The 144,179-nt window shown below is 43.1% G+C and overlaps 1 protein-coding gene and 2 pseudogenes across 1 annotated transcript; 2 read left to right on the forward strand and 1 right to left on the reverse strand.

Moving 5' to 3' along the window:
* The first annotated feature begins 6,515 nt into the window (after positions 1–6,515).
* On the forward strand, positions 6,516–8,841 carry LOC148518129 (uncharacterized; annotated as a pseudogene).
* A 906-nt stretch (positions 8,842–9,747) lies between these two features.
* Positions 9,748–83,394, forward strand: AP3S1 (adaptor related protein complex 3 subunit sigma 1). Its single transcript, XM_088477728.1, has 6 exons — positions 9,748–10,114; positions 14,543–14,634; positions 18,980–19,091; positions 39,181–39,252; positions 57,191–57,298; positions 82,152–83,394. Exons 1-6 carry the CDS (start codon positions 10,046–10,048, stop codon positions 82,278–82,280), a joined length of 582 nt encoding a protein of 193 aa, XP_088333854.1. The 5' UTR covers positions 9,748–10,045; the 3' UTR covers positions 82,281–83,394.
* Positions 83,395–97,442: 14,048 nt separating this feature from the next.
* On the reverse strand, positions 97,443–98,139 carry LOC148518131 (charged multivesicular body protein 2a pseudogene; annotated as a pseudogene).
* Between the last annotated feature and the right edge of the window lie 46,040 nt (positions 98,140–144,179).

The raw sequence follows: 144,179 nt of genomic DNA on the forward strand, positions 1-144,179 counted from the left end.
AAGGGTCATGTTGGAGGATAGGCTTATATAAGAGTTTTGTATTTTTTAAATCCTCTGAGTGCCGCCGTTTTTTTGAACCGATGGACTGTATATACTTAGTGGAACAAGAGAGAGGGGGAGTGATCTCCGCACAGAAAAATTGTTATGTATGCTATTATATACTCATATATTTATTACCAACATTCAAAAATAACGTCCAAGGGAACTTGGATCTACAGATATCTTATATTGGTGGTGCTCCCCAGAGCCAGATAACGACTGTATCCAGAAAAGAGAAGAAAAAGTAGGTTCTTATATTTGATTAAATACTTAAAATTAAATTTTTATTGTAATCCTTTAAAATGATTCTCAAAATACACATACAACACAAACGACACAAATAACATATATAGAGTCAAAAATGTGTTACCATATTTCATATGCGTGATCTGAAAAATAAAATCAGATACTAGAGCAATGGTGAACAAGCCCATCATGGCCGAAACGCGTGTCCAAGGACTCTTATGATGCTGTCTGGTTGGTGCACAAGCCGACCACCTCTGCTCATTTGGATACCTACTGAAGGGTAAATTGTATCACACCACCCAGACCTCCTTGTCTGCTCTCCATACTTGATATAGTATATTGCTGTCTTGCATGACTTGGAGATATCTAGTCATTTAAACTCTATATCAAATAGACACAGTAAGACTGCTATTAGATATTTGTATACGTACACACGTTTGTGGATACTCACATACTTATATATCTTGAGCAGCAGTGACATAGCAGGTGCACTCATGAATATGGTGTCTTGTTGCAAAAGTAAATATTAAACAGTAATAGAAACCATATGTGGGTGGTGTTACATGGCTCCACTAATTAGTGAATGTTCATGACCAATATTGGATATATCTGTAAATGACTCTGACATCTGTCTTTTATAAATACAGGGGTTAATGAAATGCATTGCTCTCCCCATGTACTTTACAAGAATAAAGGAAAAGGGAAGAGGTCCAAGGACCAAATCCAAGACTCTATAACGGCGCACTCATTATTGCTGGTAAGTATGTCATAATAAATAAAATATAACTTTTAATAAATTCTAGCTAAAACAGACTAACATAACATACAGACATGAAAAATGGTGCAAAAGTGCTGATAATAAGAGTTTTACCATAAAAAGGCGAAATATACTAAAGACAATCCAACATAAATATACAAAAGTTATACCCAATACTAAACAGTATTGGTATATCACAAACAAAATATATAAAAATACACTCAGGTCATAAATTAATCAGGGATAAATGCCATGGCACGCATAGAATGGAGAAATATCACAAACTGCAAATATAATCACAATCATAAATTCAATACCAACACAATTAGGTCCTGTGAAATGGGCCAATCGGTTTATGCATATTTTACCATATAGTACAGAAAGAAGGTATAGTGAGGGGTATTAAGAGTCCCGATTCATTACAGAGTTCTACTGCTTGCCATCATGCTATAGCAGAGAATGGAAAGTGAGAGACCCGTATGTCACAGTAGCCCCTCGAAAATAAAGAAAAAATCACGACCCTGTAGCAGGCATTCATTAAATTCCTTCCTCTGTCATACTATAATAGCATTGAACAGAAAGGAAGAAAAAATTACTGGGCTGCAGGCGGGAAGTGAAAGAATATATAGTTATAGTGTACCAATGATCAATATTAATTTATAAAGGTCCTTGTAAAATTACAATATAGATACCATATAGTACAGAAAAATAGAAGGATGAGGTATAAGAAGCCTGGTCCATCAACGAGTTCTGCTGCTTCCCATCTTGCAATAAGCAGAGGCTGGGAGGTGAGAGACCCGTGTTTCACAGTAACCCCAAGAAAATACAGACAATATCTAACCCCTTGAACAGACATTCATTTCTACCCATTTATTGTTTTGCTACTGTGGCATTGGACAATAAAAAGGGGGAAGTTACTAGGCTGTAAGTGAGGAAAGATAGGAAATAAGATAAATTAACCTGGACCTGTATCAAGATGTAATCACATAAGACAATTAGCTCTATTCAAAGAGAATGTAGTTACAGGTAATAGATAGTTAATCCTTATAAAGAAGGGGAGAGAGGGTTGGCAAGTTGTCAGTAAGCAAATTGCATCTCATGTTCTTAGCTTATTGCGGCTTATTGACAAATTTCTAGAATCAGCTGCAAAATAGCTACAGGCTCCCACCGGTTATCTAGGGTCAGTGAGCCAATCGGGAGGCTTGAAGAGACGATTGACACTTATAACAGCCAATCATCAACGAGCTCAGTCACAAATAGACTGGCCAAATCAGATAGCAGGGGCGGAGTCAGGAACGGAGGCTCGTGCTGTTACATCAGCAGCTTATCATGAGTTGTTCTCCCTGCGTGCATGCAGTGGAATGCAAATAATAAACACCAGCTCATTAAGCTGCCTAGAGTGATTACAAGAACTAAATGTACAGAGGAAACGCATACATCTTCTAAAATAGATCGTTTAAGCAGGTAAATCAAATAAGTAGCAGTGGGAAAAATATTAATAAAAGGACAAATATAAAATATATCTATATAACTACTGAGAAATATAAAGTAGTGCAGAGCAAAAACAGAGGATAATGAAAAAAATTTTTTATATATAAGTTACTAAATTACTAAGTCACCCAAATCAATATTACCTTGTGGAGATTAATTGGTTGTGGATTATACCAAAAAATTCTAGTCCTAATCCAAGTGACTGAGCTCGTTGATGATTGGCTGTTATAGGTGTCAATCGTCTCTTCCAGCCTCCCGATTGGCTCACTGACCCTAGATAACCGGTGGGAGCCTGTAGCTATTTTGCAGCTGATTTTTCCGTGATCAAGCCTTGCTGGCGAAACGCGCGTCGGTCTCCAGGGTGCCCTGCATGTGCACGATGTAGGACACCCCTACACTCAGGTTATATTTGGGACTCTATTTCTTTATTGTACCATAGTTTGGAGTTTCTCCCATATACAGCGTTTACGACATTGACGCTCTACCTGCAACAGCTGTATACTTATATTGTTGTATTGCTTATAACTATTATATGCCTATGAGTGACTCTAATTAATATTAGTACAGATTTCTGGTGCCCTATTTAGGCTACATACAGATTACTACATTCTGCGGTATAGCAGACTTGGCTGCTGTTACATTTCTGTATTATAACCAGACATTACTTTTTACTTTTTGCTCATGTGAGTTTACAGCTACCACTCATAGGGTCCGCTTTTTACCTTTAATTAATGTAATTGACATTTATTGTTATATAAGCGGATTGTGTTTAAATCTATGTGTTTATAGGTAAATACTTTCAGTATACAACTAGAAATTTGTCAATAAGCCGCAATAAGCTAAGAACATGAGATGCAATTTGCTTACTGACAATTTGCCAACCCTCTCTCCCCTTCTTTATAAGGATTAACTATCTATTACCTATAACTACATTCTCTTTGAATAGAGCTAATTGTCTTATGTGATTACATCTTGATACAGGTCCAGGTTAATTTATCTTATTTCCTATCTTTCCTCGCTTACAGCCTAGTAACTTCCCCCTTTTTATTGTCCAATGCCACAGTAGCAAAACAATAAAGGGGTAGAAATGAATGTCTGTTCAAGGGGTTAGATATTGTCTGTATTTTCTTGGGGTTACTGTGAAACACGGGTCTCTCACCTCCCAGCCTCTGCTTATTGCACGATGGGAAGCAGCAGAACTCGTTGATGGACCAGGCTTCTTATACCTCATACTTCTATTTTTCTGTACTATATGGTATCTATATTGTAATTTTACAAGGACCGTTATAAATTAATATTGATCATTGGTACACTATAACTATATATTCTTTCACTTCCTGCCTGCAGCCCAGTAATTTTTTCTTCCTTTCTGTTCAATGCTATTATAGTATGACGGGGAAAGGAATTTAATGAATGCCTGCTACAGGGTCGTGATTTTTTCTTTATTTTCGAGGGGCTACTGTGACATACGGGTCTCTCACTTTCCATTCTCTGCTATAGCATGATGGCAAGCAGTAGAACTCTGTAATGAATCGGGACTCTTAATACCCCTCACTATACCTTCTTTCTGTACTATACGGTAAAATATGCATAAACCGATTGGCCCATTTCACAGGACCTAATTGTGTTGGTATTGAATTTATGATTGTGATTATATTTGCAGTTTGTGATATTTCTCCATTCTATGCGTGCCATGGCATTTATCCCTGATTAATTTATGACCTGAGTGTATTTTTATATATTTTGTTTGTGATATACCAATACTGTTTAGTATTGGGTATAACTTTTGAATATTTATGTTGTATTGTCTTTAGTATATTTCGCCTTTTTATGGTAATACTCTTATTATCAGCACTTTTGCACCTTTTTTCATGTCTGTATGTTATGTTAGTCTGTTTTAGCTAGAATTTATTAAAAGTTATATTTTATTTATTATGACATACTTACCAGCTATAATGAGTGCGCCGTTATAGAGTCTTGGATTTGGTCCTTGGACCTCTTCCCTTTTCCTTTGTTCCATATTGAATTACTCTGAGCAGCACGACCACAATTCCATTTTATTATTTATTAATTTGGATCCATAGGAACACTGTGAGTATAGCCTGTTTTCTTTCCCCTTTTTTCGTACATAGAAGAATATACTCTTTGATTTTCCTCTATAATTATATGGTGATCTTGTCGCTTGTGCGGTGAGTGTCTTTTTTCCCCTTTTTCCCCATTCCTATCCCTTTATTTAACTTTACAAGAATATACTGCTGAGATGATTGAGTGTCTGTGTGGGACAATTACTTATATGAAGTGAAACAATTCCTTCTATGAGAGGTGATACACAGTATGTATGTCAGTTTGAAATATTTTCTTATTGTTTCCCACAGGAGATTAGACCAACGCTTAAAAACTATCACATATACAGATAAATAAATGTATGGGACATATACTGTATTACTCAATCTTGGATTAGTATGAATGACATATCATTTGTATATGCTCCAGTTAAAAACACTATCATGACATTTACAATTGTGTAGCAAAATATTTATCCTATGTACTCAACACAGGGTTGTATATCTGAGCTTTATGTATATTTAGCATTTTATGTCATCACTTATTTATATTATCGCCCTTTGTTTTATATTGTGTTACATATGTGCTCGTATAGATTTAAATTATATTGAGCAACAGGCAAGGACCTAGGGCTCTAGATCTATGAGATCCGTATAGAGCGTATCAGACGCCATATCCTGATACGCCATACCCTGATATATTTGCTCTAGTATCTGATTTTATTTTTCAGATCACGCATATGAAATATGGTAACACATTTTTGACTCTATATATGTTATTTGTGTCGTTTGTGTTGTATGTGTATTTTGAGAATCATTTTAAAGGATTACAATAAAAATTTAATTTTAAGTACTTAATCAAATATAAGTGTCCCACAAAAAGAGCCTACTTTTTCTTCTCTTTTCTGTATACGGACTGTATATACTGTAAGCCTCCATCAAATAAACATAAGTATGATTTCAGAAGTATTTTAGTGTATTATATGTTTAAGCATACTTGCCTACCCTCCCGGTAGTCGCGGGAGGCTCCCGATTTTTCGGGTAACCCCTCACACCCCTGAAAGGGTAGGCACTTCTGCTGCATTCTGCCCACTCCCTAGTGAAGTGAGCAGAATGGGGAGAATATTACCGGGGATCGGTGGGTCAGTGCATTGGGGACGGGGCTTAATGACACGATTCTATGAGAATTGTGTCATTTAGCTCCGCCCCTATTTTAAATATCCACCATTCGCGGCGAATTCCCACAAGGGGCAGGGATTAATAACGCGACCCGGCTGTCCCCAACTCTGCCGACCTGCTTCTCCTCCCCAGGCTTCAATCGGGGAGAATTTATAAGTTGGCAAACATCGGTTAAAATCGATGTTCCAGAACTAATGTTTAGGACTAAAAAATATTTTGTATCCAATGTTAAAAACATTGGTACTTCCAATGTTTTCTTTCGATGTCCCATCCTATCCCGCTGGCTGTGCTTCAGTCAGGGTTACAGCTAGATCCCCTTCATACAAATACAGAAGGGGAAATATACCTTTCCGAAAGGGTAATGAGATCTAGCTCTTCCCAATGTCTAAAGGAAAGGTATATATCCCATTCACTAGCCGTACCTGGAAGTGATGTGAGTGAGGGTGGAAGTGCAGGTTTCTGCCCACACTTTCCACGAAAATAAGAAAGTTGGCCTCTTGCGGGCTCGGTGGCTCGCCATATGAATATATTCCCCCTCTATGCCCACTTGGATGGTAAGGAATGAAGTTGGACACTGGCTGATGACGTCATTGTACAGAAACTGAAGGGGATCTAGCTCTTCTTACGGTAGAGCTTATTTTCCCTTCTAGCTAGGGACCTGGAAGTGACGTGAGTGAGGGCGGAAGTGCAGTTCATGCTCATTAAGGCCAGCTAAAGTAGTAAGTTGTCCCCGCTTTGAGAAGGAATCCAGACGGATCATCTTCTGCTCCAAGGTGGAGAACCTGGAGAAGGGTGAGAAATGTAACTCTTTCTTTTTCAGGAAACTCCACTCAGGCCACACGCCCCTGACTGAGCTGCGGGATGAGACTGGCAACCCTAGACAGGGGAAAGAGGGCGTCATGAGGGTCATCACAGACTACTACAGCAACCTCTACTCCCTGAAGACAAAAGAGATGCGGCTGATAAGTTCCTGTCAGGTATCACTAACACAATTGACCCTGCAGGTAAAGCAACCCTGGACACCCCCTTGGCATTGGGAGAGTTGCACTCTGCCGCTAAATCCTTTAGGCAAGGCAGGACCCCAGGCAGTGATGGCCTCCCAGCAGAGCTATATGTAGCGCTGTGTAACCTCCTTGGCCCGGACCTGCCCGAGCTGTACGAGATAGTGGTGGAGGGCAAATTGCCCCCGTCGCTGAGGGAGGAACTGATCGCGATCTTTTATAAGCGGAAGGGGGAGAGAAGCGAGCTAAAAAATTGGAGGCCCATTTTTCTCCTGAATGTGGACTACAAAATCCTGGCCAAGGTACTAGCCAACCGGCTGCAGACTGTCATCGGACAGATCATACATCCGGATCAAACCTGTGGCATCCCAGGCCGCAGGACTGCAGACAGTCTGGCACTCCTCAGAGATATGGTCTACTACATCAAGGACCAAAACGTACACGCGGCTCTGGTCAGCCTCGACCAGGAAAAGGCCTTTGACCGTGTCTCCCACGATCTAATGGGGAACGGTACTGCAGAGGTTTGGGCTAGGTGAAATGTTTTGTACATATGTCAACCTAATGTACCTTTATATCCACAGCTCGGTGCTGGTGAACAGCTGGAAGACTGACCCCTTTCTGGTACTCTCCGGGGTCAGACAGGGCTGCCATCTTTCACCTCTCCTTTCTGTTTGTGTTATAAAGCTCCTGGCCGAAAGCATCAGACAAAGTGCAGAGATCAGAGGGATCATCGCACCGGGTCCGGATCGTCGAGAGGCCAAGTGTTCCCCGTACATGGATGATGTCACTGTCTTCTGCGTGGACCCGCGCTCGGTGGCAGCACTCGCCCAGATCTGCGAGAATTTCGGCAGAGCTTCAGGGGCTAAAGTCAACTGCGGTAAGTCAGAAGCTATGCTCTTCGGGCAGTGGCACCTGTTATCCTCCGCGCCATTCCCCTTTGCTGTCAAGTCGGACATCATAAAAATCCTGGGAGTTTGGTTTGGTGGCGAAGGAGCGGTCCTGAAGTGTTGGGATGAGAGACTGGTGACTGTGCAACAAAAGTTTGGACTGTGGAGCCTCCGAGACCTCACCATCGAAGGGAAACCACTTGTGCTGCGCAATGAGATCCTCCCCGTCCTGCAGTACACAGCGCAGGCCTGGCCACCTCTGGCCGCGGTCTGCAGGGCCATCACAATGGCAGTGTTTCACTTCATCTGGGGCTCCAAAATGGACAGAGTCAAGCGGTCAGTGAAGTACAAGGAACCCCTCAAAGGAGGGAAGGGCATCCCAGATATCCCCACCATGCTGCGTGCCTTCTTCGTGTGCAACTGCATCCTCAGGACTTTATGTGAGACTGTTAAGGACTCATCGGGATACTCCATGTCTCGCTTCTTCCTCCTACCCCTTCGGAGGGTCCTAGGCTGGGACAAGTGGGACAGCTCCATCCCTTACAATTGGAACACTCCCTGGTTCTACCTGGATGTTTCCAAATTTGTGAGGGAGCACCAATTGGAAGGACTTAAACCGGATCTGTGGAAACCAAAGACGATTCACAAGCTCATCAGAGCAAAGGACACGATGGAACCAATCCCAGGGCTCCCTTCAGCGACTGCCAAGCAGGTTTGGGAAAATGTGGCCTCCGAAAGGCTCACAAACACAAGGACACATCATGGATGGCCATCCAAGGGGGGCTGCCCCTCAGGTCATTCATGCACTCCCGAAACCTGTGCAGGTACAGACATTGCCCCTGGTGCATCACACATGAGGAAACATCTATGCACCTGTTTTGGGACTGTACCTACGCACAGCTGCTGTTGGATGCCCTGGAACAGGAACTTAGTGACAGTGTGCCAAGGAGTGACCTTTCGTACCACTCGGTACTTTATGGGCTATTTCCTGGCACCCATACTTGTGGGACAATCCAGGAGGCCTGGCACCTCATGAACTGTGTTAAGGACGCTTTGTGGATTGCCAGGAACCGCCTCACCCTGAGGAGGGAGAGGATGTCCATCCAGGACTGCCGCAGGTTGATTCACAGCCTGCTGACTATTCTATCATGGACAACCTGGAGGAAGGGGGGGACTAACCCTCCCTTTCCTCTCTCCCAACGCGTGACTGTTTAACGAAGGACTGGGACTGGCCCCCCCTCAATTTTTTTATCCCTTGCCCCTTTTTTTTCTTCACATTGCCGGACGTTTTGTTAATGTACTCCTCTACCTACTGTATCTAGTGTAATTATTGTATAGTACTTAATATATTTATTGTATTTATTGTGTATATTCCCCCAACCCTCATGTGTCTGTCTAATAAAGCTTCGGCCTGTGATTCCCACCCCCACCCCCTCTACCCCATAGACCTTGTTGATTAGTTTTTTCGTAGGTAATGAATGTGAGGCGCGGTGCACGGGGTGCGGTGCCCTATACTGTGCGCCATATAGGGCGCGTGACGTGGAGCGCCCCGCGCCGTGCTTCGATCAGCGCGCTTGGGTTTAATAATGTAGTGTGGATAAGCTGTGCTGCGACACAGTACTCTTGTATGTAATGTTTATGTGTGTTTTTATGCTATCTTTATGTCAATAAAGTTGTCCCCGCTTAAAGAAGAAAGTGTCCCCTCGTGGGCTCGCTGCGCTCTCCACACTTTGGGCTCGGTGGCTCGCTATAACGCTATAAGCTTATATTTCCTCTATGCAGGGGCGGATTGGCCATTGATTTCTCCGGGAAGTGGATGTTTTTGTCCACGCTTTCCAGGAAAATAAGAAATTTGACCCCTTGCGGGCACAGTTACTTGCTACACTCGCCACATGGTTATATTCCCCCTCTATAACCACTTGGATGGTAGGGAATGACTTTGTACACTGGCTGATGACGTAATCGTACACAAACGGAAGGGGATCTATCTCAATCCCTGCCTTCTATGCTCGCTTGGATGGTAGGGAATGACGCTGGACACTGGCTGATGACGTCAGGGTCCCCTCCGTGAAGGGGATTTAGACACTACCCTTCCCCTACCCTTTCCCTGCCTTCAGCAGCAGTGACAGTCGCGCTGTAACGACGCAGTAAGACCAAAGCGGCCATCTTCCTTCTTCCGCCTCTGTGCCAGTATTACGGAGATTGGCTACACCCCGAGTCACGTGATCGGGCTGACACTGCGTCCCGGGAAGTGACCGATGTGGAGGCTGAGGTGCTGATCGGTTTCGGCTAGCCAGTCCCCCGTGCACCGTAACGTGGAGGATCCCCGAGCAACCCGGCCCGCTCCCTAGCTGGTGACACGTTATACAGACCGGCGCCATCATGATTAAAGCCATCCTCATCTTCAATAACCACGGCAAGCCCCGGCTGTGCAAGTTCTACCAACACTACGTAAGTCACGTTATAGCGGGGACAGTGGTGCTCACCCAACCAGCTCAGTAGTCAGCTGTCCTAGTGCTGCTTCATTGTATCCCTGCTCATCCAATGACACTAACCAGCCAGCATCGCATAGGGTCCAGTGTTAGGGATGCAAGAACTACAAGTCCTAACGTTCCTTAATGGCCTAGCTGTCTGCAGAACTGAATGTAAAATGTACAGACCTATTTAGAGTTGGGAGATGTGTCCTAGCTCAACTCTGAATTTCAGTGTAATCATAAGACTGCCCAGTATTTATAGGCTGCATGGTAAAAAAACAAATACATTTGCACTGCTTGCATTGTAAAGTGGTTTATCCAGGTGCAAGTTGCACCTGTTGTTTTTTTTTTTTTTTTTTCTCTTTGCTCCCAGCTCTACATCAGTCCCCTAATGAGGACACTTGTTAGTGAATGGAGGACTGCTCAGCATGCCAACATTTTTATTGTATCAAAACAACATATTCCAATGTAAAGCTTGCTACACACCTTTTCTAATACAGGCTGATATGGTAAAACTCTCCAGATCAGCCGTGCAGTGACCTCCCCTGTCAGTTTGCTGCGAGCACCTTACACACTGTACAGAGTTAGCACAGTGTGTACAGGCTTCTATGGGATTGGGAGGTCGGGCTGACTAATATTAAACAGAACATAAGATGCGACCTCCCGATCTCGACCATTGCAGGAGTGTTAAAAGCTGTCTAACGGCTAACGCTCCTGTAACAGTACAGCATACTCACCTATACAATCATTGGCCCAAACATCCAATATCAGGTGATTGGGCCAATGATTGTATAGGTGTTTACCCATCTTAAAGGGCCAGGTTGAAATAAACAGAGTCGAATGACCCGGCATTTCAGACCTGGTCACAAGAAGGGTTGAACGCTTGTTCAACCTTGCTCGTGATGCAGTGTAAACGAGTGACCCAGGTCGCTCCCGTACACTACATAGGAAGAGCAGGCGCTTGGGGATGATCTCTCCAACTGTACTATGTTTAGATACATGTAACATGTTTTGATACAATAAAACAAATTTTTTTTTTTTTCCCCCAACTAAGTATGTTTGTGCACCAGAGACATATAGGGAATCAGGACATTTAACCTTGTACTGTTTTCTTGTCACATTCAGACCTAAAAGTACTGGCTTGGACCCGGGACACCGAGCACAGGTTGAAGCCGGGCTACCCCTTTTATACCCATTTCACACTTGCTCCAATAACCCGGGTTATTGCAGGTGAACGTGCAGCAACCCGGGTTACTGTGCTTTGTGAAAGGGCCAGGGTGAAATAAGCATTTCAACCCTGGTCACAAGAAGCGTTGAACGCTTGTTCACCCCTGCTCGTGATGCAGTGTACATGAGTAACCTGGGTAGTATTACATTTAGGGAAACAAACCTGGTTATTCCTGGGTCACCACCCTTCACAACGGACCAGGTTTTGCAGTGAACCGGGTCCTCCGGCATTCAGTGGGTGCTTGGAGATGATCTCATCTCGATGTTTACATATGATAACAGTGGCGCTCACTTCCAAGCGCCACTTTCCCCGGCCAATCAGTTTGTTTTAGGCGTGACCCGCATCGCAACTTTCACACTTGAGCCAGGTCATCCACTTGCGTTGCAAGTCCCAGGAAGAACCCTGCTAGCGAGCAGAGTTGCAGACCCGGGACTGTCAACCTGGGTCGCACCTTTCAGACCTAGGCCAGACCCGGGTTGATGCGTGTTCACGTTCAAAAACCCAGGTTTTAGGCTTAAGTCTGAAATGAGTAGAAGACTAGCAGCTAAAACCCGGGTTAACCCAGGTTGCTGCTAGGTGTGAAAGGGGCCACAGTTGGATTCCTGGGCAGAGTGACCCGGCAATCTAACTCGGGTAGCTTGCAGGGTTTAACATGGGAACGACTCTTGTTACTATGCAGTGTAAACGGGTATCCTGGGTCTGGTTTACAGCATGGAGAGTTCTGGATTTTCCGGTGCTTGGAGTTGTCGTCACCTCCAAGCGCCAGCAGACCGGTTCCACTGCACGATCTGCAGGAAATTGTGCTGCATGTACAAATGACCCACAGATGCAGCGAACGATGCAGTGGGAGCGCGCATATTGCGAACACACACTTAACGATTTGAACGTTTTGATGTTCCGATGCGTCGGAAACTGCCAAATCGATCAAAATATCATCTAGTGTTCAGAGACCGACTGATTCGTAGCTGAAGCTGACTCCAGATGCAACTTTAAATATGTCCGTTGTGAAGTGCTGCATGCTGTCAGATGTTTGACAAGATGTTGGAAACTCGTCTGACAAGTGCACTTTATGGGCCCTATGTAATCTGGTTGTGCTGTACACCTATCTCCACTGAGAAAACGTAGCACAGCATGAATTGGACGATTGTTTTGTGATTAATGACTGCTACATGTAGGCAGATCCTGCTGCTCAGCTTATGCGGCCATTTACGTTGTACAGTATTTCATCGGACGCCTTTATGGTCTGTTAATTTATTATTTTTCACGTTAACCAATTGTGCTCTTAAATATATTTGCAGGGTGCAGAAAATATTTACTCACATTTATGTTAGACTGGATAAAATAGCCAAATAAGATGCAGGCTATATAGTCCTAGGCCTGTCTGCTGTTTCTCACATGACACCATGTAATGTGATTTAGTGATGGATTTGCAGTATCAAATGAAGCATTACTTGATGGGCTGGATTATAAATCTGCGATCTAATGACAAGGATCACTGAACAGTGAGAATACTGTCTTGTGTTGGTCTGTAATTACAGAGTAGGCTAGATCTGTGTATGCTAATCGCCTTAAAGCAATATTATACATTAGGGAATCTGTATAACACTTTTAAACCTTGATGAATAGACTACTTTGTCTGTATGCACCAGATTCATTCATTAGTTTCAGCATGGTGTAAACCCATATTTTCTGTTTTTATCTGCATTGATGATCTGAATTGCATCTAGTGCAAAATAAGCGCAGCCTATCTAATGCAGTGTGATGAACTGATATGAATAGCTGCCTTAATATTTTCAGTTACCATTTGTAGTCCACTTGCACACTCAGGCAAAGTGTTTTGCAATATAGGGCCATATCCAATTAGCTGCAATAAGCAACGATTGTGCGAAATGCTTTCACCAGTGCTAACTTTCCCACAAAACGCAAATCATCCTATCCTATTAGCGCCAGCTTTGCACACTTGAGAATTCTCCATAGTCAAAAGCGGCGAAAAGATTTCACCATCTCGGAGCAGGTGAAAAGTTGTGCAAAGCCGCTATTTTTAGCTAAAAATGTCGGGACTTGGTGAGGAACCCCTTGAACACCCCCCCCAATGACTAATTAATCAAAATAATTTTTTGATTTGCTTAATTTGGCCAATAATGACATTTCATTTTTGGGGTGAAAAATGTAAAAAGTGTTAAAATTGGTTTAAAGTAGTGGGGTAGGTATTTTGGGGGGCTGTATGGATGGGACTGGTGTTTTGGGGATTTCAGGTGAAAATGAAATGTGTATTTTTTTTTAACTGCACTTCTATGACACAAAAACATACACCCATTTTAATGTGCCCCCAATTTAACTACAACATTTATTTTGGGGCGAAAAAATAATGCTTTATACAATTTTTTTTTTTTTTTTGTACTATTAGAGAAAACTACATATAACAGCCTTTTGGCACAATTTTAAAACCCCAAACCATTTGATTAGGCCCCTAACAAGGTAACATTCTAGAAGTCTATCTTAGTTGACCAATTTTGGGGTACAGGCAGATTTCCCAATTTTTAGCTTTTCACTGCTAATGCTAATAACATCTTTCAGGAAATGCCGCATCGCATCTTTCGTAATAGGATTGCCAGAAAAGTGACACATTCTGTCGAGCAGTGCGAAAGATTATACATGCGAAAACTTAACGTGTTTGCGGCTAATTGGATATGGCCCATAGTTGTAATTAAGTATTTAATTGTGGTATGCAGTCACATGTCGACCTGTTCTGAATGTCGACATACAGAAATGTTGAAATGGTCAATGTTGACATTCCCATTATGTCTACATTGTGCATGTTGGCATAGCATTGTAGTGCTAAATTTAGGCATAGGTTTAGGGTTAGGTTAAAATAATGAAAAATGGCATGTCGACATAATTAATATGTTTGAATGTTGATATGTTAGATGTCGACATAACGTTCTCATCAACATTCAGAACCGATATTCTAAATTTCGACATATCATACAATATCAGTCAATGTATTACTACAATGCCTATCAGTACAAGCTGTAAAATTTAGATTTATATTGCTTAAATTAACAACTTACCCTTGACATGTAATGTCCTTATTATTGCTTTTCCTGTTTAATTTAAAAGGTGCTCATTGTAGTAAATGGGTTTTTAATGTTTTTTTTTTTTTTTTCTTTATTTCAGAGTGAAGATACACAGCAACAAATTATAAGAGAAACATTCCATTTAGTGTCTAAAAGGGATGAGAACGTCTGCAACTTCTTAGAAGGAGGATTGTAAGTATATAAACAGCCATGTAACTGGTTAGGGAAATCCGCTCAGTCAGTTTATTTAAGCAAATTACTGAGGTGTACCTGCAGTGCCATGGTGACAAATATAATATTCTAGTATACCAGGTAAAAGCCTTATTTTAATGTAGAGTAAAGGTTCGTACACACTTGACGATATTTGAAATGACTGAACGATATCGTTATCGTTCAGGTGTTCACTATATTGGCCAGTGTGTACACTAAAACGATGAACGATAAGGACGAACGACTAACGATGCGCGCTCCCGCAGGTCATTGGTCATTGCCGTTCATCGCCCGAGCATGCAGGCCAACCTGGTTGTTGCATGTTTGGGCATGAGGGAGGGAGCCCGGCACTGAACGATATCATTCATGATATCGTTCTGTGTGTGTGTGTGTGTGTGTGTGTGTGTGTGTGTGTGTGTTTCAATGTCGTTAATGATACCTGCCGGGGACACACTAGACGATATTGCTCATGGAGCGAATCGTCTAGTGTGTACGCCCTTTTTAAAACTGTGCCTTTCTGTCTTTGTGTCACAATGCAGTAGGTGTTCTGTAATACCCCTTTTACACCGGAGCTAAAACCCGGGTTTTTGAAGGGTTAACCCGGGCAGCTCCCTGGTGTAAAAGGGGAGAGAGTTGGATTGCCGGGTCGAGTGACCCGGCAATCCAACCCAGGTGACTAGCAGGGTTTAACACGGGCGTAGCCCGTGAAACCCTGCTGTGAGAACAGCGCACTCCGGGTCACGATGACCTGGAGTGCGCTGCTAGCCGGCCGATTGGTCCGGCTTCAGTGGCGCTTGGAGATGACGTCATCTCCAAGCGACCACTTTCACTCCGCTAAAGCCGGGTCTATGCAGACCCGACTGTGGTGTGAGTGGCGCTGACTCGGGAATATCCCGAGTCGGCGCCGGCAAAATTCCGGGTCTGATCCGGATAGGAACTTTTGTTCCAACTCCGGGTCAGACCCGGAATTTAGGTGGAAAAGGGGTATAAGTGACCTGCTGATGTGGGGAGAAGTGCATGTAGCACTAATACAATGTTATTACTCGGAGCCAATATACAGGCCTGAAAACTGTCAGATTGACAATGCCACTGGATGAACAAAGAATATGCTTTCGTCAGTACGTGGCATGTTGACTAAAACGGTGAATATAGAATATACTATACAGCTGTAACAGTAAGAGATATATATATATATATATATATATATCATGGTTTTTAGTTCTATAGTGTTCAGATACCTGTGCAATTTCTAGTTTATTGGCGAGGGATACTCTTTCCCCCACTCCTAGTATTGTGCAGGGCCTCTATGAGAAGCACTATTGCTCTCGAGTGACTCGCTTAATGTAACCGCCCCGCATCTCTTTGTGTTTATTTTAATTTTTTTGTTTAAAGAGAAACTAAATCGCTATTTGATAAATGAAAAGGATACTACTTTCAACTAAATAATACATTTAAATAGGGATGTTAATTGTTTACTGAACATAGTATTGATTATAATTCCTTTTGTTCTAGTGAGAGCATTTCAAACAATGCACTCTTATGCTGGGTACACACGGAAAGATTATGAGCGAAAACAATATCGCTGAACGATCTCCCTTTAAAAATCATGGTGGGCTGAATGAACGATATTGTTCATCCTTTATGCATGGACGATGATCGATATCGTTATCGTCCAGCAGGAGCGTGCATCGTTGGTCGTTCATTGCATACACATGGAAAATTATGAACGATATATCGTTGAACGATATAGTTATTGTTCCATGTATACGCACCTTTATATGGAATTTGGCATTTGAGTTGGCTTGTACTAGAAGTTTACCCCCTTGTGCGGTGCTGCGGACACCATATAATCAAAAGATAATAATAGTAATCCCTACCAAGTAGCTCCTATCTTTCAAATTCCAGGGCATCCAGGGAGGAGACCTGTGACATATGAATGTAGCTGCCCTGGGTGATTATGGAGTACTGCTGTATACAGGGCCAAGTTCGTTATTTCTATATAGAATGTGTTTGTCATGTTCCAGACCCCAAAAACCACCTTTTTACCTCTCTGGTGTCTGTCCTGGCTAGCGCAGATGTCCGCTCGTGCTGTGCATCTCTCCTGGATTGCACAGAGGTCCTCTCATGCTGCACATCGCTCCCAGCTGGTACTGAAGTCTGTCTGTGCTGCTCCTGCCCAGTCCGCTCAGTGTCCTGTCACTGAGCGTGGAGATGATTCCCCGCAGCTTTTTGCTCACAGCGTGTCTCCTCAGCATGATAGTACACAAGCTGCACGCCAGCGTTCCTCCTCCCATAACCACAGTATGTGCGCAGCCATGTTGATGTCTGTCACCTGACACTCTTCCTCCACTCACAGAGCTGCTCCCAGACCAGCTGATGGCAGCATTCAGGCCCTCATTCAGAGGCGGTCGGAGGATGCAAGCGGTCGTTCAGAAACTGGGCGGCCGCTTGCATCCTGACCGCCCGCCGCTGTTTCGGTCGTTAGGCTGTGGGTTTACACCCACAGCTCTAACGACCGCTAGGGTGATGGTCGCGATGGTCAAAGACCATCGGGGCTTACGACGAGACCCTAGGGTAGGGTCTCACTTGTCGTAAGCCCCGGAGAGCTTCTGGCTCTGTCAGAGCCGGAAGCTCTCCACTGACATCACTAGTGATGTCAGTGGGGCCTCCCCCAAATGGCAGGCGTTCCCATGGGAACGCCTCCGTTTGGGCTGCCACCCCCCCGGCCCGCCTTCCAAACGGGGCGAGCTGTCATTCAACATCGACAGACGCCCCCTTTGGAAAGAGACCCGCTACGACTGGCGCTGTCGATCGTAGCGGGTCTCACGCATGCACACAAAGGAGCCGGCTCCCTCGTGCGCATGCGCACTGGACAAACATTGAGGCGGTCGTAGACCGTACGGCCGCCTCTGAATGAAGCCCTCAATCTCTGGGAATCTACTCCTATAAATTCCATATCCTGACTGGCCCCTGTTGCCAGTGCAATGTCGCTTCTGCTGAAGTTACAGCTCTGAGCTGAGCTCCCAGGTACTCTGTATCTGAATGGTTCCAGTCTGTAACATTCCAGTTCCAAGTCTGGTAATCAAGTCTCCTATTCCATCTAGCACTCCAGTCTGGTTTTACCATAGAGACTTTTTCATATCTATCTCCAATCTGTCCCATTCGATATATTCAAACATCGGTCTCAAACTGATACAGTTCTACAATTCATCAACATCAGCCTCAAGCCGATCTAGTTCTTCAATTTCAACATCAGGCTCAAACCGGTCCAGCTCTTCAATTCAGCATCACTGGTCCAAACAGGCTCTACTCATCAATTTAGCATCATCGGTCCCAATCCAATTCTGCTCATCTATCCAGTATCATCAACTCCAGTTATATTCTGTTCAGCTCATCATCCATTCCACATCATTGGTCCCAGTCCAATATCATCATCTCCAGTTCCAACCTGCTGTTCAATAAAGACAATCCATTCTATCTCCTCACAGCAACACATGAGGAAGTCCTGGCTCAAGCCTCCCAGGTTTATTCATGCCTCTCATGTCTCCTCTTCAGCCTCCCACACCTGTTCCAGCCCGAGCCAACCCTCAGGTGTGATAGTGTTGTTCCTCTATGCTCTACTGTGAGTGGAAGTAGCACAAAGCTAAGAATTCTTGTTTTGGTAACAGGTATTGAAACCAACACTAGTAAAACATTGGCCTAAAGTGTAAGGTCATCGGACATGATCCATGTGGGAATAGATGAGGCTGCTGTTGATGTTTAACAATGATTTGCAATTTACTGATGTAATGTAATGCTGCTTTTTGGTGGATAAATAAGTATATTTAATTTGTTTCTAGAAAATTAGTTGACTTGTATTAAAAATGCTTGCCTACTCTCCTGATATGTCCGGGGAGACACGAATTTCAGTAAGCTCTCCTGGAAGAGCGTCGCAAGTCCGGTATCAGGTGAGTTTGAATTGATAGTAACAGCTCTCGCAGTTCCTACATCAGTACCTACGAAAGAACTAGGCATGCAGTCATCACCATTCATTTATTAAAATGAATCACAAAATGAATGCATCTCTGTATTCCAATTCTCCCCAGGTACACAAGCAGCTGATAATGGATATAAATGTATTATCTTAGTCACATAGCACTTTGATTCCTTTTGAATTAAGTTTTTTTTTTTAATTTTCCCTTTTTACTTTTCACCTCCAGCTCTGTGACATACTTGTAGTATTTTGTGGTTCAAAAAGCAAACATAAATGAATGCCGGTTATACTGTTATATCAAAGTTTTATATAAAGTCTTTCTTTATATAATTTGCACATATTGATATTTTACAGGTTAATAGGAGGATCTGACAACAAGCTCATATATCGGCATTATGCAACATTATACTTTGTCTTTTGTGTGGACTCCTCAGAAAGTGAACTTGGGATTCTAGATCTTATCCAAGTAAGTGTCACTTATTGGTGTATCCCCACCTGGTAATGAATGGCAGGAAGAACGGTGTATATCAGGCCTGGCCAGCCCGTGGCTCTCCAGCTGTGGTGAAACTACAAGTCCCAGCATACCCTCCCACCGATCAGCTGCTAAAGCTTTTTTGGACTTGTGGTTTCCCAACAGCTGGAGAGCCAGAGGTTGGCCAGGCCTGGTGTGTATGGACATTCTGTATTTCTTCCCATTATGTTACAAAACGCTGATGGAATGCAAAGGCGGCGCAGGGCCAGACTGTTGTCATTTTTACATTTAATTGGCAAGCACAGGCTATCTTATAAGTAACCCTTATTTGGAAGACCCTATGGGGTTTATTTATAGTATAGTGGTTTTGCTGCGGGATTAAAAGCAGCAATGTTATTATATTACTAGACCTGTATTGCTTTTTTGTTGTTTTTAAATCCTTACTGTAATTCCACTGGCAAAACCACTGAAAATCTTCTGAAAACAGTCTTTGGAAAACCATTGTTTAGTGATTAAACACCTATATCTTTATACTAGGGTAAGTACTGGAGTAATAGATTCCAGTAATACTTAACATAATAGAATTTTAAAAGCCAACATTTATTGTTGGGTTCTGGAAATCTCTATCTACAAGGGAAATATGTATATGAAAGTATTACGTTGGGCTTTTTTTTTTTAGTAATTTTGAACTACAATAGTCGGCCCTTACATTGATTTTTGATCTGCACAAAGACCCCCTATTGTTTCCATGACACCTCAGAGGAAGGGATGCAGTCATAATACCAACAGTTGGGATGCCGACGCTTAGAGTTATGGCACCGGAATCCCGACACCTGCCAGAATCTCGGCCCCAGCATCCAGAAGGTAAATGCTGGGGTCAGGGTTAGGGGGTTGGCTTAGGCACTAAGGGGGAAGGGTTAGGTTTATGGTGCAGGGGTTAGGCACTAGGGAGGTTAGGTTTAGGCAGTGGGGAGGGAGGGGGATGCCGGCAATGGTATTCTGACCACCGGCATCCTGTACCCAACCCCAGAGAACTCCATTATATACACCTGTCACATGGAGTATACAGCACAGGCTATTGTGCTGTTACACAATCACAATTTACTGACTATAAATACAACATTTCTGTTTGCTGCTTTGAAGGTAATTATATAATATAAATGCTATTCACCAGTTTGTTATTGATCCCGTGTTGTCGTATCATTTTATTTGAGATGGAGGATTTGAAATATTCATGGAATAATAGAAGACTGACATGAAATATTCATGCAGGACTGACCTAATTATTTAAATATTCTCATTGATTGTGCCCTGTACATCAGGTCCTTCCAGCAACATTATCTATGTGAGGGGAGATTAACTTACCTCTCCTGTAATGATACTAAATGTGCTACTTCTCCCATAGAGTTGTCAATTTAAGTCTAATGCATTCCAAAATATAAAACCAAAAATGGCTCCAAATACTATGTCATACCTGACTTTATTTATAACTGTAGTATTGCACATCCACTTTTTTAAATTTAATGAAGTAAAAAATCTTTTTAAAAGTATATTTAAATGTTTTAGTGGAAAAAAAAAAAAAACTTGGGGGGGGGGGGAGTCTAGCACTAAAGCATTCACAGTAGTATGCTGAGACGTGCCCCCAAAATGGGCGCAACACACCAGCGTTTTTTACACCACGGCCCCATATTCAATTTGGAGTGAAAAGTTGTTTCAAATATCGGCAAGTGTGTACGAACCTTTACTCTACATTAAAATAAGGCTTTTACCTGGTATACTAGAGTATTATATTTGTCACCATGGCACTGCAGGTACACCTCAGTAATTTGCTGAAATAAACTGACTGAGCGGATTTCCCTAACCAGTTACATGGCTGTTTATATACTTACAATCCTCCTTCTAAGAAGTTGCAGACGTTCTCATCCCTTTTAGACACTAAATGGAATGTTTCTCTTATTTGTTTCTGTGTATCTTCACTCTGAAATAATAAAAAAAAAACACAAAAAAACATTTACTACAATGAGCACCTTTTAAATTAAACAGGAAAAGCAATAATAAGGACAACGTTACATGTCAAGGGTAAGTTGTTAAAATCTAAATTTTGCAGCTTGTACTGATAGTCATTGTACTAATACATTGACTGATATTGTATGATATGTCGACATTTAGAAAAATTAAGTACAATTAGGGCTAGCATCTCCAGCATGTGTACAACATTTTGCTATGTTTGCAAGTAAGCAATACAGCAGCTTATAGTGTAAGTGTTTCACTAAAGCTTACGCTGCTAGTAATGTGCAAAGCATAATACTGTAGGCACCAGCTTTCTTTGCATGATTAGCAGTTAAAATAAATACAAATAATCTATGGTGAGATTGATCTGTGCACTTCTCCATTATGAACAGTAGATGGTGCCAGAAAGCTCTGTAAAATATTAAAATTTTGCTCTCTCCCTGTGAGCTTGGGGCCTGATTCACTACGGATCGCAACTGCACTTACACACGCAATCATCCGATTGTTGCGTTCTGCGTATGCATCGCAGTGGGGCGAACACTCCAATGCGATCGGGACCGCGATCGCAATGACTACTCGGACCCATTGCAGAGTGATTGACGGGAAGTGCCGTTTGTGAGTGGTGGTAGGGGGGTGGTCGGCAAAATGCAGGCGTGCCAGGGTGTTTGAACGCTCTTGCAGGGGCATGCATAAATTACCCACTGCAATACCATACGCAGCTTGTGTGCTCACAGCGTGTGATGAAGTTAGCTATTTCTAAGTAACGTCAGGGCATGTGCAAGTGTGCGTGAGGTTGCGATGGTACTTGATGTTACCGTACGCTACGTATTACGGATGTGTGTAAGGTAAGGTGGTCATCTCTATGTAGTGCTGCGACGGGATAGCGATCGCAGTGAATTAGCATATCATCGCAGTCAGATTGCATGCGTAATCGCAGCCACGATCACAGTTGCAATCTGTAGTGAATCAGGCCCTTGGTTGGAAATACTTGGTCCTATTCCAGCAGAGCTTATTACCACATAGGCATCTGAAGGAAAGAGAATATAGAAATGGCATCTTTAGAACGTAAATATTTCATGATCTGGGTCACAGGGAGAGTACAGGAGGGCTACCAATTGGGCATCTGTGGGCAGAATCGGGTTTTCTACTTCAGGGTCCACAGGGTATAGGTGATGATGTGAGTCATCCGGGTACTACGTTGTTAATTTTTCTTCCCAGGATGCACTGGGTCCCTCTGCTGGGCATCTCCGTTTCGTTGGGTGCCCGGCCGGAGTCGGGTCACTGAACGCGGTGGGGCTGTTCCAGCCCCTGAAGATCTTTTTTTTTAAATTTCTTCTGAGCGGACAGCACGGACCGTCCAGTGGAAGTCCATGCTGCTGCTCCGGCACCCCGGCGGCGCTGAGACGCCGGTACTGATCCGGGGATCTCGGCGGGCTTCCAGGGTCTTCGCTAGCAGGGACCCCGGAGGATCACTGTACTGTGACGAGGATTACAGGTAAGCAGCGGGTCTCCGCAGTGGGGACCCGCTGAGACACAGGGGGTCATTCAGACCCGGTCGTTAGCGCCGATGCGCTCGGCCCGGGTCGATGGCCCCCCACAGAGCATGCGCACGACGGCGCCGTCGTGCTCATGCGTGAGACCCGCTACGACCGACAGCGCCGGTTGTAGCTGGTCTCGATCCAAAGGGGGCGAGCTGTCAATGTTGATTGACAGCTCGCCCCGTTTGGAAGGCAGGCCGGGAGGGTGGCAGCCCAAACGGGGGCGTTCCCATGGGAACGCCTACCGTTTGGGAGCAGCCCCACTGACATCACTAGTGATGTCAGTGGAGAGCTTCCGGCTCAGACAGAGCCGAAAGCTCTCCGGGGCTTACGACAAGGGAGACCCTACCCTAGGGTCTCGTCATAAGTCGCGATGGTCTTGACCATCGCGACCATCACCTTAGGTGGTCGTAAGGCTGTGGGTGTTAACCCACAGCCTTACCAATGCAAAGGAGGACGTCTTGAAAATTCAAGAGGTCCTCCCCTCATTCAGACCGACCGCACGCTCTCTGCGACCGGCTCTGAATGAGGTCCATAGTCCTTCTTTACCAGGGCTGAGGACTCCCTGGAGACTGCAGCATGTGGAGCCAGGCACTGAGTCCTGCACTTCCACTAAACCACCAGGGACAACAGGGCTGGAGTTATGCGGAACTCTCCAGCTTCCCGGGGGTTAAATGCTGGCCAGGGAAGGCAGCCTTCCCTGCCTAACAACCGGCTCCTCCCCGCTGCACAGCGCGCCTTTCCACTGCGGTCTGATTGGGCTGTGGCAGCTGTCCTCCGGATCCGCCCACTCAGATCTTCGGCAGCCATTTTCTTTTGGCTGAGAGTTGCAGATCACAGCAGGTGGTGCGGAGCCCATGTCCCCCTACATGCCTCTCCTCCAAGAAGTGTGGTCAGTGTATGTAGCACTATATCCTAGCAGACGTTCGCTAAGTCTGTGTAGTTGATTAGTAGTGCCATTAAGTGCACGTGTTGTTATTTTGCTTTGTATGTGACTGTATGCTAACGCTGTCTGTCTGAGTTTCACTTCTAAATCTGTCAGCCATTTTACTTTCCCTGTGTCTTTTTCTCACTGAGCCCTACTACAGGTGTTATTGGGGTGCAGCCTCAGTCTATTCTGTGTGGTGGGTCACATACAGTATATTGGTATCCTCTTCACCATGTCTGGCAGTGAGAGTGATATGCTAAATTTGGCTCTAGTCCGGATCTTATGTAAAAAGTGTACACCGGAATTAGGGATGGGAGACATGGGGCCTGATTCAGACCCACTCGCGAGCGGCTGTCCGCTTTCAAGTGGGTCGATGTTCTGGACTGAGCATGCGCCCGACGCGACGAGCGAAGGAAAGTCCTTCGCTCGTTGTGTCCGATCAAAGGGGGCGTGCTGTCAATGTTGATTGACAGCACGCCCCCTTTGGTAGGCGTGACGGGGGTGTGCCTCCCTGACGGGGGCGTTCCCACGGGAACGCCTCCCGTCAAAAGCCGGCTCACTGACATCACTAGTGATGTCAGTGGGAGTGATTTTGGCTCTGATAGAGCCAAAATCACTCCGGAGCTTGCGGTTGAAAACCTCAACCGCAGGCTCCGGCTCGCAGTTTCGATGGTCGCGATGGTCACGACCATCGCGGCCATCAAAATGCACGCTCGTATAGCCTGTGTGTGGTGACCCACAGCTATACGAGCGTCCAGGAGGACGCTCCATTTTCATGGAGACCGGCCCTCATTCAGAGCGTGCGCTCTGCTCAGAGCGTACGGCTCTGAATGAGGGCCATGGTCCTTGAGGGATTGTTTGAGGCGTAATGCTCCTCCAGGTCCCTCTACGGTCTCTGCCACTCCGCAGAAACCCCTTGGGCGTGCTTTGCACAAGCACTAACGGCCATTGTGGGACTTTTAGCTATCCCTCCTGTGTTTTCCCCGAAAGAGTTCACACATCAGTAGCTTATGCCCTCTCAGAGCCTGCGTCAGCCGGCTGCACCCATGCAAGTGCTATTCCCCCAGTGGGTTAATACGATTCCCACTGCATTGCAGAATGTGGCTGAGGTGCGCCAAGGGGAGGCACCCCAAGGAAGACCGGCTAAAAGACAGGGTAGAAAGTTGACTTTGGTTTAAAAACAGAGCTGGAGGGGCCTCCAGACTTCCTTCTGCTTCACTCCTATTTTTTTCTTTATTAATAAAAAACTTTCTAACTGTAAATTTTCTTACATATTTTTGGAGGTCTATGTAAAATTCCAAAGGGTACAAATAAGGAAGATAGAAAGAAAACGTATGTGATAAAGTAAAAAAAGAAAAAGATAATAACTTCCAATGGTCATTCACTAGTAAGTTTTAATTCCAAACATAAAGAAATAGAATCTATATTTAGAAAACATTGGAAAATACTGAGAAATTACCCATTTATAGGTAAGGACATACCTGAATAACCACGTTTTATCTATAGGAGAGCAGTATCTTTAAAAGATGAATTAGTCAAAAGTTCAATTGAAGTTGAAAAAATAATGAGCAATAGGAGTGCTGGTTTCCACAGATGTGGAATGTGCTTAATGTGTAGAACAGTAAAGGGGTGCAGCAAAATAAAGGAATTTGTTGTAGGAGGAATAAGCTATCCTATAAAAAAAAAACTTTATAACCTGTAATTCGAAGAGAATGTTATATATGAGTTACAATGTGAATGCAGATTTTTATATATAGGAAAGACAACACAAAATTTAAAAACCCACCTATCTGAACACATATATAACATAAAAAAGGGATTAGAAACACATACTGTCTCTTCTCATTTTAAGCAAAAACATAATAGTAACCCTTGTAGTTTAAAATCCTAGTGGGGCAACCAGATAGTGAATCGCACCTGGAGAAGCAAGAACACAGAAATAAAACTTGCACAGGCTGAAATGGGCTGGATTTATAAATTAAAAATCCTGGTTTCGGGTGGTCGGCATGGTGAATTTGAAATTAAATGGTTTTTATGACTTTTTAAGTATATTAATATATTTATGATTTTATGATATTAAAAGTCTGATTTTATGATATCTTTTTAATACTCTTTGCCCCAATTCATTTATGATTGTGATCTCATATGTTCTGTTTTATGATGTTTATTTACTGTGATTATATATCTGCTCCATGATATTGATTTATTAATATAATCAATAATGCTTTTTAATTTCGTCATATATTTCTTATTTTCTATATATTTATGGACACTTAAATGGACACCGTGCACTTTATACTAAGGCACCTTATTTCAGAATTGGAATGTAAACAAAAAGAAAAACAACTTCCGGTGCATCGGCCATACTCTTTCGGTATGGCGACACCTACTTGGACAATCCAGGTAACCCTAAAGGATGATGCGCAGTGACAACTTCCGGCGGAGTCAATTGGAATGTGTGCCAAGATCAGATGTCTCTGTTAGGTCCGGAGGCTGATGCACACTTACCACTTCCTGTTGAGCCATTTGGAATGCAAGTCGAGTTTTGAGGACATTGTTTCCCACCATGTGGATGGGAAAGTTTGGCGGGAAAATCTGGATGCACCTGGAGGGAATAATTCTAATGGGTTTAATGGTATGGGTTTAAATAGGAGGACTGGGGAAGGTTGTCACTAGGCTACTGATGAAGGACATTCACTCTGAAACACGTTAAGCCGGTGACACAAGAACAAAATGAAACCACTTAAATCTTTAGCTGAACTCTGGGAGAAAGTGGGAGAACAGAAATCCAGAGTTCAGGACACCTACATTTCTTCTATATCATCTGGGAGGGTAACTGAATGCGTGGATATCTCCATAACTCCATGTTGGTGTGATATGCCTGTTAATCTTGTTTTAAATGTGAGTGAGATGTGTAAATACATTTTTGCTTTTTGGTGTATAAACAATAGTGCACTACATATCTGGTTCTTTTTATTTGAGAGAGAAATATATGAGAACCGCATTGAATTGAACATTACCATAAGGAGTAAAAGAATCATCTTGGAAGGAGAAATAAGAAGGCTGATTCAGTTAGAGAGTAAGAGCCTTTCTTTTGGATATTTGTGAACTCTGATGAATTGTGATATTGCGCCATTGTAAATCACTTATTATTTTATCCATATTGTTTATAGAGGAAAAGAGTGAAGGTTCCTCAGCTGTATTCACAGGCAGCTCTCTAGGCTTTGAGCATATTTTAAATTGCTTTTTGCTTTTTATTAGATGTCAGCTTTTTGAATGCCAGGATCTCCACGGCGGCCATTGCAGCTCGTCGCTCCCTGTGGCTTCATTCTTGGAGGCAGATGCGGACTCCAAGAAGGACTTGGAGGTTTACCCTATAATGGTAAGGTCCTGTTCGGCCCTGATTTGAACAAAATTGTGTATACACTGGCAGCCGCTAAGTCAGCTTGTCTGCCTTCTGCTCCTGCTCCCTCTGGGTCTCGGACTTCGTCCTTTCGGATCTATCGAGCCCCAGGTAAGGTTACGCAGTCCTTTCCTAGGCCGTCAACAACCAGGAAAACTACCAAGCCTAAGAAACAAGCTTGGAGTGCGAGCCGTCCAGCTGCCAAGCCTGATGACAGGCCCTCAGCCTGACTTGGCGGGAGGCCGACTTCTACAATTCGCCCTGTTGTCAGATTACCACAGACACATGGGTGAGAGAAATTGTCTCTCGGGGGTAAGGCCTTTCCTTCCGCAGACGGTCTCCCCATCAGTTCTTCTGCACAGGCGTCCTGTCAAACAAGGACAAGGCCTTGGATATTCAAGAGGCAGTACAATCCATGCTTCAGGCAGGGGTCATTGTGCTGGTCCCATTGTCCCAAAGGAGAACGGGTTATTCCAGCCTTTTTCTGGTTCAAATCCAGAATGGATCCCACCATCCTATCCTCAATCTCAAGTCCCTGAACAAATTCCTCAGGGTACCTCGATTCAGGATGGAAACTTTATGTTCCATACTGGCTATGGAACCTGGCGATTGTATGGTCTCTCTGGATATTCAGGATGCATACCTGCTTATTCAGATTGCTTCGGCTCACCAGCGTTTTATCAGGTTTGCTGTGTCACAACAGCATTTCCAGTTTCAGGCTCTGCCGTTTTGGCCTTTCTACTGCACCTCTGGTGTTTACAAAAATGATGGCGGTAATGGCAGCCCATCTGCGGCTGCAGGGGGTCTGCCTCTTACCTTACCTGGATGACCTCTTGCTGTTAGCAGGGTCTCCAGAGGTATTTCTCCACCACTTACAGCTGACAAGATCTGTACTACAGATGGCCGGGTGGTTGATAAATTGGAAGAAGTTTGCCCTGATCCCGTCTCATAGGATGCTCCATATGGAAGCTCTGTTGGATTCACAACAGCAGAGAAATGTTCTGACCACAGACAAAATCTCCACATTTCAGAGTCGAGTGCGCAGATGCCTCCACAGTCGCTGAATGTCCATACACTCAGCCTAATTGTTACTGGGTTCCATGGTGTCGACGTTCGACATGGCGGAATATGCCCAGTTTCATTCCCGGCCTCTGCAGAAATTGATCCTCTCCAGGTGGGACAGATTACCCCATCGGATAAGGACACAAACGATAATACTCTCTCCGGAGGTGCGTCGATCTGACTTGGTGGCTGCAGTTGGTCCACCTCACCAAAGGGAGCCCCTTTTGGATTCCAAACTGAGTCCTTCTAACAACGGACGCCTGTCTCCGGGGTTGGGGCACAGTGACTGGTCCAAACTCCTTTCAGGGATGATGGACAGCAGAGGAGTCTGCTCTACCAATCAACATATTGGAACTTCTGGCAGTCTTCAGGGCCCTACAACAAGCCAGACTCATACTCCACAGAAAGCCTGTACAAGTTCAGTCGGACAATGCCACGACCATGGCTTACATAAACGATCAAGGAGGAACTCTAAGTCCGGCGACAATGTCAGAGGTGTCACACATCCTGACATGGGTGGAAGGCCATCTACCAGCCATATCGGCAGTGTTCATTCCAGGAGTTCTCAATTGGGAAGTGGACTTCCTCAGCCATTACAACATGCATCCCGGGGAATGGTCTCTTCACCAAGAAGTGTTTCAGCTCCTAGTGGACAGGTTGGGCCTTCCGGACGTGGACCTCATGGCTGCCTTTGCTTACCTCTTCTCTCCAATTTGCCTTCTTCCTCGAGTGCTTCGGAAGTTCAAACAGGAAGGAGGCACTGTCCTGCTGGTGGCTCCAGCGTGGCCCAGACGACACTGGTACTCAGACCTTCAGAGTCTCTCCATTGACACTCTGTTGCTGTTGCCTCAACATCAGGACCTGTTGTCTCAAGGTCCTTGCCTTTCCCTGGACCTGGGTCATCTGTCTTTGACTGCGTGGCTCTTGAGACATCTCTCCTAAGGTCCAAGGGTTTTTCCGGCTCTGTGGTTAACACCATGCTTAGAGCACGGAAACCTGTCTCTGCCAGGATTTACCACAGGTTGTGGCATACCTACTTTGAATGGTGTCGTCCCAGAGGTTACGACCCCCAAGTATTTAGGGTATCCAGATTTTTTGCTTTCTTTCAGGCGGGTTTGGACCGTGGTCTCCGCCTTGCTTCACTGAAGGTGCATGTCTCTGCCCTTTTCAGTGTGGTTCCAGTGAATGATTGCTCCTCTTTCTGATATCCGCACTTTCTTTCAAGGGGTCCGTCACATTCAGCCTCCCTTTGTCCCTCCTGTGGCACCTTAGGATTTGGCTGTTGTCCGGAGGGCCCTTCATTTGAACCCCTGGACTCAGTGGTTCTCAAATGGCTTACTGCTAAGGCAGTTTTTCTTCTGGCTATTGCTTCTGCCAGAAGAGTGTCTGATTTGGGGGCTCTCGTCGTTTCCCATTTGTTTTTTCTCCAGGACAGGGCGGTGCTTCGGACTTGCCCTGGTTTCCTTCCTAAGGTGGTCTCTAGTTTCCACAATGAGGAAATTATTGTGCCTGCCCCAGACCTCTTGGTGGGTGAGGCCTCATTAGATGTGGTACGTGCCCTCAGGATTTGTGTGGACCGTACTAGTTCCCTCATTTGTACTCCTATGGATTCCACAAGAAGGGATGGCCAGCCAATAAACAAACTTTGGCTAGATGGTTTCTCATGGTGGTTTCTGAGGCTTACACTCATGAGGGCCTTCCAGTGCCGCCCTCTGTTACTGTTCATTCTACTCAGTCTGTGGGTCCTTCGTGGGCGCTCGTCGTGGCGCCTCCGCTGTTAAGCTTTGTAAGGTGGTCACGTGGTCTTCTGTCCAGACTTTTCTCAGGTATTATGCCTTTGATACCTTTTGCCTCTCAGGAGGCATCCTTCGGGCGGCGGATTCCCCTCTCTGAACAGGAGCGTCCCCACCTTTGAGGGTACTGCTATGGGACATCCCCAAGGTCACCCTGTGGACCCCCTATGGTCCCTGAAGTAGAAAATGAGAGATATGGTAAGAACTTACCTTTATTATCTCTTTCTATGAAGTCCATAGGGTCCACAGGGCACCCACCCTATCGCACCTGTGCTTCAGTTGAACTTCGCTCTGGTCACTGGTTTCCGTGTCCTGTGTGAGAATGTGATTCTTGTGTATTGCAGACTTTCTTTTCTCTTTTATCCTCCTCCGGCCTTTGGCTTGCTACGAAACTGTGGTGCCTCTGGCTTGGAGGCGGGGTATAGGAGAGGGACCCAGTGCATCCTGGGGAAAAAAATTAACCGTGTGCCTGGATGACTCCCATCATCACCTATACCCCAAGGTCACCCTGTGGACTTCGTAGAAAGAGAGATAACACACAGGCACACGGGGACGCCCCTTGTAGAGGTGCAGGATGCCATACTATATGTAGCACGGGTCAATGGCGCTGGGCTGCAGTTCTTGTAAACCCTTTGTGTACTAGATGCCTTCACTCTCCCAACCGAGACACAGACATTTCCAGAACACTGTTTGGCTGGGACACCGCCTCTAGTCACACTACTTATCTGCACTCAGCAGTGAAATTTGGCTCCCGTAAGTAGGGCCAAACTACAACTCCAGGCCTCCACATAATATAGGCCCATCATCAGCATGATGACCAGCTGCCTAGCTGGTCACACAGTCAGCCATAAATTATACGTATTAAAATTGTTTTACTAATTTTCTCTTAAAATTATGCATTTTTTTTTTCTATTTTGATATATTTTGGGAGACAATGATGCTTATAGTGTGAACACACGTACTTGGCTCTGGTCACACCCACACAGCACTGGTTACATTTTCAGCCCCAGGCCCATGTGGTCCTCTCCTTCTCAGTATAGGCCCTTGAATATTTTCAGCCACAGGCCCATGTGACCCTTAATCTGGCCCTGAAAATTCTAACAAAGTTGAATGACATCGCAATGGTTGTTTTATGATGTAAAAAGTCACATGGCCAGGATACTGAGGTGAAAAATTACCTCCTGTATGCATTTTGCTATCTATCTATTTATCATTAAAATAAGCTAAACATTACAAGGTCAGTAGATTTATTAACAGATACAGTTGGTATCTGACAGTTCTATTGCAAGTCATATAAACAGTCTATAGAGATTATAAAACACATCCTACCTGTATTTCACTCTGTCTGTCTATATATTCATATACCATTTAGGGCCGTATTCAATTAGCTGCGAAAATGGCCATTTTCTACTAAAAAACCTGCGACATTTTCGTCAAAAAACAGGCGAAAACGGCAACAGGCGTAAAAAAACTGCAGAGAACTTTTCTTCATCCCAGACCAGGAGAAAAAAAAATCCCTATTTAAGGATAAAAATGTGGGGTTTTCTTTCAGAACCCTTTTGACAATCTGTCCCCCAAAAATGATAAATGACTGAGGGAAAAAAAAATGGTAAGTTGCGCACTTTGGTGAAAAATGGGAACGCAAAGTTTGGACGAAAAAAGTTTTTTTGGCAAAAAAGCGCAGTTTTCGCCAATGGCAAAAAAAGTCAATTTTCACCGCTAATTGAATACGGTCCATAGTTTAAAATAGGCATACCTTACACTGTGACATGTCATATCAGCAGATAGAGTTGATAAGTTTTCTACAAAATGGTGACTTTTCTTCCAATGCTGAGTGACATCACAAAGGCTGTTTATGATGTAAAAAGTCACATGGTCAGTAAACTGAGGTGAAAAAATCACCTCCTCCATGCAGTTTACATTGCAAGGTCAGTAGACCTATTAACAAATACAGTTGATAACTGATGGTTCTATAGCAAGACACATGATCAGCCTATTGAGGTAATAAATCACATCCTACCTGCATTTCACCATATCTATCTACCTATCTCATTATTTTTATATATAACATTTAGGTTCAAATAAGCATACTTTACATTGTGACATATTTTACCAGCAGATACAGTTGATAATTGACAGTTTTCTACAAAATGGTGACCTTTCTACCAAAGCTCTGTGACATCACAAAGGCTGTTTATAATGTGACAAGTCACATGGTCAGCATACTGAGGTGAAAAATCACATTTTCCATGCATTTTGCCATTTCTGTCTATCAATCATTATTTTCATACTTATAGTTTAGGTTAAGGTACAGTAAGCATACCTTACATCGTGACATATCATCATCAGATAGAGTTGGTAACTAACAGTTCTCTACAGAATGGTCAGAGCCAGATTAACAATGGGGCGGATGAAGCTACAGCTGCAGGCCTCCACATAAAAAAAATAGGCCCATCATCACCATTTTTTTTCTTTTCAGTATAAGCCCTGTGTGTAAGTTTGTCTCAGTACTTTGTCTGAATTTTCCATTCTCTTGTGCTGCAGCTAAAGGGTTATAAACTGCTTTCCCAGAATACAAGTGCTGCAATCATTAAATGTGCCTCTAGAAAAATGAGTACTGACTGTTGCGATGTGCTTTTCATCTTAGAAAATACTTTCGGTTAATGCTCACTGTCACGATATGATGAAATCTCTCTCATTTTCCCTGTAACCAGTGTTGTCGTAAATGGCAATTTTCAAAGATCCACTTGGCTATATGTCAGACAGATCCCTAACTCTGGCAGAGTGGATGATGATGCTGGAATATTTGATAACGATGAGAAACTTGTTTTTCAAGGCTCCAGTATACAGCAGTTTTTCACCACTCGCAGTGTTTGACACACAATTGTGCAGATCTGAACAAACAAATATATATTTTTCTGTTGAGTCTATCTTGTTTAATATGCTGTGTATTATATGCACAGATAGCTGCTTATTATATGTATACATTTATACAATCAATATGCCGTTACATGTGACCGTACATATTTAGTGATTTGTGTGTATTATTTTGTGGATGTGTGTAAGGTGACTTATCCTTTTCACAATAATTGTTTACAATATAATCAGTTCTCTGATGTCGGCCCGAAATTTAGGCTGTTATTCGCAACAAAGTGCACGATCAGTATATATTGTTTGTCCAAAAGGAGAAAAAAGTGGGCGCTACCAATATAAATCACCAATTAGGCCAAAATCTATACCACTCCTGCTGCCCCCACACAGTGGATCTGGAAGTCCACCTATTCACAATGGGAACACAATAAGAAAGAAAATGGGAGCGCTGGCAGTGGCTGCTGATTTAAAAAATCATTATTTATTTTAATTGCACAAAATACAATCTCAAACACTTTTTGTTTAAAATATCAAGATAAATGAAGAATACAGATGGATTCAATCAATTAGGCTAATAGTGCCTTACTGTTAAAATGTGAAACCGGTTCCACCCTACAATATTAGTACATATCAATATATAAATCACTCCAGAGACTAGTATAGAGATCTCTTATATAGACATATATATATTGGAATAATGGAGCATCAATCGAAAAATCATTGGTCACAATTTTCCAGCATGGATTTAATAGTTGTCAATATTTATGTCCACTTATACCCAATTGATAGAGGGTTAAATGTATAAAGAAGAAGCAGCACAGCTCATTCAGCACAGATTAGAGTGTTAGTATTGCAGTGTTAGTAAATAGGTAGTTCCTAATATAGGTACATTATCATCCAACCATATAGGTGGAGAAGCAAAGTGTATTGTGGCAGTTAACCTCTACCCCAATCCCAGGGGGAGGATGCTTGTATACTGATCGCCTGCTCACAAGTAAAGAACAATATCAGCCAAAGATTTTTACCACTTTGTGCACCATGTGGTCCAGAGGCGCTTCTTGTCCTCAGGCAGAGGGACCTCTTATTCCTGAATCCTGGCACTTGTAACCGTTCACAGTGAACCAATAGGCTGAGTAATATTCTGTTATCCGCCGCTGCTACACGCTGGCTGCTACACGCTGGCTGGTGACCGCTCCGTCACTTCCGGTGGTGAGCTTCCGGTATGCGTACCACCTGCGTTCCTCGAGTCACCTGACTCGTTTCTCCGCCCAATGACGCGGCGGTTTCATCAGATTTTTCGATTGATGCTCCATTATTCCAATATATATATGTCTATATAAGAGATCTCTATACTAGTCTCTGGAGTGATTTATATATTGATATGTACTAATATTGTAGGGTGGAACCGGTTTCACATTTTAACAGTAAGGCACTATTAGCCTAATTGATTGAATCCATCTGTATTCTTCATTTATCTTGATATTTTAAACAAAAAGTGTTTGAGATTGTATTTTGTGCAATTAAAATAAATAATGATTTTTTAAATCAGCAGCCACTGCCAGCGCTCCCATTTTCTTTCTTATTATATTGTTTGTTCCCTGCCAGAACATAAAATGTTATATTCTGCAACATATATTTCCCATCTTTGTACTAAATTACTCTTTCATTGGTGTGTGTTTGATATTTGCTCTATACTTTGTATACTACAAATGTTTTTTTTTTTTTTTTCTTTTTTAATACAGACCAAAGTGGGTTCAGCTTAGTATTAGTCATTTTTGCTCTCCTCCTTTGTTTACTGGTTATGTAAATGGTGTCTTTTGTATAACAGCAAGTTTGTCAATTTTATCATTTATTTATTTATGTTTTTCACAATTAGTTACTACTTAACAGTTGTCTCCACTCAGGCCTGATCAAGTTATTGTTTAAGTCAGTTGTTATAAGAATGACAGCAGCCAGATTGGAGATTGGCTATTTACATATTCATACTGAGCTCTCTAACATAAAGTTACAGCACGCTCATCGCTAGGCAGCTCCTCAAATACAGCAGATCTTTACAGCTGCATAAACTAGAACAGCTGCCTGCAGAGAATATGTGTAATATCACATGAGGGACTTTTTTTATTTTATATACTTTGTCTACTTTGGTATTTTTTTATCTAATATATGGATGTGTAACGAAACAGAGGCATGTAGAGCTGTAATTATGCTTGTCAATGTACACTTTCTAATGCTCAGGGATGAGTGTATGTTTTGTCCTGTTAAATATTCCTCGGATACTTAGGGGTCAATTCAGTTAGGTGCAAGTTGGGTCCTGATACCCTTTCTCACTGCGAACTCTCACTGCAAATTACATGTGCGACTCAATTCCAAACTTGCATTGACTTTTCGATTTTTGTGTGTACAGTGCACCCCCCCTGAGCAGGTGAAATGGTAGAAAAAAATCTTTATTGTAAGGTAAAAATGTTGGGACACTGTGCAGAACCTCTGGCGCAGTCCTCTGAATGAATAATCATGCACTTGGGGGGGGTTGATTGCATAGTTTGGACAATAAAAACATGTCAGTTTTCAGGTGAATTTATTTAAACAGCTGTATAATGGGTTAAATTATGTGTTACGGGTAAGTGGAGATGTAAATGATGTGAGATAGGTAGGTGGAGGTGGTTATGATGTGGGACATGTATGTGGAGGTTTAAATGATTTTGGACAGCTATGTGGAGGTATACAGCCGTGGCCAAAAGTTTTGAGAATGACACAAGTATTGGTTTTCACAAAGTTTGCTGCTTCAGTGATTCTAGAACTTTTTGTCAGATGTTACTATGGTATACTGAAGTAAAATTACAAGCATTTCATAAGTGTCAAAGGCTTTTATTGACAGTTACAATAAGTTTATGCAAACAGTCAATATTTGCAGTGTTGTCCCTTCTTTTTCAAGACCTCTGTAATTCACCCTGGCATGCTGTCAATCATCTTCTGGGCCACATACTGACTGATGGCCGCCCATTCTTACCTAATCAATGCTTGGCGTTTGTCAGAATTTGTGGGGTTTTGTTTGTCCACCCGCCTCTTGAGGATTGACCACAAGTTCTCAATGGGATTACGGTCTGGGGAGTTTCCTGGCCACTGTTCTTGGATGGTTGGGAGAAGTTGCTCTTGGAGGATATTTTGGTACCATTGTTTATTCATGGCTGTGTTCCTAGGCAAAATTGTGAGTGAGCCCACTCCCTTGGCTGAGAAGCAACCCCACACATAAATGGTCTCAGGATGCTTTACTGTTGCAGCCTCATGCAGACTGTCTTGTATTGACTTGCCAGTCCCTTATACTGGTGGTTCTGCTAAAGTTTGTTGTATTCCCCTTCTGATAGTTATGGATTCAGGTTAGTCAATGTTATGTCCCATATGTCAGCTGTTTTCTCATTTACTGCTATGTTGTTCTGGGTTGATGGAAATGAAACATTTTGTTTATGAATAAGCCTGTGTAGAAGCCGTTCTGTAAATTTATTTATTTTTATTTACAATCTAAAATATATCACTTTATATATGTATTACAATGGCTTATATCCAAGTGGTGGTCCACTTTCACTGGGGATTTCTTTCCAAACACAGTAAATCACTGGGTAAAATGTTTCTGATGTAACAATAAGTATAAAACGGTAATTTTTATTATATTCTGTAAATTGTATAACTCAGTTGAAATTGAATAATGTCATCATAAATCTATATGAAACTTTAAATTTCCACTGTAGTAATTTGCTCATTCGTCTACACTAGACTTGCTTTCCACCAGGAATAGTCTCTTAAAAAATGTTTGTTAATATAGTTTTTCCATTATATGTGACTTTCTAATGGTGGCTACATTCATTATATAACAAGAGAGCTGTAAAGAATGGATCCCCCTCCCCCCTTTTTTATATGCAATATCCATAGCATATACTGTAAATGGCAATTTGGCACATATTTCAGTCTGAACCATAGATGCTTTTTGTTATTTTATTGGCATGTGTCCTATAGAAGGATCACCCATTTAATTCTAATCGCTATCGTTCCTCAGTCTATTAGTGCATGTACACAGTGAGAGAACCCAGAACCGGCATCTCCAAGCATTGCCTTTAAAGATCACAGATTGCTATAATTCCTAATTTGTACCTAATAATGATTTTCATTGAAATATGCCCCTCCCATAAACTGTTTTCGATGCCATAAACTAGGAGGAGCACACATAGTTTATCATTTACCTGATGAGCTGTGATAACATTTTGGGTAGTTTATGGTGAAGATCCCAACACTATGAGAGTAGTATACCAAATCCATCATTTGTATGTTACTTCATATTCTGTTAAATATGTTGCAAACATAGGTTAACCAGAACCACGCCTTAAACTCAAGAGGACAAATATAAGTTTCCTGTCTCATTTCCATGTTGTTGAATGTGGCCTGAAAACAACCCATACACCCAATAATGAGCCCAAAAACTTATGTTGGTAAATGACTGGATAATCACTATCTCTATCTCTATCCTTCAGCCTCTCTAACATACTGTAATGGCACAAGGAACAATCCAGCCAGCGTGCTAAATGGCTGGATATTTTCCATTTTGGCCAGTCATCGGTTTGTTCTGCTCTCAGACAGATTAAAAAGGAGTGTAATGGTTGTAGCCATCTTAAGTGTCAGCCATATTGACTGACAAATATCTATTACAGGGCTCGACAATTTTTTTCAGAAATCAAGGATTCAGCTTAAAAGTCAGGCCATAATCCGCAACCAAAATATCTGAAAACTATAGAACACCACTCATGCCCCTCAGGTTTGCCCACATGTCACCAGAATCTGGTGCCCAATTCATAATATGCCCCTAATTCATAGTAAGCCACACCGTAGTGCCCCCAATACATGGAATACCACACCTGTTAGTCTCAGATTTTCCTACTTATTCATCAGAACACTACCATATATTAAATACCTTTTTGTCTGGGATGTGACAAAATGGAAAAACACTTGTTAATTGACTTTACAGGCTCTGTCACCTGATTTTGCTTGTTAATATTTTTCCCTTTTTTTACATCTGCTATTAATTTTTTTGTGTAAAGTTTAACTTTTTTTTCTGGCAATTGATCTCTCAGTTGTTTTTGAGAATATGTAATAAAGCATGTAGATTATTTTTCCTGTGCCTGATTTCCCCAGTGAGCACAGTGTTGTGAAAAGTATTTTCCATCTCTCAAAACTCTCTTATGTCAAATAAAAAAAGTAAAAAAATCTCATCTCACCAAGCTTCCATTGCACCAATCCAGGTAGTTCCCCAGAGTGAGCCCTTGGCAGAGCATAACCTGCGTTGCGATCATGTGACTGAGCCGATAGTGCCCCATTGCTAGTCTCGCAAGGCGCTATTGGCTGAGCTCTGTGTCAATCACATCTGCAATGCTATTTATGCTCTGTCAATCACTCGCTCTGGGGGAGCTATCTGATGGGGTCTGTCTCTTAAGGATGGGTGTGGCAGCTCTGTGTCCTGCTTCACTTATGGCACTGATCTCCCTGCTCCTCCTCCATCCTTAAGAGGCAGAACGCAGTTTGTATGTCAGGATTATTTCAGAGAGGGTAAACTCATAGTGCAGATGTGCACAGTGTCTCAGCAGGCACATTGAGTTATAAATCTTCCCACTCTTCATGTAGGGTCATTCCATATCAAGTAGATCAGGGGTCCCCACCCGACCAATTGCAATTTTGATAACCTTTTACCTGAAGGTTGGCATATATGCCAGACTAACTTTGGGAAAAATATGCAATAATAGCAAAACTATGGCCATCAAAGTGGGGGTGGGTGCAACTGTCACCGACTCCAGAGTGCACAATCAGCAGGTGGGGCCGATCTTCAGAATTGGTACAGTTGACATGGAATGACCCTATAAGATGTCTTTGTCTCTTCATCTATATGGATGGGTGACCTAGACCAGTACTTCTCAAATCCAGTCCTCGGTACACACTAACAGCTCATGTTTTCCAGGTCTACTCACAGAATCGCAAGTTAAATAATTAGACCCACCTTTAAAATGTCAATCAATATGGAATACACCTGTGCTCCGGCAAGGATATATGAATAACATGCACTGTTATGGTGGGTACACACCTGGACAACATATCTGGTGACCAAGAGGTCTGCAGACTGAGCAGCCGTTCACACTATGCGATATGTCGTTTGTCGACTGATTGAACAACATATCGCATTGTGTGTCCCAAGGAATGGATTTGAGAAGCACTCTCCTAGAGAAAGTATTTGCAGTGATTGAGCAATAGAGAAAGCTGTTGACTCTGGCACTGTTAGTAGTGAGTAATGAGGACACAAATGTTCTCAAGTCTTATGAATTCCAGGAAGATTTAAAGGTTTTTCATTTCTAGAGGATAGTTATACAAGAATATAAATCAATGCTAGGTCTTGAAAATATTTTATATTCAAACTTCTCTAAGTTTCTTTTATTTTATTTTACAGGTTTTTGTGGAAACCCTGGACAAGTGCTTTGAAAATGTCTGTGAACTGGATTTAATTTTCCATGTAGATAAGGTACTGTAGTGACACGTCTGACTATGTACTATACTGTAATACATGAACTTTTCTTCTTGCTGGTAAAAATACTCCCTGTAGCATATTATTTAATTTAATAGTGCTCAAAGCACAAATGTGCTGTAACCAGACAGCAAGCAGCCTTGTGTTAGTCTCAGGCTCACTACAAAAATCTAGGCTACTGTATGGTTGCTATGGGCAACAGCAGAATTATAATATTCCTAAATATTCCTTAAAGCCATCTGTTGACCGAAGTTTTCTTATATATGCTTGCATGGAGCAGTATCTAAAACTTAATAACAGAGACTAATTATAAAATTATTGACTCCTTTACCTGCACACACACAAATATCTGTAAAGTTTAATCCTTTCAGTGCTGAGGACAAGTGGGACTTGTCTTCAACATGTACATTGAAGTGCTAAGGATGAGCCCCACTCGTCCCGAGCACTGCAGGAGTTGAAATTGAGCCGGTGAAGTGTCAGAGATGACTTAAGGTGGCTAATTATGTCGTTAAGACCTGCTCTCTCAGGAAAAACACTGACATAAAGTGCCTGGGAATTGGACAATCACTATAAGGGGTACATTTACTAAGATGGGAGTTCTATTAAGAAGTGATGTTGCCCATAGAAACCAATCAGATTCCAGGTATTATCTTCTAGAAGGTGCTAGATAAATGAGAAGTGGAATCTGATTGGTTTCTATGGGTAACATCACTTCTTAAATAGAACTCCCATCTTAGTAAATTTACCCCTAAAAGTGCTTTCTTTCCCCGATCCTGGCATCCACATACACGTTATCTTTGTTTGAAAGCGGGAGAGTCTCCTCTTAGAAATGGTGTGGCAGGGACCAATGAGCATACTAAGTATTTGCTACAAAGTGCTGCATTTTATGTGCAGATTATATAAATAACAGTAAAAAAGAATAAAGAACATTGTTAAGAAAGGAGACAAATCTGTAAATCAGGGAGCTTACAACTGCGGAACTGAGATATATGTTGGTGTCCTTCAACCCATATGCGTGTAACTGGCGACCTATAAGCAAGTCTGTCTGGGGTTGGATCACGTGATTCTTAGCAACTGCGCATGTATCAGAGCCTGCATTTGGAATTTTAAGCAATTACATGCGATTTAGAGCCATACGGATTTCAGTCGCATCACCACTTGTGGCTGAGCGTGTGTGCAGTAACTGCACGGCAACTGGATATTTGCACATAGGATAAGTGTGGAATGCCATCGGTGTGGGGTTATCGGTATGCAGAGACCCATCTAATTTCAGATAGTGACAGCTAAATTCACAAATGGATGGATGGGGGCTGTGCAGTCGCATAGTGTCTGCACTTTCAAATGATTTGGCCCATTAATGGTTATTGTCTTTTGATCACCAGACAATATCGCCCTACACTGTAGAAATGCTAATAGAACCAGGGGTTAAGACTAAACAATGCCAGATATCCCTCATTCTGGCACCTGCATACTTGAGGACACCCTCACTTGAAAGATGTGTGCCGCTTTAGTGTATTAGTTATTGTCTGGTGATCAGTAGATGATAACATATACTACAGAAAGCATAAGAAGTCCAGAGATGGGGAGGTCTAATGTCCAGATCTCCCACATTCTGGTTTCAGAAAACTATGGATATCTTTGATGCGTTCAGTTGCCTACTTTTAAAAACTGGTACGCCTTGTTATTCTACCATATTATTCCTACACAAAATGATAATGCATTTATTTTACCAGAATGAAAACGCACATGTTAAGTGCAGATTTTATTATGAAAACCTATTATTTATAAGGCACAAAGTGTACTCTGCGCCATACATGGTAAACATAGAAAACATTTCACAGCAAAGTGTATCAAGGCATAAGTACAATTCGCAATGGCATACCATAGACTAAGTACCAAACCTTAATATTGCTCCACAGACTGGGTAGAGAAGATAAATGGGGCAACTTTCTGGATCTAGCAAGAACCGCAGGTGTGTGAGCAGTCAGTCTCTTAAGGGGAGAAGCAGACAAGTGAGTGAAGCACAGGTGGCATGGAGTGTGGTAGGGAAAAGCAAGAGGGATGAGGGCCCTGCAACTAAGAGCTTACATAGAGGTGGAAAGGGGAAAAGGTACAAGGAGGAGGGTTGGAGGAAAAAGTATTGAGTTATCAGGAAGGTAGATACGCTATAATTAAGTTATGTTTTAAATGCGCATTTAAAACTGAGGACGTTGGTGGAGAGTGACTGGATGACGATGGAGCACATTCCAGGGGACACCTCAAGCGAAATCCTGAAGGCGAGCGTGAGAGGGAAGTGACCTTTGTGGAGTAGAGGCGTTGGTCAGAGGAGGAGTGGAGAAGGCGGGTGTAGTGTGAAGAGAGCTGCTGATAGAGATGTGGGGAGGGGAGGGGAGGGGAGGGGAGGAGAGGTTTAAGCATTTGTTATACCCCTTTCAGACATATGACCTGGGAAATTTCCTGCTCAGACCCGGGAATTTCTCCTGTGCAAATTCCCGGGTATTTGGTCGAGACCCCCCTTTCACACTACAGCGTCTACCCGGGAAATTCCCAGGTAGACCCCTTTTCAGACATAAGCAGGGTAATTTTCCGGGACTTAAGCCCTGGTCGATTGAAGGGTCGGCTACCTGGGAACGTGTTCCCGGGTAGCTACCTTTCAGACATACGCGGCAACCCTGGAATTTGGCAGGCCAAAATCCCAGGATTCTCGGTATGTCTGATAGGGGTGTAAGTTAGCATGTAGAATCCTGCTTTTTGTAGGCTTTGAATTGTATTTCTTGGTAATTTTGAAAAAAAAAAAAAAAAACAAGCCCCTGAAAATAAAAGATGGGGGTTTTAATTTGCTTGAACAGTGTGACAAAATACCCACTTCTATGCTCGTCCTATCGTTGGACTCAGAAAAAGCGTTTAATAAGCTTCATTGGATATATACTGTATGTCCAGGGTCCTTGCCCGGTTTGGTTTGGAAGAGTCTTTTCTTCGGGCGATCCTTGCATTATACAAAAAAAACCCAGCTAGAGTCTTTAGCAACGTTTTTTTATCCCACAAATTTACATCTCCAATGGAACCAGACAGGGATGCCCCCTCTCTGACAAAGATATCCACATGATACCAGTCCTAAAACACTTCTTGGGCTTGGCTCACTTACGTGTACACAGCATGTCTATTATCCACTCATGCACTGTTTCCTGCTATTTGTTTAGACACTTCATACAGTATGCACATGCATGAACATTTTTACATTTACTGATGTTATATAATCTATGTAATGGTTAGGAAATGCTCCTCTTGACATGGGTTCAGTCTGTCACTTGTGCGCAACTAATGTATTTTTAAAATTTGATTTTATTAAACGGTGGGGGCGGTGACGCACCCTCAATGACTACCAAACTTTTAAACACTGCCCTTTTTAAAATGTCTTGCGGCTCTGCTCCTGGCTTATCAAAACTTTTTTTTTTCTCTCTTCTATTTAATTTCTGTGTCCTGCCTCTTGACGCAGATGGGAGATACTTGTTTTTATTGAAACTTTCCACCAGTCATTGGTGGAGCCAGTCGTTGAATGTGAATGAACAGATGCCAGATGGCTCTATGTAACTGGGATGTGCAGGAATGCATTATGATATTCTTCTTTCTTTGTTCTGCTCTTGAATCTTTAATTTGTTTTTCTGCAATGAACTCAAACATTTTTACATACATTCTGCTTATTGGGAAGAACAACAATGACAGTGCTGGGCTCAGGGAAGGAAATATTTATATCTCAGCCTCTATAAACACTCTAAGTGGGCTTGTCATACTTCTGTCTAGCAAGTTTATACTAAGGGAAAGACCATCAAGGAAATCCAATCTGCCAAGGGGAACACGCACAGTTACTTTGTACACCCTAGCCAAATTGCATGTTTCACTGAAAGTGAAAATAAACCTAACCTTGGTGGGGCACAAACTTAAACATGACATACTTGTGCACAGATAACTATTTGCTGATGTCAAAAGTTTGAGAAAAAAATAAGATATTTTCAAAACTTTGCAAGCCATTCTAGTTAAACTATTAATCCAAAGATTATTTATAGATGGAACTGAACTTACAGTTTGTCAATAAATGGAATGTACGTACATATAGTGAAAATAAATTAAATCTTAGCAGAAAGTGGTCTCTACTGCTGCAAAGGTAGCTGCGTTTTCCTATTAAAGAAAATAAAACTTACTGTAGCAGCACTGAAAGCTAACTTCTGATATAGAGTATAAAGATTGTAAACGACTGTAGTGATTAAAAAAAATTATATTTTATTAAAATAAGATATAACATTTAAACTATAACCTAATCGGAATATATAAGCACAGCCACTCAAATAAGTATCTGTGTGCTTCCAATAGAGATTGCAATCATTAAGTGCTGCTGCCACCCCTGTAGTTGGTATGTTATGAATGACCAAAACAAACTCATTGGGCGGTATTCAATTGTACCTTCCCCCCCCCCCATGCGCCCGCCAGGAGCTATTTATTTGTTGCTGCTGTCGGGCACGATTAGCTGCCGGCGCACCATTTCAGCTCGCAGCCCCATGGGGGTGCAAACTTTTATGGGCGAAAAGTGACCTGTTTTGGCACCCAAACAGCACTTTTCGTGGTCACGTCCAGCACTTTGGTCGGATGTAGCCGTTTTACGTGGCTAAACCCGACCACTATGGGCGCGATCAGCGCGAAAATCTGCAACAATTGAATATCGCTCCCGAATCTCCCGTCTCTTTCGACTGGCGATCGGGTGTGCTATAACAATTTAATACCGGCCATTAAGTTGTAGTTGGTAATTTGTTTCAGTTCAATAACGATAAAGTATAAATCACAACATGAAACCACAGGTTTACAAAATTGCAACAGCTACCTCGTCGTGTCCTTTTGGTCTCAGGCTCTCCCTGGTACCTGGATTACAGAAAAATACCTTAGTATAGTCCCAATAATGAACTAGATTGGTGGGCTTGTAATTGGTGATAATGTCTTTTACCTGGATCGATGTTCAAACCACTAGCCGTGCAAAAAAGAAGTTGTAACCGATGGATATTCAAAGTCATCAGCAAATTAGACTAATGCATGGTAACTATAAGTGCATTGTCGCTACGGATTGAACCAAAGTCTGTATCTCTGATCACCCTGTTTACTAGAAATAGTTCAGCTGGAATATTGTCCTAGTCATGTATAAGAGTAATCACCAGTGATGCCCTGTGGCAGCACGGTATACTATCCTTATAGTAGAACACAGTGTAGTCATTGAATGGTATCTGCAGAGTGAACGAATAGAAGTAACAAACATTGGCACTTACTACAGAAGGACGAACAACTCTCAGACATACTACCGGCCAAAGTTATCTACAGGAAGGCCCCGAACATCCACAACAAATTAGTCTGAAACCACATCCCTCCCCCAAGACTCATACAAACCACACCAGACAACAGCACCATCAGAGGGAGTTTTTTCCATTGAGGGACATTCTTCAATTGCAGGACTCTGCACTGCAGGAGTACCAGACCCACCACTACTTTCAGATCCACACAGACGGGAATAACCTACAAAATGAAGGAACACAAAAGACGTCATCTACCTCATACAGTGCCCGTGCAACAAACAATCACCGAACACTTAAGAAACATCACCAACAAGGCAGATAATCATAGCATCCCACTACTTTTCCTTGAACACGACCAGAGCAACATAGAAGGCTTGAGCTTCAAAGGGATCAAACACATGAAAAAGAACTGGAGAGGGGGAGATTACACAAGAATCCTGAATAAGAGTTAAAATGGATAATCACACTGCAGACCCTCACCCCTAAGGCCCTGAATATAGACAACAAAATTAAGTCCATCACCACCAAGTAACCACCCACCAGGGACGTCCCCAACCAGCTACGCCCACTCCTACCCGTTAGCAACTTACACACCCCTGCCATCTAACCACCACTCCGCCCCTGTTCCACCACTGACCACACACACCACTTGGTGTCTCCTCAACACCCCCCCAACCTGTACATATTCCATCACTCCACACTCACCAGGCTTGCACTCCCAACCTCTGCCCCCCCCCCCCCCCCTCACATGATCCCCACACCTGACTATCCCACAGGCCACACTCTACCAGCCACCCACGACACAACCACCACCCATCTCCCACACCGCGTCCTCTCGCCACCTTGTGACCCCGCATCCTGCCCACACGATCACCCATCATTATCCCACCCCACACCGTCCATCGCCCCATTCACCCCATTTTCTCAAAACACTTACAAACCACACACAGTGGCGGTCTACACCACATCCCATTCTACCCCACATCTCCCCCTTTCCATTTACACGGACATTTATTCAGCACCAACCGCCACCCCGTCTACCTGCACATCGCAATGTCCCTTTTTTTAAAATTTTATTTTATTTTACACAATTCAAATTTTAGCACACATATGCATCGATGGATCTCAGTGATTCATCCATGCATCTTTTTTTTCTCAGATGCATGCCCAGCGCCAGTAAGCACCTCTGTCGCCCACTGATGCCCCTGTGCACTGCTCCACTGCTGCCATTGGTCCGCACCCCACTGCTTCCACTGCCCCGCACTCCTGCAGCCGTTTCTCCCTGTGCATCCCCAAAATACCTCCTGTGTTTCGGCCTTCCTCCACCTGCGCTAATGTATCATTTTGTTGCCCTACTCCCCTGCAGGTGGCCCGGTTTGCTCCTCCAAACCCTGATAGTTAATACATTTTTTAAAAAAGCAATGAAATTCCATAGACAAAAAACCTTACGGTTTCACATGTCCCATTAAGGCTTCTTAGACATTATCTGAAATTTCACAAAACCTATTGAATTTCTCACACTCAAACTTCAAAAATCAATGATATTCCGATTATTAAGGCTGACGCCTTAATGGATGTGTTCCTTATGTAATACAGATATGGTATGCCATGACACCATGTGGTTAACTGCAGATTCAGCACTCTCACAGAGTGAGCTGTCACTCACAAAATGGTGGAGCTGCTAATTCACAGAATTGTGTGCTCATTGGAATACACACATGCAGTCTATGCAACTGAGGTGTGAGCAGAACATAGAGTTGCGCAGATGGGATAAGCATATGGTGGATGGGGGAAGAAGACAGAGTGGTGTGGATGGGGCAGACAGAAAGGTATGGAGAGGGGAAGATTAAGTAGTACAGATGTGGGCGAGCCAAAGTAATGCAGATTGGTGGAAAACAGTGTTGCACATGGGGGGGAGACAGAGTGGCACGGTTTTGGGCAACAGAGTGACATGAATGGGGGGGGTATAGAGTGCCATGGATGCGGAAAGACAGCAGCGCAGATGGGTAAAGACAGATTGGTGTAGATGAGGAATACAGACTAGCACAATGGGAGAACACACAACAGTAGGGATTGGGAAAGACAGTGTTTAGTATGGATGTGGGGAAGACAGAGTGGTGCAGGTGGTGGAGGGGACAGACTGGTTGGTGTGGATGAGGGCATGCAGACTAGCACAGTTGGTAGAACACGCAGCTGTAGGGATTGGGGAAGTTATAGCAGCATGGAAGTGAAGAGAGTGTACATGTATAGACAGAATATGATAGTTTTAGCAATTAGGGAGCTGAATGTGTATAATTAATGAGATGGATGTATTGAGTGAGAAGGATGTTGGAACCCAGTGGGATTATTGGGGTGACTGAATGGGAAGATTGTGGGCACTGAATGAGATGTGTGTGCCACATAACTGCTCAGACCTCAGTTGAATTAGCAGCTCCACCATTTTCTGAGTGACCGCATTCTGAGACACGTGTTTTATCAGAAATAGATTTAGATGATGATTCATGGGGCCAGAAAAGATTTTAGGCAATCACGACCTTTTAGGAACTTAGAATGCAGGTGCACACTCTAAGTACTAGGAACAACGCTGCAATTAACATGGAGTATAAGTGAGGTTCTTAGTACATGTTTGGTCAAAAATGTTTGCCCATCCACTGCTTCAAGGTGAACCCCATAAGATGGGTCCCTAACATCCCTAATACTAACACATTATGTCAATTTAGGTTTATTCATTATTTGACATAATGTGGTAGTAGTAAGCAGAATTCCTAATAGCGGTTTTATAACTTTGTGCTTATTTGTATTATTTTTACCCCTCATATATATTTTTTTTAACTTAACAGCCCTCATTGAGCATTTTGATTGAGAAGTTAATACTGACCATTTAATTAGAACAAGTGGATCACTAACACTTGGATCTAGGGAAAAAAGGTCAGACTTCTGCATATGAGAAACTAATACAAACTAATACAACGAATAAGACTAATACAATTTTTTTCCTATCCATCCGCTTCTATCTGTTCACTCTAAAAGGCTGTTCAACAACCGCACTGTGGGCCTAATTCAGACCCGCTCGCGAGCGCTGAGCGCTCGCAAGCGGGTCGATGTTGGCCCAGTGCTCATGCGCACGACGGACCCGGCTCCGTCGTACGCATGCGCGAGACCCGGATAGCGACGGGCAAGCCGTCACTATGGGTCTCGCTACAAAGGGGGCGTGCTGTCGATGGTGAGTGACAGCACGCCCCCTTTGGTGGGCGTGCCAGGGGCGTGGCTGGCCAGATGGGAACGCCTACCTTCTGGGGCCGGCCCCACTGACATTACAAGTGATGTCAGTGGGAGTGCTTTCGGCTCTGATAGAGCCAAAAGCACTCCAGGGCTTGCGGCAACGAGACCCTACCAGAAGGGTCTCGTCGCAAGCCCGATGGTCTTGACCATTGCGACCATCTTCCTGGCCGCTCGCTATAGCTGTGGGCGGTCACCCACAGCTATACGAGCGGCCAGGAGGCTGCTCTAAAAATTCAGAAGGACGGCCCTGATTCAGAGCGAGCGCTCTGTCAGAGCGTCTGGCTCTGAATCAGGGCCTGTGTTCTACTATCACAGTAAGCAGATTATACCTTGTTACCACAGTGCATCAAGGTCGATTAATCTCATAAATAATGAGGATCTTATTCCAACGGAGCTATTTCTATTTACCGGGGTGATCAGTGATACAGCCTTTTGGTTTGATACATACTGACAATGGACTGATATTTACCATCTGTTAATCTAGTTTTTAACATTTCATGTAAATATCAGTTTGAATATCCAATAATTGCAACACCAGTTTTTAATGACTATTGGTTCAGACATCGATCCTTGTTAAAGGAATTAATTGCCACCAATGGCCAATCCCAGCAATCAAGTTCATTATTTGGATATTTTAGTTAAGTTTTCAGACATCCAAATACCATAGGACGTCTGCTACAACAAGGTGGTTTGTGCAAGTAAATCTGCAATTTTCTAAACCTGTGGTTTCATTTGTGATTTTTGCTTTCTGTTTTTGAACAGAAACTAATTACCAAGTACAGCGGAACTTCAACTTAATGAGTCTGTTGCTGTCACTTGTAACACACCAACTGCAGTGGTGCTAGCAGGGCTTAATGACTGCAATCTCTATTGGAAGTTCCCTGAGAATAAGTTATTGTTTATTTCAAATATATATTTTATTTTTATTGTATGCATGGCTATTTAATCAGAGTTGCTACAGATGTGTTCTCCTACATCTGACCTCAATACGCCATGCATTGCAACTTGCCTGGCGTGAGCCAGGTCCCACGCAGCTCTGCTAGCGTCGGGCATCCTTTTTTTTTTTTTTTTCTCGAAAATGTGCCAAGTCGCATTGCAATGCAACTAGGGTGCATCAGCAGATTGTTCATTAAATTGATATGTGACACTTGTAGATCTGTGCTCATCTGAGTCTGTATATGAAGCGGAACAGAAAAAAGCTGCCCCGCTACATTGTAGCACTTCGTATACATATTCAGAGTCTGTCGCACACAGATATACAAGTACTGCCAACCTAACGTCTCTGCTTTTATTATAATGGGGAAAATCAGGCTGGAGCAGGAGACCTCCATGTCAGGTGACCGATCAGAGTTTATGCAGCATATCCTAGTGTACTCCCCATTCCTTCCACTGCAGGCCAGGAGGGAACTGGAACTTTGACTAAGATAGTGAAATCTTTGCTTTTTGATGGTACGATGTTTAAGGCACAAAATGATTAAAACTATTGTATAAATTTTGTTCGTCTGGAGAGGGGATAGATCTGTTTTGGACAGTTTCTGTGAATATCTCAATTCCAATAGTCTTAATATCAAGCTCACCTATAATATCAGTGATATTAAGGTTAATTTTGTGGATCTAACTATTGAGATTGTGAATGGGCAAATCAGCACATATAATTTCAACAAACTCACCGACTCAAATACCTACATAGATAGGAAAAGTAACTGTATCCCGAAATGGCTAGATGGAGTACCCAAAGGACAATTGATAAGACTACTTCAGAATTGTTCAGATCAAAATGTCTTCCAGAAACAAGCCAAGATGATGGCTAATAAATTTAAACAGAAGGGATATAAAGCGGAGTTACTTAACCAGACAATTAAAGATGTTGCGGAAATGGACAGGAGGTTGTTACTGAAAGATAATGTTAAAGATTTACAGGTTAATAAATTCACCATGTTGTTCTGTACCACCTTTAATAAACAATATAAGAGTATGGAAGCTTTATTAAAAGAAATTGGAATATTCTTCTTAAGGATGAAACTATGCAATAAAATCTTACCTGTTAAATTTTGGTCTATCTATAGACGTGCACCCACCTTTAAAGACACTTTGGTATCCAGTGCTTTACCAATGGATGGAAAGAGATTCCTTCCGAGGAATAAGGGCTTTTATAGGTGTGGTGAATGTAAACTATGTAAAGCATGTACTAGTAGTATTTCAAAAATCACGAAATTCCAAACACAAGACAGAAATCATAAGATCACTGATTTAATCACGTGCCACACACGTTATGCCATATATGCTATAGAATGCGCTTGCAATATGGTATATGTGGGCAAAACTAAGAGAGCGTTAAAAATAAGATGGGCAGAACATGCAAGGAATATTTTGAAAGGGTCGGAAAATCACCCGTACTCTGCACATTTTAAAAATAAACACAATCATTTGCTCAAAGGCATTTAATGTTTCTGCGGGATCTCTTTAGTTAAGGATAACTGGAATCTAATAATAAGGATTTATGTTTGGCTCAAAAAGAATTGAGAGGCATATACGATCTCAATACCTTGAAACCGTCTGGTTTAAATTCTGATTTTGAAGTTAAATGGTTTCTATAGTCTTTTTATTATATATTGTATTACATTAACACGGTCTATCATGTATTTTAATTGTATGTATTTTTTGATTATATGTAAGGTGTCACCCGGGTATTATACTTAGCACTGTCTCTATGGTTACGAGATCAGCCTCTTTTGATACAAACCTATTATATTTTTTCCGATGACACGGTCCCGATCACATGACCTGCATTTACCAGGTCCTGATCACGTGATCTCAATAACTTTATTGAGATCAGTGGACAATACATTTGGCCTATGGACAGATAACATCTCGCGGCTCCGTGGTTTGCAGGAGGGCATGGCAGACCAGTCACAGACGTGGACCTTGGCATTTTATGCCTTTTTAATATCGGGTTAGTCACCTTTTGTTAATTCTATTATTTTCTCTGTGTATATCGCAGAGAGGGACTTCTGGTATCATACTTCCGGTACGCAGACATTTAAAGTCCCGGTTTTTAGAATCCCACTCCACTTTGAAAAAGACACCCAGAGGTGTCAAAACATGTCAGGAGGAGTGGCAGTGGAAGACTACCCTAGTACCTAAAGCTGGATCCTTTCTATGTACCTGCAGCAGTGGAATACCCGGGTTTCACTATCCTGTTGTTTGTGCATATTTATGTGAACGCTGTTTACCATCTATCTGGTACGAGGGCTAATCCCCACTTTTTATATTCTATTTTGATTTGTTATTAAATTTTTACATAGACCTACTATACCATATCCAGTTTCTTTGGTATAATCTATGGTTCAAGAGGAAAAGAAACCTAGATAGGTTTACTACACACCTGTTTCAAGTAAGCCTCTATGTGAGCATCCAATACTCTGTTGATCTCATATTTGTATGGGTTAAAGAAACCTTGAAGTGATTCACTCGCACTGTTTTTAGGTAACATTTATGTGAGCATTTGTTACCATATTGAGACACTGCATGGGGTGTTAAGATTTCTGCCTGACACATGAGGACTATGGTTTGAAGGGCCTCTCCTATGGTTTCCTTTCGGAGTTCTTGCTGACAGGCTACCTTACTTTGGAATAATCTCTAATACAGTATTTTATATATTTTGTTTTCATGTTTCTATGGAGCAACTACACTTTATAAGAAGATTTGGTCGTCCCAAAATCGTTTTTCATCTGAAATTACCATATTGAACATTTCATTGGAAAAGTGCTGGTGCAAGGATTGTTTGTCATTTTGTTTTTTTTCTCATATGTATTTTACAAGTTAGGGTGTCTTGTTATATGATATTTTTGTGCTGCCAGTATAATTGCGCTTTGGTATAGTTTCATATATATTTTCTATTGTAGAAAATTACCTTCAGGCTGTGTGTATAAGGTGTATATGAAACATAAATGCATTCTGTGATTTAGATTTGGGTCCCTTTCCCAAGACATTTAATTATTTTATGCAAATATTCCAAAATACAGAATATTCCGATATCCAAAATACCCCAAGCATTTTGGATATGGGAGACTCAACCTGTAGTGTATTAGAAAACAGCTTTTAGTGGTGGGAATTCAGGAGTGGTTTATGATCTCTTATAGAAATGTAACCTGTAGGTGTCGCTGTTTCCACTACTGCCTCAAGCAAATGAATTCTGTACACTGAAGACTGCAACAGGCTTGTAGAAGTTGCTGCTTTGCCTTAAATAGGAGGGGGAGCACAACAGTAAACTTTTGAGAGGTTCATATAGATTTAACTTGCTACAACCGCCTAATAGTGAATGGTACACAGAACACCACCCATGTGTTACAAGCTAAGGATGCCACCTGCTTAGCCATACAATGTAACACACGCTGCTTGCCATGAAAAGGGGGACAAAATGTGTAAATAACAAACAAAATCTCATTCAGGGACATAAAGGGAAAACTTACAGTGCAGGTTATGAGTACCTGAATATTGGGTCTGTCTACACCAACCTTTTGCTTTCAGTATGCCGGCTAAAATCTAGTTAAGCTTAATGTGCCAGTTCTACATTTGTATAATGACATATATATATGTGATTAATAATAACAACAAACTAGCAGCTTATTTAATGTTATAGGTATTATGTAATACATTTATAATCGCACAACTATCGAGTGGGGGAAATGGTAACAGCGATAGGATCCAAGCGTTGGTAACAGTCAGCTGGCAAAGACCAATACACTGACTAAGCTTATAGGTAAATCGTTCGGTTCAGGGTTATTGGTATTGACTGCAATCTGTAACTGAATAAATAAACACATTGTTCTTTGAATTATAAAATATTGAGGCCTAAAGTTAAATCTGGACAAATTGGTCCTAACTGATAAACCCTCCAATCCTTTGACGTGCCCTTTAAAACATTGCGGACGCCTCATCTAATTTCTTATTTACATTTTCTTTAGCCCTCTGATTGTGTAACTAGAGTAAGCTGTACTGGAAAGCATCTCGGCTTCTAACTTGTAGGTACTTTTTGTAGGAATGCAGATCTGTGTAATTTATATCATCATGTCAGATTAAATGTGTTGTAATGTAGAGGTGTGGTACAGCGGGCAGTGCCTTTCCGCTGACAAACTCCCCTGTGATGAGGTGCAGCTGTGGAAGTGAGATCCTAAACATACCATAAACTATGCCTTGATCTGTATTTCCTAACTGCACTCCGCTGTTCATGCTCCACAAGTGAGAGGAAACTTATTTATAGAACTGACGAGAGTGCGGCTAGAACAGTGCAATAGGAATCCACCCCTAAATAAATATATTTTTATTCTTTTGTTCCTTGCCTATTTGAGATTTAAAAGTGCCCATATTGGGTGTAGACCTGCTTTATAACTACTTTTTGCCATGTCGGAGAATTCATTAATTGTTTAACAATTGGAGAGGCACACAGGTCTATTTATCATAGAGAGAAGAGTCCTAAATACGACCGAGAGAGTGCTTCTCCCTATTAAACAAACCTGGCAGCCATCAAACTCATTGCCTCCTACTTCTGACAATAGGTGGCTATTTATGAAGGATGGCAGTGCTACCTGTACATTAGCAGGTTAGTAGAGGGAAATAATTCGGTATTGCTGAAGCTTTTAGGCAGGGGTATTCGTGAAAGCTTGGAGAGAGAGAAAATTGTGCGATAATAACCAATCAGCTCCTAGCTGTCGTTTTTTCAAAAACATCCTGTACAATGACAGGTAAGAGCAGATTGGTTGGTACATTATCTCTCACAATCTTATCTCTCTCCGAGCTTTCATGAACACCCCTCTTAATGATGAATTGCAGTGAGAAAAAAATTCTTTCAGCATTACAAAATCTCTTCTATTGCCGCATAATGATAACTATTTGTCTTATAAAGCTATGATATTGAAAATAGTCACATTGTCGATAAATATCATGTCGACATTCATAATGTCAATACCACAATGTCAACATTTTTCATTGTAGCAACAGGCACCATGTTGACATGTTCGCAATGTCGGCATTCTCACACTGCTAATGGTGAAAGTTAGGCGCTGTCGGGAGGGTTGGGGAAAAATACACACCCAAACTGCCGCTCCATCAGGTGTTGGCGCTGGAAGTGACTGTCACATGAGTGCAGAGACATGGAAGCTGCGCTGTAGGTGCTGTATCCAGCGTGATCAGGTGCAAGTCACGCTGGACCACAAGGGGAGTTGGGTCGATATTCTGTTATGTCAACATTCTCATCCATGTATACATGATGAATATCGTCATGGTCACTGTTGACTTGCTAAGCATATCGACCATGGTCACATGATAACTTCAACCTACCATACCACACCCATGGGATTGAGTTGGTCTGAAATTGAACAGCATTATGAAGGAACGTAAGGAAACAAGTCATAGGTGGACCACTCGGCACATGCATAACCTGTACATGTATTGTTGCATTGTCAGTGTTCTACCATTCTTGTGTACACAGACCATCATCATCTGGTAGGGCTAAATGGTTCATATAACAAACTCAAATCAGGCGATGATACTAAACCATAGTATAAATATGCTATCACTGAGAGTTTTTTTTTTCTATGTCTTAAGGTGCGTACACACTAGACGATTAAAATGAGTGATTGTACGATTACGACATAGTTATCGTTCAATCGCTCTTTAATCGTTCATAAATCGTCCAGTAAAATGTCAAACGACCAGCGATGCGCGCTCCCGCTGGTCGTTTTTGACATCTATCATCGCCTGAACATGCAGGCCAACCTGCCGATAACGACAGGTTGGGCATGTTTGGGGATGAGAGAGGGTACCCTGCACTGAACGACTTATTGTTCAGTGTGGGCACATTATCCACTGCACTAGATGAAGAACGATTGCACGATTACAATGTTGTAATCGTGCAGTCTTTCCACTGTCGTCTTGTGTGTACGCACCTTAACAGCTGCAGGAACTATTGTGTTTGACTACACACAAATCCTTATCCAAAAAGACATAGTACAACTATAAATATCTTAGTTTTTTGTGCTAATTATTAGAGGTCTGTCATGTCAATTAAACACTATATATAAGTATTCTAAAGTTATTTATTGCACAATGTAACAGTAAAAAGATTGCAACAAGTTGATATTATATTAATGTAAAGTCCTATAAAAAATTCCCAATAAAATGGTATAAAAAAAACATTAAGACAAAAAGAAAACAATGTCTCTTATGTCTATAATCCAGGGGTCTTTAAATTGGTCCCCTTTAATGGCTATTAGTGTGAAAGCTCACCACAGCAGTTTTTTTCCTTTTTGGGTGTAATCGATATTGTATCCAAGTAGATCTGTAAACAGCAAGTTAAGCTGGGTACACACGTAAAGATTTTCTGTCCAACCAGCCATCTAGTTGATTGGTTGGAATGAAAATCTGGTAACGTATGGGAGTAACTGATTATCAGCAATTTGCTCCTAAATGCCAGAAAACAGATGAAAATGGTCGTCAGACAAGTTTGAACAAATTGTTTAGATCGAACATTTAACAAACAGTTTTTTTCCATGTTCCGGCGTTTGGGAGCAAATTGCTGATTGTCATTTGCTTTCATACCTTACCAGATTTTCATTCCAACCAATCAACTAGTTGGATGGTTGGACAGAAAATCTTTACGTGTGCACCCAGCCTTAGTTTTTAAAGGAGCAAATTTCCAAAGTCCTGTTATTGCTGGCCCAGTTAACAGGATCTCCTGGGCTAAATTCACTTTAGTGCCTTGAACCTATGTAAGATCATTAGCACAGGTGCATAAAACGCCATGCCGTTTAGCTGTGTACTCAGTTTGTTAGGCCGCGTCCCCAGTCCCTTGCATGTACAACCGCGTTTACTTGTCACTAGTCTGGTGGCTGAAATTTCCCCCTTACACAGAGCCGCTATTCCTGATGTCTCCAGGCAAGTTGTCTTCCATTGCGGGTACCAAACAAGTAGATCCACACTTGCAAAGGAACAAATGGGGTGTGTCTAACCGTTTTCGCTCTCTTTTTTGAGAGCTTTTTTGAAGTCATTTCAGTGTGGTCCTCCTGACCTATTTGTACCCGCATTGCTCCATTTTACTGCGCATCCATTGGTCCATCATGTCTCACACCCTCAGTAGGAGTAATCACTTACATATGGGTCGCTTTTCCTCACATTTAACCCTTTTATTTAAACACACATTGCGTTGATCAGTATATATTTCAATATGTATAGATATACTGTATTCGAAAAACCTCCAATGTTATATTTATAAAAGAACACAATATAACAATAAAATAAAAATAAAATTCAATAATGATTACATACAAAGTCATAATAGAAAATTTCTTATATTATTACACCATAAAAAACTTTATTCCCCGTCGTCTCTCGCGGGATTAGAACCTATGACCTAGGAATATACACTGATATAATAGCAACCGGTTGCAATCTTTTTGCTGTTATATTGTGCAATAAATATATTTAATATATATAATATACAATATACATATATATATATATATATATATATATTCTAAAGTATTTGAGTGTTTATTTCATATACCAGACCACTTTAATGATTAGCGCAAAAACTAATATATATTTGTAAATTATTCTTATCCCTTATTCTTTTCTACTGTTTTTTTTCCCCAATCTCATTAGAACAGTTTAAATATTGGTGGTGAGCAGATGAACGTCTAAATGCCTAACATTTTGGTTCTCTGTATAGTAATTCTGATATCAGCGTTCTCACCAACTTTACTAGACAGCCGTAGGACATCCTACTATTCAGTAGTATATAAAAGTGCAGTGTGTGGAATAGGGAATTTGAAAAATGGAGTGTGTGTGGTGGAGGGGCATTCGTTCAATACCCGGGCAGGCGTAATTTTTTTCTAGTGCTGCCCAGGGGTGTGCTAGTTATTTTGCTGTCTCAGACGATAACTTAAATATGGCACTTTTCTCATCCCCGATACAAACTACATTAAACACCCAGAATTCCCTTTTTGTGCTGCATTATAGATGAGGCAGTTGGGCTGTAACAGTTTGTCAGTTCTGATATTCTGTATGTATTAAATCTGGACTGTCCTACTGAAGTCCAGCTGCAGCCTTCCAAGGCTTTTTAGTAGTCACAGCTTCCCGGACAACCTCTTTTGACATTGTAGTACATTATTTTTAACCATATATTTTGCCTGCGAGCAGATGGTCAGATCACTACATAAATGTGGCTTTGTCCATCTACGTACTTGGACAACACTGTAGTACACAATATTTTATTACCACGTTTTGTAATGTAACATTGTGCTCCATTCTATATTTATTAGGTACACAACATCCTGGCAGAAATGGTGATGGGCGGAATGGTTCTAGAAACCAATATGAATGAAATAGTTACTCAGATTGATGCTCAGACAAAACTGGAGAAATCAGAGGTAAGAAATCAGATTGATATTAGATAAAGTGTAAATGCTGGAATAATTTGTATTGAATTTTTGACTGTAACATTTAAGAAGTTTGATTTTTATAAACAATAGAAATGTTACTGGAAAATCTGTATGTATGGTAAAAGGAGCACACTCACAATACGACGTATTCCTTGTGGCCTATAAAGTTTGTAAACCACCAGAATGATTAAAAAAAAATCACTTGTATGAGCCACATTGCAAAACACAGTATTAATGTGATGTATTACACATAACCTGTAGTTATTCAAAAACATGCATAGTAATAATTAACAACAAATAAAGTAGTAATCCTATAGTGGAAGTCTAGTTTGGGAAAAGTGGTTGCCGTGTCACCTGTGCTCCGCCTTATGGAAGCGTATTACAGTGCTAGGAGTGGTAAGTCCATCCATGCCTCTGTACCTCATTGGAGCTCGTCTATTGAGTTTTATTGGAGCGGCATATGCAGACACAGCTATTGTTTATTCCAAGGCTAGTGACAACCTAACGTCCTTTTTTGCCATGTACTGTACTTAAAAGTTATTTAAAAGTGGACTTACCCTTTAACCACACAGTTGTGCATAAGGCATATGAATGGCACAGTTTACCAATCAAAGCAGAGTTAATTTAACTGGTGCTCATTCATAAAATGGAAATGGTGTTTAATCAACTGAGATATTGGACATCTAGCCACAGTAACTCTAACACCCAAAAAGTTAATGGGAGCTATAATAAAGATTGACTGGGACCCTTATAAACATGAAGGAAGACTTTCCGCAAAAAAGGGCAGTAGAACGGCAGACATTGGATGAGCTAATAAACCAGTAGTATCAAATATAAAGCCGTATTTGTATTCACCAGATCCACACCAAAAGGACCAATGGGCTGTATTTCTATCTGCCACTAGGCTCCAGTGTGGTAAACCAGACCATGAGATTGGGATAGAGCAGTGCTGCCATTACTCTTAGCGAAGGGTAACCACAGGTCAAGAGCTGAAAGCCGAAAAGAAATGTGGTCAATCGTTTGCCATATGAAGCATAAACGCAAACATATGACGAATCAAACAGGATTCCCTGATACAATCCCACATTTGGACCGTTATCTTTGGTTGGGGCCAGGCATAGCAATACTATCATTATCATTGATTTGTAAGGTGCCACAGTGCTCTAAAGTAAGTGAAAGTATCCTCTCATATGCAATGTTCTAAAGAGGAGTCCGAGTCGCACTAACAAACGTTTTATCTCTGATTTACAAAAGCTACCTAGACAAGATTATTGATAATATTTACAATTTCCTGGTGGTGCTACCCTACCTAAACTGCCATAAATCTAAAGGAAACTTAAATATTAGGTATTATGGATGCACACTGTCTCTTAAAACATAATTAGTATTAATGAAATTGTGATCAGCGAATAATTATTACCAAAGGAATATTAGTGAAGGAAATATAGTGGTATTAATAAGAAGAAAACTGTGTGTCATACGACTGGTCACTAAATCACTAAGTCTTGACACAGTTTGGGTGTATTTGGTCACTTTTTCAACCTCTCCAACATTCGGTGTTCTTTCACATTCAACTCGTCGTCGCATCTGCTGTTCTGTGAGATTTCTGGATACCCACATGGCACACACGTGATGCATTTTCAGTTCCTTTGTCACAATATGCTGAACCCGTTCGAATGAGATGCCAAGTGAAGGCGAAAGTGCTCATAAAGTTAACCTTCTGTCATTTTGCAGCTTTGGCAATGTTGACAGTTGTAACCGCGGTTCGTCAGTCACTTGCGTATTAACCTCTTTGAAGTGCTTCCGCCACCAAAATACTGCAGCACAGCTATTTGTTTCTTCACCGTATGCTTGCCGTAACATTTCATTTTCGCTTTTTACAAGTGTAACACAAAATTCAATCACACATCTCTGACATAATCTCAGACACATCTTATCATCCGTCATGACGAAACGTACGAAGATCTTCCACTCGCTATGACCAAGCAAAGAAGACTACGGCAGTCCAGCCACATGTTCAGACACATCGATGTTTGAGATTCACAAAACCTGCATAGTGTGACAGAAACAGAGGCAGTCTCATTACTTTTCAATCATACATACATACATACACACACACATACACACACATACACATGCATACATACATACATACATACATACATACATACATACATACAGCCATGGCCAAAAGTTTTAAGAATGGTTCTCACAAAGTTTGCTGCTTCAATGTTTTTAGACCTTTTTGTCAGATGTTACTATGGTATACTGAAGTAAAATTACAAGCATTTCATACAGTGCATCCGAAAAGTATTCACAGCACTTCACTTTTTCCGCATTTTGTTGTTGCATTGCTTAGCGTTTTTTTTTTTTTTTTAATTAAATTTGCAAAAATCTCAAATACTTTTTACATGTTGTCATTATGGGGTATTGTGTGTAGAATTTTGAGAATAAAAATGTATTCCGTTTTGGAATAAGACTGTAACATAACAAAATGTGGAAAAAGTGAAGCGCTGTGAATACTTTCCGGATGCACTGTAAGTGTCGAAGGCTTTTATTGACAATTACATTAAGTTTATGCAAAGAGTCAATATTTGCAATGGTGACCCTCTTTTTTTCAAGACCTCTGCAATTTGCCCTGGCATGCTGTCAATCAACTTCTGGGCCACATACTGACTGATGGCCGCCCATTCTTGCCTTATCAGTGCTTGGAGTTTGTCAGAATTTGTGGGTCTTTGTTTGTCCACCCGCCTCTTGAGGATTGACCACAAGTTCTCAATAGGATTAAGGTCTGGGAAGTTTCCTGGCCGTGGACTCAAAATTTCGATGTTTTGTTCCCCGAGCCACTTAGTTATCACTTTGCCTAATGACAAGGTACTCCATCATGCTGGAAAAAGCATTGTTCAAACAGTTCTTGGATGGTTTGGAGAAGTTGCTCTTGGAGAATGTGGTGGTACCATTCTTTATTCATGGGTGTGTTCTTAGGCAAAATTGTGAGTGAGCCCACTCGGCTGAGAGCCAACCCCACACATGAATGGTCTCTGGATGCTTTACTGTCGGCATGACACAGTACTGATGGTAGCGCTCACCTTTCCTTCTCCGGACAAGCGTTTTTTCAGATGCCCCAAACAATCTGAAAGGGGATTCATCAGAGAAAATAACTTTACCCCAGTACTCAGCAGTCCAGTCCCTGTACCTTTTGCAGAATATTAGTCTGTCCCTGATGTTTTTCCTGGAGAGAAGTGGCTTCTTTGCTGCCCTTCTTGACACGAGGCCATCCTTTGCCTCACTGTGCGTGAAGATGCACTCACACCTGCCTGCTGCCATTCCTGAGCAAGCTCTGCACTGGTGGTGCACTGATCCCACCGCTAAATCAACTTTAGGAGACGGTCCTGGCGCTTGCTGGACGTTCTTAGGCGCCCCGAAGCCTCCTTCACAACTATTGAAGCTCTTGATGATCCGATAAATGGTTGATTTAGGTGCACTCTTACTAGCAGCAATATCCTTGCCTGTGAAGCACTTTTTGTTCAAAGCAATGATGACCATGTGTTTACTTGCAGGTAACCATGGTTAACAGAGGAAGAACAATGATTTCAAGCTCCACCCTCCTTTTAAAGTTTCCAGTCTGTTATTCTAACTCAATCAAAATGACAGAGTGATATCCAGCCTTGTCCTTGTCAACACACTCACCTGTGTTAACGAGAGAATCACTGACATGTCAGCTGGTCCTTTCGTGGCAGGGCTGAAATGCAGTAAAAATTTTGTTTTTGGAATTAAGGAGCTCATTCAGACCCGCTCACTAGATGCGTACGCTCGCTCCCAGCGTATGCAAAGTGACGACATGGCAGGCGATCGCAAGGCATCAGCACGCCCTCTATGTCTTGGCGTGCGATTGCTTAGTGTATGTAGACGCCCACCAGCCTGTCTTAAGACACGTCATCTCCTGGAAGTGTATGCAACCATCGGTACATAGGTTACCATCAGATGCGATCGCAGCACTTGAGGCAGACCATACTCTACCGCAATCACAGCGATCACTTCAGTGTGAAATTCAACCAGGTGACATGTACTAGGACGCTGCCAGCTAATTATGCACGCCTCTGAAACGGCGATAAGACGCTCAGCCACGCCTGTGTTTGCACCACTGCCCTGTTTATAATGTCCAGCCCCTGTCACCACCCACAAACAGTTTGTCCTATCACTCAATCAGCTGGGCTGTCTATGCTCGGCGAGCGAACGCTTCCCGATCTTTCGCACTGGTTCGCGCACTGTGATGCATGCGCACAATGAGAAAATCGGCCAGCTACGAGCGAACGCTGCTTCTTCGTGGCAAAGAGGGACTTTGCAATCCATCTGATCACCCTTTATGACATTCTGGAGTATATGCAAATTGCCATCATAAAAACTGAAGCAGCAGACATTGTGAAAACCGATACTCGTGGTGCTCTCAAAATTTTTGGCCATGGCTGTGTATATATATATATATATATATATATATATATATATATATATATATATATATATATATATATATATATATACAGGGACTGACTTACCTTACCAGCGGGGCACCTTAAACAAAAGCATCAATTACAGTAGCGCTTGCACCACCGTTGTGTGAGATCCAACCCATGGACCGCACTAACCGGAAGTGAGGTCACTTCCTGGTAGTCGCGGTGACTCCTGACCAATAGAGCTTGCGTTCAGTATGTGGAGCGCACAATATAAACAGTCATGCGCCAATAGTGAGCACTCGCCTCAACCTCAGCAGATGAATAAATATGTGGTCAGCTAATCATATTAGAACTAATAGCGCAATCGTATAAGAAAATTGCCCAGAGGGAACAACATAGAACAATATGCATATACATTGTGCTGATATATGGTGCCCATATGGTGTACAAGTAATAAATGGACATTCTTGATACCCAATTATAAATCACCTATTAGTGGCAAATCACCAAATAACTAACAAACACCTTATTATACACTCAATACTAGGTATTACCTCAAGATTATTAATGTGTAATACAATTTGGTGTTTTTAATATTTCTAATTAATATAAAAAATCTAAAAAAAATTTATATATTTTTATAATTTTTATTTTTTTAAGAATTTTTCGAAGAAAATAGAAAAAATTAAACAAATCTTATAGTATACGGAGGAGGTAAAGCTTGGAGGAAAGTAGGTTCACCGCACACTACTACAGCTTTAGCGTTCCAAACCGAACATGTTACAATAACTTAATTTTGACTCCTAGGAACACACGTAGCGTATTATGTTCATTCAATCCTTTAGGCATAAGTGTCCAACCTATAGATCCACCGAGCCTCCAGTCGTCGTAATGTTAATTCACAGTCACCACTTTTTGAAAGATGTGGGACCCAGTCAATCAGTCGACATCTTAATGCAGACATTTGATAGCCAGCCTGCAGCCACTGCTTGGCCACTGGTTTGTCAGACGTGCCCATATCCAAGGCTGATCCTATGGAGCTCCTATGATTTGCCATACGTTCCCAGAAGTTCCGTGTAGTCAGACCCACATATTCTCTTCTGTCCGGTGTTTGGATTGATGTGGCTGGAGTGCACCCCCATGTTGGATTACACTATGATGGGGAAGCAATCGGGAAGCCGACTGCCTAAATACCGGCAGCCGGCTTCCCGACTGTCATATCCCGGCAAGGGTGAAATGCTGGGCGTCTAGATGTAGACGCCCGCATTTCCCCGACGCCGGGAGACCGGCGCCCGGCATCCCAATCATAGTGATGCCGGGCGCCGCTAGCGGACAGCCGCGGGGGGGGGGAGGGTTAGGTTTAGGGCTCCCGGGGGGACTTAGGGTAAGGCACACCCCCGGGAGGGTTAGGGCTAGGCTAGGGGGGGGAGGGTTAGGGACCCCCGGGGGGGACTTAGGGTTAGGCAGCGGGGAAGGGGGTGGTTAGGGTTAGGCACTTGGGAGGGAAGTTAGGGTTAGGCACCCCTAAGGAGGGCTAGGGGAGTTAGGTTAGTAGATACTTACCTATCCACGATCGGGATTTCCAGCGCTGTCGGGCTTCTGCTGATTCTAACTCTGCTCTTGTCGGGCTGCCGCTGGCGGGAATCGAACAGTATTTCATACCCATTCCCTATGATGTGAGTGCGGGATATATTGGAATCTATAAATATTATATATATATATCTATATGTGTGTGTGTGTATGTATGTGTGTATATATATATATATATATATATATATATATATATATATATTATAAATAAATAAATCATTTTAGAAGATGTGCTGTAAAACAAAAGACAATGTACTTTTCAGGATTTATGGTTATAGTGATGGATAATTAACTATATAAAGATATGTAATATATAGATGCATTTATATGTAGTTATGCAAGGTACACTAATATAATAAACTATGTTATGAGCACATAATACACACCCTGGTTATTCACATAACACTTTTTTTTTTTCTTAATTTTCACACCTCATTTGATCATCTATATTAATATAATAAGAACATTGTGTTCGTCTGTTTCAAGTTTGCGCAAAATCCTACTGAACCAATTTCATGAAAACTGCATCATTTTGTAGTGGAAACTCATCAAAATAATCTTCACTTTGTTTCATCTTGACCCGTCAAAGTAAAGCTGAGCAACAACAAAAACAAAAGGTATTGAAATAATAGGTGTGGCACCATGCTCACAGCCGGTAAGGGGTGGGGGGAGAGTTGCTTTGGGCCATGTTCACATGAATAGGATAGGCTACGCTACATAGAAGTAGGGCACACAGTGACATTGATGTGAGCGCTGGGTGTCGGCGCTGGTGCCACCAGTCTGTATAGAGCTGTGGGTCATGTAGGTCACTCTTGCGACAGGGCCCCTATGCAAAGCAATACAACTATAACACCTCAAATAAAAAATAATGTTGGCAGAAGCGATTTCATCATGGGCGAAGCCGCGGGCAACAGCTAGTTGTATTTAAATTGCGTTTTTTTTATTATTATTATTATTATTCATGTTCATTTTTATCACACACTTGTATTTATTTTGATTTATTAACATACTCACATGCCACCTATACAATCAAATCAATATTCATCTGTTACCTATATATTTATTTTTATGTGCACTACCAAAATATGCATTATTGAACAGCAATAAAAAGTATTCCACCATCCAATAAGTGTGTGTATATTTATTATATATATATGCTGAAAAATAATAATGAAAACGTGCGCTTAATAGTGTAGTAAATTAGAATAATTTGAACTTGTGCTCAAGGTAAGTAATGTGCGTACCAAAATTTAAATATATGCTTATCTGATGTCCAAGTGACGTTTCAATGCCAACACTTCAAGGGTTTTCCAAGGGGTACTCTTTCTGTAGTAACCGTGAAAATTAGGGCTTTCGCTCTGCATATAGATCAGGCTTTTCACGAAGTTCCTACTTCCAGCATTGGGAATGGATGGGAGAATATATTGTGCTCTGTTCGCCCCATTGTCCTGGACACTCCTTTGTGTTTTCTTATATAGGCTAAGTGCATAAGTCACCTCCAGGTAGAGACACTCTCTCCTTTACCAAACACCGGCTCCATGGGAGACAAAAGAGAAGCGGTCACAGGTCCCGTCTGCAGTGCATACACAGGCGGGGGGGGGGCATGCTGCATGTCATCGTTAACGCTATCTCGAGTTCGGAGCAAGGCAATGTTAGATTTAATGAGCTGCCCTCATCATAACACCAGTGAGTGTCAGTTTCAGTATATTATATTATAATAAAGAAATTAGATTTCTACATGTGAGCTGAAATACTATAGTAAAGGGCAGGGTGAGACTAAATGTAGTTATTAGCAAAGTGATGTGTTCATTTGAATTAAACATCTACTCTAGACAGTCACATGTTTAACAAAAACGCAACAAGACAGCAAGGATGGTTACAAAATAAAGACCTGTTTTTGCATGAATGTGTCTCTTTGCATAAATCTCTTGTTTCAAAATATAGGCTATGAACTCACAAAAGATACTAAATAAGGAATTGACTGAGAAACTGCTTCTCCTAACAAATACTAAAAAAATATCTCCATAACAAACGTGATATTTGTATATATAGGAAAACAAAATAATGTTAATATAATCAAATACAGTCAGGTGCATAAATATTGGGACATTGACAGAATTTTCATATTTTGGCCTCTATTCACCACCACAATGGCTTTGAAATGAAACAAACAAGATGTGCTTTAACTGCAGACTTTCAGATTTAATTTGAGGGTAATTACATTCAAATCAGGTGAACGGTGTAGGAATTACAACGGTTTCTATATATTTTATTAATATTAAATAAGTTATCTTTTAAGAGATGGTATTCATCCACGATACCTATTCTTTAAGTCTCCTTTGGAGATATGTAAGGTTCTCTTTACAGCTGTTGTGTCGTAAACTAGACATTGTTGTGTTTGAATAGAGTAGTGGGAATAGCATGATTACAGGATGTCACTAATAATTTACCAATTTGAAAATGGGTTCTCATCTGTAAATTAATAGATCAGTCCATGGTGGGAATAACAATCACACATAATTCCTATGGATAGATTAGGATTGGGTGCTATGGAGAGCAAGACCTTAAAGAGAAATTATATGGAATAATCAGAGACGCCAGAAAAATTACCACGGGTACCATAAATAAAGGTTAAATCTTTATTGACTGCTTTAAAAAGCTATTCTAAATAGAACCATTGATGGCACTATTAGCACAGAAACAGGTTGGTTTTATTTTTAGGGATTCAATTACTATGGGCCGAGTTTTTGTGTGGTCTCTTCACCCGGGTAAAGTGCCTCCCAGAGGTGCGAGCAGAAATTAGCATAAACTGCTGCTCACGGGTTAAGTGAGTGTCTCTCATTGGATAGCTCTGGGCACTTTACCTGGGAGAAGGGACCACATGACACAAATAGCGGCTAATTAAATCTGACCCATTCTTTTTATGCATACAAGTAATAAACGATTTTTGAAAAAATTTTTTAGTAATATGCAGAAGCCAATTATAATGTGAGGGTTTAACTGTGACTGATGGAAATTGTCTATCGATGTCAGTGGAGAAGCTTATCTGACTTGATCACGTTTAGTATGTTCGGTAACATTTTTTGGATGAGATTGTGAAACTTTATAATTAACTGCATTCTCTTGTCTCTTGAGACCTGTACACAATATATTTTAGACCTGAAAAGTAAGTTAGGACTCATACATTATTGGTGTAGTAAGCCATGTCCCTTTTAACTGGTCAGAGCTAGATTTGTTTTGTTAAAGAGATTGATCTCTGTGGTAAATGTATCTAATGTAATCTGAAGCTCATCATGCCCAGCAAATTAGAACATGCAGCGTTCCAGTTGCTTTCTGCATTTCAGTGTATTTACCAATGTAGCGATACGTTTTTTTTAGTGTTGGATACATTTTTCTCTCTGTAGCAACTACATGTATGATTTTATTAAACTGAATAAAGTGGTTGCTTTAGTAATTATCTATTTTGTATAGATTAAATTGACCCTCTGCCTTCTGGTGTTAATAACAGAATGGATCCAATGAGCACCTGCGGGCTGGTAGCAGTTATCTTCCTATTACTGAAAGGTAGCAATATTCATAATATCAACGAGAAGCTGGAAAAATAGATGCTAGCAGTAGGGAATGTTTTGTGGAGATAGGGAGGAATAAATATATTTCTTTTTGAGGGATTTTAAAAAGCTAACAGCAGGCTTCGTGGTGACATTTTAATTGTGAAGAGGAATTATTTTTGCATTAAACAGAATTAAATTATGTGGTCATGGACAGAATACCACCCTGCTGTGGGACATTGTAGTATTGTAATTGGAGCCTAGTCGTCATGGGATGCCAACTCATATAGTGCACTACCCTTTTACCTTAATCACCAGTAATGTCCTTCATTCAGGAAACATCTCCTCCGCCTTGTTATAGTTCCTCATTCTTCACTGAGTTATAGTACAATATGTTCATACCTTTATAAACCGTTCTATTACGTTAGCACTAATGCAGACAATTACCCATCTGAGCAAGATGACAAACTCATAAACATTTAATATTTTAAAATTACTGCTGTTTATACGGGATCGGTATGAATGACCGCCGTACCTATGTCCAGCGGTTTGTTCAAATCCCGACATCGGAGGCCCGGCACCACTGAAAATCCCGATCAGTAAGTACACTAACCTAACCTTCTCCAACCCCCTAACCCTCCCTTAGGAGTGCCTAACCCGACAGTGGCTGTATGGAAGCGCCCCCACCCCCCCCCCCCTTGTTGGCAATGCTGTGATTCGCGGGTGCATGAGTAGGGGCGGGGCTTTATGCAGTGAAGTGCCTGCCCCATCAGAAGGTTGATGGGCTGCCTACTGCAGTTGCAAGAGGTTAGTGTGTGAGCTCCCTTCCTCCATCTCTCTCCCCCCTCTGTCCCCTCCTCCCTCTCCCTTCCTCTGTCTCTCCCTCTATTTCCCTCTTTGTCTCCCTCCCCCCTCTCCTTCCCTTTCTCCCTGTCCCTCCCTCTCTCTCTTCCTTCTCTCCCCCCTCCCTGTCCCTTCCCCCACACTCTATTTAAACTGTATATATACAGTATATCACTATCTTTATCTATAAATATGTATATATCTCAATTTATCTATAGATAGAGATCTACCCTTCAACATGACCCCTCCCATCAGGTACAAAACGCTCTGCTCCTGGATTTCCCACCTAATTTATTATTGCAGTCACCTGTATTGAACTAGTTAACTGATGAGACAGGTGTTTCACCACAGGTGGCTGCAATCATAAATTAAGAGGGAAGTCCAGGAGCAGAGCATTTTGTACCTAATGGAATGGGTTATGTTGGAGTGTCTGTATATATCCCTCCACTCTAAATCCTGCGTTTTACTCTGGTAGTGGCCCCACAATCCTTAATCTGGCCCTGGTGGTGGCTAAATTTTTAATTTAGGGTGCTCCTAACTAGAGTTTAACCATTTTGACACAGCTAAACCTGGTCTAATAGGGTGGTAAGATGTTGATAATGGGCACCTATTAATTATTGCCGCCCCCACTGTTTTGAGTTCTCATTATAAGGTGTCAAATCTAGAAAGGTTGCATCTTTCCAGCTGCAATAAACAGTTAAAAACATTTTGTGCAAGCGCTCCTGAAGCTGGAAAAGTGTTTGCGTGATACCACTCGTACATTTAGGTATTTTGTATCCAGGATGTTCAATGTGGCATAAATGGTGATTATTACAGCATCATAGTCCGAGCTATGTGTAGGACATGCTCGTTTTTATATACGTTCTGTTTACCCTTGCTGTTCATTGCTACAACAGTACAATTATTACTGTAGGATCACTGTTCTTCTGAATAATGTGATTATGGACTATGATGCCCAAATCAAAAACACCAGCTTATCCATTGACCATTGGATGTCTCCACCTTATCTAAAGCCTTTTACGAGATGTAAAATAATCTATAAGTTAAATGCTTATTCATATTTAACATGTAGCTAAAGGGTAATGCCACAATTAATTCTTACATAATATTTTGCCTGATTTAACATCCTTATGTTGGATAACATAATGTACTGATATCCTGCTTTAAATAGGCAGTTGAAAGACTCACTCGGGGCTTTTCACAATAACCGACACTCCTTAGCAACTGCTGTAAGCAAGGACGGTTTCCATCATTACAGATGTTTCTAAGGAATATAAATTATTCAAAATAGCAGCAAAATCCTTGCCTGAGTCTTCAACTAATGATTTATGGTAGATGTCCAGTGTAAAGTATCAAGGGATATTCCAGTAAGTTTTGGTGCTGTGCAAAATCAACTTAAGTAGTGTGGGTAATATATAATCTTTTTGAGTTGAAGTTCCTTTAAATGATAACTAAAAGGAGGAATCTATGTTTTTCCTAATTTAAGTTTAGGAAGACTTGTGTGGATTGAGAACACCAAGCTTGCTTGTGTAGGTTTATTAAGTTATGTAGATGTTTGCAGTATTTATAAAATGGTACAAAAACAGCTAAAGGTAATTAAGTTACTGGTGTACTTGATCCTCATGAATTATTTTAGAGAAATAATTAGAAGAGATCGGTTAGAACAGCATCTGAATACTGCCTACGTTATCTTAAGAGAACATCTATACACTTCACTGTTATAAGTTGGCTCCATAGAATAACATGAGGACTTTATGCCAAAGAATAGAATCGTATAACATTCAAGAAACTCAAATGGCCGTAACTGTACAAGATCTGGCATTTCATGTTGTGTCCAAATTGTGACATTTGGTAAGCTGAAGAGTCTCTCTAGGGAGTCTTTTTAGTTGGCCCCGGATACACATACCTAGGTCTGTATTGGGAAAATGATCATGCACTGTACGTAATAAAATATGCTGTCTCACCATCCAATCAGTGACTGCATTGTGGTTTTGCAGTTGAATGTTTCATGTGTCCTTAGATACAGTACTTCCTGACTGCTATTAGACTATCTATGTCCTGTCAAAATCCACTGTATTCAGACCGGTTGTGGAAAATTGCAGCTGCGAGGTGATTTTGGTGCTGCAGAAAACCAACTGCACCTGTGTGCCAGTGAAAACCTATTTTTGCCTTATTCTTTAATGCAGAGGTTCCTAAACTCATTCCTCGAAGCACCTGAATAGTCGAGATTTTAAGGATATCCATGCTTGATCACAGGTGACTTAATCAGTACCTCAGCCAATTTGATTTAACCACCGGTGCTCAACCATGGCCATCTCTAAAACCTGAGCTGTCGGTGTGCCTTGAGGACCACGTTTGGGAACCTCTGCTTTAATGTCAAATAGAAAAATCGTAAGAATGTAAATAAAATCTAAAATAAAAATGTCTGTGGAGCATACCCAACTTCTTTGTCATCACGACAGTTTACACTTATTCTGTGTGGCTCACAAATATTTAGCATAAATGTTATGCACTTGTGTAGCAGTCGTAATTATATCATGCATGCACCCACCCAATATTTGTCTGCCGCCACCACCCACTCCAAGCCCTATCTCGCCTCACTCACAATCTTAGAATTGTTGTACTTGTGTTAGAAGGAGTATGTGATCTTCTATGTAAAACCTTGGATAAAGTGTACACATTTCTTATCACGAAGTCCTATCTGTCCTCTCAGAAAAAAAAATATATATATAACACTTGTTTTATTACAGTAAAAGCACAAGTATTTTCCATTTAAACTAGGCATGCCAAACAAGTGACAATTTCATGGTTGCCGTGTGTTAAAATAAAAAATGCATTATAAACAGTTAAAAATTAATAATGTGTTTTTAGGTGGAGTTAGCCTGTGATAAATCCACGTTGCATAAATGAGCACTCCAGACACATGCTAACGCTCTAAGCATTCACTTTCTAAAATTGCCAAAATACTATTCAATGTTTATCAGATGTTGTTATTACTTTGTAATCCCTTGCGTTTTTATTGCAAAATAATTTCATGTTTGTACTTATGAAAATAATTGCCAAATTCCAAGAAATAATTACGGAACCAGTGGTATGAGATTACACATTTTTTTAACTAAGATTTCTTCCATTTTTGCACTTCTTGGAGCACTGACTATAGATTAAAGGGTGATAATGTAATGAATGCTGATTAGTTAACTTAAGGGACAAGTTTTTGCAGTTCTTTTTCAATGCTATATCCATTTTGTATGAAATATTTTCAGAGGATGTTCCCAAAATATTAGGCACTGAAATGGTTTTAAAAACTGAACCATCTGCTCTTCAAATCTTCATTATTCTGGTGAAACATCTGTCCTTGAAGAACCAGGCCAACCTCTGGATTCCTGCATGTTCTTTCCCTGGATCTAAAGCCAAGTCTCATGTTTGTCTTGTTTTTTTTTTCTTAGTTTTCTCAGAAAGCATGGAATGGAATTCCTAATGGCTCCCATTATTTACTATTGTACTACTGTATGCCAATGTACTAAAGGAAACCTATTACCCCTGCTAGGAGAAATTTATAGACTGAGTCACTCGTGTATTGGCAAAATTGATATTTTATATATACATGTATTCTTCAATTTAATTAAAACATTTGTCCTTTATGGAGTCTCCCTGCTGAAATCACCACCACTTTGTATTGTTTCCAGTGATGTTGGTGTTTGCCTCATAGTGACATTGATCTGGCAGAAATACAGAGCTTTCCCCATTCTCTTCATGCTGTTTTCATATGATTTATGATGGTTTCCCTTCAGTGCTATTTTAGGTGTTTTGTCACTGTTATATTTTAAATACACGTCTACTAATACACAATGCAGGCAGCCATTTTTGGCTGAACCAATATTTGAGAGTGCAATCTATTGCCTCACTAGAATTCAGCGGCTTGTGAATCTTTGCGGCAAATTGCATCAGCGATTCCCTGTTTCTAGTGAATTCTTAGGTTGCTTTCTCATACGTATATATGCTGTGTGTAGTATATATGCTGTGTGTAGTATATATGCTGTGTGTAGGAGACTGGTGCGCATTACGGACTAAGCTTACTGAAATGCATGTTGGAAAAAGCAGTACTCACTTAATTCCCTCTCTCGCCTATTCTGCTGCTGTTTATTAATGATTTTCAATACATAATAGCAAAAATGTAATTTTTTTTATGCTTCTAGTATTTTGCTCATCACTTAAGAGGTTTGAGAATAAAAGAAAAGAAGCTGGAGTTAAATTTCCCATTTTCCAATATGCAAACTTTAGTAATGTAGTCCCATGGATTTAATTTGCTAACTTTTACAATGTTCCCTGAGGAAGGACGGTCTGTAAATGTTCATATAAACTCTTCTCTCTTGCAGAATTTTATCTTTCAGTCTCCCAGGCAGGACAGGTAGACCCAGGTACTGCTGCCGTAATATAATTGATGTTCTGAGAAAGGCAAAGCAAAATGATGTCCAGGACATTATATTTAGGCCAGACTGACCCTAAACGTAAACAAGTGCCAGCCACACGGCCGTTATTAGTGCTGATCTAATTTAATTTTTGTTAACTAATGCTTTACTAGATTTTGCAGCATTTCATGCTTTGTGTTTTTGTTCATCACTATGCCGTAGTTTGTTTTTTATTTTTTTTTGGTCATATAGCATTAGTAGAAAACAGATCTACTAAATGTTCTTTGATTGTGCCTCAAGTTTTTTGATTGATTATTACTACTTTTATACAAGAGGAACAGATTCTGTGGACCAAGTTATTACGTGCATTGACACCTCTTTAAAGTATGGTATTAGTTGGGTACATATCCCTTTGCGCACAGAGGATCACATGGAGCAGTTGAGTTTGCTATTAAAGCTAATGCATTAGTGGAATGTACAGCCCAATGTACCGCTTTTTGCGGGGGGGGGGGGTTCATCTAAAGCATGATCACGTTTGTTTAGCTAACAAAAGGCTTCTGTCAAATACTGTGAAGAGTTGCTGGTGTGATGTAGCCCTATGTACATACTTTAAAAGTTTGAAGCGAAGTACTGGTTTCCCTCGTAAATAGTATTTAGTGTAATCAGACTAGCTATGAAATTGGCATTATTTTAAATAAGTGAATATACCAATGTGTGTGGTTTTATTAGATCAAATGGTAATGATTATATAAACTAGTTGATATGTTTGTTTGTGTAAGCTAAGCAATATAGTTTGAAAAGACTAAGCCTTTTTTCTAAAGTTTAAATGGCCACCACTTTTAGACCTGCCGTTTCTGATCTGTTATACAAAGGCTTGTCACGTACTAATGCTGTTTTTGTAAGCCGTTAAAATAATTCATAAATGTGTATATGTGAAGTATTAGCAGGATTTTATATGTTGTTGAACTTACAGAGAGTAATCCATTGTTATCAAAGATCCTGCCAGCTGATAGAATGACTGATTTTGGCGTTCAAGAAGTAACTTAATGTGGATGTACTTACAGTTATCAATGGGATACCTGTTTACATTATGTCTGTGGCATGGCATTAGCTGAAATTGTATGATTTGTGTCTACTTTCATTGTCCTGGTAATTTTCAGTATACTTACAGAAAAATCAAAAAAGCTGAGAAGTTTTGATATTCACTGTATAAATTGGGAGCCTTTGAAAACCATTTTGGATCTGTTACATTTTTTATATTACATGCCCAACCAAAGGTATAAACACCAAAAAAGAGATGAAAAGATATATATACTTAAAGCACCCAGTTCAGTTTCAGATAATTTTTTTCATTCATCAGGACTGAAAATGACACAGTACACAGAACACCCCTTTAATCCAACAAAGCATAACAGCCTGAAAAAGTGAAAATATCTTAATTTCTTACATCTCCCTTATTCAGTTGCAGTTTTTTACATTTGCAACACAGTTTAATGTCATTAATTATAAAGTATTTTAAGTGTAGATTTTACGAACACATGGAGAGGCAGACATTTTGTGCCCACTGCTTCAGTGTTCTCAGTTGTTCCAAGAGAATGAATGGTCGGCACTGTTTTTATATTGGTTCAGTCTACAAAATGGCCGACATCTGCTTGTGTAGGTGATGAGTCCACTAAATGTCCTAAGCTTAATAAACACAACAGAAAGGAAGTGTAAGGTGGTTTATGAATTATTTTATAGAGGCCTGAGGCTGATAGTAAGATATTCGGACACTGAATAACATGCTTGTAGTTATTTTATATATTTTATATATTTTTTTTCAATATTTAATTTTAATTATTTTGTGGATCTGGCATATGAATTTGATCTAGTAAATGATCATCAATTTACATTACTATTCCTGTGATTCCATGGCCTGAATTGAATCAAATGTCTGTACAAGTCTTTAGTTTGGCCTCATTTTGATATACTTGCAGACTTCATTTTGTTTTCTTTCTCTGGTTCTTTTAATTTGTTTGAATCATTGAGGTTTTACCTTGTGAATCTGCTCCCATCCTGTCACCCTCTCCCCATTGCATCCTAGCTTCATGAGCCCATTAATACTGCAGTAGCTCATATGTATTGTGTAGAATCTAGATTGATCTGTGACCCCCTTATAGTTCTCTATTGCGTAACCCAAATTGTGATAGAATTGGTTGACAAGAGACTTTGATGTTTTTTATCTGACGGCTGGCTACCTTGAGCTCTCACTTCTGCTGATGTTTCACCATAATAAAAAATATTTTCTTTTAAAAATCAATGGGAATTTCTGTATCATTCAAATGGGTCTCAAGTGAAAGTTCATTTATACAAATGTATTTTGTACACCGCATTTTGTGTATAAATTGGCAAGTAACGTTAATAGATATGCTGATCCGTGTGTATCATGATAAAACCTCATATAAGGCATCTATGCCAATATGTATGTTTCATCTCAGGCAAAATAAAATCTTGCTTGGAAAATAGGCATTCCCAATGTGGTTATACTACTAATCAAGTGCGTCCAAAAGCTAAATAAAAATACCAAATGAGACAAATACTTGCATGTAACATGCTTTGCTTTTGTGGTGCAGTTTTCTTTTATTAACACCACTTGTCAAATTTCAGCACGTGATGCAGGTCAACACACATGTTAAACGCAGTGATTTGAGAAGTGTTTCAATATAAATTTCCACATGCATGTGGCTTCAAGATCATTCCCTGTTATCACACATTTCTACTTCAGGGTCCATAGGGGGTCCACAGGGTTGACCTTGGGATATAGCTGGATCAGGATCCATGGGCACCACACAGTTAAGCTTTTAGCTCCCAGGATGCACTTGGGTCCTCCTCTATATCCCGCCCCCGAGCCACAGGCACCTCAGTGTAAGCCGGAGTCGGTCACCGCGCAGGGGGGCTGCAGGAGCAGCCCCCAGAAGCTTTTTATTTTCTAATAGATTTTATTTATTTTAGTTTCTCTTTTTACTACAGACGGCAGCGAAGGGCTGTCTGTACAGACGCCCACGCTGCCGCTCTGATCCCCGACTGGCGCCGCGACGCCAGTACTGATCTGGGGATCGCGGCGGGAGGACAGAGTCCGTACTAGCCGGACTCTGTTTACCTCCCAGGACTGCTGCCGGAGTCGCCGGGGATTCAGGTAAGCCGCGCGTCGCTGGCTAGCGGCGGCGCGCGGAATACCTTAAATGCAGTCCTTTAGCCTCCGGTCCTGGGGACAGACCGGAGGCTGCTGGCAGTGGCGGCGGGCCCCCCCCCCATAACCCGTGGGACCACTAGACCACCAGGGATAACCGGCAAGCGGGAAGCCAGCATCCCTGGGGTTATGGCCAGCCAGGGGAGGAAGCCTTCCCTGTTCAGCGGCTCCTCCCCTCAGCTCAGCGCGCTTTTCAGCCTGCATGTCTAGTGTCCCTGAGCTGCAGTTCACTCGGCCACTCCTCCTCTGAGGTCTCTGGTGGCCATTTTTTTTTTTTTCTACATGTGGCAGCGCAGATCCCTCAGGGAGCACGCGGACCGGTCCCCCTGTGTACCTCTCCCCTGTTAGGACGGCGTACACAGCACTATAGCCCTCCCAGACACTGAATCTGGGCGGTTGAGTGTAGTGTAAAGGTGCAGTGAGTATATCTTCCTGCATGGTATGTGACTTTTGCTAGTGCTGCTGTCTGTATTTTTCTCTTATTACTGTCAGCTTATATCTATCTCTTTCCTTCTTCCTTAGCCCTACAGGTGTGGAGGAGGGGCTTTTCTACTAACCTCACATATATAAATCAAGTATTTGTGAGGTCTGTCACATACAGTTGTGTGCTACACAGTGCCATATTCAGGACTGTTGTTCAGCACACAGGGAAGTGCAGTTCTTTTTTCCTCTATTGCCATATATATTTTGTCTGTACATTATATTTGGTCATGTCTGTGGGTGAAGTTGAGCACTCCGGGACTCCAGTGTTGTTTTCCTGCAGGCGCTGCTCTGCGGGATCACATAGGGAAGAGGCATCTCTGGATGGCCTTTATGAGCGGTGTCAGTTGACTCCTGGTCAATCCAGACCCCCTATGACACAGGAGCCACCATGGGCTATGTTTTCACAGGTGCTGGTGTCTCTGGCGGACCGCCTTGCGGCTCCGTCTGCTGTCCCTACGAGGACTCTGTCCCAGCCTACCATTTCCCATTACCAGTGTACCCCGCAATTATTGCAGAGTTCCTCTGGGTCACAGACTGTGGACCCTTATTCAGGATTGCCTATCTATTTTCAGGCCACTCCTGCTACACAACAGTCTGTGGTGCCTTTCCAGACCAATGTGGCAGCTCCTCCACCATGGGTGGACGTGCTCTCCAGTTCAGTCCAGAGTCTGGCAGCTGCATCTTCGACTTTTCAGTCGATGCTGCACAATGACAGGTCGCAGGGGCGTCTAAGCGTGCACATAAGTTGCATGCGGCGCAGATTTCGGACACTGAGGGGTCCTCAGATGAGGGTGATGTCCAGGACGACTCCGATTCGTACACCTCGGCTCAGGAGTTGGAATCTCGGTCGTCTATTAATGTACGAGCTCTGGTTAGGGCGGTGCGTGCCATTCTCCTAATAGAGGATGAGGCACCTGATCCTAAGTAGAAATTCCCTAGTTTAAAAAAAAAAAAAAAAAAAACTAAGGTGACTTCGGCGGTATTCCCCCTATCTGATCAATTAACGGATCATATGGCGGTGGCTTGGCAGACACCCAGTAAGAGATTTGTGCCTCAAAAGAGGTTGGCTTCCAATTATCCATTCCCGGAGGCGCATTGTAGGAAGTGGGTAGCTCCACCGGCGGTGGATTCCCATGTCACACGCCTTATTAGGAGTGCTACGCTGCCAATACCGTCAGTTTCCTCGTTAAAAGGATCCCACGGACAGAAAGGTTGAGGCTTGCCTTAAGTCTATTTATTCCCTCTCGGGAGCAATTGCTCGCCCGTCCATGGCCATTTCCTGGGTGGCTAAGGCCATTGAGGGTTGGGCCAATGCCTTAGGGGACACTTTTCCTGAGGATACTCAGGAAGTCCAGAGGGCATTACTAGGACAGATGAGTGATGCGGCTTCTTATATTGGAGAAGCTTCCTTGGACGCTAGTCTGCTAACCTCTAGGGTGTCGGCTGCGGCTGTGCATGCCCGCCGCTCCTTATGGCTGAGGTCCTGGAGAGCAGACGCTGATTCAAACAAGGGCCTGGAGGCCTTACCTTTTAATGGGGAATCACATTTTGGTCCACACTTGGATAGGATCGTGGATAGACTGGCTAGGTCCAAGAAACAAGCTTAGAGTGCCAGGCGTCCCTCTTCCAAACAGGAAGATAAGCCTTCCGCCTGATGGGACGGGCCTCCCTCTGGGGGATCCCAGAGGGGAGGCCGACTTCTTCAATTCGCCCAGAGCTGGTTCGATACCACCACCGATGCCTGGGTGCGAGAAGTGGTCTCCCAGGGGTACGCTCCGTGTCTTTTCGGCGCAGACCGCCTCACCAGTTTTTCTGCACGAGTCCTTCTCAGGACATAGCCAAGGCTATGCTGATCAGGGAGGCTATAGACTCCTTGCTGACTGCAGGGGTCATTGTACCTGTTCCACAATCTCAGCATGGGATGGGGTACTATTCTGCTGTTTCTGGTACAGAAACCCAATGGCTCCCATCGACCCGTTCTAAATTTAAAGCTCTGAACAGGTTTCTCAGGATTCCCAGGTTCAGAATGGAAACCTTGTGTTCCATAATTCTGGCTATGGAACCAGGGGATTACATGGTCTCCCTGGATATCCAGGACGCTTACCTCCATGTGCCGATAGCAACGTCACATCAGAGGTGTCTGCGATTCGCTCTGTTGCACCGTCACTACCAGTTCCGGGCTCTCCACAGCGCCGAGGGTGTTCACCAAGGTGATGGCAGTTATGGCTGCCCACCTTCGGAACCAGGGGGTACGGTTGTTAGCGTATCTGGACGACCTCCTATTGCTGGCAAGCTCTCCGGAGGTTCTGCTGCAACATCTCCAACTGACGGTGGCTTGTCTGCAGATGCACGGGTGGTTAATAAATTGGAGGAAGTCATCCCTGATCCCATCTCAGCAGATGGTCCATCTGGGGGCCCTCCTAGACTCTCATCAGCAGCGGATCTTTCTAACTCCAGAAAGGTATCTTCCCTACAGTTGCGGATACGCAGTTGCCTGGATTGTGCCAGTCTTTCTGTACACTCGGCAATGAGAGTGCTGGGTTCCATGGTGTCGGCATTCGACATGGTGGAATTTGCCCAGTTTCACTCCAGGCCTCTGCAGAGGCTGATTCTAGCAAACTGGAATGGGTTGCCTCACCGGATCCGGTCACAGACGCTGGTGCTATCTCCGGATGTACGACAGTCCCTGAATTGGTGGCTTTAAACAGCTCACCTCCTCGAGGTTCACCCCTTTTGGATCCCGGACTGGGTTCGGCTCACGACAGATGCCAGTCTTCGGGGTTGGGGGGCGGTGACAGGCTCCTTGTCACTTCAGGGTCATTGGACAGCGGAGGAAGCGGCTCTCCCCATCAATGTTCTGGAACTAAGAGCCGTGTACAGGGCTCTGCAGTCGGCCGGCACCACTCTTCACGGAAGGGCAGTGCAAGTGCAGTCAGACAACGCCACCACGGTGGCGTACATCAATCACCAGGGAGGAACTCGCAGCCGGGCTGCGATGGCAGAAGTGTCTCACATCCTAACCTGGGCGGAGTGCCACTTTCCAGCGATCTCGGCAGTCTTCATTCCCGGAATCCTCAATTGGGAGGCAGACTTCCTCAGCCGTTACGACGTGCATCCAGGGGAATGGTCGCTTCATCCAGAGGTATTCCAACTACTCATGGACAAGTAGGGACTGCCGGAGATGGACTTGATGGCCTCTCGTCACAATCACAAGTTGCCCGTGTACAGGTCAAGGACAAGGGACGACGGCGCCAGTCTGGTGGACGCTCTGTAGGTCAATTGGACGTTTCAGCTGGCATATCTGTTTCCTCCGATATCCCTTCTGCCTTGGGTCCTGCGCAAGTTCTAGCAGGACGGAGGCACTCTGGTACTGGTGGCCCCAGCGTGGCCAAGACGTCCGTGGTACTCCAACCTACAGAGTCTGTCCATCGACGTTCCGTACCTTCCTCCTCAGCGGCAGGACTTGTTGTCTCAGGGGCCCTACCTTTACCCGGATCTGGGTCGTCTGTCTTTGACGGCGTGGCTCTTGAGACGGCCGTCTTAAGGTCCCGGGGCTTTTCTAGTTCCGTTATTTCTACCATGCTGAGGGCACGCAAGCCTGCTTCTGCAAGGATTTACCATAGAGTGTGGCACACGTACTTTCAGTGGTGTGAGTCCAGAAACTTATGATCCTCAGGTATTCAGAGTTTCAAGGATTCTGGCTTTTCTTCAGTCGGGTTTGGACTTAGGTTTACGCCTTTCCTCTCTGAAGGTGCACGTGTCTGCTTTATCGGTTTGGTACCAACGTAGAATTGCTATGTTACCGGACGTACAGACTTTTTTTCCAGGGTGTTCTCAGGATTCAGCCACCCTTTGTGCCTCCGGTGGCACCGTGGGATTTGGCGGTGGTTCTTTGCAAGGTCCTCCCTTTGAGCCTCTTGAGTCAGTTGACCTCAAATGGTTAACGCTTAAAACTGTGTTTCTCCTGGCTATTGCTTCAGCAAGGAGGGTTTCCGAGTTGGGGGCACTTTCATGTAGTCCCCCCTTCTTAATTATTTTCTCCAGGACAGAGCAGTGCTTCGCACTCGTCCTGAGTGTTTACCTAAGGTTGTCTCTAAGTTCCATATCAATCAGGAACTGGTGGTCCCAGCCTTTCAGTCCCCTGATCTTACAGCAGGGGAGACTTCGTTGGACATTGTCCGTGCTCTCAGAGTTTATGTTGATCGGACTGCTTCTGTTCGAAAGTCCGACTCCTTGTTTGTCCTCTTTGGTTTTCATAAGAGGGGTTGGCCTGCCAACAACCAGACTTTGGCCCATTGGTTTTGTTCTGTTATTAGGGAGGCTTCGATACGAGAGCATTTACCTGTTCCAGCCTCTGTTAAGGCTCATTCCACTCGTTCTGTGGGCCCTTCTTGGGCTGCTAAACGTGGTGCCTCAGCTGTTCAGCTGTGTAAGGAAGCCACTTGGTCTTCGGTTCAAACGTTTCTAAGATTTTATGCGTTTGACACCTTTGCCTCTCAGGATGCATCCTTCGGGCGCAGGATTCTCCTTTCTGCACAGGAGCGTCCCCGCCCTTAGTTGAACTGCTTTGGGACATCCCCAAGGTCAACCCAGTGACCCCCTATGGACCCTGAAGTAGAAAACAAGAGATATGGTAAGAACTTACCTTTGTTATCTCTGTTTCTACGAAGTCAATAGGGTCCACAGGGCGCCCGCCCTGACGCACCTGGCTTCTAATGGGCTGTGTTGCTGGTCACCGGTATTTCCGTCTCCTTTTTCTGTGAGTATGGTTTCTTGTGTGTTCCAGTCTTCCTTCTCTCTGTTACATATTCTCCTCCGGCCTAGGCTGCTTACCAACTGAGGTGCCTGTGGCTCGGGGGCGGGATTTAGAGGAGGACCCAAGTGCATCCTGGGAGCTAAAAGCTTAACTGTGTGGTGCCCATGGATCCTGATCCAGCTATATCCCAAGGTCAACCCTGTGGACCCTATGGACTTCGTAGAAACAGAGATAACAAAGGTAAGTTCTTACCATATCTCTTGTTTTAAACAAAAGTAGATTAAATGTTTGTTTAGGCTAAATGTGCACAGAATTGTAATGCAGTCTGTGTTGCATTTTGCCATGCGATTTAAAAAAAAATAACGCCATTGTGTACATAGCCTAAAGGTGGGCACAGACCTGAAAGATAGATCTGCAGATATATCTTTAGATGTTGGTCGTTCATACACACTGAACGGTCATCATCTATCCATCAGCCGCAGGTCCCGCTGGCAGCGGGGCCACCCCCCTCCCTGCGGCTGCCTTTGAGTGTGTACGGGTGTCTGCAGACCGCCCGTACACACTTGCCGATGGACAGATATTTTTGGAGACATAACTGTCCTATCGGCTGTGCAGCACAGGCAATGCAATATGTCTGTGAATGAGGCGGTTCACAGACATATCATCTGTACACACTGCCCGACGGCCAGCAGATATATTGGCCAGTGTATACCCAACATAAGTCAAAGCTGTGGAAAAAATGTTGCTCTACAAGGTTTGTTGTACATCCACATTTAACCGTACCTTGCAACATTGGGGAAATTAGTATTTATTTATTTTGGTCACTGTATTTAATTTGTATTGTAGGCCCTTTCCTTGCAGAACTATTACAGGTAAACAGGTACAGTGTATGTGTTAACATACTTAACTCAGAGTGTGTTTTATATTTCATTGTTCTAGTTACTATTATGTACTGCTTCTTGCAGTCTACTTGATGGTGCTAAATATTTTTGCAATTGCTATATTGCATTCACAATTGGTAGTATTACAGAAGTCTGCTGACTGTTGGCTCATGCATTTCTCATTTGGTATAGATGTGGGTAGGTTGGCCTCACGGTCATAAACTTACATAATTTTTGTCTAATAAAAACAAAGTACATATAATATGAAAATGTTTATCCCTTCAAGAACAAAGGCATTCCGTATGGAGTGTTCTCACTTGTACTACACTACAGTAATATGCTTAGTAAATTATCACTTGTGGCCTGGGGAATCAAAAAGGTTTGAAGTTGAAAATTAGTATAACCTACCTTAGCTGGTAGACAATGTACCTTAGAGCACCTCCCATAAGCCTCCTCATAATCATGTTAATGTTCAAATGTCATGCATCTGTCTTTGTACCCTGTCTAATCCTTCATTCATATTAATCCATTTCATGCAATCCAGGAGACCCCATGCAACTTCTGTGACCTTTAATTCAGTAAACTGTGTCCATTGTCTCTGTCTCCAGAAAATGACTTTAATATTTTTCTCTTTTATTCTATACACAGGCTGGATTAGCAGGCGCTCCAGCGCGGGCTGTGTCTGCCGTAAAGAACATGAACCTTCCTGAAATCCCAAGAAACATTAATATTGGTGATATCAGTATAAAAGTGCCAAATTTGCCTTCTTTTAAATAGCATTCCTCTTCCCTTTATCTGAAGCTCCAATAAGTTTACCAAATAAAAAATATATAAACAAACAAAAAAAAAAAAATCTAAGTGAAGGAACTGCTGGGATGGTATGTGCCAAGCTGAATTATTTAAGCTAGCGTTACCCTTTACATAAAAATGCTGGAATTAAAAAAAAAAAAACTGCTGGCTGAAATGTTCTCAATCAACATACCAACTCCTAGTTAAGGCATGGTACTATGTCTAGGCTGCTGCATTGTCCAGAGAAAGTATTTAGCAGAACCCCATAATTTCTTTGAATATTCAGTGTTACCTTCTGGGACAAAACACAGCATCACTGTGCCTCATTGCGAATTATGGGCCAAGTGATGCCAGTCTTTCCTCTCAAGACCCCCGCTCTTCTACTCTGACCAAATGAGGCTCTATAGCACATGTGCTAACCCGCTTGCATACTCAGAAGAGCAATGTTGATGGTAGAGGTCTTTGGAGGGAAGACCAGTATTGCCATGTCCACCTCACCTCAGAGCTAGTAGTGGCTGCACCCCCCCCCCACACACACACACACACACAATACCCCCCGGCAGTGACGGTGGTTACACAATTGGTATCTTTTTGTACTTTCCTAGAGTGCATTCGTTGCCTGAATACAGTGGACGCAGGGATTTTGTGGGCTGAACCAATATTCCTGAGAATCGTTAGTGTGTTGTGTCTCGGTGATATTATTTCCTAGAGAACTGATAGCCTGAATACTGGTTTAGCCAACAAAATGTCCATCTCCACTATCTAAAGGTCATCATAATAATGTAATTTTATAATTAATCCACTGAAGTTCATTCCTATATGTTCCTTGTGGGACCTATTTATGTAAATTACGGTATTTTGTAGACTGCATAGACGCATCACAATTCAACTACTTTCAATGCATTTCAGAGTAAAATAACTAGTAGGGGTTGTGTTTTGAGGGAAAAATGTCGATTCCGGAAGTGGTGTAATTATTTTTGTTTTTTTTCCTTTTGATCTTGACTTAGAAAAATAACTATTTTAACACTGTAATGAAAATGCTGAAGTTTAATGTCATGGTCTCGTGTTAGATGTGCTGTAAAATAAATCTTTTATGAATGTGGGTGGTACTTGTGTTAATTTTGCAAGCCAGCTGAAACTGAAGTGATATGTAAAAATGTTCAGTATTTGTAAGTATATGGTTGTTTTAATTATAATGCATGTTTAAATAACTTGCATTGAAAATGAGTGTAAAGGAAACATCAGGTACATAAAAACCTTCTTACATAAAAGTAAGTTACATCATGAGACGACTTACATTTTACTTTTTGTGTTTTATTTCCATTGGTCTCCAATTTTCTGTATCCTAATATTTCTTAATTTTTAGTTTCATAGTATTATTTAGGCAACACATTCACTAGATCTTTCTGACCAGATGCTGAGCTTTTTAAGTGTGGCTAAATCCTGTACCAATCTAATTGTACACCGCTAAATATTGTGCAGAATCGGCCCTGTCAGTGTACATACAGTCAGGTGCATAAATATTGGGACATTGACAGAATTTTCATATTTTTGCCTCTATTCAGCACCACAATGGCTTTGAAATGAAACAAACAAGATGTGTTTTAACTGCAGACTTTCAGATTTAATTTGAGGGTAATTAAATCCAACTCAGGTGACCGGTGTAGGAATTACAACGGTTTCTATATGTGCCTCCCACTTTTTAAAGGGCCAAAAGTAATGGGAATATCAATTGAAAAGCTATTTCATGGACAGGTGCGGGCTATTCCCTCGTAATTTCATTATCAATTAAGCAGGTAAAAGGTCTGGAGTTGATTCTAGGTGTGACATTTGCATTTGGAATCAGCTGCTGTCGACTCTCAATATGAGATCCAAAGAGCTGTCACTATCAGTGAAGCAAGCCATCATTAGGCTGAAAAATCAAAACACACCCATCAAAGAGATAGCAAAAACATTAGGTGTGGCCAAATCAACTGTTTGGAACAATCTTAAAAAGAAAGAACGCACCTGAGAGCTCAGCAACACCAAAAGACCCGGAAGACCACGGAAAACAACTGTGGGGGATGACAGAAGAATTATTTCCCTGGTGAAGAAAAACCCCTTCACAACAGTTGGCCAAATCAAGAACACTCTCCAGGAGGTAGGTGCATATGTGTCAAAGTCAACAGTCAAGAGAAGACTTCACAAGAGTGACTATAGAGGGTTCACCACAAGACCAGATTAGAGTTTGCCAAACAACATCTAAAAAAGCCATTACAGTTCTGGAACAACATCCTATGGACAGATGAGACAAAGATCAACTTGTACCAGAGTGATGAGAAGAGTATGGAGAAGGAAAAGAACTTCTCATGATCCAAAACATACCACCTCATCAGTGAAGCATGGTGATGGTAGTGTCATGGTGTGGGCATGTATGGCTGCCAATGGAACTGGTTCCCTTGTATTTATTGATGATGTGACTGCTGACAAAAGCAGCAGAATTAATTCTGAAGTGTTTTGGGCAATATTATATGCTCATATTCAGGCAAATGCTTCAGAACTCATTGGACGGCGCTTCACAGTGCAGATGGACAATGACCCGAAGCATACTGCAAAAGCAACCAAAGAGTTTTTTAAGGCTAAAAAGTGGAATGTTATGCAACGGCCAAGTCAATCCCCTGACCTGAATCCGATTGAGCATGCATTTCACTTGATGAAGACAAAACTGAGGGGAAAATGCCCCAAGAACAAGCAGGAACTGAAGACATTTGCAGAAGAGGCCTGGCAGAGCATCACCAGGGATGAAACCCAGCATCTGGTGATGTCTATGCGTTAAAGACTTCAGGCTGTAATTGCCTGCAAAGGATTTGCAACAAAGTATTAAAAAGTGAAAGTTAGATTTAGGATTGTTTAGTTTGTCCCATTACTTTTGGCCCCTTAAAAAGTGGTAGGCACATATAGAAACCGTTGTAATTCCAACACCGTTCACCTGATTTGGATGTAATTACCCTCAAATTAAATCTGAAAGTCTGCAGTTAAAGCACATCTTGTTTGTTTCATTTCAAAGCCATTGTGGTGGTGAATAGAGGCCAAAATATGACAATTCTGTCAATGTCCCAATATTTATGCACCTGACTGTATAATATACATAGAGACATGCACCCACCGCCCTGATCACGGTCCTACTTCCAGCTTCTATTTTATATGGTTTTAAGGCAGTCTCAGATTGTTATATAGTGTTTTGGGTGAGTGAAAGAAATTTCATTTTATTAAGAAGAAGAAAAAAAACTGTTGGTCAAACAATGGCCTATCCTTTCTACAGTTTAAGATTGTGACCTTGAGCCAGTTCCCATAGTATGTAAACCATCTTGATACGAGTTAGTCTGGTGTTATTCTGGAAACATTCATTCTATTTTTGTCTCCAAGAAGCAAAAAGTTTTCATTCCCTAAGTTTTTTTTTTTTTTTTTTAACTTATTTTTTCTTCGCGTCACACAAGCAGGTTTCACATTCTCAATTTCAAAATAATAACAGCGCTTATCATAATATATTGTCATTGGGATTCTGCCTGGTGTCGGCACAAAGTCGCCGATATATCCAGACCTCCGGCATCTCGATTGTAAGTAGCAAGAGAAGGGTAGGTTTAGGGTGCAGGTACTTGCCGGTCGTTGTTGGTATTTTAACCCCGTTGGTATTCTGACCGACGGCATCCTGTACCCAACCCCTTTAATCAAATTGATGCCCCAGAAGGCAGTGCTCCTTAGTAGGCATTCTAGTTTACCAATGGCAATAATGCTCCAAAAAGAATTGTGTATAACCACACCTCCTCACTGATCGCAGTGGGTGGAGCATGCGCTGTGCAATGTACATACAGTAAAAGAAAATAACTAACTTGTTTTGCACTGCAGTGTATTTTCTACTTCAGAGTCCATAGGGTATCCACAGGATACCTTGGGGTATAGGTGATGACGTCAGGCATTGGGCACCATAGAGTTAAGTTTTCAGCCTCCCAGGATGCACTAGGGTCCCCCTCCTATACCCCGCTCCCGAGCTAAGGCATCTCAGTTTTGTTGGTGCCCGGCTCGGAGTCGGATGCACCTGTTTAGAGGGGGGCTAAGGATAGCCCCTGAAGTTTTCTACAAGGCAGCTGTGGCTGCACATCTGGAAGTACAGCATGGACAGTCATTCTTGACGTCCATGCTGTCTTCCCTACACCCCCGCCGGTACCAGAACGCAGGTACTGATCCGGGGATACTGGTAGGCATCTGGGGTCACAGCTAGCGGTGACCCCAGATGTTTGGGACCATGGACGGATTTAAGGGGGACAGCAGGTAAGCAGCGGGGTCCCGCGGTGGGTCCCCGCTGGAACATAGTCCAGAGTCCCCAGGCAGGGGGCTCCCTGGGGACTGGCTGCAGTGTGGAGCCAGGTTACAGACCTGCGCATCCACTACCTCCCTGGGACAGCGGACTGCAGCTGAGTGGTAGCGCTGCGGCATCCCAGGGGTTAATTGCATGCCAGGGGAACGTGCCTTCCCTGTACACAGCCCTCTCTGCACCTGCCGATTGGCACTGTGGCAGCGCTCCTCCCACAGGCCGGCCGCCTCTCTGCTCCTCAGTGGCCATCTTTATGGAAGCATGGTGAACGCTGCTGGAAGCTACTGATCGGTGGCATCGTGGTCTGGGTCCCCCGGCATACCTCTCCGTTGGAACAGGTCTGTGTATGCAGCGCTGTGTCCTACCAGGCCCTGTGTCTGCGTAGTTGAGGATCAGCGCTGATAGTGCAGGGATTGATTTCTTTGCATTGTATGTGACTGCTGCTAGCATCTGCTGCCTGTACTTTCACTTTCTACTGTCAGCCTTTTCACTGTCCCTGCTCTTCTTCTGCTAAAGCCTTTGCGGTGCGGTGATTGCAGGGCGGTTTTCTCACTATACTAACGCGTATCAGTGAGAGGGGTCACATACTTGCCATCATGTCTGAGAGTGATTTTCCTCTCCAGCTTCTGTGTACTACGTCTAAGGTACCTATAGCGGAGGGGGAGGGTAGCGCGGAGGGGCTATGTCGGCAGTGTTTTTTTTATTGACACGGCCAATTACTGTCACTGCTCCGGTACAGGAACCCCCTGGGCTTGTTTCGCTAAAGCGCTTACAACCGTAGTGGGCCAGTTAGCTCCGCAACCTGCGTTCCCTCAGATGGGATTGTCCCAGCAGTCAGTGGTGTCGTCACCCATGCAGGGGTTCCCAAGACAACTGATGGTACCCCACAGTCTCCCTATTTCATCTCCTCAGGTCTCTCAGGAGCCTGCGTGGGTTAATTCTCTGACAAGTTCTGTGCAGCATTTGTCAGATGTGTTACAAGGGGAGTCCGTGTTGCGGCCTCACAAGCGGCCGGTGGCGTCTCTGTCCACTCCTTATGAGGATGACGAGGGGCGACCAATGATGGGGAGATTCTGGATCTGTCGGACCAAGAACCTCTCCGTACTAAAGAGTCGGACGCTAAGTCTAAGGTTTATATACCTGGCCTTATTTGTGCAGTCCGCACAGCTTTAGTTATTGAGGATGATGAACCTCCGGTATCAAAATCCAAATATGCCTTTTTCAAAGATGTTAAGGGTGACGCCACAGTGTTTCCTCTTTCGGGTCAATTGGTGGACGACTTAGAGGAAGCGTGGAAACATCCTGGCAGACGGTATCAGCCTCAAAAACGTTTAGCAGTGGCTATTTTGCTAAGTGGGAATCCCCGCCACAGGTGGATTCTCATGTGACACGCCTGGTCCGAAGTGCCACGTTGCCCATGCCCTCCATGTTCTCCTTAAAGGATGCCACGGACCGTAAGGTGGAAATCTGCCTGAAGTCCATTTATTCCCTTGCGGGGGGGGGGGGGGGCAGCCAGGCCGGCTATGGCCATTTGTTGGGTAGCCAGAGCTATGGAGCGCTGGGCTGATAGTTTGGAGGTGTCTTTCGATTCCGACTGTTCGGCTGAACAGACCGAGTTGATAGGCAATCTCCGGGATTCAGCCACTTACATTAATGAAGTGGCTTTAGATATCAGTACCCTGACTTCTCGGGTTTCTTCGTCAGCTGTGGCGGCTCGTCGCGCCTTATGGTTGCGATCTTGGAAGGCTGACGCTGATTCCAAAAAGGGTTTGGAAGCTTTGCCTTTTAATGGAGAAGTCCTATTTGTTCCGGATCTGGACAAAATTGTAGCCACGCTGGCGGCAGCCAAATCGGCATGTCTCCCGTCTGCTGCAGTTCTTTCCAGTTCAGGAACGTCGTCCTTTCGGCTTACAGGGCCCAGGGTAGGCCTAAAGCACAGTTCTTTCCCTGACCGGCTGACCCCAAGAAATCGGCCAAGCCCCGGAAGTAGGCCTGGTGTACCAGACGTCCGGCCTCTAAGTCCGATGACAAACCTGCGGCCTGACGGTCCGGGCCTCCCTTTGGGGGATCCCAGAGTGGGAGGCCGCCTGCTACGGTTCGCCCAGTGTTGGTCGGTGACCACGACAGACAGTTGGGTTCAAGAGGTGGTTTCTCATGGGTATGCCCTCTCCTTTCGGCACAGGCCCCCATCCCGATTCTTCACCACAGGTCTTCCATCAGACCGGAACAAAGCCTCGGAACTGCAGAAGGTTTTGCACACTATGCTCCAGGCTGGAGTTATAGTGCCTGTTCCTTTCTCCCAGAAGGGCCTGGGTTTCTATTCCAATCTGTTTTTGGTGCAGAAACCCAATGGGTCGTACCGTCCGATCCTCAACCTCAAAGTACTCAACAAGTCCTTGCGGGTGCCGAGATTTCGGATGGAGACCCCACGGTCCATCATTCTGGCGCTGGAACCTGGGGATTACATGGTGTTGTTGGACATACAGGACGCTTATCTGCATGTCCCTATTCTTTCGCGCCATCAACAGTTCCTCAGGTTTGCAATCCGCAACGATCACTTCCAGTTCCGGGCGTTAACCTTTTGGCCTGGCGACAGCACCACGTGTGTTCACCAAGGTTATGGCGATCATGGAGGCTTCCCTGCAGCTGAAGGGAGTCCGAATGTTGCCGTACCTAGACGACCTTCTGTTGGTGGCAGGATCTCCGGAGCTCCTTCTACACCATTTGGATCTGACGATTGCAGTACTGCAACTGCACGGCTGGTTGATAAACTGGCAAAAGTCCACCCTGATCCCGTCTTAGAGGATGCTGCACTTTGGAGCCTTGTTGGACTCCAGTCAGCAGAGGATCTTTGTGACGGGGGAAAATATCTCTGCCTTGCAGTTGAGGGTGCGCAGTTGTCTGCAGAGTCGCCGTGTGTCTCTTCACTCGGCAATGAGGTTACTGGGCTCCATGGTGTCCGTATTCAACATGGTGGAATATGCCCAGTTTCACTTAGACCTCTGCAGCAATTGATCCTGTCCAAATGGAATGGACTGCCTCAGAGTCTCAAGTCCCAGACGATGGTGCTCACTCCGGAGGTTCACCTTTCCCTTGCCTGGTGGTTGCAGACATCCTGTCTCAACAAGGGTCGTCCGTTTTGGGTGGCGAACTGTGTCCTATTGATGACGGACGCCAGTCTTCGGGGCTGGGGAGCGGTCTCTGGTCCACACTTGTTCCAGGGCAGAAAAGGAGCTTCCGATAAACATCTTGGAACTCCGCGCCGTTTTCAATGCTCTCCAGCAGGCCCATCGGGTTCTCCACGGTCATCCCGTGCAGGTCCAGTCGGACAATGCCACCACCGTGGCCTACATAAATCGCGCAATCTTCCGGCCATTTCAGCGGTATTCATCCCGGGAGTCCTCAACTGGGAGGCCGACTTTCTCAGTCGCCAGGACGTTCATCCGGGGGAATGGTCTCTGCACCAGGACGTCTTTCAACTTCTGGTGGACAGGTGGGGTCTTCCAGAGATCGACCTCGTGGCGTCACGGCACAACAACAAGTTGCCGGTGTACGGGTCTCGCACAAGAGACGAAAAGGCGTCCGTCCAGTGGACGTTCCGGTTTGCCCATCTCTTTCCTCCATTTTCCCTTCTTCCACGGGTAATCCGGAAATTCAAACAGGAAGGAGGGACGCTCCTGTTGATAGCTCCCGCGTGGCCCAGATGGCACTGTTTCTCAGACCTTCAGGGTCTGTCCGTGGACATCCCTCTGCGGTTGCCGCTACGACCGGACCTACTGTCACAGGGTCCTTGTCTTCACCCGGACCTGACTCAGCTGTCTTTGACGGCGTGGCTTTTGAGACGGCCATGTTAAGGTCCAGGGGGTTTTCCAGCTCTGTAGTACGCACTATGCTGAGAGCTCGGAAACCGTCTTCTGCAAGAATATACCATCGTGTGTGGCATACGTTCTTCCAGTGGTGTCGACCGAGAGGTTATGCACCTCGGGAGTTCCGTATGTCTAGAGTGCTAGCCTTCCTACAGGCGGGACTAGACCATGGGCTTCGCCTTGCTTCTTTGAAGGTGCAGGTGTCTGCTCTGTCTGGTTCCATTGTAGGATTGCTACAATCCCTGATGTGCGCAAATTTATGCAAGGTCTTCTAAGAATTCAGCCGCCATTTGTTCCACCGGTGGCGCCTTGGGATTTAGCTGTGGTCCTGAGGGCTCTCCAGGGACCGCCGTTTGAACCACTGGGCTTAGTGGATCTTAAATGGCTGACAGCTAAAACTATTTTCCTTCTGGCCATCGCTTCAGCCAGACGTGTTTCTGATATAGGGGCTCTCTTGTAGACCTCCTTTCTTGATTTTTCATGGGAACAGGGCTGTGTTGCGCACTCGTCCTGATTTTCTTCCCAAAGTTGTTTCCCGTTTTCATATCAACGAGGAAATCGTTGTGCCGGCTTTTAACTCGCCTGACCTGTCGGTGGGTGAGGCCACTTTGGACGTTGTGCGGGCCTTAAGGATTTATGTTGACCGCACTTCTTCGTTTAGGAAGTCGGACGCCTTGTTTGTCCTTTATGGCTTCCGTAAAATGGGTTGGCCTGCTTCAAAGCAAACTTTTGCAGCTTGGATCCGTATGGCCATTTCAGAAGCTTATCTTCATGAAGGCCTGCTGGTTCCATCCTCTGTGAGGGCTCATTCCACTAGGTCTGTTGGTCCTTCGTGGGCAGCTCGACGTGGTGTCTCTGCAGTCCAGATCTGCAAGGCTGCCACGTGGTCCTTGTTCCATACTTTTGTGAGGTGTTACGCGTTTGACACCTTTGCCTCTCAGGATGCTTCCTTCGGGTGGCGGATTCTTATTTCAGCACAGGAGTGTTCCCACCTTTGAAGGATACTGCTTTGGGACATCCCCAAGGTATCCTGTGGATACCTTATGAACCCTGAAGTTAGAAAATATGAGATATGGTAAGAACTTACCTTTGTTATCTCTCTTTCTACGAAGTCCATAGGACTCCCGCCCTGTCGCACCTGTGCTGCAGATGGGCTTTACTCTGGTCACTGGTTTTTCCGTCTCCCTCTGGTGAGAATGTGATTCTTGTATGTGTCCAGATCTTTCTTCTCTCTCTTCCTTCTCCTCCGGCCTATGGCTTGGTATGTAACTGAGATGCCTTGGCTCGGGGGCGGGGTATAGGAGGGGGACTCTAGTGCATCCTGGGAGGCTGAAAACTTAACTCTATGGTGCCCGATGCCTGACTACATCACCTATACCCCAAGGTATCCTGTGGAACCCTATGGACTTCGTAGAAATAGAGATAACAAGGGTAAGTTCTTACCATATCTCATATTATTTGAGCACATTATTTGTTCCAAGTAGCAACAAAATCTATTGTATCTAAACCGAGCTGAGAATGAACTTCAAAAGGTCACCACAGCCATGGACCTACTATATATTCCACGTCCAGAAATTCTATACATCCATGTAATTTCTGCAGTGCTCCCGATGTCTGTACCTTGGTGACGACCTTCAATACGGTATACAAGTTAGTCTAGTGAATTCTATACATTTCATATTTCTATCCAGTCACATAGACCTTCTTCATTCTAAGACCGCTTCAATGAATTCTGTTCATTTTACAATTGAACAACTGAACATGCTTCAGAATTGTATATCTTCAGTCTATTTGCAAGTAAATATATCAAGAATATTTGCTAAATCTAATGCTGGGCATACACTCTACAATTAGCTGTCAGATATCTATCCATACTGGCTGGCTGGAATGAAAATCTGGTAATGTATGGGAGCCAGTGACAATCGACCATATGGTCTTAAACACTGGAAAATTGTCAAAAATTATTGGTTAAATTCATTTGATTTAACCAATTTTTCTGGATGACCATATTTGTCTGTTTTTCAGTGTTAAAGACCAAATGGTTGATTGTTATTGGCTCCCATACATTGCCAGATTTTCATTCCATCCAGCCAGATTTGACATATAATTGTACAGTTTATGCCCAGCATATTAGGCTTTTAATAGATCTCTCCATATAGAAAACACTTTGAGCAATCTAAAAAGAGAGACCACAGGGTGGATCTGTAGGACCTTTCTTAATTATATGCAATAAAGCAAGATAGAGAAAATCAACTTACAGCATTTGGCTAAAAAGAAATTGCAGTTTCATGGAATCTGTAAACATTCAATTCAGTAATATCTCAGGAGCATGCTGCAATAGTTGGAACCTAGAAGAAAGAAATAAGATTTCACCACATATTGGGGTGGGTGGTTATGTGGAACTTTTGAAAGACAGAAAACCAATGGTCGATGAGCAGTAACTACAGCGCACAAGAAAGGAAATAGGTCTAAGCAAATAAGTTACTGTAGTGGTGACAATAAGCATTTGACTGAAACGGGAAGAGAGGCAATGATGCAGAATAGGGGGCAATTAATTTAACAAGCAAGATAAAGGGTAGTGAGGATGGCAGTGATATACAATATACAGTCAGGTGCATAAATATTGGGACATTGACAGAATTTTCATATTTTGGCCTCTATTCACCACCACAATGGCTTTGAAATGAAACAAACAAGATGTGCTTTAACATCAGACTTTCAGATTTAATTTGAGGGTCATTACATCCAAATCAGGTGAACGGTGTAGGAATTACAACGGTTTCTATATGTGCCTCCCACTTTTTAAGGGGCCAAAAGTAATGGGACTATCAACTCAAAAGCTATTTCATGGACAGGTGTGGGCTATTCCCTCGTTATTTAATTATCAATTAAACAGGTAAAAGGTCTGGAGTTGATTCTAGGTGTGACATTTGCATTTGGAATCAGCTGCTGTCGACTCTCAATATGAGATCCAAAGAGCTATCACTATCAGTGCAGCAAGTCATCATTAGGCTGAAAAATCAAAACAAACCCATCGGAGAGATAGCAAAAACATTAGGTGTGGCCATATCAACTGTTTGGAACATTCTTAAAAAGAAAATGCACCGGAGAGCTCAGCAACACCAAAAGACCCGGAAGACCACGGAAAACAACTGTGGGGGATGACAGAAGAGTTATTTCCCTGGTGAAGAAAAACCCCTTCACAACAGTTGGCCAAATCAAGAACACTCTCCAGGAGGTAGGTGTATATGTGTCAAAGTCAACAATCTAGAGAAGACTTCACAAGAGTGAATATAGAGGGTTCACCACAAGATGCAAACCATAGGTGAGCCTCAAAAACAGGAAGACGAGATTAGTTTGCCAAACAACATCTAAAAAAGTCATTACAGTTCTGGAACAACATCCTATGGACAGATGAGAAAAAGATCAACTTGTAGCAGAGTGATGGGAAGAGAAGAGTATGGAGAAGGAAAGGAACTGCTCATGATCCAAAACATACCACCTCATCAGTGAAGCGTGGTGGTAGTGCCATGGCGTGGGCATGTATGGCTGCCAATGGACCTGGTTCTCTTGTATTCATTGATGATGTGACTGCTGACAAATGCAGCAGAATGAATTCTGAAGTGTTTCGGACAATATTATATGCTCATAATCAGTCAAATGCTTCAGAACTCATTGGACTGCGCTTCACAGTGCAGATGGACAATGACCCGAAGCATACTGCAAAAGCAACCAAAGACTTTTTTAAGGCTAAAAAGTGGAATGTTATGCAAAGGCCAAGTCAATCCCCTGACCTGAATCCGATTGAGCATGCATTTCACTTGATGAAGACAAAACTGAAGGGAAAATGCCCCAAGAACAAGCAGGAACTGAATACATTTGCAGTAGAGGCCTGGCAGAGCATCACCAGGGATGAAACCCAGCGTCTGGTGATGTCTATGCGTTCCAGACTTCAGGCTGTAATTGCCTGCAACGGATTTGCAACAAAGTATTAAGTGAAAGTTAGATTTAGGATTGTTCAGTTTGTCCCATTACTTTTGGCCCCTTAAAAAGTGGGAGGCACATATAGAAACCGTTGTAATTCCTACACCGTTCACCTGATTTGAATGTAATTACCCTCAAATTAAATCTGAAAGTCTGCGGTTAAAGCACATCTTGTTTGTTTGATTTCAAAGCCATTGTGGTGGTGAATAGAGGCCAAAATATGAAAATTCTGTCAATGTCCCAATATTTATGCACTTGACTGTATGTGTGTGTGTGTGTATATATATATATATATATATATATATATATATATATATATAGTGTGTGTTTGTGTATAAAATCAGGGTAAAAATAAATGGAAGTTGGAGTTTTACTGGGTAATAAGGATGACCATGAGATACAGTATGCCAAGTGACAGTCTATGGTATTGTGATTTGTTGGTGTCTGGCTTAATATGGAGGAGGGTATTGTGGATATAATATAGGGGAGGAATGGAATTAGAAAGTAAATACCATTTAAGGCAGAGGTTCCCAAACTCCGCCATTACAGTCCAGGTTTTAAGGATATCCATGCTTGAGTCCAGATGGTTAAATCAAATTGACTGAGTTACAAATTAAGTCACCTCTGCTCAAGCATGGATAGTACCTGAACTGTAATGGCTGAGTTTTGGAACCTCTGATTTAAGGTATGTTCCCTGGCATGCTGCATATTGCAATGCAGGGAGGCATAAAGGGATGGCTGTTACCAAAATAAGCGCTTTTGGCATTACAAAAAACAAGTTAGGGTTTTGGAGACACATTAGTGGAGTGCTAGTCCATTGTATTTGCCCACTCCTTTTGCAATCAAGCCTTTGGAAATTCTCCAGTTACCTCTGGAATTCAGATTGTAAATTAGGAAAGCTAGGTCCCATTGTATTTTTAGTCAGCCATGTGCTGCCTTGTTAGCAATAGGGATAAGTCCTTCATTTTAAGTTCTTGTGCAGGTTTTGAAAATGATTGTACTAGGTTCCTAAATTGGGAATTTTGCAAACAATTGCCCCCCCATAGCTATGTAAAAATATATGTAAGCAGGTCTTCTTTTTTTCGGCTTTAGCCTTCTATAGGGAATGAAAAAAAACAGAAAATCATCATAAAAACAAACAATTTAGGTTTAGGAAATAACCTGTACTGTACATCTATAATAAGAACAACCTATGTACGCAGTAATACACCATTTTCATTACAATTACAAGCTGGTATTTTACAAAGTTCAACTACAGTTTCCACTGGTTCAAAGTGCTAAAACTTAAATAGTCTTTTGAATCTGATAAAACATACCGTCTATGAATTTTACACACATTGGTGACTTGTCTCTAAGCCACGTACGGACACAAAAATCTGGATGTCAACATATTATTTGAGTGTGCACCAACCACATATAAAGTGGAGGCTCAGTGATGTCAGGGGTTCCACTATAGTTAAAGGATAGGTTGCAGCTAACAAAATGGCTGCCTACAGTGTACAAAGGCAACAGGCCCACTTACAATTAGGAAGACAAGAGTATAGTCGAAATGATTCCATAGTTCACTGCCAGGTGATTTTCTTCATACATGGGATAAGCACAATGGACAAGAGGGATCAGAATTTCTGCATAACCTACTCTCCTAATTAGTGCTTGGTATTTGATGCCATCCAGGATATGACTTCAATCTGAGTACAGAAACATTAGGACTATAGAGAAGAAACACTGGTTGTCAGGTGCCTAAATACTACATTTCACAAAGACCTGAATATCGATAGAAAAATTAGGGTAAATTATTTTTGGCTTTCTAGCTATAGACCTAAAATGTCCAACAATGCTTGCATAAACACTCAATGGGAACGGACAGGGTAGCTCATTTTACAACGATACAGCTTCCAGTTCATCTTTAAACTGTGAGGTGTAACCAGGATTCAACGATGTGACTGACACATTTATTAGACAGAAACTAAAGCAAAGATCATTTCTAAAACGACTGTTCTATTGCAACAGGGTTGTCACTAGAATTTTTCAATATTAAGATGTAATACAATGCAGCCAAATACAAAATCCTTAATAAGAAAAAGTGAAAATATAAATAAGGTTATACGGTTGCCGTAACAAAACGTCAATTACTGCAGAATTTTACGGTAATGGTAAAACATGGTAGTTGTATGGCATTAAAAGAATACAAAGTGATGCAAATTGCAATCGTTCTGCAATTGGTCAGACATTAAATTTGATTAATCTAGTGTTAACTAATGAAAAAGTAATATTTGGCTGCCTTCCAGTCCTACAACTCTGCATTGGGGATAAGACAAACAGCATCAGATAGACTATAAATACCATTAACAGTGAGAGGAGCTGGAGATGGTTCATTACATAAATTAGATAATTATGTGGATTTACAATTCAGTAACAAGTTGTGTTTATTTGTTGTAAAATTTATTTTTACAAATCTGCATCTGTACAAGTTCCTATTAAGAAAAATGTACTTAAGCTTGATAGGCAGCACATAGAACCAAAGCTCACACAGATTGTTTTAACTGTGCAATCAGCAATAGGGGCGATCTTCCCTTTGTGTTACAGTGGCATAAAGCCTTTGGTTCTCTGGGACAAGGCTATATAAAACACATGCGGTCCTGTGAATGTAGGAAAGGAACACAGTTGTAGGTTATCTTGCAGCCAGCAACATAACTAAAAGTACAACAGTCATCTCTGTCCAATGTAGTTACTACAAGGTGCTGTGTGAATGGGAGTGTCAGCAGCACAGGAGACTTGAGAACAGGCAAAGGCTGGGGTTTGACACCCTGCATAAGTATGGTTAAGGCTGACAGTAGGTCGGCCATTTTAAACGCCAAGATTGGGATATTTGACCTCTCGGGCAATGTTGTTTGGCACCATTAAATTACATCCCCATTCAGAACACAGAAAACAAAATAAAGATAAAACTCAGGAGTCGGTGCAGAATAGTGTTTGGAAACAATAGTCCCATCGCAGATTATTCAGACACTCCTCCAAATCTGTGTCAGCATCGGCCAGCGCAGCACTGGGCTTGCCCCTCTTCCCTCCAGCCACACTGAGGGACCCTCCAGTAGAGGGCAGGTTGGACAGCTCATCTGTCAGATTTAGACCCAATTCATCCAGCACCTGGGACACCATAGCATCAGTCTCCTCCTAATCGTCTTTATCTCCCATCGCATCATCAATGGTGTCATTCATCATCTCCTCCTTGTCCCTGATTTCAGGCTGTTTCTCAAACTCCATCATTATTTTTCTGGATCTTGGGCAATTTCATCTGTCTGTTCATTGTAGCCAGGGCTTTGGTCACCCCTTTCATTGCCTGGGCATTAGAATTTTTAGACTTCAGCGTCTGGATCTTCAACGATACATACTGGATGTTTGCCCGCATCAATATGGACTTCTTAACGTAGCGGCGAGTACTCACCAAATCCTTAGCCATGATTTTAACAGCATCCATATGACCCAGCTTTGCCATTTTCTTGATGTCTCCGATAATTTTTTTTTACTCCTGTTGCTCAAGTTTCCCCCTTTCCCGATCAAGCTCCCTCATGGCCCAAGTGAGAGTGCGCTGGTTCTGCCGCAGCATCTCCTCTGGGGTTTTCCGGCGTCCAGATAATAAATCCATTTTTGCTGATTAGATCTGTACCGGGGACGGTGGATTGGCGGCGGCTGCTGCTGCTCCTCTTCCTCTCTTCTTAGTTTGGCCAGTCAGTGACCAGCAGGTCTATTATTTTAGTGAAATATTTAGCCTTTGTGGGGGGACAAGCAAAAAAATATTAAAACACACTAAACAAAACAAATCGGGCCCTGACGATAATGTAATTAGTAAGCGCACAGATGGCATCAAAACCAAATTAAATATCTCAAATTAATAGTAATGGTAAAACATACTACTAGGGGATCCCAGTGGTTACTGCGTTAGTTATGGAGAATATTATGGATATTAGTTACTAAGGAGATAATGAGTCCATAATTTGAGGGTATTTGTCGTAAAGCGTTCTGCTAAATTTGGTGGAACAACCTTATTGTGACAACAGTCTGAAAAAATGTCAGTTAATCACCTCTACCAAGAAGTGTAGGGCACCACAGGTCACACATTGCACATCCATAGGACCCAAAGAGTAGTATTGTGGCGAATATGTCATGTCCAATGCAAGCGGCATATCAGTTGATCTTGTTATACTGTACGTTGGTTGTGACGATATTATTGGCTGTTAAAAAATTTAACTGGGCAACCTGTAAGGGTTCCACCATGTCAACATCCGTGAGGCCGACCTCTAGGCATGTTTGGTGTAAACAAAGCGTGGTGAAATGAATAAATAAATAACACAGCAGTCCATGATTGAGGTTCCCACTAGACACGCTGATATACTGTATGTGGCTGCAAATAACTATCACAGTCTCCAGACCCCCAGCAGGTCACATGTTCCAGGTCACCCAGCATGTGCACAGGGAGAGTTCAGTAACTTACACAGTTTCCTCACCACCCAGCAGGTGCACAGGGAGAGTTTACCAACAGTCATATTTTCCAGAGCACAATGGTGATGCATTGTAAATGGCGGGCAGACGTTTTGCCACATAACTCCGAAACGAAGCAATCAATTACAACATTAATATTTTTCTGCAATTCTACGGACTAAGGGCCTGATTTATCATGGATCGCAACTGCAACAGTGTACGCAGATTGGCCGATGGTATGTACTGCACATGCGTATGCCTTGCAGTGCACGTGCATTAGTTAGCATTACGATCGCTCTGTGATCACTCACGCAGAAAGAAAGCCATCGCAGAGTGAGTGACGGGAGGTCAGCGTTTGGGGGTGGTGACGGGGGAGTGGTTGGAGAAACGCAGGCATGCCTGTCCGTTTCAATGCCGTTGCATGGCCATGCATAAATTAGACACTGCGACAGCATATGCAGCTTAAGTACTTACTGAATGCAACGAGGTTAGCAATTTCTGAGTAAGGTCAGAACTGATGTAATTGTGTGTGAGGGGCCAATGTCACTCGATGTTACCGATGTATACGCAGGACTGCAAGGTATTACAGATGTGGCGTCTCTATGCTGGCTGTGCGAAAGCTTTGCGATTGTATTCATTAGCAGATTTTTGCAGCAGACCTCTGCGTAATCGCAGCTGCGATCGCAATATAGATCTGTAGTGAATCAGGCCTTGGGGGTGATTCAGATTTGGGAATAGAGGGCCTGATTCAGAGCCGCTCGTAAGCGGCTGCTCGTTCGCTCCGAGCGAAGTTTGCACATCTGCGCATGCGCCAACCGGTCATTGCGGTCGGAAATAGACCGCTCGCAAAATAGCGAGTGCCTGCTAATTTGAGTGACAGGATGAGGCGTTTGTGGGTGGTAACAGGGGAAGGTGCTTGAAAACGTGGAGTGGAGATCCGAATGCAGGCGTGCCAAAAGGTCAAAACGGGCATTTTAAGGGTGCGCATAATTAACAAAGCAGCGTCATCGACCACGTCACTTGGTTGTTTCTTAGCCTGAACTGTTCGCATGATTGCGGTAGGAAAATCCAACCACAAGCACTGCGAGCAGTTCAGACGCCTTTCGATGTACTCGATTAATCTAATAAATAGAGATGACGTAGATGCGAACGGCCAGGGGGCGTCTTTACAAAATAGCGAGCGCATGTTTCATTCGCTCGCTCAGACAGAGGCGTCAACAGACCGCAAAGAGCGAGCGCTCAATTTAAATAGCTGGCCCCTTTTTCTGAACGAGCAAGCCAAATAGCGTCCGGCTCTGAATCAGGCCCAGAGTAAGCTATAGCAAGTAACTGAGTATCTGTACGAACCATGTTGCAATGCAAGGGGTGCAAATACATACTTTTTTTTTGCATGCAGTGTAAATACTGGCTGCTTTTGCATGTAGCCCACAAATGCTGGCCAGCTTTATTTTTACCCTGCAATTTAGATCTAAGGCCCTCATTCAGAGCCGTACGCTCTGAGCAGAGCGCACGCTCTGAATGAGGGCCGGCCTCCCTGAAAATGGAGCGTCCTCCTGGATGCTCGTATAGCTGTGGGTCACCACCCACAGGCTATACGAGCGTGCAGTTTGATGGCCGCGATGGTCGTGACCATCGCGACCATCGAAACTGCGAGCCGGAGCCTGCGGTTGAGGTTTTCAACCGCAAGCTCCGGAGTGATTTTGGCTCTATCAGAGCCAAAATCACTCCCACTGACATCACTAGTGATGTCAGTGGGCCGGCTTCTGATGGGAGGCGTTCCCGTGGGAACGCCCCCGTCAGGGAGGCACGCCCCCGGCACGCCTACCAAAGGGGGCGTGCTGTCAATCAACATCGACAGCACACCCCCTTTGATCAGACACAACGAGCGAAGGACTTTCCTTCGCTCGTCGCGTCTGGCGCATGCGCACGACGGAGCTCCCTCCGTCGTGCGCATGCTCAGTCCAGAACATCGACCCACTTGCGAGCGGACAGCCGCTCGCGAGTGGGTCTGAATCAGGCCCTAAGTTTGGACAACCCCTCCTAAATGTAAATCTCTCTGCACATTTTACATCTGCCCCATCTGCAGTGCAGCCGGGTTTTACCATGATGCTTAGTTACTTGTTCTTTCTTACTCTATTCCCAAATCTGAATCAAGCCCTAAGACCTTTAGTTTGATATAGGATATGCCCTGCTCAGACAATGGATCATAGAAATATGTCACTCATAAAAGTTGTCCTTCTGCTATTAATATATAGATGACTTCCTAAAAATAAAGAAAGCAAATTCATGCAGGCCCAGGCCAGGGGGGTAAAACGGGTACTCCCGTCCCAGGCCCTAAGGTTTGGTGGGACCCTGAGGTTCTAAACGGGGCTATAGTGCCGGCAGCGCTGATCACGCCCCGGGATGTGATGTCGCCAATGGGGATCTGCTGCCGGGTGATGGGAGTTGTTGTGGAGAGTGCCGGCGGCTGGCCTTAGCGGGGGTGGAGAACGGAGGTGCTGGTGGCTGTGTTGTAGTGAATTGTCCTGGCTGCAGTTAGCAGGTAGGGCGCGCACACACATACACACCTCTCTCTCTCTGTGGAGGGGGGGGAGGACCACAGATACATCATTATACCAGGCCCGAAAGCTTCTGTTGCCGGCGCTGAGTACATGTAGTATTATACTGTACATACACATTTTGTGATAAACTTTATCATTGTATAACAAAACATATATGACAATTTAAAAATAATGGCAGAGCATCAGAAAAACTCTCCATATAGAGTGAATGAGATGTAGGGTTTAGGATACTGCATATATCTGTAGCTACCCTGACACCACATCATCTTCATCTATCACCGTTAGTGATGCGGCTTTAATATATCAAGTCATGGCTGTCTGTTCAAATTACTTATTTTACCTTTCCATTTCATTTTAATGAGTTGTCGGTATTTAATTTATGTTTGTATTACCTTACATTTTATATTGAAGATGATGCTCATATGTATTAGTAACCAGGGCCAGATTGCCCATCTGGCACTTCTGGCAAATGTCAGAAGGGCCGATGGCCACATGGACCAGTCCGGCTGCAAACTGGTCGTGACTCTAAAGATGGGGGCGTGCAGCGAGGCCACGCCCCAGTGACTTGCGGCATGCTTAAGCAAGACATGGCCATGCCCCCTATGAGTGAGGCCACGCCCTTTTTGCGGCCGCACAACCAAGGGGTGCACATTAGGGGGACTGCCAGGGTTGCTGAGCAGCCCCTTGTCTGTCCCTGTTAGTAACTGTCGTACAATATTTTTCTTGTGTATATGTGAAACTTCATTCAGTGAGCAAAACACCTACAACCTATAGTATAGTAGGCCCACCATTGTTTCCCAACTCCAATGCTCAGGAAACCCTAACATTTATTGTCTGGCACATTTTGTGATTCTGTGTGGAAACCAGAAAAACATGCACTGTCAAGACTTCCTGAGGAATGGAGTTGGGGAACACTGCTTTTCACACTTAGGGCCGTATTCAATTAGTGGCGAAAAGCTGTTTTCGGCGCAAAAGTTTTGCCGGTGATGTCATTTCGCCAGCGGAAACTTATCCCCGTATTCAATTGTAGCGACTTTTCGCTGGTGTGGAAACGCAATGCAATGTACCCAACGGAAAGTTTTGCCTATGAAAAGCTGTCGAAAAAAAGTGCTGAATTGCAGTTTTGGGGTGCAAAGGTGGGTAAACCACCCTGCACCCTTAGGACAGGTCCCCAAAGGTGCATTTTTCAAGTTTTTTAAAACCTCACTTTTGCGATTTTTTAACCATGCTTGCACCCATTTTCATGTACCCCAAATTTGCTGGGGCTACTTATTTTCACAAAAAAAACCTGCTAAATGCTATTCTTCACCACTAGTGCAAAGACGCTAATTAGCAGCCAATGAGAGCATTTAAGTACCCCAAATACCTTCAGCAGGCCTATTCGGGGGTATCTATAGTGATCCCCAATGTCAGTGCATCTTTTGGGGGTGTCAGGCTGATTTCCCCAAATCTAACAGCACTTTTCACCTGTTTCCGTTTCGCCGGGTGCCGTTTTTGATGATTTCTGTTTGAATACGGGGCAGCACAGACGGTGTAATGGTTAGCATTACCGCCTTACAGCACTGAGGTCATGGGTTTGATTCTCACTACGGCCCTAACTGTATGGAGTCTGTACATTCTCCCTGTGCTTGCGTGGGTTTCCTTTCGGGTACTCTGGTTTCCTCCCACACTCCAAAAATATACAGGTAGGTTAATTGGCTCCTCACAAATTAACCTTAGTGTGTATGTGAGCATGTGGTAGGGAATATAGAGTGTAAGCTCCACTGGGGCAGGGACTGATGTGAATGGTCAAATATTCTCTGTAAAGCGCTGCGGAATATGTGTGCGCTATATAAATAACTGGTAATAAATAATAAATAAATAAGCGGGGATGCGAGCGATACTTTTTAGCATGGAAAACCAGCGATGTCGGCAAAAAGTCCAGTATGCGAAAAGTACAGGACTTTTCGCATTTAATTGAATATGTCCCTTAATCTCATTTTAGTAATCTGCTAAATTAAATTTCGTATTTGCATTTCTCTGCAAAATGACACACATTGCACAGAGTGCTTCACTCGACCTAACTCCCTCTATTCTCACCTTCTTCACAGCAAATGCCGCCATCTTTCTCCACAGTTCCCTGTGCCTGGCAGAAGTCTAGGTGCATTTGCACAAACTTAAGTCCCCCATACATCAACAATTGATTGCAGCAATCGTGCAATTTGCAATCGATTGTGTGTAAAAATCTTTCCCTTTTTCAATCGATTGCAAATTGCACGATTGCTGCAATCAATTGCTGATGTATGGGGGCCTTTAGACAGACAAAACATTTGCCAATGATGGATTTAAGCTGTATCTTCACTGTTTTGCAATTAAAATTAAACTGTCACAATACACTAATATAGTAATACAAGCAGATAAACTACTGTATCAATCTCTATTTTTTAATTTTAATCTATTTACTGGCTCTTCACCCTGATTGCTGATGCTAGAAGAGCCCACTGCCTCTCATTACTTGGCTTACTCAGTATTAAGGAAACCTTCTAGCTATGTTTGGATTTGTAGACCCTGCAGGAGAGTTATAGAGCATTAGCTAGTCAGTGCAAGTGCAAAGTAGTATAGCCATGTTATTGTTTGTTTGTCTGTGCCTGTTCTGTGTTAGTAAATATTGAGGTCTTCCATAAATAATATATTACCATTGCTTTGTGTATTTCTGTGCTGTGTAAAGTAGGTAGATGGCCGGGTATTAGTTCATAATGTCGTCAGGATGTATTGCTACTGTGTGGTTCTTAAGCAACACATTTTTGTGCATCACTGCAGAGCAGATAGCGCTGTATATAGGTGTCTAAGCAGAGACAGGGGAAATCATAGCAATTTATTTGCAGATAGTCTATATGATACCTATATATGTCACTATCATACTGGCCCAGCTTTCCTAGGACTTCATGCGTTGTTCCAGGGTCTTTACGGTCCCTGGATGATGTCTTGGGTTTGTCAGTCCATTGGAGGTGGTTTTTTAAAAAATTTCTGTCAATTCAAAAATATTCTTCCTCCTCTCAGATTCAGGAATGGGGAGGGATCTAGATCACAATAAGTCCTGGTAGCGCAGGCGGTCACATGACCTGAGTCTATGTGGGAGCATGTCAGTGGTCACTGGCTGTGGCTAATGAAAAGGTAAATATATTTTTGACTTGGTCGCACACTATGCCTCCTCATGAAATCAATGTGATGCTCTATTAAGCTTTTGTGATTTCCCTTTCAGATTTTTGTATGGACAAACCAGATAGTGTACGGCATTTTGGGAAAGCTCAATCCTTTTATTAGTGCATGACTGATGCTTTTATGTCACAATCTGGAATTGTCTTCAGGGTAAAGAAATTACAATTGCTATTTCTGGCAGCATTACAAATCACATTGCACAGTTAAAGCCACTGGGGTTGTTTGTTATTATTATCATTTATATAGCACCACCATTTTATGCTGTACATAGAATATTTATCATTTAAGTTAGTCCCTGTCCCATTGAATCTTAAAGCCTGATTTCACAGAGAAGCACACATCATATTGGTCAACCAAGAGGTTATTTGAGTGTGGGAGGAAACCAGTGCACCCAGAGGAAAACCCATGCAAAGACAGAGAGATTATAAAACTCCACACAGATAGGACTTTGGTCAAGAAATGAATTTATGACCTCAGTAATATGAGGCAACAATGCTAACCACTGTTCCATCATTCTGTTTTGTGATTGATTTGGTTACTGGAAGGAGTTAGTGCTGATGACAGCACCTGCTGCTGTGCATAATTTAAGAACCTGACTAGGCATTTACTGCTACATCTGGTCAACTGAATGGGCATTACTACTTCAAATGGGAACCTGATTGCTTGTTTTTGTTACAGTTGGACACATGAATAAGCATTACTGGACCTGATTGGGCTTTACCACTAATTATGGGTGCCTAATTTAGCATTGGTACTCCAAATGGGTTTCTAACTGAGCATTGCTGCTACTATTAGGTAACTGACTGGACATATTCACTACATACAGTTTTGCTAAAACGTTAGTGACCACTTTAGTATTTTCTGTATTATAAAGCTAAATAATGTCACTTGGACAGAACAAACTATACACTGGAAGGCAAAGAGAGTGGAATAGGAAAAGTAAAGCTGCATACACACGTAAAGATTTTCTGTCCAACCGTCCAATTAGTTGATTGGTTGGAATGAAAATCTGGTAAGGTATGAAAGCAAATGACAATCAGCAATTTGCTCCCAAACACCGGAAAATGGACAAAAAACTGTTGTTTAGACCAAACATTTAACAAACTTGTCTGAACGACCATTTTCATCTGTTTTCTGGCATTTAGGAACAAATTGCTGATCATCATTTACTCCCATACGTTACCAGATTTTCATTCCAACCAATCAACTAGTTGTATGGTTGGACAGAAAATCTTTACGTGTGTATGCAGCTTTAGAGATAGTCAGACAATGAGGGGGGAGTGAGAGGGAAAAAACCCAGACAACACTGGATGCTACTTTTATTGTGACTATTAGGATCTGCGGTTAGCAGATCATCTTGGTTGCAGTTTCCAGTCTTAGTTGCTACTAGAACTTTGCATTTAATCCTGTGTGTCTGTGTGTTGATCACGTGTTCAGTAATTAACTGTCTGCCTGTGTGCAGCTGCACACTAGTTAATTATCTTGTCAGTGTGCACAGGCCATCTGCACACTGGTCTGTCATTAGGGAGGCTTGCAGGGCTTCTTCTGATTGGACCCGGTATCTGTTAAATTACAGCCAGCCCTTCACTCCATGCCAGTGATAGAGTATTCGTGTTTCCGGTTCTGGTTTAGTCTCCTGTCACCCAGTTGAGCTCCAGTTCGCCTATCTTTTGAATAGTGTTATTCTGCCGTTTATATCGTCCCGGTGGCACGGTTCGCTTATCATCTACCTGTCGTTAGTGTCATCTTGGCGGCACGGTTCGCATACCTGTCCTCTGCCGTTCGTGTCATCCAGGCTGAACGGACAGTACTCTGTGTCCAGAGTACGCAGCCCAGCGTGAGCTACTTGTGTCAATCCGGCGGCACAGGCCGCATTACAGCATCAGCTGCTTGTGTCAACCCGGTGGCACAGGCCACATTACAGCATCAGCTGCTTGTGTCAACCTGGCGACACAGGCTGCACTCCAGCGTGTTCAGTGTGCTATCCGGCTTACCAATGCCAGTGACTTTATTATTGCACCGATCTTCATCAGCCACAACTTGCCAAGCCTATTCAGCCCTCAAGGCTGCTGCACGGCACAAAGGCCGCACCATATCCTACGGCCCAAAGGCCGCTGCTGGCCAAGTTTACCAGCCCTCAAGGCTGCTGCACAGCCCAGAGGCTGCTACATGGCCCAAAGGGCGTAACCTGCCAAGTTACTCCCGCCCTCAAGGCTGCTACCCAGCCCACAGGCTGCTACATGGCCCAAAGGCCGCAACCTGTCAAGTTACTCCAGTCCTCAAGGCTGCTCTACGGCCCAAAGGCCGCTTCATCACCTACAGCCTTCAGGCCCACCTAGCCAAGTTGTCTGCCAGCTCGCAAAGCTGTTGTACAGCCGCATCTAGCCAAGAATTCCAGCCCTAAGGCTGTTGCAGGACTAATACTTATAAGAGTCACGTACGTGCCTAACAGTGACCTTAAATATCTTCAGATCTTCATTTCAATAAATCAGATAACACATAAAATATATAATTTTTCATTAGTTTATTAATCAAATGATACAACAGAAAGGATTACAAAATGGTTTTCAAAGACTTTGGAGTTCACCAGAAAAAAATAATAAAAGAATGTTCCCCAGCACACTGTAATAGACCAGTAATAAGATTTGAATACTACATGATAATAAAAATCCAGAGACCTTTGTTGCATATATTTGCAAAGAAATGTTTAAGCCATGCATGCTGCATCAATGCATCTCTGTACCGGTGGTCCCTAACGCTACATGATAATAGCACCCACTTTTGGTCATATAATTGCATACTGTTATGCCACATGATAATAGTGCATACATTAATATACCTAGTGGGCCTGTTACAATAAATGTACGTCTTAATGGACATTGGGCCTGATTCAGCAAGGAACGCACGCTAGCAGAGGCACGCACCCGTCCGCTGTGAGAATATGCTAATCAATGCATACGCACGGAGACAGCAGCACAAGGTGCAAACGCTCAACCCCATATTAAGCCTCCCTTCTACCTTTACTCACAGCCTGATCAGTACGCAAGATAGCGTAAACATCGGTAACATTAAGAACCATCGTACCCATATGCACAATAGTGGTTGACCTGACCTGCCGCAGGATTTTGGCCACTTCCTGCATGCTTCCAGTCGTCTGGCTGCGTATGCTGCCGCACTGCCTTAATTATGCACACCCCTATAACGGCGTTATAACGCCTGCGTTCGCCTGACCAACTCCCCGTCAAAACCCACAAAAGGAACTTCCTGTCACTCATTATCGGAAGGGTCTGTGTACACACAGCGTGTGGTCTGCGTACCTTAACCCGATCGCACTGGCTGGTTCGCACACGCGCAGTGCGATGCATGCGTAGTGCTAAAACATTGGCCATGTGTGTGCGTTCTCTCCTTTGCGTCCCTTGCTGAATCAGGCCCATTGTCATTAACATATTACATTGTGTTGGACAGGGGTACACTCACCTATACAATGAGTTAAAGTTTGCATTCATTTTTTAAAACATCCTTAAGAAGTACATACAATTCATGGTGCAGTGTTTATTTTAAATGTAACTGAAAGATGTGCAGTCACAATCTGTTAAAAATTAGAACAACATTGTACAATAATGCCAGAAATTCCAGAGGTCGAAGCTATTCCAGATTTGTTCAAAACGAGATGTCCCTCTGGCTCTGTTATGACTGATTAGACTCTACCTTCAAAAAATGTGAAGTTAACACTTCTATGTGATTCACAGGGAGACTCTCGGCTTTACCAGGAACATAGCATGAGTTCTGCTCTCATCAGTGGTTAATGCACCAAAAGTACAATGCAGGGGTACACTGTATGCTGACACTGGCATGTCATGCACTTCTGTGTGTGACTCTCACCAATCTGGATAAAACAGCAAAAGACAGATTCCCGATACGAGTGACCTGCCCAATGCTTCACATATCGATATGCTTAATCTGCAACTTTATATTCATTCTATTGCAACATATCACTTATCTAATTTAAAAAGGGGGTAATAAAAATGACCAAAGTGGCGTTACCACGGGGTGTAAGTTCCAAACTTGTAGTGAGCAGCTGTGTATAAAAGAGGATAGTCAGTCCTCACACATATATAGTACAAAAAAGTGGGGGAAGACTCTATAGCTCTACAGTGATAGTCATAAGCATAAATCACACATAAATGCAAATTTTAATCTCATAAATTCATTTGCATAAGATCACAATACTAAAATACATATAAAAAGAATAAAAGATGAAATAGCACAATGCTAATGAAAATGAAAAGATCACTCAATTTACATTATGTATATACTTAGTCCCAGATGTTGTATTAATTGGGGCCTTAATTTAAGTATGAGCTCTCGAGCAGTCTCTTGGTGCTACATAAAACTGAAACCAACACGGAGTGATAGTTACCAGATCCAGTGTCTATGGGGCATATCCAATTAGCCGTGGGGTTTCACCCGCGGCTAATTGTCGGGCAAAAGTCCTGCGACGTAGGAATTAGCTATTCAATTAAATAGCTTTTTCCCCACATCATTAGAACGGGAATCCAACGCGAGAACACACTGATTCTGCGAGAACTACGGAACCAGTGTGTTATACCCGCTCACGCGAGGCCGAATAGGGTGGCTTCACGCGGATTTTACCTCGCACCTACATGAGGTGCGAGGTAAAGTCCGATAGCGGGGACTTGCTCGCGGGGTCTCTGGGACACCCACCCATGGAATCCCCGCTCATTTAATCCCAACCAGCGCAATAATTAGCCACGGGGTTTGCTAATTGAATATGCCCCCAAGGTAGAGATATTCCTTTAGCAATGCTAGCAAAACTTTTGCGCATCTGATAGTCCCATATATCACTGGTCCGGTCTGTTGATATAAGTGTAGTTTCCTTTAAAGCTGTATCACAGGTCCAGTCAACTGGTAATGTAGATGGTGCAGAGACTCCAGTGAAGAGTTTGGAAACAACACAGATCCCTGTAGCACAGGTCCAATCTGCAGGTAGTAAATAGTGCAGTAACACCAGTGGACCAGTGTCGGATCTCGTTGAGTTCTGAGTAGTGGAGAGTGAATCGGTCAGTCTCTTAACATGTTTCGCTGTGCACATTCACAGCTTTTTGGGATATATCAGATGCATAAACAACAGAAAAAGTCACCAAAAATAGGATTCAAACCATTCCAGATCCCTTTTCCTTAAAGTTCAGCTGTTGGTCTACAGATTTTTTTTTACCCAAAGGTGAACTGGTCCACAAGCCGAATGCATTTCACTCTTATTTATTCTTTCTCAAGGCCATGTGGAATAAAAATGCAGTTTGATCCTAAACACTATTTGTCCTTGTACGTCTGGGGTACAATAATCACTTTTTTAACCTATAAATCACAAATACAGAGAACACATTGAATCTCAGTGCCCAAATGTACACTTACAATAATCCTATTAAGAGAGTCCAAAGTTCAATTACACCATGTGTGAAAAACAAAAAGAGAAGAGGATGACCAGTAGCCGAAGTTACTGGATCCTACTTCTGGTCCGCTTGGAAATAACATACTCATGTAGTTCATCCACTGCAAAGGAATTTTGGTTCATGTGAATTGCTTAGCTTCATAATCCTAGGGCCATTAGCTGCATCATTATAGGGAACCAGAAGTCAACATGTCTTAAAGACAGAAGTTGCAGAGAGCAGGAAATAACATCATCTTTGCATTCGAGACGCCCAGAAGTTATGTGCTGGGGCGTGTCAGCTGAATGATCAAGACAAGAGATGTTAAGTCCAATAAAATAAATCCAAAACACCTAAAAGCCAATCCACATAATTTCTTTGGTATTCTAAGGAATGACTTCTAAGGTTGGCAAATAATCCAATAATAATAAAGTAAAGTGCCGTAATCATGAGGCATTATGGGTTATAATTATGAGGCACAAACAGTACATGAGGCTTAAAGGGGTCTACAGTAAATTTATCAAAATATGCTTGAGACGCACAGGTATATCTAGATAATAGCATAAAACATGTAAAATTGCTTATGTTAAGAATATTAACATTATCTAAAAACCCTTAAAAATCATAATAAAATTATCATAAAAACCATTTAAATTCAAAATTCAGATTAATACCCCTGGAGCAAGAGTTTTTAATTTAAATATCCATGTGATTTTAGCCTTTGCTAACCTCTTGTCATCCCTGAACAGCAAGTTTGGTGTGATGTGTTCTATGACCCCTACTGCACAATTGTGTGGTTCTTTAAAATGTTCAGGGATTACATGGGTTAGGAACCCTGGTAGGTTTCCCTGAGTTTGGACTCTGGCTATAGTCAAAACTATGACTCTGTCACCTTGAATGGTACTACACTAGCATCAGGACTGTAATCACACAGATCCAAGTTCTGATGTAGTGAGGGCAGAGACAAATATAATACAATTAATATGCTATCACTCTACCCATTATAGCATACACCTCTGTACTGCTACCACCCATAGTACATACACAAACACTGTATCACAATTATGCAGACTCTGCGACACAAACTACCATGCAATTAGTTAATCTACCCCTGCTTCTAGTAATACATAATAGTTATATCGTAATCTTAGCGATCTAATAATTTCCTCAAATACTGGGTTCTGGAGCATATATGAAATAGATTAATAAAGGAACACTTTATTTACAGACAAAAGTGCAACGCTTAATGACAGAATGATGTACATAAAAAGGATTACAGATTACATAGACAAATGTGTTGCAATTTCAAAATAAAAGGGATAAATTTACACAGAATTACATGTGGCTTATTCTGGCCAGGTGAAGTGGCAGAAAATGCAGGTCCAGGCTTCAATTTAGAGCTGATCCCTTTAGTCTGACCCAGAACAAAAGGCTCCTACCTTTTATCACCCATGTACCCCCACATTTCTCTCAAACCATATATCCTAGGTACCCTTAAAATCACATCAGGCCAGTGTATAGACTTCAGGTATATTTCTATGACTTTGGTAGCTCCCAGATGTTATAGAAATATACATTTTATGTCAAAGACAGATCTAATATGGTTAAGTTTTTGATATCTGTTTATGTTCAGTCACATCTTGTGACCAGACTGCTGAGTGCTTGTCCTTGCTGTATTTGGTGCCACATCTCCATGTAATCGATATGAGAACATAGACAAAAGGCTATATTTACTATCTCCTGTCAGGTAATTGTCTGCTCACAGGACATCATAACGGAAGTACATTTTAATTGAAACTACACAGGACCACATCAGGCTTCCCGAGGTTAATTGAAACTTCCAATTTATATGTGTGGACAGAAATATAACACAACTTCAAAAGAACATAATTTGCAATATTCCCTAATATTGCCGTAATCTCTACAACATTGGAAACATTCCCTTTTTTATATTCCTGTAGTGTTCAACTAACCTAGTTTTGATAGCTCTGGAGGTGCATCCTATATACACCAGCCCGTACTGGTACTCTTTGATTTTGTACTTATAGCCCGATTCAGACCCGTTCACTAGGCAGCAATCGCTCGGATGATTGTTGCAAACTGCGCATGCATATAATTTGCTGTGCACCTGCGCGAACCAGTCACTGCAATCGGCAGACGTTCGCTCTCTGCATATTGCCAGAGCACCAGTTTTAGTGACAGAACGGGGCATCTGTGGGTGGTGACTGGAGCAGGTCTGTGTAAACGGGGCGTGCTTGCACTAGCACAGGCGTGGCTGGGCATTTTTACACCAACTTAAGGGTGTGAATAATTAAGACGTAGCGTCAACATACACATCATACAAGAGAAATAAAGGCAGCGGTAATCGCAGTGCTTGCGGAAGCCTAGAGTTTACCTTAAGCACTGCGTGGTGGTTCGATGTCGCCTGATGGTACCAATGTTTGCATACACTTCATGGAGATAACGTCTGAAAGTGGGCGTCTTTACTTCTGGCTGGTGGGCGTCTAACTTCACCCAGCGATCACTTGTTCAGACATAGGAGGCGTCCTCATACCTTAGTATGCAATTGCATCATTTGCATATTTTCATTCCTTATGCGAATAAGCGCAGCCTAGCGAACAGGTCTGAATGAGCTCCTTAGTGCCTTAAATACAAATTCTATGGTTTTTGATTCTCTGCCTTTTATCAACATACATCTATGGAACCCAACTGTCCCTAAGTGGTTCAATTTTTTTATAGTTTGGGGCACTTTTCACCAATTTGTTCTTTACAGTTGGTGCTTCCTATATATATAAAACTTGGTACTGGAGGTATGGGGGTCTTTAAAGTGGGATACTTCAGTAGCAGGAGCTACAGTAATTTTTTTTTTTTTATAAACATCTCAAAATCTTAGTGATGAGAGCCATATCATGTTACCAACACATTCTCTATTTTCTGGCTAATTGTCTCTTTCCTTGTTTAGTGTTCTGTAGATGCAGGGGCGTTTCTAGAGAGGAGAGGGCCCATGTGCAGTCTCCAACATGGGCCCCCTCCTCTCAGCCCGGCGGCTGGCAGCGCACTGAGCTGTGCGCGGCCAGAGCCAGAGTTATAGACTCTGGACACTAGAGTGTGCCCAGAGTCTATAGTGCATGCACAGGTCGCCGGGAAAAAGGCCACGGTGGCCATTTTCCATGTACTGCGCATGCGCAAATGACGGGAAAATGGCCGCCGTGGCCATTTTCCAGTCGTTTTACAGCGCCGGACGCCCATGCCGACGTGGGACTCCGGAGAGGTAATTATTATTATGGGTGCAGGGTGTGCGGTGCGAGGTCCGTGTTCTCTGCACACCCTGCACCCATTATAGATAAGCCCCTGTGTAGACGAGTATAAAAATACACATCTGCTAGGAATGCAGCAAGGCAGCCACCTCACTGGTCCTCCGTAGCTCCTTCCTGCACTTACTGTGCGATGTCATATGCCCAGGGGGAGGGAGGGTCCAGACCAGGGCGCACAGGTGTCCTGCTATGGCACTGGGTATTGATTTCAGGACATGCCATAGCCAATTATTATATAGATGACTTAGCATTGGATATTATTGCTTTATTTTTACCCATTTGTGTTTCAACTACCTTCAATTATAGTGATAGAACTGCTGTGACCATTTCATGTCAACATTAAACAGTTATTGTCTATGTCTTTTACGGACAGCTCGAACTCAAACTATTCCATTCACCACAATTCACAGTGTACATTAATTGTCATTGTATCATATACTCAGAGACAGAAAGTGGCAGAAGTTGGTGCCTTTGGCTAAGTACACACTTTGCTCCCATCATGTAATGAAATGCACAATATATAGAGATATTCTTAGTTTTATAACTATGTGAAATTTAGTGAGGATCTAAGACATAAAGTTGGATGAGTAATTTCAAGCTGCATTCTGGTGCGGCTATAAAACTTGTACTACTGGAGTTTACTGCTCACATTAAAATGCTTTAGTGTTCTTTGTTCATATAGCATTAGCTAATTAAAACAGATTACCAAGGTGAGAAATGCAATATTTAACATAGCTCTCATGACAATTAAATAAATTGCAAAGTTGAACTGAATTTACCATGTGCAGCTAGACGGTAGTTGTTCCTCAGTTATTGCAGATAATTTGTTCTGAAAATATAATAAATTATGGACAGCTAGTACCATGGTATATGAGATGTGTGTCCACAGCTCAGAGTAAATGCAATCCTACGCACGGAATTGATATGTAATGCCGGCTGTCGGGATGCCTCCTGTCACAATATCGTCAGCGGCATCCCGATGGTTAGTATCCCAACAGGGGTCGGGTAAGTATATTCACCCTCCCCAGTTTCTTCCCCTAACCCTCCCTTCTTGTAGCCTAACCCTCCCTTCTTGTAGCCTAACCCTTTCCACCGGTCACCCTAACCCTCCCCGTTAGTGCCTAAACCTAAGTCTCCCCCCTTCGTGCCTAAACCTAACCCTCCCGCCTTAGTGTTTAACCCTAACCCCCCTTGTGGTGCCTTACCCTAACTCGCTCTCTAGGTGTGCCTAACCTTAGCCTCCTCCCCCCAAACCTAACACTAATCGCAATGTAATCTAAACCTAACCTACCAAAAGCAGCTAACACTAAGGACACCCCGGACTTACCTCTTTCGGGCAGGCGTCCTTCTGTGTGCCGGCATTGGGGTTAAGATAGGCGTCAGTACTTCGAAGCCTATCTTAAAACCCTTGTCGGGCTTCAGCCGTCGAGATTTAGACCACCGGCCTCGCGGCCGCCGGTCTCATAACCACATCCCCTGCGCACTATTGATATTACTCTTCTGTGTGACAATTCTATTTACTGAACTTTTCTTTACTGGCAGTAATTTAGCATCTTTCTTTTAGATTTTTAGTAATTTTACTGACATGTGGCTAATGTTATGCTGCATTGTAGACATCTAATGATGCCTACAGTGTAGAAGATGGCCTTGATAGTTATGTTGCAGTGCAATACATTCATTGAGTAGTAGTTAGTGGTAGTATTTCTATAATGATTAAGGGCCTGATTCACAGATGTAGGCTAATGCAATTGCAGCTGCGATTTCGCACAGACCGCTGCTGCAAAAATATGCTAATAGTACCCGAGCATAGGGACGCCCACTGCTGCCTTCTCATGTGTGTCTGACGTAGCATGCCTGTATAAATATTAGTAACATCGATGCTCACCACCAGCCATGCAGCCCTTGCGGCAGGTCTGACCTGTCTGGAATACAGCAGCTCTTCTGGCAAGCAGAGAACGCTCATGCTGCGTATGAGATCACAATGGCTAATTTATGCATGCCCATGTAACTGCGGTTAACCGGTCAGAGCCTGCATTTTTCAAACCACCCCCTTGTTACCTCCCCCAAATGCTGACTACCTGTCACTCACTTTGCGAATGGCTTCTCCGTGTGTGCCGAATAGACAATTATTGTGCATGTACAGTGTGACTTTGCTCGTTCTGCAAAAAAAACACCATTGTGTCCATCTCTGCATCAGGCCCTAAGTCAGTAGCACATTGGGCAAGGAGAGAGAGGAGTCTGCTGCTGCTCAGTGGCAGCAGTCTCTCACCCTTACCCAGCTAACATTTCTGTGTGCTGGGCTGTGGAGGGTCCAGAGAGGCTGCTGCCACAGAGCAGCAGCAGTCTCCTCTCTCTCCCTTTAAGTGTTACGGGGGTCACAATCCCCCCCTTATCTGCCCTTCCCCCTGACTGAGGAAGACAAATCCACCTCCCTTCCCAGCAAGTGGGGCCGCAACGCTGCGCATAGTACTTTTAAAAAAAAATCCAGATCTGGCCATGCCCCCCGTACTTGGGCTTGTCACTGCACTGTTGTCACCTCCACTCAGCCAGTGTCTGTATGCTACCTGGATACAATAGAGTGTATACATCTGCACACACAAAATTTTAAATACAAGGCCCCATATTAGAATTCGCATTGAAATTGATATCCAGATCGGGGGTGCTGCCAACTGACAAAGGAAGTAACTAGACAAAAATGTAAGAAGAAAGATTATGTCAGTAACTAGGCGCACACTTATTTATTTCTCTATTATAAAAACTTTACCGGTTATTAGATATACCATAAAATGTCCCTATATTGGACAATGGCCAGCGAAATAATGGTAAAAGAATATATGGGTAGTGAAAAAAGTAGGAATGTGTATTAAAATATAACAAAAAGAATCCTGGCTGTGTTTATTCTTTATTAAATCGTCAGTAAATCAATTTTATCTGTTATGCTGATTTCAGGGTTATAATAAGGGTAAGGGTTAAATGATGGTAATATATAACCAGGTCTCAATTATTGGGACTACCAACAATTAATTCAGATACCACACAGATGTAAAGTCAGTGGTGCATTGCCTTGAGAAAGCCTCACTAGCGAAACGCGCGATCCTGTCTCGAAGGTCTACAGACGATTCCTTGGACTTCATGCTTGGTTTGTGCTCTGACATGCACTGTCAAGTGTGGGACCTTATATAGACAGGTGTATGCCTTTCAAAATCATGTCCAATCAACTGAATTTACCACAGGTGGACTCCAATTAAGCCGTAGGAATATCTCAAGGATGATCAGTGGAAACAGGATGCACCTGAGCTCAATTTTGAGCTTCATGGCAAAGGCTGTGAATACTTATGTACATGTGAATTCTTAGTTTTGTTTTTTTAATTAAGTTTGCAAAAATCTCAACAAAACTTTTTACACATTGTCATTATGGGGTATTGTGTGTAGAATTTTGAGGACAAAAATGAATTTATTCCATCTTGGAATAAGGCTGCAACATAACAAAATGTGGAAAAAGTGAAGCACTGTGAATACTTTCGGGATGCACTGTATATCTGTGTGCGACTGAGTCTGTAAATGGAACTTGGCGTAGAAAAAAGCTGCTGCCGCTGCACCATAGCACTTCACATGCTGATTCAGAGACTCAGTCGCACACAAGTGTCACATATCAAATGAATCAGCTCAGTCTCCTGGTGCGCCCTAGTCACATAGCATTGTGACAGCGGTTTTGGCAAGAAAGAATACCGGCACTAGCAGAGTCACACGGGACCAGGCGCATCAAGGGGCTGATTGGCGTGACTGCTGCAAAGACGAGTGAGGACACATCTGTAACTAAGACAAAACTAAGGCCCTCATTCAGAGCCGTACGCTCTGAGCAGAGCGCACGCTCTGAATGAGGGCCGGCCTCCGTGAAAATGGAGCGTCCTTCTGGACGCTCGTATAGCTGTGGGTCACCACCCACAGGCTATACGAGCCTGCAGTTTGATGGCCGCGATGGTTTCGCGACCATCGAAACTGCGAGCCGGAGCCTGCGGTTGAGGTTTTCAACCGCAAGCTCCAGAGTGATTTTGGCTCTATCAGAGCCAAAATCACTCCCACTGACATCACTAGTGATGTCAGTGGGCCGGCCTCTGACGGGAGCCCCCGTCACGCCTACCAAAGGGGGCGTGCTGTCAATCAACATCAACAGCACGCCCCCGTTGATCAGACACAACGAGCGAAGGACTTTCCTTCGCTCGTCGCGTCTGGCGCATGCGCACGACGGAGCTCCCTCCGTCGTGCGCATGCTCAGTCCAGAACATCGACCCACTTGCGAGCGGACAGCCGCTCGCGAGTGGGTCTGAATCAGGCCCTAAATGTTAAATTTAAAGCCTTTTTTTTTTCCTCCTTATAACTGTAATCTAAAACTCTACAACTGAATTCTCTTGCTTAATGCAGTGTTTCTGATTAAGTTTTTTTCCCTTTTGCAATTGTGACAGAATGGAACCCTATCTGTGTGTGTGATGTGATCGTGAGATATTAGGCAACATGTAATCCTTTATGTTTATTAAGTGTGTTTCTTGTAATTAGCAGCATGGTTACCGGTGAATGACCCTTGATGTATAATGTTCAGCTGCAGGATTAATTATTTGTCTGAGAAGCCAGATGAGGGGCAGGCTGGCAGATTTATGTATAACGCATTAGGACTGACAGCAAGGGATGCAACAGACAGACAATGGTAAAATTATGGGGTCCTATACATTGCGGGCTTGTCCTTCTCACCAACATGAGGTTGGCTTGGGGAGTGTCACCCCCCAACACAACTACCACCAACCACCAAAATAATGTTGTGTTGACAAGCAGGATCTTAGCTAATTTGCATTGGCACAGAAAGTCTAGGAAGGAGAGGGGCAACCTGACAGATACAGTTAAATTTCATATGCAGAACATTGTACAATTATTTTTTGGAGCCAATCTGATATTGAGAATTGCTCCATCTTTCGTTTCTCTGCAAACAGATTCATGTAAGTGAGACTTTTTTTTTTTCTTTTTGGTTGTATGAAAATTATTTGTATGTCATTCTAATTAATTGTTTTTGTATATACAACAAGTATTGTATCTTTCTCATATTATACTTCATTTAATAAGATTGGTCTCTGATTCTTATCGGTTCCAATTTGCCTGTGGATTCGGCTTATCCATGCTACATCTGTACTACTGAATATTATATGGGTAATGATACCTGGGATTTAATTGTAATTGCACATGGAGCTCAGAACCTTTCTATTTCAAGTGTGTTGCTCCTGAACCAACTTCTGTGGTGGCAAATATTGGTGGCAGATTAATAGTGAGTGGGAGAGATACTGGGGAGAGTAATCATTTCTGTAGACAGTCCAGGTGGCTGTTTTTTATTAACTCTGTGTGAGACCAATGTCACGCAGGCTCAAGTGAGTGCTGATCTTGATAAAGTTTGGGACAGTGGTTAGAGATTGGAGGTTTTACATATTAGTCTTAGGGAACCTCTTACCATCGATAGCCATCACTCCTACTGGTGTTCCTTAGTTTCCAGATATGCCCATGAGTGTCCGCTCTTATATAGGATAGTAGTACAACTTTGCTGCTGGTTCTTCCTGGACACTTACCTTGGATGAAGACTGTAGGGTAGCAGGCAGAGCATTAGCTGTGGTTGCTGGGTTCTTAAAGACAGCCGGGGAATAGAACAGAGTGATAGTTCTTACCTGTAATTGTACAGGGAGGATGATCAAGCCACAATAATCCTGTGCCAAACCTGTCTGTACTAGTGTATAAACATAACCTGCTGGTGTATTAGATGGTGAGTGTTTACTGTCACCAACTCCTATATTAATACAATTTAATTCACTTAGACACACAATGAAATAAAGAGTTACTTCAAGAAAAGGGAAACAATCCCGTGACCTGGGATGTTCCCTGACTCTCAAAATACATAATATGTTTCCAGAGGGAGGGAAAGGCAAATATTTAGATCTCCTTCAAATGGGTTCTACAGAAATACCACACAAAACCATGCAAAAAACTGCCCACCACAGAGAATTTACACTCTTCAATCTGTAAGTATATTCTTTCTTAGTAGTGAATAATTCTCACTTTCCCAGAATAAGTCAGAAACAAAATTGGAGGAGCAAAAGTTTTTTATACTAGGAAATAAAAGATATAGAAAAAAAGATCTTGGATGTTTAGACACATATGGTGGTCAAAACAGAAACTGAAAGTATGGTTTTGTAACTCCCCAGGACCTAACGTGATGGTTAGGACTAGAATTGGTTGCTGCAAAGGACCTCTGACGTCACACCCACGTGACCCGCAACGAAAGAGGGAGGGGTAAGGATCAGAATGGGGGACCAAAAGTGTCACCTCACGGGCTCACTTCACTCGCCACGCTTCGGCCATGGTGGCTCATTATGCTCGCCACAAGAATATATTCCCCCTCTATGCCCACGTGGATGGTAACACTGGAGCAGTCCAGTCCTGCTGCTGCGGTCACGTGGTTGCAACGTCAGAGAGGTCCTTTCTCCAACTAGGATATAGCAGCAACCCTAACCGGATGGCTCCATGTTCAGTGATAGACCCTGTTCATTTAAATTAATTCTAACACCCATAATAGCTATTGCTTCTTATGGAAGGTTCACACAGGTAGAAAAGTAAGCATTAGACATGTCACACGCTGGATCCCAAGACTCTGGGTCTGGTGGGGTGTCTTTATGCCTTCTGGGTTTCCAGCTGTGCTGCCCACAGCCCCAAACACTTACCAACATGTGGCTGGCGTCATCCACCTGGCAATTTCAGTGGCTCCGATCTGTGGGCACCACCATCTTGGAATTACATTATCCGGATGTCCAGCCAATCGGTGAACAACTTTTTCAGGCCATGTGATCGAATGGATTAATCACAAGACAAGGTGCCCTATTTCATTCAGGAAGTGCTGGCAAATAATTGCCAGAAAAATAACTTATCCTGAGGATAGTACCTTGGCTCCAGGATCCTGCATACCAGTTCCTGTTATCCTGCTCCAGTGTTCCTGCTTATAGGCAATCCAGAGAACCTGTACTTGCCCTTGAGATTCCTGCATTTGGAAAATCCTGAAAACCCATACCTGCCCTTGTGTTCTCCTTTTCGGAGAAACACAAAAACCTACATCTACTCTCAGCTAGTCTAAGGGGTCCTGATCCGAATTCTAACCCTCCTAGTGCTGTGATAACACAATACCAGTGGGACACATATAGCCCCAGACCTGGTAATCTCAATTACTCTCATCACACAAGGACCCCTCAATACATACAATACACATTAACCAAGGGCAAATGCAGGATTTTTAGAGGATGCTTCTAATATGCTTAATTTTAGAGTGTGGCCAGCCCATGGAGAGGGCATAATTAGCATTCAACAAGATATAATCTGATCTGATGCGCTAATGGCATGCTCAGTTTCACACAGTTCCTTATACTGCATGTTGTGGCCGCAACTCTAGTGAAGTCGTATTATACAATATAGCTATTGTGGTCATGATTTGATCAGCTGGCCTGGAGGGTGTTTCTGGGCAACTGGAAACCTCCCCTGCGTTTGTCTATGACTATTCCAGCATAATATGTAACATTACTTAGTTCCCTGTCTAGGAACACAGCAAAATGTAAATATTCCTACTGTGACTAATTACAGTATGCAAAACAATATAAATAAACAAATTAGTCAGGATGCATAACAAGAAAACAATCTGATCCACGCAGACAACTTGCAACATCACATGCATTAGGCTGACAGCCAATTGGAGACAAAAGCAGTTTTAATGCAAAATCCCACAGAGAAAAGTTTATCTTGCCTAGTACGACGTATCTGGGATTTAATTCAAAACTATCATATTGTACTGATTCTCCACTGCTCCAGCCGATCTGCATTCCATTACTGACACCAAATAACAGTCACACAGATGGAATTTGTGTGCAATTTCCTTTTATCCATTATATCAAGATGGATACATTTAGGAGAGCATTCTGTCATACTTCAATGCACTATCAGTGAAGAAAGTTGATCTCCTTTTTGATAAAAGATTCATAATTACGGAACAAACAAAAAAGTAGACCTATATAAGTTACATCAGTTAAAATCAAAAGTTAATACGATACACTAGCAAAGCAGTATTTAAAGAAACATTTTGCATAAAGAGGTCATATCTATAGTAAGTGCTGAGTGTGTAGTTTACACAGGCCCTTGAATCAAGGGGTCCCTGCACTGCCCACCTGACACAATGGTTGTAGACTCCATATATTTGGTGCAGGCAATTGCACAGATGATAGATAAGATTCTGGTGCAGTGTCCCAGTCTTTGCTATCTTCTGCAAATCCACTGGTGCAATATTTTGGAGGGGAAGAGCCCAACACAAAAAACTTCACTTATTAAACTTTTATTAAAATGCCCCCTGCGGTAGAGACATACTTTTCTCCCCCTTTCTGGCTCTGTCTTAGGAAGTGCCTGTGAGTGCAAAGAGAGGGGTATTAGGGGATGCAGTCAGGAAGCCAATGGTCGAAATCCCGACCGCCGACTTCTCGACTGTCTAATCCAGGCAGGAGTCTAATGACAGGCGTCGAGATCCCGACTCCTGTCATTTTACCTACGCCAGGAGCACGGCACCCAACATACTGACAGCCGCGAGGGGGGGGGGTTAGGTTAGGGGCTCCTGGGGGGGACTTAGGGTTAGGCCCCCAGGGAGGGTTAGGTTTAGGCTAGGGGAAGGGGGGGTTTGCGTTAGGCACCCCCGGGGGAGGTTAGGCTTAGGCACCCCCCCCCCCGGGAGACTTATGTTTAGACTGCGGAGAAGGGTGGTGTAGGTTTAGGCACTTGCAGGGGGTGTTAGGGTTAGGCACTCCTAAGGGAGGGTTAGGTTAGTAATAGAAAAAAACACTTACCTTTCGGGATCTTCACTGCCTGTCCTCCACTGTTGGGATTAGAACTTGCGTCCGGCGGTATTCCATACCGATCCCGGGTATTAGGCTGTGCTTGTGAGTGCACAGATAGACGTATTAAGAGAGGGATACTGGTAGTGAGTCATTCATTTTATATAAAAACTTGTATTTTTAGAAATAAAACAAAAAAAACTGTTACAGAGTAGACCGAAAATGATCCCCAGTGACTCTGGCGGAGGACTCTCTACTAGCTGCTATGTGTGTGTCAGTGCTTAGCTTACCTACATCAGCTACCTAGCAGATCTTACTCAGCGGCAGCCGGGATTCATCTTCCACAGCGTGCATCACAGCAGTCAGCCGGGATTCACCTTCCACAACGTGCATCACAGCAGTCAGCCGGGATTCACCTTCCACAACGTGCATCACAGCAGTCAGCCGGGATTCATCTTCCACAGCGTCCATCACAGCTGTCAGCTGGGATTCACCTTCCACAACGTGCACCACAGCAGTCATTCGGGATTCACCTTCCACAGCGTGCATCACAGCAGTCATCCGGGATTCACCTTCCACAGCGTGCATCACAGCAGTCATCCGGGATTCACCTTCCACAGCGTGCATCACAGCAGTCACCCGGGATTCACCTTCCACAACGTGCATCACAGCGGTCACATACACAAGCAGAGCTGCTGCCCACCACAGCTGGATGGCCACTTATTTATTTAAAAAATACTTATTATGGGTGACTATGAAGAATGAGGCTCCCATTTATACCACAACTTTGATTTACTTTTTTGGGGGGAGGGGGTATTAATGGGCAGTAGGGGCACCTAAGAATTCTGAGGATGGGGGGTGTCCTGGGTGACATGGCCACCCTCATATATATATATATATACTTAACTCACTGACACTGCTGCCCAAATGTCTTTTACAACCCGACACTTCGTCAATAAACCCCTGATGGTGCGTACACACGTAGCGATCTGCCAGCGATGCGATATCAATATCGATCATTCAGCACACCACCAACTTTACCATCGAGTATAGTGACCCGCGATCGTCAATCGCGGGTCCCTATAGTAACTTGTTCGATATCAAGCAAGTTGACCAGCATGCACGGCCAATGGGCGATATCGCTATCGTCCATACGTGGCTGTGCATTGCTGGTCGAAGGTAAGTTGGTAGGGACCATTTAAAAGAACGATTTGAAAGATAACAGTAACAATAACGATATCGATATCATTATCATTCAAATCTTCCTTTCAAATCCCAAGTGTGTATGCACAATTAGGATGCTTTTAAAGGAAATTGTAAATAAGTTGTTAGGAAACTTCAAAGATCCCAAAAGAAAAAGTCAGTATAAGCATTTATAAATGTAAGTAACATTGTAAAACTGTTCTTTGTTACATCATTTTTGTACTTTAGAATGTTTTTTAACCTTTGGTAATAAAATTAACATTTCACCAGAAATCACATCCATATTGTGAAAAATCTTTATGTCTTATATCAGCACAACAAATACCTTAGGAATCAGCCACATTTTGCCGGCCTGTGTTATCTGCCTCTCCCCTCTCTGGTCCTCTTTCTCCTTTGTTTTTTTTCTCTCTATCTCTCCTTAAATTCCGTCTCTCTGATTTCTAGTTCTCTCTTCTATCTCTCATTTTCTGGTTTTCTCTCACTTTGGGCGCCTCCTCTCAGCAACTCTCTTACTTACTCCAGACTGTGATTCCTCCTATGGAAAGCTGAGACAGGGCATTTTCCTTTGAAAGGTGCAGACATGAGGCAATGTGAGAAGGTGAAGCCGTGACTGCCTTATTTTTTATTACAATGGTCCTATTTTTATGTAGTCTGTAGTCCCATCCAGCCCATTGTTAATATTGCCCTGGGGAGAAGACGTAAGGAGTGAAGCCAGCTGCTTATCATTTTGTGCTGTAGCACTGAATCAAGATTTTCCTTTTCAGAAATTGGTAAAATGACATTAAGGGGTGAAATGGGTGTAATATTTATGGGCATTCATTGTAGTGCAATGTCCGCTTCTACCGTGTTTCCCCGATAATAAGACACTGTCTTATTTTTTTTTTGGTTCCAAAAAACACCATAGGGCTTATTTTCGTGGTAGGTCTTATTTTAACTAACATTGACAGCCCCTTATGCAGGCCCCCCTGTAGCAGTGCCCCTTATGCAGGCCCCCCCCCTGTAGCAGTGCCCCTTATGCAGCCTCCCTTGTGTAGCAGTGCCCCTTATGCAGGCCCCCCCCCCTGTAGCAGTGCCCCTTATGCAGCCTCCCTTGTGTAGCAGTGCCCCTTATGCAGCCCCCCCCTGTAGCAGTGTCCTTTATGCAGGCTCCCTTATTGCAGTGCAAGTACGGTACTTACCTGAGTCACCGCCGTCCGGGATGTCCATTCACTTGCACGCTGACTGGATCTAATATGATCCAGCAGGCGCGGGCGCACAGAATCCTCAGCGCGCGGGTGACATCATGACGTCACCCGTGCACTGCATGACTGGGAACGCTGGTCTCTGCAGCGTTCCCAGCTCAAAAAGAAAAAAAGGTAGGTCTTATTTTCGGGGTAGGGCTTATTTTAGACCGGGCTACAAAAGTAAGGGTAGGGCTTATTTTCAGGGTAGGTCTTATTATCGGGGAAACACGGTAAGACTTGAATTATGTCCCTGCTCAGAGTCACCGGTTTTGGGCATCACACTTTACTTTTAATTAGGGATGTGCAGGCTCGGATAGGTTCGAGTTTGCACGTGGAGTTCGGATTTTTCCCTCCTAAAAAAAGTGAACTCAGAAAGAGGCAAAACGTCATCTCACATGGACGAACATCATCATTCCTGGACTTTTGTCTTTTGAAGGAAAGTCCTTCGCTCGTTGTGTCCGATCAAAGGGGGCGTGCTGTCAATGTTGATTGACAGCACGCCCCCTTTGGTGGGCGTGCCGGGGGCGTGCCTCCCTGACGGGGGCGTTCCCACGGGAACGCCTCCCGTCAGAAGCCGGCCCACTGACATCACTAGTGATGTCAGTGGGAGTGATTTTGGCTCTGATAGAGCCAAAATCACTCCGGAGCTTGCGGTTGAAAACCTCAACCGCAGGCTCCGGCTCGCAATTTCGATGGTCGCGATGGTCTCGACCATCGCGGCCATCAAAAAGCACGCTCGTATAGCCTGTGGGTGGTGACCCACAGCTATACGAGCGTCCAGGAGGACGCTCCATGAAAATGGAGCCCGGCCCTCATTCAGAGCGTGCGCTCTGCTCAGAGCGTACGGCTCTGAATGAGGGCCTTTGTTTCATGGCAATATATTTGGCAGAGCAGCAGTTGCTATTTGTTTGCTGCTATAAATAAAAGTATTTGGCAACTTGGAATGAGCTCACCCAATCGAGTTGTGTTGGCCGTGTCTCTGTGTATTCTCTCGTTAGGCTGAGTGGCGTGACAGCCTGCAAAGCATCCGAGGTTGAGACACTGGGGTTCGGGTGAAGATAGCCGTGGTTTCCCTTTACCTGCAGTGCGTTTTTTGGCTGTGCTATGGGTTTTCCCTGCCGCTGAGCTTGAACTTTGTTCTTTCTCACAGCGAGATCTCCCGTTTGAAGTAGCACAGTTCCGTAGCCAGCAGAGGGAACTTGGGCCCTCATTCAGAGCCACTCGCTAGCGGCAGTACGCTCGTTCTGAGCGATGTTCGCACATCTGCGCATGCGTACGGTTTTTAGTACGCATGCGCGAACCAGTCAGTGCGGCCGAAAGTCATTTGTACGCAATATAGCGAGTGCCTGCTATTTTGAGTGACAGAATGAGGCGTATGTGGGTTGTAACAGGGGAAGGTGCTTGAAAACGGGGAGTGGAGATCCGAACGCAGGCGTGCTTAAAGGTCAAGACGGGCGTTTTATGGGTGTGCATAAATAATACAGCAGCGTCATTGACCACGTCACTTGGTTTTTTTTAACTCAGAACTGCTCGCAAAATAGCGGTTGAAAAAACCAACCACAAGAATAGCGAGCAGTTCATATCCTGTTCGATGTACTCGATTAATCTAATAAATAGCGGACATGACGTATGGTGCGAGCGGCCAGGGGGCGTTTTTATCAAATAAACGAGCGTATGTTTCGCTCGCTCGTTCAGACTTAAAGGTGTGAACAGACTGCAATGTGCGAACGGATCATTTGCATAGCCACCCCTTGTTTTTGAACGAACGAACGCAAATAGCGAATGGCTCTGAATGAGGGCCTTGGTTGTTTAAAGGCACCAGCTGACTTGATTAGGATCCCGCTACTGTAAAGGATTGCGGTCAGAGTGGTAGTCTTTTCCGGCATATTTTCGCAGTAGAACTGCTTGCGTAATCACAGCTACGATCGCAATAGCGATCTGTAATGAATCAGGCCCAGTGATAGCTACAAGCCTTCATTTTAGTTTTTGGAACTGCTGCCAAATGGTCACTGCCCGTTAATTTTGCAGGATTGTAGGTTGTGTTTACAAAGTGTAATAAAAGCTAAAAATAATACTCCAAAGTCTTCTCTGTTATCACGTCAGACACATGTTCCTTTATTTATTTTTTGTCCACGAAATACATTTCACCTGTGGCGGCTCCAGAGTTGGGGCTGCAGCGTAGTCCAAAATTCTAATAGGGGAGCTACACCAACTGTCAGTGAGTCCCGGCTGGTGACGTTTGGAAGGGCAGTTGGTGTGGTTCCCCTATTTGAAGTTTGGACTGCGCTGCAGCTGCACATCTGGAGCCGCCATTGCATTTCACTATGTGCAAGGTTGAAAGCGTTACTATAAAATCTTACCTACTGCTACTTTTTTATTATTATTATCCTTTATGTATATGGTGCCACAATGGGTCCACATGGCACCTAACAAAGTACTAACGGTACTGGATTAGAACCTCTATACACTCCTTCCTATACCTTCTAATATCCTGCCTATACCTTCTAAGGATGACGCTAATTTGTGTACACAGTCATACAGTAAATAGAGACTCCAGACTTGGAACGTGTAGTTCCGAAGCACAAAGTATTATTCAAGTAAAAGTACAGTCAGTTACACGCTATTGATCCATACACAATTCAGCGCAAAGGAATTATACAGACCCAAGTACAGTTATACATACGCAGTGCTTCCGGACCGGATGTTAGGCATCAGCAAGAAACCCTTCGTCAATCAGCATTCAGCACGAAGACTAAGACCCAGTGTTGGAGCACACATATTTATACCCCCCAGAAATAGACAACACAATAGAGAAGTTTGTTGTTGATGCCATTGGTCCTCAAGGGGGATGCATCTGTTACAGAGCATTTAACAGGCTGATTCAAATAGACACAACCCAGCCTCCAATAACTGAGGGTCTCTGGTTTCCCGCCCCATGTAACATCCTAACAGTTGTTCATATTATATACATTTTGTTGCTTGAAGTCTCTGCGGTCCATAAGTTGAGAATGCATGATGCGATCTCCACACGGATAATACCGGAATTCTGTTGAAAGAGTACGCATCAGTACAAAACCAAACATGGCTTACTTAGCATGTATAAAACCTTAGTTACCAAATAATCTTTATTTCACAGCATTTATACTAAATGCACAAACTTAAATCTTATATCTTAAAGCTTATGGAACCTTGTATGTGAATATGTAATGTGTGAGTATGTGGGGTTTGATGTAAAGACGCTAGTTAACTTGCGCATAAAGCTAATGAACAGCGTTTTCTTATAGGATCTTATGCATTCGCTAATATGTGATTAGTTACCAGCGCAATTGTGCGTATTAATGTGTGTATGAGAAATGGTGCACTTAGATCTCAGTTAAACCAAGTGAACACCTAGCAGTGTGGAATGCTGAACCTTATAGTTCCACACGCTCCCCTCTATCAGCAGCCCCCACCCTTCCCAGGCTCAAAAGTAAAGTCCGACCAAAGTGCCGGCTGTTTTTCTACATAGCACGGCGCTAACAGCCGTGCGCCCGGCACTTTGGTCAGAGAATGCCGGTTACAGCGCCTTAACATCCTTGTTAAGGCGTGATGACCGGCATTCTCTGACCACACAGCGCACTGAATTGAACAGCTCCGGGAGCTCACTCCTGGCGCTATTCAATTCGTGTTAAATTGAATCGCCCCCAAAAATATTGTTCTGCCTAACCTCCTAAACTTTCGAGTTACTAATATTGATAAATCTGCAACTGTTCCATGTTGTTCTTTAAAAAAAAGTGGGGTGAATGATTAATAATAATAATAATAATAATAATTTTATTTATATAGCGCTTTTCTCCCATAGGACTCAAAGTCGCTTTACAGACATCAGAAAACATGGTACATTGTACAAGGATTTGGTGTTGCAAAAAAAAAAAAAGTAGAAAACCACACCGAGATAATTAAAATCAACCGAAACCTAGAGAGCACAATAAGCATATTGCAGGGTTGGTGCAGACATTTTTGGAAATAACTTCTATGGGTTAAATATTCCACCTACAAAAGGTACCAAAAGAGGCAGCCGTCTTGGGCGCACTAAGTAGGATTACCCTAGGTGGAATAAGTTATGCCTAGAAAACACAAAATGGGTGGTTGCAGCGTCCTGACGCTAGGAGTAAGGTCCCACCATAATAGTCAGGTCCATGTATTTTTTATCTCATCCACGACTGTACCAGGTGAGGCAGCCATGGTGGGCGTACTATGAAGCTGGCACTGTGGGAGATAAGCCATACAAGAAGCCAAGGCATATATGGGAAATCTGACACATGTGTGGCAGAATGATATTCCCTGTGTGAATAGATCCACATAAAGTACATCCTGCCCATGGAGGATGAACTTTAGTGGATGTATAGCACAACAGTATATCATACAGTGGATGTATAGCACACCAGTATAGCATACAGTGGATGTATAGCACACCAGTATAGCATACAGTGGATGTATAGCACACCAGCATAGCATACAGTGGATGTATAGCACACCAGTATAGCATACAGTGGATGTATAGCACACCAGTATAGCATACAGTGGATGTATAGCACACCAGTATAGCATACAGTGGATGTATAGCACACCAGTATAGCATACAGTGGATGTATAGCACACCAGTATAGCATACAGTGGGATGGAAGTACATTTTACAGCACAAGTAATAGTAAATACAGCATATAGTGCTGCAGTTCGGGGATGAGATTTCCGGGTGACTGAAATATTTGAAATATGAAATGCACTGAATGAATACATCCACGTATTTGTTCATCCTGCCCAAGAAAGAACCATCCGAGGCTGCCATCTGGGGCGCACTGCGTAGGTTACATCTGGCAGGGTGTGCAAGTAGTAGAAGTATAACGTCCAGGTGGAGAAAAAAATAAAAGAGAATAAATGGTGACCACATTTTAAGTTAAAACCATGTTAAACTTAATCAAAAATTAAAAAATGAAAAGTGTTCTGCAAAAAGCCACAGAGTCTCCTTCACACGAGTGTGTGGTCTTGTCACATCCAGCAGTTTGTGGAGTTTGATTTGGCTGCAGCATGAGACAGCAGCCGAACCCAGTCTCAGGGGAGTGTAAATGAAGGTGGAGTGGCAGCATTCCTGTGTGTTTGTGAGATGGTTTACATTTAGGTTAGAAAGTAGTCAAAAGTCCGAATGCAGTCCGAACTCCGGTTCTAACTCCATGCTTCAGATGGCAGGCCAAGCATGTGTGTGCAGGCTTTCAAATGAGTTCCCTTTTGCAGGAGAAGCTAGGTCAGCTGGTACAGTGGGAGGGAATGTTTGAGCAGTTTGTTCAACAAGCTAATTAATGGTGGGGGAAGATGCAGCCTCACAGTTGGAAAACAAACTTTCAATACAGACTATTCTTGCAATAAAAGGCATCAGATATGGAAGATGGCATTAGTTTACCTGGAAAAGAGATGAAAGTTGGTATTAAAAATCAACTCCGGTTCTAACTCCATGCTTCAGATGGCATGCTTAAGGTGCAGGCTAAGGTGGCAGGCCAAGCCTGTGTGTGCAGGCTTTCAAATTAATGGAGCATACACACGGTCAGATTTGTCAGATGAACGATTGAACGATTTGAACGATTTTACCAAAGTTTTGAACGATTTGAACGATTGAACGATTTTTGACTGCATTAAAATGAATGGAATAGTCCAAGTCTGACTGCAAACACATCGGATGTCAGATATCGTTATCTGACAAACGCGAACGCGCATCGTTCATCGTCCATCGTTCAGGCATGTCAGATATGTCAGATTTTCCTTCAGATATGAACGACTGAACGATTTTTAAATCGTTATCGTTCAGATCTGAAGGAAAAATCTGACTGTGTGTATGCACCGTAAGTGCCCCAGACCTCAACAGGTTTTTCACATTTTGAGTAATCAAATTGATCAATTTGATCGGCCAATGTATCTGTCAGTGTGTACCCAGCTTTACCTTTGTCTGTCTGTTATTACCCAATCTTGTTTATTACTGTTCTATTACTGTTTAGTTCCCAAATGTAAAGTGCAATGGAATTTACTGCTAAGGAGGACAATGTCCCCAGGTGTGCAGCTGTACATACACATGCACTATAGATGGAAACTAGAGACTTGTTCTATAGGTTTACAGAAATACTAGGTGGAGTCATCACAGAGCAAGCAAGACTAAACAATGGGTCTCCCTCCTTTACATGCTAAAGCTGAGTACACATTAGACGATCAGCAAACGATGCAATGGTCGTCCAGATTTCCCTTGAACTCTCTGGCAAACGATAGAGTGCATACACACTGTGCAATCTTCCAAATGTCCAAACAATATATCTTGCATTGTTTGGTGGTTAGATCGTTAACTACAGGGCTGCCATCAGGAAGTGTGGGGCCAAGTACTAGCAAAATATGTGTGGGTGGGGCAGAGGTAGGCCAGACTTGTTAATTAATGCATTAGAATTTTATTTCCAAAAGGTAGGGATGCCACAGGGGTGGACTGCCGGGACTAGATGATGTGAGGTGCTCGTCCCCATTAGCAACCTGCATCAGAAGTGTAAGTAATAAGTATGTATGTGTTTTAGCATGTGCATGTATGTGTCTGTATGTGCTAGTGTGTATGTATATGAATGTATGTTAGTGTGTCTATATGTATGCAACTCGATAATCAACCCCACCCGACAAGCCCGCTGCCTAGGTGTCATCCTTGACACTGAACTGTCCTTTGTTCCCCATAGTCAATCTGTCTCAAAATCCTGTTACATACATCTAAAAAACATTCGACCATATCTTACACAAAACACTGCAAAAACTCTAATCCATGCACTTATTATTTCCCGCATTGACTGCACAATAGTCTCCTTACTGGTCTTCCCAAAAACAGAATTTTGCAGCTACAATCAATTTTGAATGCAGCTGCGAGGCTGATCTTTCTCGCCAAACGTTCATTGCTGTTCCACTCTGTCAGTCCCTCCATTGGCTACCGGTCTTCTACCATATTCAATAATAAAATACTTACACTCACACATAAAGCAATTAACCAAACCACACCAACATACATCTCTTCATTTATCTCAAAATATCTTCCAACCAGGGGCATCTTTAGAGAGGGGCCCCTCTTTCAGGCAGCCGGCAGCCGACTGGTGCAGCTGGCCGGCCACTGGAGCATTAGTAGACTCTGGGCACAAGAGTGTGCCCAGAGTCTACTGCGCATGCACAAAATGCCGGAAAAATGGCCACGGTGGCCAATTTTCTGTCTTTTCGTACAGCGCTGACATCCGGCGCGGGACCTCGGAGAGGTAAGTTTCAAATAATATGGGTGCATGTTGTGCACGTGTGCACCGCACACCCTGCACCCATTATAGATACGCCCCTGCTTCCAACCAGACGTCTCTGCTCTGCAAAAGATCTGCGTCTCTCATCCTTACGCATTACTGATTTCCATGCATGGTTGCAGGACTTTTTTCGGGCTGCACACACCCTATGGAATGCCCTCCCACGCACAATAAGACTTTCCACTAGTCTCCAAATATTCAAGTGTTCTCTAAAAACTCCCCTCTTCAGACAAACTTATTTGATTCCAGAATCGCCTACATAACCTTTATAGCTTCCCTATCTAACTCTCCTACAGTATACACATATCACATTTTCTCTTTCTTCAATTTCACATTCTCCTAACCCTAGGCCAAGTTTCCAGTGTGACTGGATCATACAGCTCACCAAGAACATCTGCAATTGGGCTGGAGCAATTTGCAATATATAGCACCTATCCTTGTGTATCAACACCTATTTCCCTATAGATTGTAAGCGGGTGAGCAGGGCCCTCTTACCTTTATGTCTGTCTCTTACCACCCAGTTTTGTTCTATTAACGTTGTTTCAAATTGTAAAGCGCAACGGAATATGCTGCACTATATAAGATACTGTTAATAAATAAATAAATAATATGTATGTGTTAGTGTGTATATATATATATATATATATATGTGTATGTATTTAGTGTGTATGTATGTGTTAGTGTGTCTATATGTGTATGTATGTGTTAGATTTTATATATGTGTATGTATGTGTTAGATTTTATATATATGTATGTATGTTAGTGTGAACATATGTGCAGTGCTTAAAGTGGTCCTAGAGAAGTGGTGTAACCCACAGCCCCCCTCGGTGCTTTTTCAATAAAGGGATATCGCGCGCCGCAGAATTGCACTGAAAAAGGGGCGTGGTCTCAAAAGAAAGGGGCATGGTCACTGAATAGTATTTCCAATTCAAATGACGCCACACAGTAGCACAATCTTGATTCACATTACACCACCTAGTAGTGACTCTTATTCATGTATGACACACAGCAGTGCCCCTTTTACACAATGCCCACATTTGGCCCCTTATACACAATGCCCACAGTAGTAGTGCCCCTTATACAATGCCCACAGCATTAGTGCCCATTACACATACTGCCCATGACGTCTCTCCCATAGTGCACAGTGGGAGCTGGAAGCCGGAGCTCAGGAGTGAGCTCCACCCTCTGGCTGCCACTGGCGCTGCAGGGAGGGAGCTGGGCGCCCGCTGGTAACAAAATCTCAGTGGACGCCCTGCAAATGGAGCCTCCCTTCAGCGCCAGGCTGAGGTGGGTCGGAGGAGGCGGAACTGGTTCCATCTCCAAATAGAAGTGACGAAACGCAGTTCCTCCCCGTTCCGGCCCACTTTAACTCCAACATATGTATTAGTGTGTGTATACTGTGGCACTCAGGGATTGAAAGAAACACCAATGTAGCCTCATGTCTGGCAAGTCTCCCAGCCATGAGATGCAGGTTGATGATGTCACACCCGGTGCTCCAACACCAGCATAATGTTAAAGTACAAAAAATACACTAAAAGTAATGAGGCATATGATAACAAAGTATAGGCATGATCTGCCTGCATGTGAAATCGTAACAATCCATGGTTAATAAGAAGCAAGATAGACTGCAGTAAACCAGCAATACTCTGCACACTATCAATGTAGCACAGCTGTTAGGCCCCAGTGAACAGATAATTAATCAAAGCAAGTAGCCAAGCCCCACATACCAATGCAGCCCAGCTAATTAGTAGCTAATAGTAACATTAACACATCACAATTTATCATAATGGTAAAATAAACAAAACTGCAAACAAACAAAACAAACACAATTATCAAACATACAGTACCTGATGTCCTTAAAACAAAACTAATGTGCTACATCCTAATAACAATTGATCAACAGACAAATATCTACATGCTATACAGTTAATGAAGCAAATGTACTGCTTGCGAACAGGTAGTCAGTTTGATCCAATGGAAAGTGCAGGTAAAACAACACACAGTATATACTGTACAAAGAGACATCAAATGAAACAATGTAGCCCCATGGTTTCATTTCATTTAGTCCTCTTGGACTTAAAGAATCTAATAAAAAAATCCACTTCACCTTCTTTTGCAGAGTCTGTAATGAGGAGGTTAATATGGAAAACACACTGTAGGAAACTGATTGTGAGTTATACATTTTTAGCTATTCTGATTGGTCATCTATGTCTTTGTAAAGAAACAAGCCACGTCACAGAGGACAGCCCTCTGATGAAACACGTTAGAGCGGAGCCTTGTGACCTGGCAATTGTGTGCTCCTGGCTATTTCAACACCCGTTCGTGTGACTGGCATGGTCCGACCGGCAGCAGCTCCAGACGGTGGCTAGCAGCAGGGGATGTGAGCCTGACAGGATCGAATGATAATGTCTAGAGCACGTCTGGTGGAGTATTTCAACATAATCATGTGGTAACCAGCCCACACCATTTTTTAAGAGGTACCAGCGGCACTATAATCGTGTATTGTTCCAAAGATATTTGTGTTTTAAATAAATAGCGTTTATTGCACTATGGAGCGCCCCTTCTCTATTTTGTATTGACACATATATACAGTATATATATATATATATATATTAGAAACCCCCCTTCCCCCCCCAGAAAATCCTGCGTTTGCCCCTTCTCTTGTTCAATAAAAAATGTTTCAGTGTGCGTGACTTCATGACATGTCGCTGAAAGGAAGAGGTCAGAGGAGCTGCGGCACGTAAGGAGCAGCGCCAGCCATACCTAGAGGACAATAAGCCAGAAAGAAGGAGCATACTTCAAGGCGATAAGGTAAGTCATGATTCATGAGACTTAGTGGTAGCGGGGGAAGGGGGTGCCCAGTGGCCCTGCCTATTTTGTTAGTCCCAAACCCACAATTTCTAATGGCAGGCCTGCCAAAAGGACAATATTAGGTCGTAGCATAGCATCAACTTTTTGGTCAAAGTAACAGTACTTTCTCAAGACCTGATCCATAATACCTCCTGTGCAAGTACATACATCAGGGCAGCAATCACCCACACACCCCACCAGGCCCCTGTATTTATATCCACCCACCAAAGTATGGAAAACATGGAGTGCGCTCCCGAGCACAGGAACACACTGAGCGCACTCCTATATCAAAACATCAAAGCATACTTACTGGCATCCTGTCCCACTGGCTCAACCCGCAGATGATGAACAGGCAGGCTACAGTCACCACAACCTGCCCGGAGAGAGAGCGGGGCCGGGTGGCAGCAGTACGGATTGTACCAGCAGCCAGATAGAAACAGCTCCAGCGGCATGTTGAATATAGTGCCGGCCACGAGCCAATCACAGCTCGTGGACTGGCAGTCAATCAGGAGCAGCTGCTCTTGATTGTTTGCCGTTCCGTGAGCTCTGATTGGCTCGCGGCTTGTGCCATATTTTAAATGCCGCTGATGATGTTTCTACTTGGCTGCCGCTGCACTGCTGTAACCCGTGCCCCCATCTCTCTCAGGGCCCGGCACTTGAGTCCCGGCAGTCCCCCCTAATGGTGGCCCTGGTTAATTATATAATGTTAACATATCGCATGGTCATCCAGTAATGCGTACACACTGCACGATTTGCTGGAGATTGTCATATTGAGGTGCATGTGCATGTGACCTGAAGATGCGACCGATGACAATGCGGGAGCGTGCATAGTGCGTACACACTTGACGATTTAAACGATTTGACATTCAGATCCGTTGGAATCGGCCAAATCATTAAAAAAATCATCATGTATACCCAGATTTAGACTAGACTTTCATTCTCATGCACTGTCTCTTCTGTCATTTACCAATTCCCTAAACAGGCATCCAAATGTGTAGAGCAGAGGTTCCCAAACTTGGTCTTCAAGGAATCCTAACATTCCAGGTTTTAACGATATCCATGCTTGACCACAGGTGATTTAATTAGTACCTCAGTCAATTTGATTTAACCACCTGTGCTCAGCCATGGACATCTCTAAATCCTGAACTGTTGGGGTGCCTAGAGGACCGTGTTTGGGAACCTGTGGTTTGGAACTTTTCTCTACATCTCTGAGCCATTTTCATGCTCTTAACATTCCTGCCCTAAATTATTGCAGGTGTCAACATTCCTATTGATAGTACAGAGGTTAGCGCTGTCCCAAAATCTCATACTTCCTCCTTTGGCCTGACAAAGGGATACCCCTCCAACCCGCTGTATTCACCATACCCATGACTTGGTCTACTCTCACCACAGCACTAACTACTCAAATTCTTCTTTTCACCTTTGTGATCCCCACTTACTAACTCACAGCCTCACTATTAACAACTCCACTAAAAAACAGGCATCATGAAAAGAAGAAATCTCCATGATATAAGTTATTACAAGTGTACAAATTCCTCAGCCAGTCTCTCTCACTACCATTATTTCTCCTGTCTAAACTTGGCAGTTTCTATACTGCTTATCCAGCCCAACTTGTTTTTGCTGACCAAGATTTCACAAATTGTTTTAAAGACATGGTTAAAAATACCCATACTAATACCCATCTATTCTGCTTTCCATTCCTCTGTTTTATTTAAAATCATAGATAGTATTTCTGCCATCTTATACATATGAGGAAATGATATGACAGAGCGTGTTTCTACTTCTACCCTTATTTCTCATATTTCCCTAACCGCTAACACAACAATAACACCCTGCCCCCAAGCTGGTGCACTTCAGCAATGACCTACTTCTGTGTCCCTCAATCCCTCTTTTCCAACTCTAATGCCTTCAAAAGCTCCATATCTAGCTCTTTATTTTGTAAGCCTTTATCCCTTATGTACACCTTGCTTTCTATGCCAGCCTCTCTAAAAAATCTTTGCCTCACATGAATCATAAGGTACAGGGACACCTGGTATAGCACTGTCTGTCTCCATAGGTACTGGTGACTCTCTGCTGGTGACTCTCTGCTCTTCTTTCAGCCTCCTGTCCTCTCAGACAGTGTCTCCACACTCTTCACTACAAGGGTGACATGTGGCTTCTCCAGAGCTTTATACTTGGAGTCATATTACTGTCTCTGTTATTTTGGTACCAGTATTCATATGCTCCAACTTATTTTTAAACCCACCTCCCAGCACAGCATTTTGCCAGAGTATTAGTTCCACATCCCCAGTCTACAGCACTCCATGGTTTCGGTTTTCTCATCTTTGGATTGTGTACGTTGCTCATGACTCTGTGGTTTTGACCGTGTCTACTCCTCTGACTATCACTGTGACATTTCCAATTTTTCCTACCACACTACCTCTGAGTACTGGTTCTGGCTTGCTGACTATTCTATTTCTCCTGTAATGCCAACCTATCACACTAGGAACCTGAACAGGGGTTTACGACCTGCGGACTGTTCTCATAAAACGCCAAACCTTTTTGCGGGGGGTCACTGGATGTTTAGACTCAAATCCTCTAGTTGATAGAAAAGTATGCAGGAATCATATATGACAACATATTTTGCCTAATTATTTAGAGTCTGGCTCTCACAACAAGGGAACTTTTTCTGACGATGGGACATATGTATCAAAACTTGATGTGAAATAAAATTGTGAAATATAAGCTGATTGGTTGGTGATATATATCTCACAACTTTATCTCACATCAAGCTTTGATACATATGCCCCACGGTGTAAATATAAGTTAGAATGTATTTGTATAAGTCACAATATGTAATCCCATTGAAGAAAATGTACAGTTTTTGTGCCACTTTCCTTTCTGAAAAAAAAAAAAAAAAAAAGTAATCGCTCCAATCGTACAGAGCTGCTGAATACATTTGGCACTTTATAAATAAATGATAATAATAATAATAATAATAATAATCTAATGGGAGCATTTGCTACAAGTCCAGTATAAAATCAACACAGGTGTCATCCATGTAATTCCAAATGTAACCTCTTGAACTCTAAGGGCCTGATTCAGAGCCGGACGCAATTAGCGCTCGCTCGTCCAGAAAATAGGGGTGGCTATTCAATTGAACCGGACGCTCTTTGCGGTCTGTTCACACCTCTAGTTCTGAACGAGCGAACAAAACTTGCGGTCATTTTTTGGAAAAATACGCCCCCTGGCCGCTCGCATCCTACGTCATGTCCGTTATTTATTAGATTAATCGAGTACATCGACCAGCGTATGAACTGCTCGCTATTCTTGTGGTTGGTTTTTGCTACCACAATCTTGCGAGCAGTTCTGGCTATAAAATAACCCAGTGACGTGGTCAATGACGCTGCTGTTTTAATTATGCACACCTATAAAACGCCCGGTTTGACCTTTAAGCACGCCTGCGATCGGATCTCCCCTCCCCGTTTTAAAGCACCTTCCCCTGTTACCACCCACATACGCCTCTTTCTGTCACTCAAATTAGCAGGCATTCGCTATTTAGCGAGCACATGAATTTCGACCACACTGACTGGTTCGCGCATGCGTATAACGATCCGTACGCATGCGCAGTTGGGCAAACATCGCTCGGAGCGAACGAGCGGCCGCTTACGAGCGGCTCTGAATCAGGCCCTAAGCTCCTTAATAAGGATTGCATTACAAATGAGTAGGGATAAGACTGGGGTGAAATGAGGTCACTGTACTGTAAGTGAATACACTTCCCCAGAAAGGTGTGGGATGGAATCTCTTTTCTTTAATCCTATTAATATTTTTTTAAAGAAAAATGTAAAAATAAACATTTCCAGCAGCCATATTCCCCTCAGCATTTTGAGATACATTAAAGAAAAACTAGCAGAGAGCCGGGCCGGGGCGTATTGTCGGCAGATCGTGCTGTGTAAGCTTTCCCACACAGCGCTCCTCAAATATGTCAACCCTGACCTACATTACTTCCAGATCTGGGCCTCTCTGCACAGACAGCCAATTGTGCTGCTCTGTGTGGTGGGATATGAATATGGGAATACATTAAGTAGGAACAATGTTGTGGCTTTCTTTCCTTACCTGAACCTCAGCTTCAGGTGCAAACTGCAAACATTTCATTACTTTCATCGCCAAATGAATGTAAGATAAATCCAGCCATGAAATGGAGCTAGGGAGATGAGATGCTGAACCTCACTTCTACTTAATGCTTTGACAGTAACTCAGAGAAGTGTAATGCATGTCTGTGATGTTTGTTTTGCTGTTTATGTGTTGTTTGCAGGCTGCTAGTTTATACTTATTTTTTATAATTGATTTCAAACTTTACCGTAGCTGCCTGCTATTAATGTCTCCCCTCTGACAGAACTCAGGAGGGAAGGATCAAGGGTAACTGAAAGGGGCGTGCTGTTGTGATTCATGTCATCACAGCCCCACCCACCCCTCACTGAAAAATGCTGCCAATGCGTCACACATACAGTGCATCCGGAAAGTATTCACAGCGCTTCACTTTTTCCACATTTTGTTATGTTACAGTCTTATTCCAAAATGGAATAAATTAATTTTTCTCCTCAAAATTCTACACACAATACGCCATAATGACAACGTGTAAAAAGTTTTTTTGGGATTTTTGCAAATTTAATAAAAAACAAAAAACCTAAGAAATCACATGTACATAAGTATTCACGGCCTTTGCTCAATACTTTGTTGATGCACTTTTGGCAGCAATTACAGCCTCAAGTCTTTTTGAATATGATGCCACAAGCTTGGCACACCTATCTTTGAGCAGTTTCGCCCATTCCTCTTTGCAGCACCTCTCAAGCTCCATCAGGTTGGATGGGAAGCGTCGGTGCACAGCCATTTTCAGATCTCTCCAGAGATGTTCAATCGGATTCAAGTTTGGGCTCTGGCTGGGCCACTCAAGTACATTCACAGAGTTGTCCTGAAGCCACTCCTTTGGCTGTGTGCTTAGGGTCGTTGTCCTCCTGAAAGATTAAATGTTGCCCCAGTCTGAGGTCAAGAGCGCTCTGGAGCAGGTTTTAATCCAGGATATCTCTGTACATTGCTGCATTCATCTTTCCCTCTATCCTGACTAGTCTCCCAGTTCCTGCCACTGAAAAACATTCCCACAGCATGATGCTGCCACCATCATGCTTCACTGTAGGGATGGTGAATACTTTCCGGATGAACTGTACCTGGCCCGCCAAATTCACTGGCAAAGTGGATGGGTTCCATGAGGTAAGTCTAAATTTTGAGAGAGAAGACAAGCATAAAACATACCCATTAACTAACCGCAATGGACGCAAGTAATTTTTGCTGAACAATAGTTATGAGAATGTAGTCTATACTGAGCTCACTATAGGTAACCGGTCAGAGGATCAACAGTAACCATGTCGCCAGTCATTATGTGGACACCACAATGCTGGCATTAGAATGTCAACATGGTTCAAACTGTCATCAGACGCCATGTCGACATCCTCAGAATGCCGACATGTTCACAATGTCGACATCTTAACTGACGCCATGTGAAATATCAAAAATATGAGGATGCTGGAGGCTAGGCGGCCCTGGGAAGGTTAGACTGCAGAGGGAGGGTTAGGATGTGAGGGGGAGGGGGCTGGTTAGGGTTAGGCCCCAGGGGGATGTTAAAGGCATACTTACCAACTTTTAGCTTCCTCCTTCCGGGGCGGAGCTGTCGGGCCTTCACGGTGGGGGGGCGTGTCGTGGCAAAAAGGAGCGTGACACGGCAATGACTTATCATTGGGGTGGAGCATGGGGCGTGACAGCATGATTGCGTCATCGTGGCCTCGCCCCCTCTTCACAATGCTGAGATTTTCATCACTGTAAAGCAGGGGGTGGGGCCACGATGACGCGATTCAAAGCAAATCGCTTCACCGGCCCCCCTGCTGCCAGGGTTTATATTGTAATCGCGGAGGGGTGGGGGGGTTGCAGAGGGCCGGGAGGCTTACCTGCCTTTCCGGGGGGCTGGAAGCGACACACAATTTTTGGGAGGCTCCCGGACGTATCGGGAGGGTAGGCAAGTGTAAGTTAAGGGGAGGTATTAGGATTAAGGATATTGGGGAAAATACTTACCGGCACACCGCTGCTGAGACTTTGTTGCCGGAATGATCCTCTACGTGGTCGCCGCGACCCAGAAGAAGACGCTGTAGCCACTGCATCCGCCAGAAAAAGGTAATGCTGGCCATCACTAGTACGATGTAGTATGATGCGATTCATCGTACGTTTTCCCTTGAAGTCCCTGGCAGTCCCGATGGCACGATTTGGTGCTTTTTTAACACACACGATCTGCATACAATTACGATAAGTTTGATTGGCTGCACATCTGATCACACGATACATTTTAAGAGCGGAGGGAACGCGCATAGGATCGTATCTTACCTAAATGCTACACGATTTTAACACGATTCATCGTATGACGCACTGAAAATTAGGCAATCGGCCCGAAATCACACTAGTGTATGGCCAGCATAAGACACTGCTAGACAACTAGGGACCGTTTGTCATCAGTTCCTCATATCGACATATTATCCATGTAGACATGATGAATGTCAACATGATAACTGTCAACCAATCATAACCAGCTCCTCACTAGGAACCTATAGTCAAGGCTGGAATTAGCATTAGGCAGCTACCTAGGGTGCCGGCTCCTGTGGGGGCGCCGTTGGGTCTGCCAACAACATAAATGTAGGATGTCTCTGAAAGTGACATCCTTTATCTACATGATATTAGCGGCGGCCAATAAATATTGGAGCATAATCCCAAAGCCATGTAGTTCCTGTCTGTCCCTATTCATTGCATACTATGACTGCAGGGGCTCTACTCAATGTGCTCAGGGCCTTATTTAACAAGGAACGTAACTGCTTATATGCACGCAATTGGCCGATTGTTGCGTTCAGCGCATGCATCGCAGTGCACATGCGCGAACTGGCCACTGCGATCGCAGTGACTACGCAGACCCATCGCAGAGTGATTGACAGGAAGTACCATTTGTGGGTGGTGACGAGGGGGTGGTTGGAGAAACGCAGGCGTGCCAGGGTGCTTGAACACCGATGGTTTTGCAGTCGTGCTAAAAATTATGGATGTGTGTAAGGTAAAGTGGGCGTCCTTTTATAGTGCTGCGGCGGCAAAGCGATCGCAATTGATTAGCATACTATCGCAGTGGAACTGCGTGTGTTTATGCAGTTTAATTTCCACTTGCGTTCCTTGCTGAATCAGGCACCCAGTCCCACCATAGGGGGCTGCAAACATAGGGGCTACACTGCCGATCCCAAGTGCACTCCCTGTATTAGTGACTTGGTCATGAGGATTGGCTTGAGTCTTACGTGGTGATTGGCCAGTAAGAAAGTAACTAGCCCTCTGTGCTGGGGTCAAAGTGATGGATGACATGTTATTGTGAACCTCCCTGTATGCCCCCCTTTCATCTGTGTGTGTATTTTGGAGGGGTACCTTGAAAATGTTGCTATGGGGCAAATAAAGTTCTAGTTACTCCCATGGCTGGCGGTAACCCCCGTTGATAGATAATCCGGTTCCATAGCAATAGAAATTGCTGCAAACATTTTTGGCAGCAAGAGAGCTCTTTGCTCTTGTAAGAAATAAAGGGCCTGATTCAGACCTGCTCGCGAGCGCACAGCTGCAACGGCAGCTCCATCACAACGGGTCTCGCTACAAGACGGGGCTGTCGATGTTGATTGACAGCTCACCACGTTTTGTAGGTGAGGAGGGGGGGTGGGTGCACAAACACAAGCGTTCCTTTAGGAACGCCTGGTGTTTGTGGGCGGCCCTACTGACATCACTTATGATGTCAGTAGTGGACTTCCTGCTCTTATAGCTCCGACTCCTGACACTGGTCCCCCGGGGCAGTCTGCATCTCCAGGACCCCACGGAGAACTAAAAGCAGGAATTTGGCCCTCAAGGCCACGCCCTCTACCCACTAGGCCACGTCCCCTTTTACCCTTTTTTTTTGCTGCGCGCACTACTCTATTCACAGCATCGGGTGTCACCCGGTGGAGGGACTGCGCATGCACAGGTCACCAGGAAACTTGCGCATCCACAATTTTCCCAATGATTTCCCCACTGCGCATGCGCAAAACGCTGGGGAAATGGCCACGGTGGCCATTTTCCAGGCGTTTAGTGCAGTGCTGCTGGAGCCGATGCAGGATTTCGGAGAGCTAAGTATTAAAAATGAAGGGTGCAGGGTGTGGGGCGTGCACCGCACACCCTGCACCCTTTATAGATACGTCCCTGGAACTGTACATGAGATCTGTTGTATAACAGATAGTGTGTGCGCCTGCAAATGTACTTCTCCACCAAATAGAGTCCCAATAAAAGTACAGGCTTTCAGCTTGGGATATGTTCAATAACCCAACAGCAGGGATTCCGGACGTCAGAATGCCGATGTCGGAATCCTGACACTTATCGGGATACCGGCGCCAGCATAACGACCGCCAGAATCCCGAAGGTAAGTAGTGGGTTTGGGGGGAAGGTTAGGGGTTAGGCACTAGGGGGAGGGTTAGGCACTAAGGTGGGAGGGTTCGGTTTAGGCACCGGGGAGGGAGGGGCAGGGTTAGGGGTTAGGTATACTTACCTCCAGCCGTCAGGATGGTAACCTAGTCGGGATGCCGGCATTGGGATTCTGGCCACCGGGATCCCCATACCCAAACCCTTCACGCAATAACTAAATCAATATTTATTGATGCAGCATTTTTTTAAAAACACATTACATTATGACTATTCTCAGCTGGCATGTCATTTTGGAATATTGTGCAACTATGGCTGGTAAGACCAGTCTGTTTAATGAGGACACAAGTGACAAGTACATTTATCAAAGTTCGATTTCACTTTCGTTTTGAATTTCGATTTAGCTCACTTCAAACCGAATCAAATCGAAAGTACAATGCCTCTTCAAATCCCTCGTTTACTAAAATTCGATTTTAGAAGCATTTAGTAAATCGAATTCGATTTGGTTTGGTTTTGAACAGTGATTTGCTGTTCGATTTGGCCTGTTCATGTACAAATCGTACTGGAAATCCCACTTCAAAAAGAACTGCAATTCCCCAAAATCACAGAGATACATGCATATATCAGTGAGATGCATGCATGTATCTTACTGCAACAAGCTTAGAAACAGTTACATTTAAAAAAAAAAAATTATGTGGG

The sequence above is a fragment of the Taudactylus pleione genome, unplaced genomic scaffold (genome assembly GCF_031769625.1).
Source record: "Taudactylus pleione unplaced genomic scaffold, aTauple2 ptg000202l, whole genome shotgun sequence".
NCBI lineage: Eukaryota > Metazoa > Chordata > Amphibia > Anura > Myobatrachidae > Taudactylus > Taudactylus pleione.

Excerpts from the sequence above, each read along its gene's own strand:
- AP3S1 (XM_088477728.1), top strand. The coding sequence starts at position 10,046 with ATGATTAAAGCCATCCTCATCTTCAATAACCACGGCAAGCCCCGGCTG. Across the intron at positions 10,115-14,542 it reads GCAAGTTCTACCAACACTAC|AGTGAAGATACACAGCAACA; the intron begins GTAAGTCACGTT and ends TCTTTATTTCAG. Across the intron at positions 14,635-18,979 it reads AACTTCTTAGAAGGAGGATT|GTTAATAGGAGGATCTGACA; the intron begins GTAAGTATATAA and ends GATATTTTACAG.